The sequence below is a fragment of the Conger conger genome, chromosome 6 (assembly GCF_963514075.1).
Source record: "Conger conger chromosome 6, fConCon1.1, whole genome shotgun sequence".
NCBI classification, from domain to species: Eukaryota; Metazoa; Chordata; class Actinopteri; order Anguilliformes; family Congridae; genus Conger; species Conger conger.
Genome location: NC_083765.1, coordinates 30,412,607 through 30,538,003, shown reverse-complemented (window position 1 = coordinate 30,538,003; position 125,397 = coordinate 30,412,607). Strand labels below are relative to the sequence as shown.

General features: G+C 40.5%; 3 protein-coding genes across 3 annotated transcripts; 2 read left to right on the top strand and 1 right to left on the bottom strand.

The window, feature by feature from the left end:
• Positions 1–4,350: 4,350 nt before the first annotated feature.
• ppa2 (inorganic pyrophosphatase 2) lies at positions 4,351–16,396 on the top strand. The gene is made up of 12 exons (XM_061245257.1): positions 4,351–4,565; positions 5,497–5,561; positions 9,649–9,693; positions 11,211–11,264; positions 12,036–12,155; positions 13,181–13,267; positions 13,351–13,477; positions 13,569–13,696; positions 13,941–14,026; positions 14,300–14,369; positions 14,583–14,622; positions 15,287–16,396. Exons 1-12 carry the CDS (start codon positions 4,391–4,393, stop codon positions 15,307–15,309), a joined length of 1,020 nt encoding a protein of 339 aa, XP_061101241.1. The 5' UTR covers positions 4,351–4,390; the 3' UTR covers positions 15,310–16,396.
• A 200-nt stretch (positions 16,397–16,596) lies between these two features.
• Positions 16,597–56,803, bottom strand: tet2 (tet methylcytosine dioxygenase 2). Its single transcript, XM_061246585.1, has 10 exons — positions 56,724–56,803; positions 28,308–31,466; positions 27,233–27,323; positions 26,908–27,001; positions 25,324–25,532; positions 23,421–23,571; positions 22,243–22,332; positions 21,875–22,012; positions 21,249–21,603; positions 16,597–21,012 (listed from the first exon to the last, which is right to left on the bottom strand). Exons 2-10 carry the CDS (start codon positions 31,420–31,422, stop codon positions 19,595–19,597), a joined length of 5,661 nt encoding a protein of 1,886 aa, XP_061102569.1. The 5' UTR covers positions 31,423–31,466; positions 56,724–56,803; the 3' UTR covers positions 16,597–19,594.
• Positions 56,804–84,698: 27,895 nt separating this feature from the next.
• cxxc4 (CXXC finger 4) lies at positions 84,699–120,606 on the top strand. The gene is made up of 3 exons (XM_061246831.1): positions 84,699–84,947; positions 87,090–88,025; positions 119,220–120,606. The coding sequence occupies exons 2-3, from the start codon at positions 87,201–87,203 to the stop codon at positions 119,262–119,264; spliced, it is 870 nt and encodes a 289-aa protein (XP_061102815.1). The 5' UTR covers positions 84,699–84,947; positions 87,090–87,200; the 3' UTR covers positions 119,265–120,606.
• Positions 120,607–125,397: the final 4,791 nt, after the last annotated feature.

Genomic DNA, 125,397 nt, shown 5'->3' with positions numbered 1-125,397 from the left:
GGGGTAATCATAGATGATCATCTCTCCTTTTCTGTCCATAGAGCAGCAGTGAGTTGGGAATGTATAGTCTGTCTGTACAGCATCCAAATCTCATAGTTATGATGCCTCCATATACTTGACTCACAGTGGGGTGGACAAAACATCCTAAATGGGTCAAGAAAACAGAATCATTGACTATCTTCTGACACAGACTGAAGACCAGTGGTGCCAAATGATGAGCTATGGAAGGCTGAAAGTATGTAGGTTTTAATTCCATCCAGCTGCTTCACACCTGCTGATTTCACTAATTAACACACATTCAACTAGAGAGGAGGGAACTGCAGTAAGTAGTGAAATCTGCAGGTGAAGTGATTGGTTGGAATAAAACCTGCATACTCTGCCCTCCTTGATGCATGATTTGGCAACACTGCTGAAGACCCACCTCTTCTGAAAGCAAATTAAAGGGACAATAGGTCATTTCAGACTTTTAACGGCCAAGAGAGGAATTGCAGCAACAAACACTCTCAAATCACAACACTATTTATCCCTCCCGTCGCTGTGCTTTACTTGCTGGTATGGCAATGTTGTTAGTCAGATCCGGGACTGTTGCTCATATATTAAGCAGATGAATGTACCTCTGTTTCTCTATTATTATAAGTCAGTGTCTGCTATATTAATGTAATATAATATCATAGCATGAGGCAAGCTATAATAACCAAACAACAGAAAACAGAAATAGCAATAATAATAATAATCATGGCCACTATGTATTGCATTCTTAGTTAAACAATGAACAAATGACACCATTTTCTTCTTCACAATAGCGTGGTAGGGTGTTTTCACATGTTCAATTTTCATTGTAGTCTTCAAATACTGTATACGCATCTGTTGCTCTTCTTTAGCTTCGGCACAGATATATCCATATGACTTTCTCATGTGACTTGCAGTTAGACAAAGTTATTGATATTTTGTTATATCCTTTTCCTCCAGATCATATATCATATATTGTTGGTGACCAGCATATGTAATGTGGAATGTTTTATGGATGCCAGCCACAATGATTCCCGTGAGATGGAGAATAAACCAATGCTACATTCATACTGTACCTACTGTACCAGTCCATAATATTGTGGGTGACAGGGTAGCATAGTGGTAGGCTGCTTGCCTGCGACTGTAGAGGAGCTGGTTCCAGACCCTGGTGAGCACATAGTGATGCTGACTTGCATCTGCAGAAATGAAGCTGGGTCCCAAAATAAAAAAGTAAGAACTCTGCCGTTGGGCCCTTGAGAAAGACCCTCAACCCAAAAACTTACCCAGGGGCTTCATCCCTCTTCCCTCTCTCGCTCTCCCCACTTTGCAACTTAAAAATAAAGCATGAGAGGCTAAATGTAGTCATGGCTAAAGGCTGTTCTTTGGCACAAAGTGAGTGTGGGGGTCTGGTGTTGGAGTTGTGTAAATTTGGGCTACGGATGGTATGAAGTTTATAAGTGCACATTATCTTATCGTGAATTGACGGACAATTGGTTATTTGCTAACCGAAAAAGTGCAACCCCCCCTGTACCGAGCAGCACATCCTGATTCCTTTGGGGTCTCATCAGACAAAATGTTTGGGAACCCCTGCTTTAGACAGATGACAGAGTGATCAAAGGTTCAGGGGAAATGATAAGAAGAGACTGTATAATTTTATCTATGTGCATAATAGGCTGGTTCGTCCCAACATGAACATGCTGAGGTTTGTGCAAATCTTTTTTTCCCTAACTGCCCCATCTACCTTCCCCTCAGCATAGTTTATGACACCAAGTATGGTATCTTTTGTTTAAACACACTGAGTCATATGACAGTAAAGTATGGGAGAAATCGCATATGTGGGTGTTTGTTTATCGGGCGCCAAGCATGCAGGGAAGATAAGGACTTTGTCTCTGAAAGCACAGGCCCAATAATGCATTCAAAGCCATTTTAACTGAGGCTCAAATGCAAAAAAAAAATCAAATTTGATTCAAGAATGTGTGCTTTGTTTCCAAATGTACAAAGTTTAGCCATATCCTCAGGACTACGGGGAAAGAACAATGTCGAAGGAAGAGAGAAAACCTCTACAATATGACACAGTAAGCTAGGAGGGCAGGCTTGAGTATAGAAGGTAAACCATGAGAGACAGTATGACAAAAAAGGCAACATTGACTCTGGAAACGAATTACTATGGGTGGACAAATAATGTTCAAATCCTGCTTTAAAATACCTGACAGCTTATTATATAACTTACAATGTAACTTACATACTGTACTGTATATAAAACAACAGTTCAAATCAATGGATCCTGTGACTGTATGTACAAACACTGTTCATGAACATTGTAATACCCATGGGTTGGCAGATAAAAAGCATGTCATTTTTTTATGTTTTAAAAGGAGACATACTGTAGATATGATGTTCAACAGCCTCCTTACATGGTGCAGTCACATTAATTGTGTAGCTCAGGTAAGCAAACTGGCTGTGATTAGTATATGAAACAAAGCCAATGTCACTACTATGTTTTAAAAATTGATTTGTAAATCTGAATATGCAATTTTAGCATATAGCATAATGTTGAATTTACTATTTTTAATTATTTATTTTAGGGATATGATGGTAGGGTGTGTCTTAAGAAGAGTGGAGAAAATGAGTATCTTTGCTTGATGATGTCATTGGACTTTGTCCCAAGACCGTAGAGTGTCATGAAGTGCATTATGGTAATGGCAGCATATCCATTTTCTCAAGAACTGTTTAAGAGCAGAACTGGGCCAAGATCAGATACAGTATGCTATTAATATTTGAATGTTTCAATAACATACCTTGGGGACCATAGAAAAAAATATAAATCCAACTACCTCTGTTCTATATAAGGACAAATCGTTTATTCAAATTGAAGACAAAACATGATTCACTAATGAAATAAAGGCCTTAGACACATGACAAAAAGAGTGATCAATCAAGCAGGGGACCAGATGAAATCAGACTGGAAATTAGTGGGCATGTACACAATAGCCTGGTTTGTCCCATTGCTTACATATAGAGGTTTGTGCAAATTCATTTTTTATCACTGTGGTCTATGCATCTTTCACTTAGGATATTTTACAGTGCCAAGAGCAATATCTTTTGTTTAAACAAACCTAGTCACATGACAGTAAAGTAAGGCAGTAACCACAAATGTGAGTGTTTGTTTATCGGGTGCTGGGCATGCAGGGAAGATAAGGACTCTGTCACTGAATGTACAGGCCCAATTATTCCACCCAAAGCCATTTAGCCTGTGATGAGGTTCAAATGAAAAAAATACAAAAGGACCACGAAACAGATTGCCCGTCTCTATGGTGACCGCTACAAAGATTTCTAGAGACAACAGTGCAGCGTTTCACTTAAAGGGAATTTGCATCACATTGGACAGCAGTTTTACCACTATTAATGGCAGGACATACAAATGTCAGCACTGAAATCTAACAGTCATGCATTTGTTTATTACAATTAAAATAAATAATCCTCAAAGATGTGATATGATGGTGTCAATGAGTAAATAACACATGGTCTACAGACAAAACAGTGTGTGAGACTTGGAGCCAGCCAGCCATTGTTTTTCAACTGTAGCTTACAATGGAAAAATGGAAGTTGTGAGTTGCAAACTTGACATCATGACACAGCAGCAGGGATTCTGATACATGCAACTTTAAAATGCACATATTAATCCTAATACATTTTTGGATTTGAATCAAGAAGGTGGGCTTTAATTTGAAATTAACAGATTGATGTTTTGATATGAAATCAGATTATGCATGTTACAAACATTGTTTTTTAACTGATACAATTGTGTGTTTTTGGAGTTAGCAGTCACAATTGATGTTACAGTAAAAATGATCTCAAATGTAAAAAAGTTCATGTCACAAAACTTCCAATAAAAGACCATCGGCACAAAGTGATAATATAAATATACATGTACTCTGAGTTGGGTGGGGTTATTAGGTACACTTACTATACTCATATTTCAGCCATTTGATGGATGTTAAGGGTTAAATTAAAGCAATGAAACGTGTTCCATAATTTTCAAATAGGCAGGTATAGACATCATGTATTTTTTTCATTTTTTCAAAAACATTATTCTTATATTTATCCAAATGAATAATATTGCTAATTCAATATAAAATCGAGTCAGTTGTGCATGTGCTGCAACTAAAATGTATGAGTCTCATTATAGCGTGGCAGCCTGGATCATCACTTTGAAGGATGTCAGCCATTTTCTGTTGGCAAAGGTCGCTGTCTTCCATGTTCTTCTAGTAGAGACACTTTCATCGGTTGACAAATAGATGGCAGTATTTGATTGGGAGGGAGCTCATGGAAACAGCGACATGGAAAGGAAATAGATGGACGGGCACAGGAACTCACAAGCATGCCTTTCTCTCTGAATTTCTGTTTGAGGGTTTCCACGGTTTTTGTCGGCGCGCGGTGGACTAAGCGGTGTTTGTTTCTTGCGCGCATATCCCCATATTATCAAAGAAAAATGATGCATTACCAGACAGAAGAAAGAGGAAAACGGAATACCACTGATTACAGGATTTATTTTAGTAAGTCGTGACCGCAAAGTACCAACGTTCGCTCACATTCATTTGACACTTCTTGCCTGACGTTCAAGAGTTCAAAAACCTAATGTTACGTTAGCCAACAAGTCTAACTGTTACAGTTTTGGGTGTCACTTGAATGACCCAACAATTGCAATATACTTGAGTTGCATTTGCATCACAGTTTATCTTACGGCTAAAGGTTAGCCGGCTAACGTTATCTTAGCCATGAACGTGTTCTGCACCCACCAGAAGCAAACTACCTAACGTTAAGTGTGATGTGATTTCACAAACATTATTTATCTAATAATTCAGTTTCATCATTCTTCTGGTTTATCGTAATTTAATCAGTGATCCTGAAAATGTTAGCTAGATACCATTAAAAGCAGTGCTAGCTAGCTAACTATAGCCAAGCTGAATTAACTTGGACCTGGAATTCTGTACGCTCAGATAGCTAGATAAACAAATGCACCTGCACGTATTTTTGGTATTCGTTAGCAGATGTTTTAGCATTGTCATGTAATCAGTAAAATGTAACGTTTTTCTCCAATCTCAAATGAAAGGCAAGCTGCGATATGTTCAGTGCTTTTTTTTAAAAAGAAGTGAGCTAATGACGTAGCCTGACATTATCACATGGAACCTCAACGTCATGATGTGATTGGCAAAGCATGTTACGGACAGTGGCATTCTGGTTTACCGAGTCAATACAAACACTACCGGGAAGAGCAGCAGTTAAGCACCAGACCAAGCAGTGTGTACACCTGTATAATTTGGTTGTCTGGATGCAATTTTGCAATTAACATCATAAATATAGGTCATTTTCTCGTGCAGAAGTCATCATATTCACACGAACTACAATCATAACGATAATCACAATTAAATTATTATTGATTTATGTTCTGATTTTTAAACTGTATTCAATTATTTTGGTTTCTAGAATCATCAGATGGGAAATGCATCTCACCCTTCCATGACATTCCACTCTTTGCAGAAAGTGAACAGGTAAATGACGGATTTTAGATTTGAATTTGAATGTTGGGCTTTGTGGGCTTATGCAAAATAATATTTTTTGAAATTATTGCACAAAGGCGAATTTCCGATTGCGTAATACGGGCTTAATATGGGTGAAGAAATTTCTGAACTGTGCTTAATTACCTAAAATGTTGAAAAGGGGGTGGGGTCACTGGAAGGCTAGCTTGTTTTCAGTCCTGGCAACAGTCTTTTTGCTAACTTGTTTAAGAGCAGAAATAAAAGCTTGATTTTGCTTCACACATTTAAATGTTAATAATTATGTATACAGAGTTAATAATGAATGAAAGTATGTCTTACTAGGACTCATAATGGAAGGGAAACCTTCGCTCAGCATTGCAGTGTTAGATTCCCTATGTAATTTAGGGTAAATTAGCGTCATTGGACAATCTGCTTTCACCATTCAACTTTCTTCTAAAATTCTATACTTCTAACAATATATTTCTGTGAGCTGAAATCCATCATGAAATTCATGAAGCTGATGAGCACGAATGTCCATCCATCCATCCATCCATCCATTTTCACCCGCTTATCCAGAGTCGGGTCGCGGTGGCAGTAGGCTAAGCTGGATATTCCAGGTGTCCCTCTCTCCAGCTCCTCCTGGGGGATCCCGAGGCGTTCCCAGGCCATGAGAGATATATAATCTCTCCAGCGGGTTCTGGGTCTACCTCGGTCTCCGCCCAGTTGGACGAGCCCGGAAAACCTCCAAAGGGAGGCGCCCGGGAGGCATCCTGATCAGATTCCCGAGCCACCTCAATTGGCTCCTTTCAACGCGAAGGAGCAGCGGCTCTACTCCGAGCTCCCTCCGGATGTCAGAGCTCCTCACCCTATCTCTAAAGCTGAGCCCAGCCACCCTACGGGGGAAGCTCATTTTGGCCACTTGTATACGCGTTCTTTCAATCGCTACCCAAAGCTTGTGACCATAGGTGAGGGTTGGGACGTAGATCAACCGGTAAATTGAGAGCTCAGCTCCTTCTTCACCACGACGGTCCGGTGCAACGCCCGTATAACTGCTGACACTGCACCGATCTCACGCTCCCTTCTACCCTCACTTGTGAACAAGACTTGGAAAGATACTTGAACTCCTTCACTTGGGGCAATGACTCGTTCCCGACCCGGAGGGAGCAATCCACCATTTTCTAGCAGAGAACCATGGCCTCGGACTTGGAGGTGCTGACTCTCATCCCGGCCGCTTCATACTCGGCTGCAAACCGCACCAGTGCATGCTGAAGGTCACGGTCCGATGAAGCCTGCAGAACCACGTCATCCGCAAAAAGCAGAGACGCAATTATGAGGTCACCAAACCTGACAATCTCCTCACCTCGGCTGCGCCTTGAGATCCTGTCCATGAATATAACAAACAGGACCGGTGACAAGGGGTAATCTTGGCGGAGTCCAACACCCACTGGAAACGTGCTTGACTTTGTGCCGAGGATGCGGACACAGCTCTCACTTTGGTTATACAGGGACCGGATGGCTCGTAACAACGGCCCCGGTACCCCATACTCCCGCAGTATCCCCCACAGGGTTCCCCGGGGGACACAGTCGAAAGCCTTCTCCATGTCCACAAAGCACATGTGGACTGGATGGGCAAACTCCCAGCAACCCCGCCAAGGTAAAGAGCTGGTCCACTGTTCCACGACCAGGACGGAAGCCACATTGCTCCTCCTGAATCTGTGGTTCAACCGTCGGTCGGAGCCTCCTTTCCAGCACCCTAGAGTAAGCTTTCCCGGGGAGGCTGAGGAGTGTGGTACCCCGATAATTGGAGCACACCCTCCGGTCCCCCTAATTGAAAATGGGGACCACCACCCCGGTCTGCCACTCTGCAGGTACTGTCCCCGACCTCCACGCAACACTGAAGAGGCGTGTCAGCCAAGACAGCCCAACAATGTCCAGAGCCTTCAGCATCTCAGGGCGAATCTCATACACACCTGGCGACTTGCCACTGAGGAGTTTTTTGACTACCTCAGCAACTTCCGCCAGGGATATAGTTGCAGATTCCCCCGAGTCTTCGGGCTCTGCCTCTTCCACAGAGGACGTGTTGTTCGGGTTCACGGGGGTTTCCACCGCCCGACAACATCCCCAGTCCATGTCAGCAGTTCTCCTCCCCTGCTGAAAACAGCCTGAGACAAGCCCTGCTTTCCCTTTCTGAGTCTGGCCACCCAGTTCCCGTCTGCTGCTTCAGGGGACCCCCGGGCCTGCCAAACCCGAAAGGCCTCCTTCTTCAGTTTGACGGCCTCCCTCATACATTTCTTGGGTTCTTGGGTTGCCGCCCCGACAGCCACCGATGACCTTCTGGCCACAGCTCCTGCTTGCCGCCTCTGCAATGGAGGCTTTGAACATGGCCCACTCGGACTCCATGTCCCCAGCCTCCCCTGGGATGCGTGAGAAGTTGAAGACCTCGCAGACGGGGGCCTCCGCCAGATGTTCCCAGGTCACCCTGACTACACATTTGGGTTTACCGGGTCTGTCCGGCAGCCTCCCCGGCCACTTGATCCTACTCACCACCAGGTGGTGATCAGTTGACAGCTCTGCTCCTCTCTTCACCCGAGTGTCCAAGACTGCAGGTCTGATGATACGACTACAAAGTCGATCATCGATCTTTGGCCTAAGGTGCTCTGGTACCAAGTACACTTATGAGCAACCCTATGCTCGAACATGGTGTTTGTTATCGACAATCCATGACCAGCACAGAAGTCCAATAACAAGACACTGCTCGGGTTAAGATCGGGCAGGCCATTCCTCCCAATCACCCCCTTCCAGGTTTCTCCGTCATTACCCACATGAGCGTTGATGTCGCCCAGCAGAACTATGGAGTCTCTGGGTGGCACCCTTTCCAGGATGCCGCCCAGTGACTCCAAGAAGGCCGGATACTCTGAACTGCCGTTTGGTGCATAAGCTCAAATGACAGTCAGAGCTTTCCCCCAGCAACACGTAGTCGCAGAGAGGCGACCCTCTCATTCCCTGGGTGGAATTCCAACACAGTGGCGCTCAGCCGGGTGGCTTGTGAGTATCCCCACACCCGCCCGGCGCCTCTCACCCTGAGCAACTCCAGAAAAGAACAGAGTCCAGCCCCTCTCCAGGAGTTTGGTTCTGGAACCAGTGCTGTGCATGAGCCCAACTATATCTAATTGGTACCGCTCCGCCTCCCGCACTAGCTCCGGTTCCTTCCCCACCAGAGAGGTGACGTTCCACATCCCCAGAACCAGTCTGCGACGTCGAGGATCAGCACGCCCGGATCCCCGCCTTTGCCTACTGCCCGTTGGGCAAAGCACCCAACTCCGATGCCGACCTCTGCAGGTGGTGAGCCCACAGGGCGGAGACCCCATGTGACCAATTCGGGCTGTGCCTGGCCGGGCCCCATGGGATAAGGCCCGGCCACCAGACGCTCGCCGACGAGCTCTCCTCCCGGGTCTGGCTCCAGAAGGGGTCCCCGGTTTCCCTTTTCCGGCTCAGGTATCTTGGTGCTTGTTGGGCCGTGTCATGGAGTCTTTGAATCGCTCTTAGTCTGGTCCCTCCCCCCGGGACCAATTTGCCTTGGGAGACCCTACTGGGGGCTAAGGCTAGTGCCCCCGACAACATAGCTCCCAGGATCACCGGGACACACAAACCCCTCCACCACGTTAAGGTGGCGATTCCTTGGAGAGGAGAACACAAATGTGTAAAGCACTAATACTGTATTTGCATCTTTCTTTGAATATAAAAAATAAATTCTTTACAAATGGAAGGAGAAGAAACTGAACATTTTTAGCTGAACTGTGTGAAAGATTGCATTTTTTTTATATCTTGTTAGTAGTACTGTAGAAATAGCCAACAACTGCCTTCCAAAATACTGTGAATGGTTTCAAAGAAAAGCTAATGCTCTGAAGCATCCAGTTGAGATGGGCATGGGCAGTGACAGTAATGTGAGACAGATGTGAAGATGAGCTTGGGGAGAGCACAGGATGGTTTTGTTCAGCACATTGTCAATGCAATTTTAGGCTCTTCTAACTTTTGGAGTTTGTCCTGCCCTTAAGATATTTCTCACCATCTAGTAATGGATGGCTTTATTTCCTTGCAGGAAAATGATGTGCCACTGAAGAAAGTTAGGAAGAATGAAAATGAGGTATTTTCTTCTTGATTGTCTGTTTGTTGTAAGCTTCAAAATTTGATGGGGTCATTTGTTACATGATGTATTGGCCTTTTAAAGTTCATTTTGGTAATGTGTTAATTTGTGCAGTGATTTGAATTCTCAAAATGCATTAATAAGAAGTTGGTAATTTTTTTGGTGTCCTTTCTTAAAAAAACTGCCTTGAAACTTGCATTTCATTTTCAAGTCTTGGCTGTGTCTGAAATGGGTCACTATTCACCAATTACTCATCCCTAACTTGTGAATGTCCATATAGTGCGCTATATAGTTTCCTAAATAAACAGTGATTTCAGACAGCGAACATCATCTTTTGCAATAGAACAGCATCATCACGTAGGCTACATGCTGCTGCTTATAGCCATAAGACCATTAACAAACATACCATATAGCCAGTTCTTAAAACTTTACTCCAGAGATATTAAACCAAATTTTTCTCTTGCAATTCCGATGCAGATGAAAGCCTGTGGCTTTAAATTTGTAATTGACATTTTTATTTTTATTTTATTTTAACGAAAATCTTTATTTTTTAAAATATGAAACTTCAGGCCCTTAGCTTATTTTATTTGTGGGACATGTAATAGTACACATTTACAGGGCGGCCTGTAGTGTAGTGGTTAAGGTACATGACTGGGACACGCAAAGTCGGTGGTTCTAATCCCGGTGTAGCCACAATAAGATCCGCACAGCTGTTGGGCGCTTGAGCAAGGCCCTTAACCCTGCATTGCTCCAGGAGAGGATTGTCTCCTGCTTAGTCTAATCAACTGTACGTCGCTCTGGATAAGAGCGTCTGCCAAAATGCCAATGTAATTTTCACCTTGTAAATATCTACAACACATCCCCCTACACATTTACATCTGAAAATTGAACAGAACACAGAAGAATACTGTTGGCACTCTTAGTTGATGAACTTGATGTAGTCTACTTGTTTGTTACAAATAACGCTAATGTGAACTATAAGACATTATAGCGTTTTAGCTTGCTAACAAACAGTACCACTTACTGGGCGAACAAGGTTCTGGGTTATTGAATAATGAATACAGTAGCTACATTAGGTTATATTAGGGTGGTTGCACTTAAGCTCAATGGAAATGTATTTGTCATCAACGTGCCAAAACCCAGAAGCACTGTTCTTTAATTTGAGTTGCTCCTAAACCGCTCCATCGTCTCTCACAGGTTAAAATGAGAATGAAAAAAGGTTTGTGTATAATAAAATTTAGGAAATGCTGGTCGCAAAGCATTGTGGTTCTCGTGACCACGGTTGTTCACAAGAGTTAACAGAGCATTGTTAGATATTTCTACTGCCTTCAAAATGTGAGTAAAATTAGATTTTTGAATTCGGACACTAGAACAAGATGGCTAACGGCCATTCTAGTATACTAGTGAATAGTGAGCCATTTTCCCATAGGTCTATGCTTTTGAAGTGTGAAATAGATGGATTCAGGCAAGTTAAATAAAGTCTGGTAAGGTCCTTTGACTTCTTTTCTTTCGCACAGGTCCTGCTTAATATGGTGGTGGAGGTGCCTCGCTGGTCAAATGCGAAAATGGAGGCAAGTCTTTGTTGCATGATGTTCAATTTTGTGTCCTTCATGGAGAAATAAGAGTGCTAAACATAGATTAATCCAGTATTGAAATATGAACTCTTGTAAATACTACTGTGTGAGAAAGTAGCCTACAGCTTTTTGTAACAAGTAAACTGCGATTACAGATCCTCACAAGTGAATGCTCACAACAGTGATCGATTCACTACCTGCACCTATATAATATCGCCTACCAATTCTGCTGTCTCTTTCATCTTTGTCATAAAGCTGCCTTTTCTTTGTTGTTTCTGTGTGTTTTTCCTTGATTATTCATATTGTTGCTTGCAAAACATATTTTTATATCTGTCCCAATGTTCTCATAGAGCCACAGGGTATGGACAAGTTCAAGAAGAGGTTTGTTTGTTGAATTTAGAAACAAAATACCCCTTTATTGCCTGCTGTTTGATGGCTGTGTCTTTTCTAAGAATATCCTTGTTGCGTAATTTTTAATGCGTCTTCTGTATATATACTTGTCATGATATTCAGGCACTATAGGCTCACTGTAACAGAGAACGTCCAGCATCAAAGTCAGCATAAAGGTCATTTTAATTTTCAGCTTCTGCTGTGTTTTGAAAATGAATAAATGATGTGGCGCCTGAAAGAAATGGTTTGACTATGTGCATTTGTAATATTTTTTTCCTGATTTTAAAAGGTTGATGTGTGTAATGTGATTTTTGAGGTGGGTGTCATTATTCTCTGCAGTTTTCGGTGTCCATAATGCTTTGGTGATCTGTCCCCTAGATTGCAACTAAAGAACCTCTGAATCCAATCAAACAAGATGTCAAGAAGGGCAAGCTGCGATATGTTGCGAATGTGTTTCCCCATAAAGGATATATTTGGAACTATGGGGCATTTCCGCAGGTAAGAGCTGAAGAAAAAATCCAGTTTGATGCGTCTTGCACCATTCCAGATAGGGATACGTTGGTGTGGTGTTGCAGGTCATGAGAGAGGTTGCAGGTTGAGAATTTTTTTTGTGTACCTTGTGGGCATTTAATGTGCACCTCACTGGCATTTAAAGTTTTCTGCCACTGTTAAATGTGTATAAACCTGTAAATTAAAAGTTTTAAGGCCCAGAGTCGGTCTTAACTGTCTGTTGATTTAAAAGTGATTAAAAAAATTCTAGGGAAATTGACATCAACTTATGTAGGATACTTGTTTCACATTTCTGATGTTATCTAATATCACTTGTATATATTTGTAAGGCTGCTGTATGGCTCATCTGACTAATTCTAATAAAACACACGTTATGACGCTACCGACTGACTGGTGTTAGATCCTCACCGTGGCCATGTGGGGTGTGACTAGCAGCCTCGAGGACTTCAAAACATTTTCAGTCATCTAAGGAAAATAGTATAATAAATACTGATCTAGATTAATTATGTTACTTGTATTTTCAAAATGCCTCTCTGGATTCAGAGTCTTTGTAGATATTTGCGTTGCCTTCCCTGGAGTGGAAATCATTGGGGAAGAATAGCTCCTGGGCAAACAACGCTTTTCTAGAAGGAATGAGGACCATTGGCAGTTGAGTTAAATATTATAAAATATTTATAGACCCTGAACAGGGCTTTCATTAATCATCACACAAGTATTATGATGAAAGATGCAGTTGATACTCAAAAATTAAGAAATTAAACTGGGTAGGAACTATAAATATCTCATGCTTATTAAACTCTGGTCCAAGCAAGAGTTTCACCCTGAGCGTTTGAAGCGGAAATATACTCAACAGTTTGTCTGCTTTAATTGCACATGTAATTCATTTGTGTTGTTTCAAACATTCCCTCTGGCGGTTTGTGTTGAAGTTGGCACAGTGTGCCCTTCCATGTTTTACATCCGATAGCAGATTAAGATTTGGCCTGAGTGCGTATTTCTGTGTTCTTTCGCGACAGACGTGGGAGGACCCGAAACACACGGACAAAGACACGTGCTGTTGCGGAGACAACGACCCCATTGACGTGTGCGACATCGGATCAAAGGTCCGGTCCGTAAACTGCTTTTCAACAAAGACCGAGCTGATCTCAGGAATTCCCCCTGACCGACTGTTTGCATGCTTGTCCAGGTGTGTTCAGCGGGACAGGTAATCCAGGTGAAGGTCCTTGGCATCCTGGCCTTGATTGACGAGGGAGAAACTGATTGGAAGGTCATCGCCATCAATGCTGAGGACCCGGATGCACCAGCCTTAAACAGTGATTTATTTCATCTTCACTCACGTAAATCTCCCATCTGGACTGACTTATTGTGTCCTCTTGCCTCATTGGGCTGTTGTTTGACCTCCAGGCATTGAGGATGTGCGAAAGAAGAGACCTGGCCATTTGGAAGCTACAGTGGACTGGTTTAAAAAGTACAAGATCCCAGACGGAAAGCCAGAAAACAAGTTTGCATTCAACGGACAGTTCAAAGACAAGGTACATGAAGAGCTGCAGTACCCTTTTAATGGTCGATAGCTTTATTATCTATTATTGAGCTTCTTTTATTTATTTATATTCTTTTTTCTGTCAACCAAAATTTTGGAACTGCCAAGTTTTAGCCATCCCTTCACCTCCGGACTACTCTTTCATCTGATCTTAGTGACTGAATCGATGACCAAAGAATAGCAGAAAATGGGGTGCATCAGTGTTGATTAATGATGAAACTGTTGCCCTCTTACAGGATTTTGCATGGGAGGTCATAAAGTCCACTCACCAACACTGGAGGGCGTTGGTGCTCAAACAGAATAATGGAGGAGAGATAGACTGGTGAGTGTTCGGAAAATGTTTTCTTTTAGATTTGAGCACCGCACTACACTTAATTATTTTTGCTTTTTTTAGGCTAGGCTAAAGAATGCTTTAGCTTTTACTTTCATGCATAATGGAAATTGTTGGTGTGTGGATTTTTGAATATGGAGTCTGGAGAAATATGCGTTTAATAGAGAATAATTCAGACTATTCCCAGATTTGTTGGAGTGATCTTTTTCATGGTTAGAGTACTATTGAGGTTTTTTAGAGTAATTATTTTCCCTTTCTTTGCAGTAAAAACCTGTCCGTCTGTGAGAGCCCTTTCAAATGCAGCGAGGAGGAGACCAGTGCTGTGGTGGAATCGGTGAGAGACATCACGTTGTGCATTTTGAATCTCTGTCAGACCCAGGGCATTATCCAATCAAACATCCACCTAGCCATGGTAGGCAGATCTGTGTTGATGTGGGCGGCATTTAAACCATTGAGCTCAGCAAATGAAAGCTCTGCAGTGGGTGCTCTCTGCTTATGTCCAGTTAGGCTCTGTTCACCATGTGACATGTTGCGCTTGTTCCCTTAGGCCCCTGTATGTGGAAAAGCTGACTCGCTACCTGATGACGGTATGCTCTCTCTCTCCCTCCCTCTCATACATCAAGCCACAATATACTGAGGTCATCTGCCCTGAATGAAGTGATGTCACTTTGTTTCCCCACATTAGTTGGGATAAAATCAGTCATTGGGGATTATGCCGCAAAAAAGCCTCATTTTACAAAAGAAAGGCGAGCAGATTCTAAAATGTTAGAATCTTTTGGATTTTTTTCTTCATCTTTCAAAAAGAATTGGCATGGTAATGGGTCTGTGTGGCCTGTGTGTTGCGCTAACTCCATCCCGCAATCACATCTAGGGTGGCTGAAAGGCTAGAGCTATGCCCAGTGACAGTTCAAAGCAAGCTTTTATCTTATCAAAGAGAGTTGTCATACAGGCTGCAAAATGCTCTTTTAGCAGGCCTGCTGTTGTAAAATTGGCTATTTTAGGCACAAAAAGAAATGAGTAAAAAAAAAGATTTGAGTAAACGCAAGGACAATTTGGCTTCTCATCGTTTTGAGAAAATTGTCCAACTCATGATACCCACTGGAGTTGTGTAATTGAATATCCGCTTCATTTGTTTTGCAAATGTGTTTAATGTGCAAGATTGTTAATACTATTGAAACTATTAGTGTTGCTTTTAAAATATCAATATCTGCCAATACTGTGCATACCTAACCAACCTTGTTTCTTTTGCAGTGGATAAGTGGTTCTTCCTTTAAAAGTCATCCCAGAACCTTTCCTGCCAATGGTTTTCTAGAACCAAAGACTGCTACTTGGAAAATCAAATAATGAAGCACTTGAAGAAAACAATGAAGAGGCTTGAGTTGTAAAGTACAATATTTCCTCTATGCCTTTTTAGTTACTTGGCTCAAATGTACTTTTAACCTGTTTTATTTGAAATGCACTCTGAAGCTTTCAGCTGTTAAAACAAAATCAGAGACTTTTTTCTTTTTTTAAATATCAACTTCTTTGCTCAGATTCTGGATTTAGTAGCTAGATTTTGTAAATCTGAATTTATCCTTTGTTATGAAACTAATTATAATAAGCAGTTCCAAGGGTAATTCAACACTGATCTGAATAATAGAGAATTTCTGAAGTTTTCACATCAAATGACAACAGGATGTAAGGACTAATGTATTGCTGAACTGCATAATTTAGTTAATGTGCCATGTGCCAATATAATTTACACTTTTGCAGTACTCAAAATCCTGGTCAAGAATGTTATTTCTGAAGAATAAAACCTAATTAAAAGCCTTTTTGTTTTGTAGCCAAATGGTGTTTATAATTACAGTATTTTTTATTGTGAGCATTACATTGATAAATAAATAAACTACTATAAAATGCACTTTTGAAATTATACTGGGATGCATAAATTGATGGTGCATTATTATATGTGCAAGAGTAAAATAGTTTAATGAAATGTATGAGCTAGCTGGATGGAAATATAAAGCGTTTTGATTGAATATGATTAAGATGTAATATAGCTAGATGCTTAATGGACTGAGTGGAAGGGTTTTTCATTTTTCATGTTTTCTTATTGCTGCCTTATTTCGTGTTGTGGGATATTCCTTTCATCTCTGTTAGAACATAGTACTCTTCCCTAAAGTGATATGTTTTGTAAGATGTTTCTTCAGGTCATTTACATGGATATCGGGCAATCCAACTTTATTTTCATAATTTCTTACGGTGGCAATGATTACGAAAGGCAATGGAAACCTAAGGACCATTTTACCTTTTGTTTTTCTGTCTGCCCTTTAGCTAACCATGTTAACACTGTTTGGAATAAAATAAAAGCATTGACCTGCCTATAGATTGCATTGTTTATCTTTGTCGTTCCCTGCATTCTAAAAAGTGGGCCAGCCCCAGCATACATAAAAGGTTATTTGCAATTGGTTTGCTAGAGTAATGTTTGCGCAAAAGCTTTGTGTGGCTCATACCTTTCAAAAGTGTGTTTAAAGTATGCGATAACTAAGACCGGTAAAATATTCACAACACAACAAAAAAAGTGCTTTAAATAAATATAAATTTTATTAAAAACACCCACATCTCAGCAATATCAGGAATGATATAATAAACAGCTTTCAAATAAACTGCATTCAGTACATTACAATACTTACAGTATTTAGAGCCATTCTTATCTCCATTTTCCATCTTTTTTTTCTTCTTTTTTTTGTAAGCATACCAAACAAGGGAACGAGGGAGGCGGTAAAAAATGAAGACAAAAGCAGGAAATAACACAAATCTTATACCTTTAGTGTCTAACTGCTAAATACCAACACATGTGTACATTAACTGCTAGCTTAATGTAAGAACTGTGGGCACCCCCTGTGCGTTAGTCAAGCTCAAAGTCATTCAAGTAATGTTGACTCCACTCAGAACACTCTGAAGCATCTTCAAGTATGGCTATGCTTGTCACCTGCTATGTCCTACTACAAACCCTTTCATAATCACAACCTGCTACTGAACCTGGGTCCTGTACACACAAAATTACATTTACTTATTTTACAAAACCATTATCCTTACAAAACATTTATAAGTGATCTAGCTATCTGTGACCTATCACTGTAAAACAGCACAGTTTGTGAGACCGTAGGTTTGTGTGTGGTGTCCAAGTCATTGAGCATTGTTTGAGGATGGTCAACAGTCTGATAAATCCTTGGGATAGGTTTAGAAGAAATGGCTGTGTAGTTTGGTTAGAAACATGGGGCTCTGTGTATGGCTGACAACTACAAAACGTCTACATATTGACATATTACAATAGCAGGGTTTTGAAATAAAACAATTTATACTTCTGTAATACAAACTCCTGGTATATACAACGTGACATAATTTATTTAAAAAACATTTGCAATATTCTACTTGCCTTAAATAAAAGTTTTATTATTTTTTATTTGAGTTCATTTTATACTTTTCTGAAAAAAAGAAAAAAAAGAAATGAAGTGCTTTCAGAAAAGGATTATATAAATATTAGAGTGGGGTGGTTTGTCAACTTCTGCCCCATCAAATATCACATTGAATTGAACGAAGAGGAAAAATACATAAGCATAATGTAATCGTTTAGTGGTTATAAATAATTTTTGCTGACACTATACACGGGCACAAAACATGCCTCTACGATCATAACTGCCCCCTTTTTAAAAATGTTTCAATTTCTTTTTAAAGTAAAAGCAAACTCGTTGCAATTCACAAAATCCACACTTTTCCCTTTAGTCTGCTCAGTGCATATCATACATCCAAATGACTTCTCAACAGTTAATACTACTAAACATAAGACTAAAATAACTGCAGGTCATTTCTCTTACAGAGATTTTTTTTTTATGTCGGGCCTATATACAACTAATTAATGGGAATTCAGAACTGAAACATCCCTGAACAAAGAGACTGTGAAATGAACACAGGTAAAGTTGGCTTAACAAAGAAAGATGAAAGATCCCTGATTTTGCAATGAAATCAGACCTTGAAGCTCTAATTTTCTGACCAAAAAAGTCAGAAAAAAGTAAGCAACAAACTTGCGGTCTATGGATTTGGTTGCTGTAGTCATGGTTATATGACAGGGATGGTATGTATAACTTTAATGAAGATGCCTTTTTTTAACATAATCCTATTGCCAAACTAGTTCTGAGGTATATGACAAGTAGGTACACCATTCATTAGCCTTCTCACTGCCCGTAAAAAGTTTCTCACATTATATGATTATAGCAGGTCGAGTAGCACCATTTCAAATAAAAATCAGCTCAATCCCAAAGAAATATGACTAATCTTTACAGTACTAAAATCTAAAGCGTAATTCAAAACTTTTATTTATTTATTTACTATACAAATCTCTTATTATTATATACTTAGATTACAATGATTTAAAGACCCCGCACAGCAAGCCAGCTGCCTCCGAAACCGCAACACATACATACAGCTAACCCTGTTTTATGTCCCCTCGCCCTGTAGCAAAGAACGTTTCTGATCACAACAGTCATATAACCATATGGATACCCAGAATTCAGATTTGTTCTGTGGACCTGCTGGACGATGATCTCACCTTTACACAGAAATGAAGGAATCTCCAAACAAACAGGCTGGTCGTCAAAAAATGGTACTGTTCCAAAAGATGCATCTTTTTTCTTTTTTTTTAATGGCTCAATAGTTCTGCTTAAACAACATTAAAAATACCTAGATTATTTTCAAAAGTGAACAAAGCACCAGAATAAATGTTTGTAAAAATCCTATTTGCATCCAGTGATGTTCAAAACTGCACCGCCACCAAATGGGTTGTTAATTTTATCTTGTACACAACCTATAAAGCATTTTCACCTCTGAGTGAAAGTCTGTGAAAAATGAATGTAAATGTGTGCTGCTGCCTAGCATCTTGGTATCAAAATATAATTGTCTGATCTGAAGGTGCAATAATAACAATTCACCTTGCAAGTGTTTGAAAAACACTAGTACTGTGTTATAAAAGGCTTTTGTTGATGAAAGTCACATTTTGTTGATGAAGTTATTCAATACAAACAGATGCTCATAGAATATGAAGGCATTTGACTGGAATATTAAAGACACTCTTTGCTTGTAGCACCATGAATTAAGTAACCCACAGTTGGAGTTAATATTTCCTCATTAAAATAAATGCATCTGTTTTAAAAAAAGAAAGTAATTAAAGCCACCTAAACGAAACTTTGTTTCCAGTAATATAAGTCCTGATGTACAGGTAATGAAGCACCAGAGTATTAGTACAGCATGTATCTTGAAAAAGGAAAAGAAAAAGGAAGAAAAATAAATATAATGTTGCCTTGGGGACACACCAAGTGGCAGGCTGAAGGTGTAATTGTACATTTTCCATTAATTCTACAGCATTTCTTCATCACATAGGGTCATGTGTTCCTCATTCTGCCACTCCGTTCTGTATTAAGAGCTTTATGCAGCTTGTGGCTAATGGTGCTGAGGTTCTAATTTATAGTGCCTGTTTGTAGGAATTTCTTCTGCATCTTGTTTCCATAAAACCTGAATACGAATCTAAATGAAGTGGCTGTAAGGCCCCGTTACCTTGGTGAAGGCATAGGGCGATGTACTGACGTAAGTGTTTGTGGTACAGGACATGGACCTCTCCTTAAGGGCTTGGACGAAGCGCTTGTACGGCGGCTCGACATACTCCAGTGCCTCTGAATGTTCCCTCTTGACCTTCTTGTTTTTGCTGGGCGTGCCCTCGGCGCCATGCTTCTCTGAGTCCTCCTCCTTTTCCCGGGCCTTCTCCGCCATCTTAGCCTCCCACAGTGCCAGCCCATGCTTGGCCTCATTCATGTTCTTGTGCTGGTAGAAGACCAGCGAAATACGGGTGGGGTGGGTCCTGTCGGGGTTCTTGAGCGGGGTGGTGGCGTGGAGCTCCCGCTTGGCGCACTCGATGAGGATGGAGCCGTGACTCGGGGCCACCGCCACCCCGCCTATATCCGGATCCAGGAAGTTGTGCTCATTGTCCGACCACACATCCTCCTTCTCCTTGGGATCTGGGGCCTGCACCCCGGGCTCTTGTTTTATGTTGCTTCCCGGTGTGATTCCATTGGGCAGACCGTGCCCGTGTGGTGTGGGGGGCGGACACTCGCTGCCCAGCAGTGGAAGCACCTGGCCAATCCCATTTTCAGCATGCAAGTTCATCTCCGGTTTGCTTTGCATACGGAAAGAGTCGTGGACCGATTGGAACATCTGGGGGTTCTGGGCAAGGTAAGGATTGGGGTACCTCCCAAATGGGCTGCTTTTGCTTGCTGCTGCATAGTCCGGGAGTGCTGACTGTGGTTGAGAGATAGTCTCCAAGAAGTGGGGTTCAGGCCCAGCGTTGGGGCTGTAGGTTGAGTATGGTCCCATGGGATGAACACCGGGTGTTATACTACAGTTGCTGTAGCCATTGACGTGTAGACCTTGCTCACCGTAGCGGCTCGGGTAGTTGACTCCATAGTGCTGATGGGGAGTGTACTGCTGCTGAGGGTACAGCTGGGGCCTCTGATGGCGGTACATGTCCAAATGCTTTGGATTAGAGGCATAATAAGGGTGGTAGTTCTCAACCGATATGCTTCCATTGCACTGGTACCCCGAGTAAAGGTTATTGGGGTTCAGGGAGCCGGGGTACGTTCCTGCAGGATTTGACCCAGGCAAATAGGAGTTTGAAACGTGCAAAGTTGAGGGATAAGGGCTGCCAGAGGCTGGCGATTGAGGGTAGCGCGGCTGGGAAGTGCTTGGGAATGGGTCTGTGTGATTGGGAAACCTTGGGTAGCTGGCTAGATGTGGAGAGCTGGGGTAAGGGTTGGGCTGGCTCTGTAGCTGCTTCTGCTGCTGCTGCTGCTGCTGCTGCTGCTGATGAGGACCCATTAAGTGGCTGAGAGGGTGTGGTTGATGACCAGGCAGTGGGCCTGCCACGTGGTTCTGGCTCTGGGGATGAGGACCTATTAAAGAGTGTCACACAGAAGTTGGTTCTGGATAAATAGGACTGTTGAGCACTAACAGGGCATTACTTCTGTACTTCAAAATTGGTTGTTTTCTACGTTTGTTTAAAATGTCTCAGTACCATGCATTTTTACATGTTGGTCATGAGTTATATTTCTTCTTAAATCTTGCTGCTTAACTGTAAGCATCTCCATTGTAACTACTAGCACTGAACTGAAAGGTAAATCTCACTTACCTGGTGCAGGTGTGCCCTGGTTTGGGTTCTCGGCAACATTTTGCTTCAGTTTAGCCAGCAGGGCCTTCTCTGCCTTGGCGTTAGGGGTGTCTGGATTGGATAATTTGTTTGCGGCTGCCCTTTTGGCATCCAGCTTCCTCTGCCGGCAGGATTTGGCTGGCTCAGCGAGCATGCGCACTTTCCGGCGAAATGTTGTGAGCACCTGGATAGCACCTGATTTCATCTTCTCCTGCTGTGCCTCCACACTTCCAAACTCATCTGTTGTAGAGGCTTTGTACAAAGGCAGCACGTGGAGCTGTTCATCCTCCGGGATCTTTCCAATTTCACGATTGTCTTCTCTTGTGAGAGTACATACCTGAACAGTGTACAGACGTGTACATTACCATTCAGCGTGCAGTAAGTCCTCATGTTTCATATCCAATTCTGTTTCACGGTGCAATTTCAATTGATTTGAAGGGCAAAATAAAGGATTAAGACACAAATTAAGCTTAGTCCTGGACTAAATTGAGATATGTGTGGAGGATCTCCATTCAAAATTGAATTTTGTCTAGGACTAGGCTTAATCTGTGTCTGTGAAACTGGCACTGTATGTAATATTGAAATAAAAAGAAGATAAAGATATGTACCACAGTGCTGCCACTTGGCATGTTGTGCAGGTCTCTGTGTGCATGAGCGCAGAAGTCCATGCAGGCAGTGACTCCAGAGAAGGGCCGTCCTTCTTTTAGCCCCAGACGGCAGTCCGGGGCCCTGTGCTCGTGCTCCACCTGCAAAGCAGAGGTTTCTGTCTAATATATCCCAGACCTTGACATGCGCTGTTGTTATGACATAATCAACGTCATAATGCTTTTGCTAATTGGCGTATGCAAAAATTGCACAATGCACATTGCATTGCAATATTTGCACATTCCTAAAGATCATTATTCACATCATTGCTTACATTTACATTTACCAATATAATGAGTGTACTGTATTGCATAGAGTTGCTAACTCTTACCTGGTTCCCATAGGCATCGGGTGCCATTTGTTTGTAGGTTGGTGCCATTAAAGTAGCCAAGTTCTGCAGATTTTGTTCTAGTCTCTCTTCCTGCAAAAAACCCCACATAATCTCTCAATCTCCAGTATAAAACACTTGCAGTGGCCTTCAAAAATATGCATACCCTTGATAATGATCAGCAAAGAACGCTGTATGAAATAAATGATACCGGTAATGAGCTGCAGTGGAATATAACTGAGTTCACTTGGGTGGAGGAGATCAAAATGGAGTTTATTGCCCATACTCCTCAACATGGCACTGTAGCCTCATACATACGTGTGAATGAATACTATGCTCTTAGACAGACTTAAATGTCAAGCCAAGCTCAGTGTGCCTCTGTGCCCCTCTGCTTAGGAAATGATTGATTTGAAAAATGTCTGCAGGTAAAATAATCAATGAACAAGATCTAGAAGGAGATAGTTCTCTTTCTTGGGCAGGGATGGAATTCTAACAACCCTCACACTGCCACTGTGCACTTCACATAGGGGTTGCCATGGAGACCATACCTCTGCAATGACAATTAAGCCAAGAGGTTTTATGGCTACATGCAACTACCTGGCTACATTTATTTCATTTTATTTTTGTATTGATGAGGCACCTGTAATTGACCAGTTTGTCATCCTGTGTGGAGGGGGGGTTCAGCTGACAACATAGTATCTGCATAATTGCACATTAAATTGAGTGTCAGGTCTTTTAAAAAACAAGTCATTGCTAACATATGTATTCTGGAAAATGTCAATAAAGAACATTAAGTAATTATAAGTAGTTGGAAACTACCTGAAAATATCTGAAGGTCCAAACTGGTAAAAACCAGAAAACCCCACAAGCTTTCTTTATAAATAGCTGTAGGTTTTGGCATAGTCACAATGACTTGCAAAAAATCTGAAAGTAAGTGGTTAGGTTGTGGGCGAAGGAAATATTTCTTCAAAAATGATGTAATGATGAAAATGTCTAACACTACACCACACTTCAAAGACATACATTGCTATAAAGTAATACAACACCCTGTTTTATGTAAACTGAGTCAGACATTGAAAATCAGATTGCTTTCTCCAGTGTGGCTTGGGGGGTATTTTTTCTGGAAATGTCTAGCTGTAATGTTGTCAGAGAAGGAATCATGCTCTCTCACTAGGTCTCACCTCTTTTGGGTCATCTCCAAGGAGCTTGAATTTCCTGGGAATTTTACTTCTGGCAAATTTGCACCCATTATAGTACATGCTCCAGGAGCAGCCAAAAGAGAAGGAGGCCCCGCAAGCCTCTGGGTCTAGGCCTTGGCAAGCACACGTTCTCCTGGTGAAACAACAGAGAAACCTGTCAGTTTATGACCATTTACAGTATATTTTACCTAATGTGGCATTTACCTGTTTTATATGCATGAAAGTACAGAGCTATCAATATTCATTTTCTTTTTATGTCATCCTCATTATTGTAGGCTGTAGCTTTAGAGAAATGTGGTCAATTGGACATCGTTTTTTGGGCTATTTGTTAGAGCTTAGGTGAAAAACTTACCTAATGTGTTTTCTTACATTCAGCATTATTTATCTGTTTCATTGGCTGCCCAAAATTTTCCCCTAATCTAATTGTTTTGTATGGAAACTTGCAAGTGCTGTTCAGCAGAGAAGTGCAAAACAAAAATCAGTATTTAGTTATTATGTACTGTAATCTTTTCTCCTTTGGCTAAAAATGTGAATGCTTTCAGTCAAAGAAGTAACAAAGCTTGCATGTTGTGTGTGTGTGCACGCATGCGTGCACATGTGCGTATGTGTATTGGAGTGTGCATTTATTATATTCATTCTGTATAATTGGAATAATGAATTATTAAATGCACATAAAAGTATTTCTTCAAGGATGATGCACAGAATATGAATTAGTTGCATTTTGCACACAACAGACTGTTGTTACATTGGAAATGATAATGGGGTTAGGATTTATGGAAAGCAGTCTTTTCTGAAGGTCAAGATTTGGTTTTACTGCTGACAGAACATTATGAGGGGTCATCTTCCAAGGTCTGCAAAAGCAGGAACATTTCACAGAGGGAAACTGCATTATCCTCTGACAGGTATACCACGAACTTGAGCTGACAGAAAAGCATGATGGGATCTGAAGTCAAGCTCGCAAAGACAACCTCTCAAGGTCTAGCAATTCCTTATCTGTCTATGGTTTTATCTTATAATATTAATGAAGAAAATACTAAATGTCTGAAAATCATATTGTTGAATTAAAGTATGCACTGTAGTAAAAGGATACTGGAAAGCTATGGGTTTTTTTTTTACTACACAGGGAGTGATGGAGTGCAGCACAGGTGCATAATGTCAATGAATATTACATCACACTGTGCTATGCTATACCATTAGCTTTTAGACTGTCAAACACATCATGCTTAATAGCACAGCAGGTGTTTTGATGCAGATACTGTGTACGTTTAAAAAATAAATACAAGACAGTTATCTGATGGCAAAAAAGGAAAACCAAATGTTATGATCTCTTAAAACATCAACCAAAACATTTTAGATAGCTTTCTTCACAGCATCTTAGCAAGTTAAGAAGGTATGCTAATCTAGGAAGTTTTCATTTTTAACCCCGTAGAGCACCCTCTACCTATTAATAATTCATTTCTTGGTAATGCATTCCAGTTGGATTTGAAAGTGAAGCCCCCGGGAGACCAGCAAAGGGAGTGAATGAAGGGCTCCTTTGACATTTCCAGGACAAGCGGGGCCTTTCATGTTCCACGCTCACTGACCTAAAGCCCAGCCATGTCATCTCTCAGTCACGCATGCGATTTTCAGACAGCACCGCCACCCCATTATCTTTAATTGTCAATTTTCTCCTGTTTTCCTAGTCGTGTCCGTCCTTTGCAACAAACGGTCCTTATAGCCGTAATGGTATTATAGATTTTTTAAATTCTGACCTTTGTGGAAAAACTCATGAGACTATAGCTGTAATTCATTCTAAATCAGACTGATATGCTGTGCATGCATTAGGAAAGCCACAGGAGAGCTGGCAGTCAGTGGGCGAGGGCAGGGGCAGGTTTCCGGGTCTTACTCTTCGTTCAGTGCACATCTGCGGTTGGTGAGGGCGCCGTGCTTCTGGAGGGTTTCGCTCAGCTCGCTGTAGAGTTTGTCCGCCAGGCTCATGGGTATGCCCTCCCAGATGAGGATGGCCACCACGATGCAGGCGGTTTGGCAGGAGTGCCCTGACCGCTCACGCACCACCACCAGCAGCTTCTCATCCACACTGCTCCGCCGAATCACCTGCCACCACACGGGTTAGAGCACCAGCTTCAAAAAGCCATTTTCATCCATTTTCATTTGGGTATAATGTCAATCCAGATGTCACACTTCACAGTAAGGAAACATATTTGAACATATATTTATTTAACTCTCTATCCCTGCAATGAAATTACTTTAATTATTATCAATGGCAAGTCTTTAACACTTGAGCTTTAATATAAATTTTTCCGCTAAGATGTCTTACTTTCTTTGGGCTATCTCAGATATATACAGTATATTTTCCAAGTTTTTTGTATTTTTTAATATTGATTATATTTATTTGTGTCTCTCATAAAGTGTCTATATTGATGGCACATTTCAGAAAGGACTCATGCAAGGTCCGTATCTGGCCACTACACATTTATGGTGGTTCATATGGTTCAAGACTCTTCACTGTAGGTAGAGGACTGACATCCAGAGATGGCAGAGCCCAATAGCATGGAAGTACATGCAATATAGTGCATCTAAGCATTGTTCCTGATAAGCAGCCTTACTGTTTATTATGTTCTGCACAGACAATATTAATTATGCAAATATCTGCCTTTGATTGCTGACAAAGCTAGAAATCCATGTGTGTTGAAAAGACAGAAATTGAAAATATCTGTTTCCCTGTCAAATAAGGTTCAGTATTCTTTCCATAGGGGGCACTGTAGTTCAGAGAACCAACCTCAATATCATCTTAATTAGTGGTTTAGTGGTGGTATCACACAACGATAGTTTTTTTACAATAATTGCCTAACTGTAAAGTAGAGTAACAGAGTTACTGTACATAGCATATACACTCAGTGAGCACTTTATTAGGTATTTATTACACTTATTGTTTAGACTTATTAAGTCTTCTGCTGCTGTCCTCCAGTTAGAGGTTTGATGCCTTGTGTGTTCAGAGATGCTCTTCTGCATGCCACTGTTGTAGTGTCTGGTTATTTGCATGACTGTTACCTTCCTGTTAGTTTTGGCCGGTCTGGCCATCAACAAGGCATTTCTTCCCACAGAACTGCTGCTCACCGAATGTTTTTTGTTTTCGTACCATTTTCTGCATACTCTAGAGACTGTTGTGCATGAAAATCGCAGGAGATCAGCAGTTTCTGAGATACTCAACCACCAACAAACCAACAATAATTTATTAGATTTATTAAGTCACTTAGATCACATTTTTTCTCCATCCAAGATGATTTTTGTGAACATTAGCTGAAGCCCCTGACCCATATCTGCATGATTTTATGCATTGCACTGCTGCCATATGATTGGCTGATTAGATAATCACTTTAATAAGTAGGTGTTCCTAATAAAGTGCTCTGTGAGTGTATATTGCATGAGTGTATATTTCATAGCATCACAACGTGCACGTAAGTCTTACCCATTTGGCTATGGGACACCCCTGTGTGCTCTTCCCTTCTTTCCCAGTATAAACAACCTTCTCAATTCTGATAGCGCTTCCAGTTTGCCCAAACCTTACAATACAAAACAACAGTGATATATGTACCCTCAATGTAAATACAAGAATGTTTGTGAATATTTTAGGGATATGGTTAGAATAACAGTATTATACTGCATTTAACACATTAAAATGTTAACACATAATACACATTTTAGTGACATTTGCAGTTGCACTATTGCTTGTTGGCATGGACATAATAGGCCTGGCACGAAAACATTCAACACCTGTGTGAAGAGCACCTTACCTATTTTCCATCATCTCACGAATAGCGGGTATAGTTGGTGCTGCTCCCAGGTGTGTATAATAGGGTCCTTCATCTTTCTCACTGAGTTGCTCTGGTCAAAACAAACAAGACATCCAGCCCCATTCACACTTACACTAAGATGTACAGCGCATTTAAAAACCCCCTCTCCCATTTTTGCATGAATCCTGAATCACAAATTTAGCTTTTATACATCAAACATGTAATCAAAATAATTTTGTTTAAATGACTGAAATGAAAGCAAGGCCAATGCTGCTTATGTAGTCTATTGAAATTTATGTTTTTGCCACATTTACAGGAAATACTCTTTCATCTTTTAAGGTACCTTCACACCGATGATAATTCTAACAATATCTGAATATTCTTTTATGAACCATAAATGACCCAAGCAAACAGAATGCATATGTTCCTGCTGCAACAATAACTATAAATAACAATAACAACCATCAAACTATAAGTATATATTTGTGATGAAAATTTCCAGAGTGATTTTTTTTTCATACTTTCATACAGACACAATAATAAAGCACTGCGTGTTTCAATGACAATTTCATGACAGACATTCCACCATCCAACATATATTACTCAACAGTATGGAATCGTGTTTGAATAAGAGACTTACATAGGACGTTCACAGGAACCTGGCCTTGTTTGATATATTATAAAATCAACACAAAAAAGGCTGACATCTGGGCAGGAATTGGGTGACATTGGGTATGATAACTACCTCATTCTACCCTTCCCTTCAACCCTTGTCAACACTAGCTACCTCACCTGCACCAGTATGAGATTGGTGAAATAGTCATACTCCATCTTAGAAAAATGGCAACAGTAGTTCACTGCAGGCAGTGGAACATTGTGGAATGATATCATTTAGAAGTGTATGCTTGTGAAACATTATATAATTATAGGCATTGTTATTATTTATAGTTTTAGTGCATGAAGGTACCTTTACAGTAGCCCACTTAATTAGATACCATTCATATCTATCTTAAGCTATCATAAGCTATCATGGGCATTCACAATCTATTAGAGTGACATGATAACTCAGCCTTACCAACACAATGGCATGATGGAATTTCATACTGAGTCTTCACAGGAGTGTCCAGCAGGTTTTTGATGGGAGTGTCCAGCAGTTTCATTGGAGACTCGAGAAAGCTGTTGAGGCTTGGCTCCATTTTCTTTGTTGGGGTCAGTTCAGGGGGATGTTTTCTCTGAGCCGCAGCTCCGAAGTCCTCCCTGCCCAGGTCGGCATTGGTGGAGAGAATGGTCACAGCGCCTGACGTCTCAACCTTGACCTTATTGGGGGACTTTATGACCAGTGCTTTCCTCTCAAACAGTGGGGATGGCTGGTACTGCCGCAGCCGTTGCTCCATGGTGGCGATGATGCTGCTTTCTTGCATCTGCTCGCAGGTGAGCTGGCGGGGCTCCTGTTTCACCATGGCCTGCATGGCAGGGCCTGCCATCCCTCTGCCCTGTGGTGGCGGCATGGGGCAGTCAAACCGCGGGCCGTTCTCGCTCTTGATAGCCTGCAGGATGTGCTTGAAGTTCTGTGGGGGGCCCTGCCTCTCCTGCTTCTGCAGCAGGTGCATCCGTAGTGCAGCATGCCCCTGGAGATCCCGGTGGTTCTGGAACTGCCCTTGCTGAAACTGTGCACAGTGATCCTGCGGCTCCATCTTAGGGAACGTCCGTATGGTCGTGTGTCCTGGCACCTGTTGATTTGGAGCACCTTGTGCAAATTGAGGTTGTTGTTGCTGCTGTGTTGCTGGTGGATGCGAGTAATCCATAAGGTGTGACTGTGGGTGATTCTGATGCTGCTGGGAGTGTGAGTATTGCTTTGTATTTCCGGTTGTTGGAGAACACTGCGGCTGCATGGTGTTGCTGAACTTGTAGTTCTCCTGGACTACTGCCCTGTCTGTATCACCACGACTGTACGGAAATGAGGCAGACTGTTTTTGAAGCGGTTGTGTATTGGGGGGGAGTGATTGCTCAAAAAAGCTGGGCGCATTTCTGCTCGTGGGGGTAAGTCCTGCTGGACTAGATGGGCAGTTGGGTGATTTAAGCTGTTTTTCCAACCTGATGTACTCCTCCAACTTAAGCCTATTCAAGAGCTGGGTGTCCAGCTGTCTCTGATGTGGATCCTGTGGCCTGGACATTTTCACAGGCTGTGCATCTTGGGTAGGGGGTTGAAGGTTGAGGACTTCCTCCTGGCTCTCTGACCGAGGATACGGTGGTGGCTGCTGCTGCTGCTGCAGGAAGCCAGATGATAGAATTTGCTCAACATCTTGGTTGTTCTCACATAAGTGCTCTTGCTGTGTTTGGGCACAAAGGTGGTTGTCTGTTTGCTGCTGGGACACAAGCCCCATTTCGCTGGCCTGCATCTGTGCCTGAGCATGCAGTCTAGGAGGAGCTGTGGAACCTGGCTGTGGCCAATCAGTAACTACTTTCTTTTGAGATCCATCATACCCAGGATCAGGCCTATATGTGTCCTTCACCTGCTCACCCTGCTGCTGGAAGCCAGGCTGGTTGAACCCCTGCATTGGGTTCGTGCTTGGGATGCACCCCTGCCGCTGAGTGCCAGCCTGCCGCTCATGCTGTGGCTGTGCCTGGTAGTCCTTCCACACTGGCTGTGATGGTGGAGTGGAATTCAGATCAATCCATTCCACCTGTGTATAGGGGTCTACTCTCTGTTGCATCGTTCTAGAAGTCCCGTCAAAAGACATTTTGTTTTCCATATCAGTGCCTTGCGTCTGACATGGCGTCATAAGTGCCTGAGGCTGGGGCCTCCCAGTGGGATTCTGAGTCTCTGTGATCGAATTTGGGGGGACACGGTGGTCTGACAAAGCTGAACTGGATGTTTCCTCTAGGGCACTGCTCTCAGCCGGCCCTTGTCTGTCGAGCTGCTGCTGTGCCCCATACTTGACCTCATGCTGACTGTTCTGGGGCCCTTGAGACTGGTGACCCAGACTGGAAACCTTGCTCTCCGCCATCCCTTCCATAGCCATGCTGGCAAAAGGACTAAATCCCCCAGCCTCTTCTGTCTGGACTGGGACTCTGGGCTCCATCATGAGTGGGTAGGAATCTTCACTAAAGCTGCGCTGAGACTTAGGATACACATCTTGGGCCTCCATGCTGTCGGAGAAGGATCGGGCATAGTTGAGATCTTGGGAGGCGCTACCAGGTCTTGGTGGTAAGCCCATCTTGGGGACATGATTTTCCCCCTGGGATGGTGTGTGCGTTTCCACCTCATTAGCTGGTACGTCCTGGAGCGGGTAAGGCTGATGCTGGTGTTCTCTTCCAATCGTGCCCTGGTATCCATTCATGACAAATGGTGCATTGTCGTAGTTGTCATTGTTGTGCACTTCCAGGGTTGTCCCATCTGGCTGTCCCGAGGCAGATATTGGTGGTGAAATGAGCAAACCTGAGGTAAGTGATGGGGAATGAGGGGCCGGTTCAGGAGAGGTCTCTGCACTGGCTGGGATCTTCATCTCTTGTGACACACTGCTTTGCGGTGCAATGGACACCCTGTCTGGGTAATACTGAGACAGTGTTTTCTGTAGAAGGTCTCCAGGTGTGTCCTCCATGGATGAGGCAGTCACTGTAGCACCATTGGAAATTGGCATTTGCTTGCTCCTCGAATGGGAGAAGAGGTCTCCGTTGGAGAAATTAGCGTTCTTCTTGTCTTTCGGCAAAACATCACAGTCAAAGTCTGCAGGCTTCATGAGCTCTTGGAAACAGTCTAGATTGCTCTCCATGCCTAATGCCTCCTCTTTGTCCCATGCAGCAATTGCATTGTTCTCCACCATCTTATCATCATCACCATTCATTTCCAAATCCCCTCTGAGTTTCTTTGACTGGTGAAGCCCAAACGATGACGTGTCGCTCAAACCATGTTTTGCGTCTCCATTTGTCACATGCAAGCTTTGATCAAACAGGTCCTGCATTTCAGTTGGCCTGTGACAGCTGTCGTAATGCCTCTTCATTGGGTTCATCCCCACGCTGGGTTTGAAATGGCCCCAGTCAGAGCCATTGATTTGATGAGGAGGCACTTCTGCCAATTGGTTTCCATTCTGTAGCTTGTTGATCAGGGGTCCGGTTTGATGGTGAACAGTACTGAGTTGAGCTATTATCAGACTTTCTTCCGTCTCATGGCTGGCCTTTTCTGTTTCCATCTGGCCTGCTCTGGGTCCATCCACAAAGCTGCCCTCTCTGCGTCCTGTAAAATACCAAGCACAACAGGAGAGGGGGACATTAAAAATTCAGGTTGTGGTTAAGTGTGCCCTATATTTTTCAGTTTCAGTATTCACACACAAACGTGATTCATAAAAATTATCATAAGAAAGATCAGTTCAGTTGAAGGTTTATTTTTTCCATCAATGTGACAGTTGATATGACACTGGCATATCCAACAAAAGAGAATAAAATGTCACCCCACACTAATAAAAAAGCACAAAAAAATGCAAAGAGAAAGCAACACCCTTGAAGATGCCAGAGGCAGTAAATTATATATTTCCAGTGTATATTCATGACAATGACCTGCATAATTGAATGGGGTCACGAGTGAAATGTATTTGAGTTCGGCCTTGAGCGGATATCAGTTAGCTGTATGGAAAGCTGCACAGAATTTCAATGAGCCCAGCTAACTCACCAGTCAGATGGCATATGAGATAAGGGTGTTGGCACGGGTTATTTGAGGACAGCAAGCACTGGCACTGTCTTGCTCCCTTTTTCTTTCATTCATTCTCTCTTTCTCTCTCCAAAGGAACAAATAGACTAAACATGATAAACTGATTACTTTCATGAAAGAGTGTTAAATTTTTTTACATGTTCATATCATTCTGCATCAAGATCCTCTTTGTGGACCTAGCCTCTGTGAACTTTTTAAGTCCGTATGCCATGTGCTTTGAATAATCTTCAAAGAGTTCATAGGAGTTTTCTACTTGATTCACTCCAGAGCCACAGATGAACAATTGTTCTTCAGAATTTGTTAAATAGCTTTCAGACATTCATGAAAATGATGCTTTCCACTTGTCATTATTTAGAGGGAAAGACAGACTATGTGTAATAGCCAGAAGTGTAATAGACTGTATGCAACATGTCTATTCAATTGGATGCTAAGACACCAAATGAAGACTGCCATACATATGTATTTGGCCCTTTGGACATTGAGGGGAAGAAAAATATATTATACATTTCATGATAAAATATATATATTATATGCATTATTTCACTATGGCCAGGTCTGCATTTGCAGTGTAAACATACAGTGCATCAGGAAAGTATTCACAGCGCTTCAGTTTTCCCCATTTTGTTATGTTACAACCTTATTCCAAAATTGATTCAATTCATTTTTTTCCTCCAAATTCTACACACAATACCCCATAATGACAACTTGAAAAAGGTTTTTTTGAGATTTTTGCTAATTTATTAAAAATAAAAAACTAAGAAATCACATGTACATAAGTATTCACAGCCTTTGCCATGAAGCTCAAAATTGAGCTCAGGTGCATCCTGTTTCCACTGATCAACCTCAAGATGTTTCTACAGCTTAATTGGAGTCCACCTGTGGTAAATTCAGTTGATTGGACATGATTTGGAAAGGCACACACCTGTCTATATAAGGTTATAACTTGAGTTACAGCAGGACAGGTTTTGACTATAAACTGGATATGACTCAGCTATGACTAGTCTTGCAAAGATGTCCTCAAAGTTTCAAAGAAATGTGTGATTTTGGATTTCTGTGACTGGAAACAGTTGACATTGCTATGGAAAATATATCGATCAAAAAGCATCAAAATAGAATCACTGGAGAACTGAATCATGCTATTCAATTGCCTGAGCTGAACTGAAGCTGATAAACATAGAATCACACACATACAGATAAGCATGATAATGCTTATGCAGTTCTAGCTCATGCACAAGCATTAATGACTGCCTCAAAATAGGCTAGCGTTCCAAGTAATAATAAATGGCTTAACCCATATTTTTGGCATGCACAAAAAAATGTCAAAGCTGTCATTCAAGCTCAGTAGACTGCCAGGGGAAGATTGAGGGAAGGGATCCTATAGTCTGCCAATAGTAAAACAGAGGGCTACATCTTGATATGATGTCAACTCACTATTCTGTTCTGTAGAATGGACAGTGGCACACTACATAAAGTAACCTATAGCCACAAATGCTTTCCATTTGCATACTATGTGGATAGTACTCACATGTTTCTGTTTGTAAAATAACTTGATGTGTAAAAAACATTACCACCACGGTTGTGCAGTGTAGTGTAAAAATGTGCTTTCCCTTTTTTCTTTTTATATTGTCCACATAAAACTGAAATACCCCTTGTGGAGAAACTTGAGTCTCTTTCACTTCTGTTGCAAAATTATTGTGTGTCTCTTCCGATATTGAATGAGAACATTTTTACATTTTTCACAGAATATTTCTGTAAATTGCTTAGAAAAGATGATCGAATAAGCATGCATGTCCAATAGTATTTAGCCACGGATAATTTTAAAAAAGGCACTGAAAATGTGTTTTTCATGTTACTGAAACTAGGTTTTAACAATGCTCAGTGGATAATCAGACATAAGGTCCTAGGTTGAATTCATCAACTCCAATCAAGATACGCAATCCATGTTGGTGGTATTTATTATTATTTTATATTATTAACCTTTATTTATACAGGGTAAGTTGACTGAGCACAGCTGTTCTTTTGCAGCAAAACCCTGTAAATGTAAGGCACAAGCATAATCGCTTTCCATACACTTAATATGAAAGTTTTTTTTTACATTACATTTTGAAATTGCAAGATTGTAGCATTATAAATCACTTTTGTTTATCCACTCGTTATTTATTCTTGTGGCCCCAATGTTGACATCCACTACTTATACCCACTTCTGGAGAAAGAATGTTTGAATCAAATCACGTATGTGCTACAGCATACAATACATGCAACAGGGATTATAATTTTAATTTTATATATATTTTTTCACAAAAAGCCAGCAGCAAATTCTGTTATTCAGACACTGCAAACACTATCCAGGCACTACACACCCTGTTTGTAAATATATTGGAGTTGAAAAAAAAAAGAAAAAGTTATTCTCCTAGAATGAAACTATATATGCGCTTATAAACGTAACAGAAAATTCCTGGTCAGTCTACTGGGCCGGTTAAAACCAAGTATTTCAATACAACTCACAACAGAGTAATTAAATATAATTTATGCTGAGTGTTTTATATTTAGACTAATGGGTTAATAACTTGATGAGGCTCTTATCAGGACAGGAGTGGCACTTCCACTGGTGGGTGTATTTATTTAAATAAAGCGTAGGCCTACTACAATAACGTTATATTACATAATTTCTTAGCTAATTACCAAAACTTTAAATATTCAATGTTGATAGATATGCTACTTCCCACACATAGCCTGTACCTTAGCAGAAACTGTCATTATGGTAATGAACTCCTGAGTAATGGGCAAGGTTAATATTACAGATGGTAAGTATGGAGTAAATATTTAAAATGTGTCAGTTGCTATGCTACTCTGTTTCAACCTTCTCGCCTCACTGTAACCCTGTCCTACTCAATATGTTCCACCAAAAATGCATATTTGGTCTTCCAGATCATTTCAGAGGTACATACTTCAATTATCATGAGGTATGGACTTGAAAAGATAAATTCTGACAAAATATGTTAATTAGTTAACTTGCATACTTTATTCAAGATGGCAGAAATTACACATTTTAACATTTTTGTAGCAGTCTATAATTTGAAACAAGTAAAATATCATTATAATGCTTTCAGATTCTAAATAAGATATGTTTGAAGATTCTTTTGAGCCTTTTTCCTATCACCAGTACCCAATAGTCATTTTTCTAGAAATTTTGAATTGTTTATGAAGAAAAATTATGAATTTCAGGATCTGAATAATGAGTGATGCTGTATTTGAGTCCAAACACTCTCTTGGATATGTAGCAAAGGTTTGCAAAGTTTCATGATGATAGGATGACTATTCACTGAGAAAAATGGAAGTCCTGTAATATCGTCCAAAATCAGGTTTTGAGAAAATCCATAGAATGGTAAATAATTATACTAATTTCAGCATACACATGCTGTAATCATTCAAAAGGTGGTATTATCCTGAATAATGACAGAAAATGGTAAATTTCACTGAAAATGTGATTCTTTCAATGGAACAGAACCATACGCTGATCCACAGGGGCAAGTTATTAATTAGGCATAGGCTACAAAATTACCATAGTCATTATGCAAAGATGTTATGTAGTTGTGGTTATGCAATGCAGAAATCGAGACAAAAGACAGCTATGTAGCTATACACCTAGTAGGCCTAAGGTTTGTGTTTAGAGAAAGACAAATATACTTTATGAAATAGCTTGCCGTGTAACGTGTGTGGCAGCTGGCCTGACAGCAGCGTAATTAAATTAGACATCAGTAAGAGTGGGTCCCCGAGAGACCTAACGTTAGTGGTATAAAAAATTAAGCTCATTAAATAGGATTGCATGATTCACATTGACCGTTCCCGGTTTCTCTCTACCTGGGGGTCATCACAGATCCTGTAGAGAATGCATACACTACCATTAGATCAAATTAAGCGAGTCCAAGCATATAATAATAATAATAATAATAATAATAATAATAATAATAATTAATAGCAACCTAATACATAAACAGTTAATTGACTGGCTAAACGTCGACTATTGCCACTTTAATATCATTGCGGAATCTAAAATGTTATATTATTTTATTTGTTCTCGCTAGCCTGTATTTTTCGAAAGCATTGCGAGTGAGGAAATATTGCGATGCAGTGCCTCTGCCACTGAAAACAGCTCTCCTCAGAAGAATATATGAATTTCAGCGATGGCATCGATTTCCCCCCTTTCTTCTGCCATATGCAGTTATTAATGCATGTCACATCTGCAGCATCTGTGGAGCGATTACCGCACGCAGGGCGAACGCTGCAGTCTAATCCATCATAATTATGAGTCGCTTCTCTGCAGATGCTGCGATGGGATGCTTTAAGAGAAGTAGATTTCTGTAAAATATCACTGCATCTCGGAGTACTCAGACACGCCGAAACCTGAATGTTTGTTGACAGCACCATTATGCCGGAAGCGGGTTGTCATCCATAGATTTACGTGTCATCATAAGAAAGTGGAGTAGCTTCGCACATTGATTGTGTGAGAGAGATCCAGTGTTTTTCAGCTGGACCATAAAACACGTAGCCTACTTACAAAAATTGTTTAGAGTTAAGTGTGCCGTCTTGTGTTTTATTCATTATATATTCAAGCTGTCATAATGATTCAGTATTATTTTCCGAAGAGTGGGACATCTTCGGAGGTAGGCCTAGATCTATCTGACACATTGTAACATAAAGTTTAGCCTACCTTCTGAATTATCAGTGTTTTTGCACTATTTTGATTTGTGATTAGTTCATGACAGAAGAAAGTTCACTACTCCACATTTATGATCTTAAAAAAAAAAAAATTTGTAACTGACCCTACCATTCCTATTAGACTGCCTTATGTCATTATCCTGTCTGGAGATATGAAATAAATGATTGCCATAGCCTATAAGACACCTGCCAATTGGTAAGAGGGGAAATGTACAAGAACATGAACATGCAATGCAGGTTAGATTTACCATTCCACACAAATGCCCTGGGCATACATCATAAATCCCCCTTTATGTTTACCACATATCCCGGTCTCTGTGTCACTCTGAACTACCACATGCTTCCGTTCAACGAAACTTGCAGATATTCCTGTTCGCTCTCCTGTTCACACACTAGCGGAAACTCGCTGAACATGTTCTGCCCAGTCTGACAGTCCCCATGTGCCAGTGAAGCTTTTCCTCATTTGCATATCATTTGCATGCTACCAGCTGTTTTGTTTCAGTCACTCGAGATTGGCTGGCCAGCTTCATTGATCCATTATCCATAAGAGATGAAAAACGCTATATAAATGCAATCCATTGATACAATGAATTGGCCATAACATACACATCAGTTTTGCTTAAGCAACGGTACCCTCAAGAATGTGATTCGTACAGACTGTTGGATGACAGTTTTCTCTGCAAATCTCTCTACTGCTCTTTTCTGGTCCTGTAATATGTACAGTGTCATACAGAAATGTGGAATGACAGTAATTATTTTTTGATTCCTGGGAGATGTTTATTATGCATTATTGCAACTTCCATGCCAAATATAGTAATTTCCTGTGAGGATACACAAAATGGTAAATGCTACGTAATCAATGTCAGTGTACTATGATGAATGGGGTACTGGGTTTGGAACTTTCAGGTTATAGGTTTCTATTTAGAACAGCACTGTTGTACCCTTGAGCAAGGTACTCAACCTGAATCGCCCGAATATACAGCACCCAGCTGTATAAAGTGATGCGATGTAAAAGCTGTTGTATGTATGTATGTATGTGTATTTAACATTAACATTATATCATGTTACATTTCCTTCTCCCCATGGTTTGTATTGTATGTGGAATGGGTTTGGTAATCTCCATATAAAGCAATACTATGTAATACAATACTATGTAAAAACTGTCTGTATGTACATACATATGTATGTATGTACTCTATGTGTGTATTTAACATAACACTATATTATCTTATATTACATTTCCTTCCCCCCACTGTTAGCATTCTATGTGGAATGCATTTGGCAATCTCATTTAAACAGGAAGCCACAATATGTGGGTCTCCTCCAGCCAGGAGGTAGATCCGCTCCTGCATGTGGTCCACTCCAGAGTTTACCAGGAGCTGGGCTGTGCAGGGCAGCTCTAAGAAGCTTGTCACAGTTGGATACACCCACAGTGAAAAAAAAAATCTCTGAGAATAGAAGATAACAAAGCAAACGATCCCAGCTGAGCTCTGCACAAGAGAGCTCTGGTGTCCACTGCGCCTGCTCCAGGACAACAGCAATATTAGCCACCTCCAGCGCACGCCGAACTGCAGAGCCATTTGCCTGCTCCTCTTTCAGCTCCTTAGTTTGGGCCACTGAAATTAAATTGAAATGGTCTTGTCTGCATGCTATGACATGGGCTAGTCTATCTTTAATACCGTCTAATCAGAATCAGGTTGTTGTTTTGTTTTGCTTAAACTGGGGATGCCTTTCAGTTTTACCAGTTTTATTCATTGAAATAGTCAATAATGAATTGCATAAGAGGAACCGGAAAAAACACGAACATTTTTCTCCTTTTTGTCTTTTGTAATGCCAGGCTTGCTGGATTAGGGGGTAACTATTATTGACACACTTTCAATAAATAAAATCACACTACTGTTTGTCTTTCAATGACATTTGGATTCATATTTCATTTGACATGGTGATTTTACTGATGTATGCAGTCTGACATAAACACCATCATAGTTCTGCAGACTACAGACTGGTGCCTGCCATTTGTTCTATTTGCAGGCATTGGAAATGGGACCCACTTAGCTCTGTAGCAGCCTCTGCAGTTATGTCTTTCCTGGTATTTATAGCTGCAGAGCTGGTTTATAGTTCCTGGGCCTGCAGGCAGGGGTGGGACACATGGAAACAGTGGTTCACTGGTGGTTGACAATGTAGACAGTACGTCACAGTGTCACATAGGGACTAAAATGGACACAAACTGTGTAGTAAGTGCAAGAACTATCAACTTCTCTCCTTGAGTCAGTCTGGGGGCCACAACAAAGTCAATTATCGACTCATTTGAACAACACATTATAATAGTGTCAAATATAATAATTTCAACAACACATTGTAATAATGTCAAATATGGTCCATATTATATCATGTTGTCATTTTTTGTTGTTCTTCTTGCATTTTTCTGGTAATTATTGATTTGATTAGATTATATTAAAAACAAGTGAACGATAAATTATGCCTTTCAGATTATTGGGATGTGGCGCTGTCATCACACATTGTATAGCTCTGTAAACTGGAGGAAAAAAGCAGGACCAATAAAAACATGCTTGTCTTGTTACTGTGGACGACAGTGTATTCATCTCCCAAGCAAGCAGGAATGTGGAAAGGGTTTGTGAAGGGGGCTGAAGGGGCGGGTGGTCAGGCCTGTGTCTGGTTTGCTGATAAGAGCAGCTGGCCGAAACCCCACTCAGGTTCACTCTGTGCCAGCTAGGCAAGCACTCCAGCACCCCTGCACCAGCTGACTGAAGATAGGAGAGGCTCCATAAATCAGACGGGCACCAACACGCTTTCTCTAAGGAGCGGCCCAAAATAAGTCATTATTCTGAGTGTATACTTCCCTTGCTGAACTCAACAGCCCCGTTAATACATTCCTGCCTTAAATTAAAACAGAGGGTGTGCTTCCCCTTTGAAAGCCACATGAGGCTGTGTATTTATTAGAGCGCAACCAAACGCCAGTCACTTGTGCCATTCGGTGTGGGAGTGCCGGGGATTCCGACACGTAATTGCTGCTCTCAACATTATCTCTCTTTTTGCTTTGTAATAGTTCACTTCTTCCTATGTTTATAAGAATACAAGAAGGGAAACTTCCTGTGAAAGTATGTGGGTTAGTCATGTTGCATATGCAAGGGTTCATGATGTTTCACACAGTTTTATGAATCTTAGTTCTGGTCAGGAGTTGCCATTTAGTTAGGCTTTCTTATGAAAGTGAGTTTGTTAACTAGAATTAGTTAATGGCTATTCATGTAACCTTATTGTAAATTTAAGGTTTTTAAGGTTGTGAAAATCACTGAAGCCAGCATTCAGCTCATTGTACATGTACTTTATTTAGGTATTTCACAACAAAAATTCTTGATAATAATGGCAAAGGTAATAGCAGGTCTAGCTAGGTCCTAGAACAGGGTCACACTTTACAATAAGGTTCATGAATGGGCATTATCTAATGTATTTGTTAAAATTCATTATAGAAGGACAAATACATTCATTAAGCATGAAATTGACTTTTCATTACTTGATGCATTTGTTAACATTTATACATTACTGAACCATAGAAGGAACCTATAATTTGTTAGCTATTAACAAATACATTAACTGACTTTTTCATTCCAAAATGAATTGGCAATAACCAATGTGGTTATTAACATGAATTAATGATGTACAAATACATTAACACAGCTGCACATATTAACTTCTCAGTAGTAGTTAACAACTACATTAGTTCATACCAATTCATGGAACCTTATTGTAAAGTGCTACCTATAACAGTATGCAAATGTTGCAGAAGTTGTCAGTCAGCTAGCAGGTACTCAGATTGGGTCAGTTTTGCATCTGAACCTCCAGATGGCTGTGCTTGGATGTGCCCTTCAATTGTCAGCTGTGGATCTTTTAAGTAAAAACAGATCAGTAGTTTTTGCTCCTCAATTTTTATCCAGGAAAACCTGTCATTAGAAAGCCCTGCATGTTCACCCAGGGTCTCCTCTCTTTGTATTCTGCATGTGTGACACAGATGACAAAGTGCATGGGGTTCAAACTACCGCTGTTTCCTTTAATTTGAAAGCATGAAAGGCGAGTCACACGGTTGTGAAGTAACTGGCCCCCAGCAATTTTACAACAGACAAAAAACTCACAACCCTTTTGTTCTGAACTGTGCCGTCTGTTTTATTCTGATAATTCATTCTCCGCATTATCTTATAAGACGCCGAGATTTTCAGCAATTCAAATGTTTCCAATATGTAGGTCCCTCTTATACCACCAAAACACATCATTTAATACATTTATTTGATACGGTAAATAAACATTATGAAAGTGATTTTAAGTTATAGTCAACCTCTTTTTGTGACATTAACATATTTACACATTTACACTTTTATTATAGCCCTTCATTGAAAGTGCAGAAGGTGATGGTTGTACTGTAATAGATGCAATTAAATAATAAATTGGAGAAGAACAAAACAGCGGGAAAAGGAAAGTAATTTCTCAAACTGGTAAACTTAACTCGCTACCTTGTTAAGAATGCATATGAAAATATTCTGAAACTGCAGGACACATCAGTTTTGGTGAGTTCATCACCAGTACTGGTACTAATGTTTGCTACACACATTTTGTGCATTATGCAACAACCAGATTAGTATGTTGAGACTCGGAGATCAGATTGCAAACATGCAATTTTACTGTTCCAACACTTAAACTATGATGCAATCAGTCTGGTTTTCCTGCATTTCAGGGGGGTTAAGGGAGCCGTGTACACAGGGAAGGCTGCTCTTGTCGCCCCACTGTGTAACTGGGTCAGATGACTGGAGTACCTCACCAGTTTAAACCCCTCGTATAAATGCCAAGCAGGGCTGTGGTGTGTTCATTCAGCCTAACACTTCCTCACCATCAGAGTGGTTGAAGTACTGTACATCAAGGAACAAGCAATTGGCATTAAACTATTCACTTGACACTGGTGGGCTCTAATATGTTTCAAATGCCCCCGGCTGATGACCCATTTTGGTTTATTTTGCATTTAAACATTGATGCAGTTATGATAGAAGTGAGGAAAAGCAATTATAAATTACCCACTCTCAATAAACGTCTGATGTAGGCTTTCTCAGCAGTCATCAAACTAATATTTTGTGTATACTGTTGTGGCATGTTCATTTGTTGGATTTATACATGTACTTTAGCTGAAGTACAATCCTCACATGAATATGCAATTGTTTCAACACTATTTTGGCTTTTCAACACCAGGCACTCGTGTACTCGTGTAATGTCAGCTACTTATAAAACTAAGTGTCTACTGTAATCACAATGATTTCCAGTTCCATAAAAAGGCTTTTAAAATGAAAATTATTTCCCAATAACATTATGGTCTGATGCCTGGCTTGCAGCAGCATTGTGTCAGTATTATTATTAGTAGTATACTTTGCCATTAGTGACAAATGTCAAAAGTCAGACCATTATCAAACTATTAGAATATATTCTATGCACAAAAGCATTTACAAGCATTTACATTCTCAGAAGCCTTCTCCTGCCTCAGAATCCATGTTTAAATCCACATTCATGGTGCACTTTATTAGGAACACCTGTACACCTACTTATTCATGCGATGATCTAATCAGTCAATCATGTGGCAGCAGTGCAATGCACATAGTCATGCAGATAAGGGTCAGGAGCTTCAGTTAATATTCAAATGAACCATCAGAATGGGGAGAAATGTGACTAAGTGACTATGACCATGGAATGATTGTTGGTGCCAGAGAGGGTGGTTTGAGTATCTCAGAAAACGCTGATCTCCTGGGATTTTCACACAGAACAGTCTCTAGAGTATGCAGAGAATGGTATGAAAAACAAAAAACATCCAGTGAGCAGCAGTTCTGCGGGCCGAAACGTGTTAATGAGAGAGGTCCGAGGAGAACCGACTGGTCAAAGCTGACAGGAAGGTGACAGTAACACAAATAACCACACATTACAACAGTGGTATGCAGAAGAGCATCTCTGAACACACAACACGGCAAACCTCTTAGTGGATTGGCTACAGCAGAAGAATATTTAATAAGTCTAATAAACACCTAACAAAGTGCTCACTGAGTGTATGTATAATTTATACCCTTGAAGATAGAAGGATAGTATAGGCAGTACAAGAAGAAATGGTGCCATTATGTAGCTCACAGCAACTTCATAAAAAATAATTTTAAATGAACATACTGTAGTGGATGCCACTGCATCTATTCTAATATATTCTCATGATAAAGGCAAGCTTTTTATACAGACAATAACTGATCAATGATGACACTGTTATGAAGGAATGAGATTGCTCTTTTTTATTCTTTATTCAATTCTATGGACTTTTTAAATGGCCAAGCATTGTTGTGAGGTTTGGCTTCACTTTAATCAGTCAGGAGTCCTCTATATGTTGCAGTAATGTTCATCCATCTTCATTAGAAAGATATTATTTTTATTCTCCCAAAGTACCAAGCATATTTCTAAATCTTACGAAACTCATGGATCAAAGTAACTTGTTCCATATGTTCATGATAGTGTACTCAGTGATTACAATGATAGTTTGGATAATAATGCATGAAAGTCACCAAGGACGATACAGCAACTTCAATGCGCTATGTGCTGCTATTCTTGTACATTGTGTTACCTTTTCTGCACTTACTGTAAGTCTTCCCTCTCACAAAATGTATTTCTCAGAAGTCAGTTTTGACGGTTTTCTTACTTCAAAGCCATACAAACTGATTGCCTAAAGTGTATACAGACTACAGAATTAAAGTACAAAAGTATATTTTGTCCACCAAATGTACTTCTTCATAATGGCATCACCTTTATGCACACACATGCACACACACACACACACACACACACACACACTTCTGCGCATGTACACAAATGCACACACACATTACATTACAGTTATTTAGCCAACGCTTTTATCCAAAGCAACTTACAGTTGATTGATTAGACTAACAAGGAGACAATCTGCCCGGACCAATGCGAGGTTAAGGGCTTTGCTCAAAGGCTCAACAGCTGAGCAGATCTTATTCTGCCTACACCGGGGCTTGTGCCACCAACCTTCTGGGTCCCAGTCATGTACCATAGCACATATCATACATTATTAATGCTCTAACTGGAGGCTAATCACCAGATGATGACAAAAAGATGATTTTCTTTTGTATGAAAACCTTAAGCACAGCCCAGTGAAGATGTTTCCTCTACCCAGTAAGCCAGATGAACAAAATTCTGAATCAATGTCTTATTTCTTATTTTTAGGCCAACGCCTATATGATTTTTATTTTGATCCCTTTTGTGTCAAACCATCTCATTCCTGTGTATCACTTATATGTACTACTTCTGGTGGTATAGTAGTGGTAGTAGTAGTAGTAGTAGTAGTACAATGCTGGTCTATATCAGCATAATGTGAATATACACTTCTGCTAGCAATTTCATTCTGAAGGAACCTCTCAAAAGAGGGGCCTCAACACAATCTCCATTGTTTTTGAAGTCTAATAGAACACAGATGTGTCTGTGATGCAGATCACTTTGAGCCTTTGTACCTCTCACTGTACACTGCAATGTTAATGAACATCACTCTGACTTACTTCAGTACCTGCAGTATGATTTGACATGTATTCAACTGCAATTAATCTTGGGTTTTCAAGAGAATGTGTTTCCAGTTTTATTTTAGACCACTAGAATTCTAGGGGTAAAATAAACCAAGATGTATGGCAACAATATGAAGGCCTCATAAATTATAGGTTAGCGCTGGATGCCGTCTCTTATATGTCTATGTTTTTTTCAGTAGTAACATGGGCTTTTGGTTTCCAAATAGAGTGTCAATGAAAGTAATGAAGAACATGACCGTGAGAATGAATTGAGAAAGTGGTCAACCCAAATGACATCATAATTGTTCATTATACAAGAATTCAGATCGTGTCAGCAAAAAAATTCCAAAACGATTGTTTTGGGTTGAACTCAGCACTGACCACTGACCAAGCTTCTTTTTGGGGGCACTGAGGACGGCTTAGACTGGAACGTCTCTATCTGTTTGTCCAGAACTGATGAATGCTGAAAAAGTTGTGTTATGCATATATTGCTAAGATGCTTTTTCAATAAAATATCATTGTGTGTTCTCATGTCTTCCTTTTGTTTCACATTTGTTTTGCGAAACACAACCAACATATATTTTTCTTTTTATTTGTTAATATCCAATCCCCAGACCATTCTGGACAGTCCAATTGTCTGCAAACAAATCCCATGGTTCTCCTCTGCCAACAGCTGCTTCATTTTGCATCGCAGAATGCAGCTAAGCTCACACACTAACGATGTCGGAGGAGGACCTTTCATAGGCGCTCTGACAGCCAGACATATGAGCCAACAGGACAACAGGACTCATCCAAGAGGAAACAAATGTGGATATCATGGCCGATGCAAGCACTAATTGTGCATCGCCCTGTGGAACTACCGGCCACAGTCAGAAGGGATACTCATGCTTATTGCAAATCAAACAAAATGAGAAATGGTTCTCACTAGCTTGTTTTTCAGCTTTGCATGTTCAGTTATCCCTGTAACAACCTGCTTTACTGGTTAATGTTTACGGATGTCCTTGCTTTGACTGTACTGTCTCATCACCTGCTCAGATGGAATATTGCATTGTCTGCTTACTATTACAACACATACACTACCGTTCCAAAGTTTGGGGTCACCTTGTCTTTTTCTGCTTTAATATTTTATTTTCCCTCGTTATAACCAAACTATATAATAACCAAATAACCAAATAATTCATACATCAAAGCACAGACTCAGAGCTTTTATGAAAGGGTATTTTATACATTTAGGTTTCACCATGTTGTAATTACAACACTTTTTATATGTAGTCTCCAATTTCAATGTTGGACAAATTAACATAATTTCAAATTAAACTGTCATGTTTTGTTTGTATTTGGTAGCATATCCTTTGCATGCCATGGCTTTCTAATGTCTGTGACTCATAAACATCATCAGAGTCTGAATATCTTATTTTCAGGTTGTCTTACAAGCAACACTAAAACACTTTGCATTTGAATGGATCCCTATGGGAATTGGGGGTGGGACTAGATTCAGCTGTAAATTATGCTGATACAGTATGGAACGTATTTCTTGGCTAAATGGCTTTTAGTCATCAAGGGTATCACAAACCACTGTGCTGCTGTCAGATATGCAGTTGATACTACAATAATTACTACATGGTGAAACCAAAATGTATAATAATACCCTCTAATAAAAGCCCTCAGTCTGCACTTTGACCACATATGAATTGTTAGAAACAGAGAAAATAAAATATGAAATCTGAAAAAGCTGAAAAAGATAAGGTGACCCCAAACTTTTGAATGGTAGTGTAGCTGCCATAGCATTCAGTTTTAAATGATGGTGTGGCAAGTATAACATTGCATTGAATGAGTACTAACAAGAGCCACTCTTGAATGTCCCTGAATACTCTTGACTTGGAGCTTGCTATGTTACACTGTGGGCTGTATGTCCACCCAATCCTCAGCTCCATCTGGCTGCCATATATGTTATTTGGTCAAATTGTTTTGACTAGGAAATTCAGTCCCTCTTGTCAGTGAGTTTGTCCTTAAAACATTTGTTATACTTGCAAGCTTGATTTAGATTTCCCAGCATCAAAGTTTCAAAGTCTGACAATCTGGTTTCAGAGATTCCACTGTTTATAGGTGCATTTTTCTTTAAATTGATTTCTCGATGACTACCCCCGAAAAATAAAACTTTGGGTTCTGTGTTTTGCTCCAGCAACTGAAACCATGTGAGATCATTTGCATGTGTATGGGCCGTCCCAGGATCAGCGGGGGACCCACAGAGGTAGATCATTATCTAGGCCATAAATGCATTACCCCGGGTTTACCTCTCTGAACCAATTGACCCTTCTGAAAGCGAGGTTGCGCGTCCAGTATGACTCAGCTGTGGCATGTGCAGGTAAACCGACCAGCCACTGCTGCCACTCCAGCCACAGCCACATCGCGCTGAGGCTCTAATTAAGAGCGGCTCTCTCTGCTCACGTTCAGCATTCCTCTTTCCTCTCTCCCCCGTCCGCTTGCCTTCCTCTCTCACCGTCCCTTTGTTTCTCAGCAAGTCAATATATCTGACGGGGCTGATGAACTGTGTGCTGTGCAAAGTTAATTTCTTTCAGAGTGTGGGGTATCCATGGCGACCACCTTATTAAGGCACAAAAGCCATCTGCTCCAAACATTAGCTCAAGAGAAGCTCAAACGTAGGCCGAGCAATTGCACATGTGCTTTCGAGCACAACTCAAAACCCTTCATTCTTTACAACAGAATATGCTGTAACTTGTGCTTATTCATTTATTTTGTATAGATATATATTTATAGATATAACGTGAGAATGATAGTCACATGCTCTATTTTATTCCCAAGTAATTTATTCCAAAAACCAACATTTCGATGCAGCATACACCTGGAATATAGTTTTTTCCCAAAAATTACTTGGGAGCATAATAGAGTGTGTGACTATTTTTCACTTTTTATGATTGCTTAGTCAGCAACTCTCTACATTTTTGGGCAACTTATCCAGTGTTAAATCACTCTTACAGAATGCATCCCTGTTTAACTCTGGACATTGTATTGTGTAATTTTACCTTAATGACCTTAACTGGCATCTTATTCTATTGTTTGATGCAAAGAGAGGCAGATCTGCCTCTGGAGTCATAGCAATCTGCCTCTGGACATCAAGCATAATATCTGATTCCTAACTAAGAACTCAAGGATTGTGGAGCAGCAGTATGATAAATATGAACAGCAGAAGCAGCTACAGTTTCTATTTGGATCCTCTGAATTCAATCCAGCGTACCGTCAGACAGAGGACGGAAGTGAGAAATAAACACAGAAGGAACAGTTATTTGGAAGAATTCTGAATTTAATGTGGATTAATTTTGGAGAAGTAAAAACCAGTTTGACCTGTCATGAATCTGGCCTGGCAAGATCCTGTCCAGGCATATGTGTATGAAATGTCTTATCTGGCTAGATTTACCGGCCCAGAAGAAACGATTCAAGGGCTTCAAATACAAGTGTCATTTTTGCACTTTCTGCTGCCACAGACTTACAGTGCATCCGGAAAGTATTCACAGCGCTTCACTTTTCCCACATTTTGTTATGTTACAGCCTTATTCCAAAATGGAATAAATTCATTTTTTTCCTCAAGATTCTACACACAACACCCCATAATGACAACATGAAAGAAGTTTATATATTTTTGCAAATATATTAAAAATAAAAAACTAAGAAATCACATGTACATAGGTATTCACAGCCTTTGCCATGAAGCTCAAAATTGAGCTCAGGTGCATCCTGTTTCCACTGATCAACCTTGAGATGTTTCTACAGCTTAATTGGAGTCCACCTGTGGTAAATTCAGTTGATTGGACATGATTTAGAAAGGCACACACCTGTCTATATAAGGTCCCACAGTTGACAGTGCATGTCGGAACACAAACCAAGCATGAACTCAAAGGAATTGTCTGTAGACCTGCAGCCCGCCTGGAGTTTGCCAAAAGGCACCTGAAGGACTCTCAGACCATGAGAAACAAAATTCTCTGGTCTGATGAGACAAAGATTGAACTCTTTGGCGTCAATGCCAGGCGTCATGTTTGGAGGAAACCAGGCACTGCTCATCACCTGGCCAATACCATCCCTACAGTGAAGCATGGTGGTGGCAGCTGTGGGGATGTTTTTCAGCGGCAGGAACTGGGAGACTACTCAGGATTGAGAGAAAGATGAATGCAGCAATGTACAGAGACATCCTGGATGAAAACCTGCTCCAGAGCTCTCTTGACCTCAGACTGGGGCGACGGTTCATCTTTCAGCAGGACAACGACCCTAAGCACACAGCCAAGATATCAAAGGAGTGGCTTCAGGACAACTCTGTGAATGTCCTTGAGTGGACATCTCTGGAGAGATCTGAAGATGGCTGTGCACCGACGCTCCCCATCCAACCTGATGGAGCTTGAGAGGTGCTGCGAAGAGGAATGGGCGAAACTGCCCAAAGATAGGTGTGCCAAGCTTGTGGCATCATATTCAAAAAGACTTGAGGCTGTAATTGCTGCCAAAGGTGCATCAACAAAGTATTGAGCAAAGGCTGTGAATACTTATGTACATGTGATTTCTTAGTTTTTTATTTTTAATAAATTAGCAAAAATTTCGAAAACTTCTTTCATGTTGTCATTATGGGGTGTTGTGTGTAGAATTTTGAGGAAAAAAATGAATTTATTCCATTTTGGAATAAGGCTGTAACATAACAAAATGTGGGAAAAGTGAAGCGCTGTGAATACTTTCCGGATACACTGTATAGTATGTGTCTGCATAGTTTTTTCCTGACATTCACGTAACCGAGTGATGTGTGCAAAAATTAATGCCTTTATGCCTTAATTAATTGTTTATATATTGTGTAGATGTTTCTCCATGGAAGTCTTCCAAAGTTTGCAGTGGCATGTATGTAACATATACGGTCAGTAGAGCAATAAATGTTCCACAATGGAATGAATATGCTATTGTGTAGGCTTCAAAACTTCATTTTCATAATGCTGATAGGTTAAACCCAAGCAGTAGAACCTGACCACTCTCAGTGCAGAACACATGGAACAGCTGCTGTATTATTGGTGAGTTCGAGAATGGAAAGAAACTCAATAGCAGGCCTCCAATGCTTTGGGCATTTAAAAGTAGTTAATGATGTCACTCAGAGCCTTTGAGTTATGGTGTCAAATGACAGAACCAGCTGACTTTGCTCAAAGGAACTATGACTGGGGTCTTGGCTTAACCCTCTCAATGCTTGCTCAATAGACATCTAGGTAACCACACATCTGGATGTAACTAGAGAAGAGGAAATGTTTAAATAGCTTAATTTAGTTTTTGTGTGGCAAGTCTTGCAAGAAAAAAAGAATGTATGTGTAGCAGGGGTTATAAATTCCAGATTTTAACAATCTTTGCATGTGTGTTTATTTGTGCCAAATGAAGACATACGTACTCAATGAGCACTTCATCAGGTATTTCTTCGACTTATTTTTTATACTTATGTTGCAGTAGCCTATCAACTTAGAGTTATGATGTGTTACGTGTTCAGAGATTTCTATCTGCAGAACTTCTGCTCAATGGATGTTTTTTGTTTTTCGCACCATTATCTGCAAACTCTAGAGATGGCATCAATATCACCGGATTTCTGAGATACTCAAACAACTCTGTCAGGCACCGACAGCTGACATTTGGTCTGAACAACAGCTGAACCTCTTGACCATGTCTGCATGCTTTTATGCATTTATCTACTGCGACATGATTGGCTGATTAAATATTTGCATTAACAAGCTGGTGTACAGGTATACATAATAAAGTGCTCACTGAGTGTATATCTGAATAGAGACTCCCATTTCATGGTAGCTATAATACGCTGAACTTCCCAAAAGTTTCTTATTTTTGGGACCAAAAATATCGGTCCAGCATAGGGTTGCCACACATTCTGGTTTTCCCGGGGTTGTTCTCTTTTTTGAGCGACCGCCACGGAAAATGATTATTCTTTCCCGGGACACAAATTGTCCCGGTTTTTTGTAGGTTACTTCTAAATGTCAGAGTTCCAAATAAAACCGGATTCAACATCCAATCCCACGTCTGTAAACAGGTAAAAATGAGTAAAACACAGCGACGATAGGCTATATGCCTATATTCATTTTTCATTTGTAGCAGAAATACAAAGGTTTACCACATCACCTAGCAACTGCTGCATGGGCTGTCAGTCTGGCATGTGCATTCACTTCAACAACCCCACCATAGGAAAGTTAAGCTAGCTACTAGCCTAGAGGTAATCGCCTAATACTTCTGATTTATTTCTTTTTTATTTTGTCGGTTTTATACAATTGGGGGAGAGACGGACGAGAAGGATGAGAGAACAAAATCAGACAAGCAACCAGCAGCAAAAAAAAAACTAAACTATATACAACGTATAACTCAGACTGGGCAAAATGAGAGCATTTTTCTGAATGGATAAGGGCACGTCAAATGTTCCAGTTTTTCACAAATCAAATGCGGCAACCCTAGTCCAGCAGGGATTTCTAAATTCCTGAAAATGTCGGGTTAGAATTTGCGTTCTATAGACCATACATAAACAAGCACAAAGCCTATTAGGTGCCAGCCTGCCCGTGTACTCTTTTTGGAAATCCATATACTATATGGTCACCCTAGGGTTGTGTCATACGTTCCTTTGTGGTACTTGCTAAAATGACTACGTTCCACTTTAAAATATATTTTCAATCCTTCAGTTCTGAAATGGAGTAAATTCAGTGTTTGGGTTTGGGTTGTGTTTGGGTTTTAGGCCTGATCCGGGAATGGTGTCCAGAAGCTGTGCTTCAGCAGTGGCTTGACAGCTTGTGAAGACTTTGTTTGTGAATGCTAATGCGCTACACACTCTCACACCTAGGTGCTACAGCACACATTCTGACCTCACATTGCGGGTAAACACAAACAACTTCAGGTCTCAATGGTGAATGTCAATGATGCATTGTAAGCTTACATATGTCTTAAACACATTGTAACTCTCACCCTCTTCGACCAAGGCATCATGCAATCAAATGGCCATGAATTTACATTTTTGTATAGAGATAACACAAGTAGCTCAAAGGTATTATGAGACAGGGTAGAATTGCAGAAGGTACATACTAAAATGGTTCCTGGAGGAACTTTTAGAGGTTCTTTAATTTGCTATACCTCCAGGAATTCTTTTTTAAGGTTCTCTGAGGAATGTTTTGGAAAGGTTCCCTGAAGACCTTTTCAGGGGTTGAAAGGTACCTAGAAGAATCTGTTATATCCCGTAATAATAATAATAATAATAATAATAATAATAATAATACATTAATATATACATATGTAAAACAAATAACAATACATATCAATGAATCTGAACACATCCCAGAAATCAAGACATCCCAGAAATCACAACTTCATTTAAGTTTTTCAAGCAACCCTAGGATGCTTGGGAGAACCTTTTTGAAAGAGGTGATCATTTTTGGGCCAAATTAAATAAACAGGAGATTGTTTCTTCGGTGGTTCCCCACCAACACAGATGGGTGTACGTGTGTGTATATATATGTGTGTGTGACTATGTGTGCGTTTCCTTTTTGAGTTTTATATACAAAGTAACTCAACTTTTCTGAATTGACACAGCTGGTAACTGTAAACCCCACAGATTCTGAAAACCACAATGAATTAACACCTCTTCAAAGAAAATCTGTCTCTACATACATCCTCCAGAAAAGACCGAAACAGAAAAAGAGTTCATGGAAGGGATCAGAACAGCCAGAGTAATGTGTGATTGTTGCCATTTTTCCCCTCCTATGACGTGAAAAACCTTGTGTAATGTGTGATTGACTGTACAACTCGAATCGAACAAAGAGGCTCTTTCACTTGCATGATTTTTCTAGTCCTACCTCATTATGAGACATAAAACTCAGCCATGAGATACTCAGTCATGAGGAGTCTGTAATGGAAAAACTGTCCTTCACGATATGTTTGGTGGCCTTTCATGGTTATGAAGGAACCTCCACCCACACAGGATATGTGTGTAGAAGGTGCGGCCCCGAACAGGCTGACAGGCACCCTCGCTAGTCGGCCGGTGGTGAGATTCTTGTCCTCGTTTCGCTGTGTTTTGCATGCTATCGCTTCAGCTGGTGGCGCGAAAACCTTCAGCGTCGGTTGCTCCCGGCAGGAGGACTCGACAACAGCAGCGGTGGCAGCGGCGGCGATATTCAAATATCGCCAGCTCGGGAGACGGCTCTCTTCGGGTCATTACGTAACCGCCCTCCGGAATGCCGGGACGCTGTTTGTAAACAGAGCGGCCATGTGCGCGGGCCCACGTGGAGCGCTTTAAGGCCCTCCCCTTCTCGCTTGCCATCTCAACCCAGGAGCCAACTCCCGCTGACATCGATACGCTCGCCGCGGGCCAAGGCCCGTCTCGCCCGCCCGCTTCCCCAGCTCCTCGTTTTCAGGGTTCTTCATTAACAGGGAGAAGAGGGGGAACACGGACAGGGAAATGTGGAGGAGAGAGCCAGAAACTGATCAGACTTGCATGCTTAGCGTCAGGCTTAGGGTCAGGCTGACTCGTCTGGCCTGGCTCTCATGATTGTCATGTAGCTCATGCTGTACTGAGTAGCCAATAGGTGACTCTGTAGCAGACAATTGTGCAATGCAAGGCTTTTAGTAAGTGGGGCAATGTGTAGCTCATTGTGGTTTTCCCTCAATTAGTCGAGTAACATAAAAGGAAGTGGTTGGTTCACTTTTTAAGACTCGGTCTTTCGAAACATGCCCTTAAACACATGCTAACTACAGATATGGTGAATTACAAGACAGTTTTCCATAATCAGTGATTACGTTTGTAAGTTACGCTGGATAACAGCATCTACTCATGTCTCATCTTTATACTAGGCTTGACAAACAAACCCCTGTTGACATTCATAACAGTTGAGACAGAGCTGTTCACATGGCAGTTTATCAGTGAAAAGCCTGAAATTATTGTCAGTTTATGTTTGTACCTGAAAAATGTCATGCAGACCAGTATTTGGGTTCACCCAGAAAAATACTGGCCGTTCGAAATGAAATCAATAGCTGAAAAAATGGTCAGTATTACCTCTCTTTGTCTTGTTTTGGAAACGTGATCTTCACGATCACAGGCTGGTTACTAGGCAATGCAGTTGTCCTTTCAGCATTCAAGGTGCTCTCAAGTTATGACCTTTGTTTAGGCACATATGTCAGCCTTCAAACTGGCTCTACCACCTCACTTTCAGCACAGCTAGTTTGAAATAGGATACCTAAGCTAATTGTGTCAATGCTGAGTCCAGTCCATTGTAAGAAGCAGAATTGTTTTGGAACGCTGTGGTAACTTGAACATGCTTACCAATTTTGATATTGTGTTTTCTGTTGAAATAAAACATTGAAAGACCTTAGATTGCTGGTTATTTACAGAGATTAGTAGCACAAAGAAGAGGGTTAGTCTGCCTGCTCAACTGACTCAACTGCACCTATTCCCTCCATTTTGTTTGTAATGTCTTACATGAAGATAGTGCAGATATGACCCATTGTATGATGTCAGAACAGGTTTAGCAAGTATCTGTTAGAATCAAATTACTAGCACATTATTGGGATTTCTTTTTAGATAAGGTTATAAATATTGCACAGATGGAACAATGACAATGATTTTCTTATTGAGTTATTTTACTAAAAGACCTTTTTTTCCTTTCACAAAAACCTATTTGGCAGTCAGACCAGTTTTGTTTCTTTAATAAAGAAGTAGCATTATATCAGTCTGTGAAATGGGAAATCCAAGTACAAAGCTTTTCTATGGGACTTATGTCCTTAATTTCTTTTCAGGTCCAAGCTGGTCGCTGAACTGCCATTACATATCATTAGCAATAATTTGGTTGGCATTCTTCCACTGCTTTTCACTTCATCTGATCAGAATATAGTAGCTTGTGCAGCCAATCCTGTCCTGCCTGCAACAATAATGTTGACACTGCATTAATGTCCATGCTTACCAATCCAAACAATACCATGTCACCTCTATGAAAACAATACCGTGTCACTGAACAGATGCAACACAACTAGCGAGAGTTGTACCCTGCAATTACCCCTCATTAACATATTTCCTCCCCTTAATATAAATGTGTTTCTTGTCTGATGTAACAAATCTTAGCTATGAAGACTTCATACCACACTCTACAAAGTCATTACTGGTCTATTTATAGCTTAAAAGAAAATCAGACATTCCTCGCTGTACAAAGGAATCCAGTGTGATTAATAGCTGTTCAAACAGTGGTCATAATGTACATAACTCCACCTGCTTCTAGCCCCTGGAAATGAATGCTGTTCTGGATATGGTTAACACTTTTAATGCAGAGATGAGATTTTCACTTTATTGAAAAGGTTTTAGTACAGGTCAGTTCTGGAGAAAAGATGGTACTGAAGTAGCAAAGTTCCATCATTGTTTCTGAATTTGCATTTTACCGCCCCCACGCCCCTTTACTGTTGTGTTTATTTACAACACTCCATTAGAGCCTACTCGCTGTGTCTCCATGGCTTATTTTGCATATCACACAAACTCCATTGTGAGCTATTGTGGCCTACCGATGAAAGTGCAAGGGTTCAGAATATACAAGCGAAATACACAAGGAAGTTAAGTCTTTATCTGATAACTTCTCTGATGGTAATGATGTGACGCTAATCTGAATGTGTCAGTTAGCAAATTCAACAAAGTTCAATTTGCAATTCATTTGTTTAAGAGATAGAGAGGTGTTATGGGCATTAACATCAATTTACAGTAGCTAATACCCTAGCACTGAGCCAGCCAATATAATAAAACATACATTTACTAACATATGTTCTCGTATGATCTATTATGTCTACTAAATCTACCGCAGTTTGAGTGATGCACCAAACAAAACACTGCCCAATATTCCAATGAATTTACCTCAGTGAATTTGCCTTGTATTTATAGGAACGGTTTTCAACAGTCAACAGTCATTTATTCAGTTATCATTTTATGCTGTTACATCACTGGTGGTATGTCTTAAAACTCAAATGCATTAATTTCCAATGCACTCATAAAAAACTCAATGTACTGCTCTTAAAAATACTTAGCATCTAGCATCTGCAGTGAACTCTGCTCACCACTTCCTTTATTAGGGATTTTTCTGAGAACGTGTTCTCTACAATAATGCAGGCTATGCACCATACTTATCAGTGTGGCTTATTTCAACAGTATATCTCCACAGACACGGACACATTCCCCAGCTCACATGATTACCACACCACGTTTCTCTCCACATATCAAGCAACAGTAAAATGCAAGCAGGAAATGCAAGGAAAGCACTGCTAGAGACACTGCACACTATACATATACTGTATACTGAAAATAAGTGTCAGTACAAGGTTAGTTTTCGGGTAATGGCATAAGATGTCCTCATGACTGTGGTTAAGGCTTCAGTGAAACTAATAAGCATCTGAGGGAGCAGCACTCCTGAAAAGGAGAATGTGGTGGCTGTTTTTGAGAGACCCCTGGCTCTCTCAGAATCCCCTCTCGCTGTTCCCCATGTTAATGGTGTAGCGGGATAGGATTTCATTTCCTTTAAGGCTCCTGACCTTGTAGTCTTTAACCACCGCAATTCTTTTTCTTTTTTCCACCCCCCACCCCTCACGCACGTACACACACGCACACACACTCTCACAAGCGCACCACCCCTACTTCGACTGCACTCGCCTTTGTGTCGGCTTGTCATTCACTGCTCAATGTAATGAAAGCTGATTCAGGGGATTCACAAAGCCAGAAGAGACCCTATACCCCCACGCACACAGCTACTCCTCAGCCTCAAATGCCACTTTCTACCGGTAGTTTACACTGTACCGAGCCAATCCCTTTGCCTCATTCACTTTTAATAAACAGCATAAACATAAAACTATATTTCATTATTCTAAGTCTGAGGGAAAAGGCTAAGAAAAAAAGTATATGTGAGGGAAAATTTTTAATGGAGGGGAGTGAAAAACATCAGGAGATTGAAAATGTAAAACATGCTTTTTTCAGTTTATAGAACAACCAGTCCCTTTCATCAAGCATTAAAGAAAATTATCCAGTCAAGACAGATACTCAGAGACAGAAAACATATTCTGCCAGAGGGTCCACTCTACTTCATCAGCAGCGTTTGTTGATAAAGCCTTAAGAAAAAAGTGCTGCACAGCCTTCCAAAGGTCAACATTTTTTAAAACAGCTTAGAAAGACCGTCCAAAGAGCACTGCCTTGGAGATAAAAGCACCAGACATGATTTTGATTAATACTACAACAAACAAGAAATGGAAAAAAATGTCAGCCATGTTGGGGAAGCTTTATCTAATATCCCCTCCTTATAATAGCAGCTCTCGCTTGTAACTGGACACATTGGTCTGCCGAGACCTGAGCTTCACACCAAATTCAGACAAGACCAAGAGACAGGAGAAGAAGGATGTAAGGAAAAGATACCAGAGAAACTCTTACCTCTTTCTCTGTCCCTCCACTTTGCAGAATTCCAGCAAACCGTCTGGGTCTCCTCTTTAACAAATCCTAAAGGGCAGCCATCTTGCTTCCTTCTGTTCTTCTATGAAACAGACTATCCTCCGCATCAATATTCATGGGTCGGCGTGACGTGTGCTCTCGTCATCAGAAGCAGAAGCCTGGTGTTGCTGACAGGCCCTCTCTGGTCTGTGCATGCGAAGACCCACCAGGGCAGAAGCAGGCAGGAGTGCTGAACTGCCTGCTGTACGGGGGAAGACTGCCTTGCTGGCAAACTAAAGTAATTGCAAAATCACTTTCCTGCTGAGTTCTTCCCGCACAAAGGGTCAGGGTTTCTCTCTCCCCCCTCCCTCCCTCCCTCCTTTTTTTTTCTTTTCCAGCCGCACACAATAGTGAACACTACGCTGGCTGTCCGGAAACACTGGACTGGATCATACCGGACTGCTGGCTATAGACTCTGCTCACCCCCCCCTGCCTGCTCCTCAGCCCCCGCACAAGCCCGCCCTCGGCAGACAGGAAGGGTGACTCAGGAGGTCTCTGCAACCGTCTTCTCAGGGGTTTTAGTTATAATCCCCACACCTCCTCACCTCACATGCACACAGGCGCACACCGTACACTCGTGCACACACTCACACACACACACATACACACACAGTTCTTGGGTAAAAAACACACACATGCCCACAGGCACAGACTGTACACACACGTGTTCACACATGCGCACACACATACGCACAGGCGCACATTGTACACACATACACGCGAGCACACACATACACACACACACACACACACACATACACACAAGCATATAGGCACACACACACATACACACACATGCATACAGGTGCACACTGTATACACACACGCACAGACTCACAAATACACACACACACACATACACACACACACAGGCACACCCACACCCACACACACACCTCCACTTTCTTGTTCTGCAGTCAGAGGACTTCCCCTCTTCTGGGCCCTTGCTGCAAACTGCCTAAACTGACAGGCCAGCCTTGCTCTCAGTTTGTATAGCCATTGGCTATTCTGGCACGTGGAAGCCAGATCAGAACCAAACTAGAACCTTAGACATCCCTGGTAGAGCCAGCATATCTCTCTCAGAGTCTGCCAAGTCCCACCTCCTGTTTACATTGGCCACGTGGACTAGAAACAGGGTCGGGTATGTTGTGTGTGCGCATGTGTGTGAGTGTGTGTGTGGGAGTTTAAAAGTCCAATTCAGCACTATAGCCCATAATAGTGGTGAAGGATGGGCTTTATATATCATTGGGTATTTGGTAAAACTAGGTGTTTGTCACAATACTACATTATAAGTCATTATTTCATTTTGATAGATGTATATTTTATGCAGTATTTTATTAGCTTGTGTTTTTCAGCTTGCTCACTTAATATCAATATGATATTGGACATGCTGTAGTGTGTGTTTGTTTGCATGGTCTGTATATGAATGGTGAAGCTTTCTCTCTTACTCAGTTTCCATTTGAAAAGTATTATAATAATAATAATAATTATTATTATTATTATTATTAGTAGTAGTAGTAGTATTCATATTATTATTATTTTGTATTATTATTATTTATTTAAATAAAGCATGGGAAATAATTAGCAGTACTTTCTCACAATGTGAATGCTGAGCAGAGAAGCTGTTCCTTTCAAAGCATTGTGCAAGTAATTGTTCAGTCACTGGCCTTCCCAAACAGGGCTTTGTCTATCTCTGTGCCACACGGTTTAATTTCCCTCTCTGTCCCGTGCAGATTTAACAGGTGGTTTTTGTCTGAAAATAATCTCCCTCCAGCATCAGGCCAGCCTGAAAGCAGCCCCCACCCCTTTCCCGCCGGTTCCTGCCCGAGCAGTAGTATCATTTGTTGACTCAATAGTTTGAGGCTCGGAGCAAAAAAGGAGATTTGTTTTTAACTCTGCATGGGGGGAGGGGAGAAGCAGACTAACCACTTCTGCTCTGATAGCAGAGCTTCCTTCCAGAGCATGGCACTCACCACATGCTTTATGTGCCTCACTGTGGAGGCAGGGGCTACAACACGCGCTGCAACAAGCTGACTACAGCTCTCCTCCCACACATGGCCCACAGATATTTTAAAGAATTTGCTTTGATAATGGAATGTAGGGTCATTAAGATTCACATTCTCATTCCATTCCAGGCCATTCAAAAATTTGAGGCTTGGATTTGCCTAGTTTTAAATAAATACATTGTATGGACAGCAGCTGTTTTTTTGGACATTATTATTGGTTTAAAGCAATGTTATATTAAACTTTTTTAATATAGGTTTTCAAAGAACATATATATTTTGACTCACTAAAATAGTTTCAGATTTAGCACTGTGAATGTTTGCAGTGTGCAAAAGATGCTGTATATTGTTAAATTAAAATCATATGAATGAAAATATAAATATACATGGATTTTTATATGGGTTCAGAGTATATTAATGTTGCAGCCCAAGCCTTCATCAATGTATACGTCTTAAACAGATTCCATTAAAAAACAAAAAACTATTTTCCATATTGTGAAATACAGATGAGATGTGACAGTTAATGCAAATAATGACCAGTCAGACAGAAGCATGCCTGACATTATTGCTGAGCACTGAAATTAATCGAAGTTACACCTTCTTCCGCACACACGCAAGAGAAATGTGAATGTGAGGTATACGTAGTCTGTCCTTTTTATGGGAGCTAGAGGCTTGAAGGAGACACATATTCGTATGGTTTTGTTATACAGCACAGTGTAAAGCTGTGTGTCTGCGAAACTACTCCTGGTTTGGACTGATTACCTCGTCACATCCAGTCACTTGGAGATGTATGATAGCAGTCTTTTTCCTGCTGTTATGCATATCATCACTTGCCTCCTGTCGGGTGTTTTGTTATTTCCTGGCCATGGGTGTGTGTTCCATTTATGTGCTCGGAGGGTGGTGCTTGAGTGTAACTCAGTCTGACCTGAAGCTACATTTGAGTCCCATTTGACCTTACGCAGGTGTTTCATTACTTTATATTCGTGCAAAATGTTCTTCCTCCATTCAGCAACTGCTAACCGTGTGATAATGCGCAAGTGTTGGAAGAATACGACACTTAATTTAACGTGTTATTATAAGTAAATGATAAAGCATCACAGCCATTGGACGTCACCTCCTTGCAGTGCATGCAAACTGAAACATTTTCCAAATAAACTTGTTTTGCAGATGTATGAGTGTATAGGGAATGAGGATGGAGTTGCACAATGTGCTATGAATATGAATGAAAACCACTTTGGTGCCTGTCTGATCTATTTAGTATTTTCGTGTCCTCAATAGTTTATTAGTGGTTCACTCTTCAGACATTTTTCAGTTGGAAATACTTTCAGTGAGCACTTTTTTTTTATTAGGTAGACCTGTACACCAGCTTCTTAATGGAAATATTTAATCAGCCAATCATGTGGGGCGACATGGCTCAGGCAGTAAGAACAGTCATCTGGCAGTCAGAGGGTTGCCAGTTCGATCCCCCGCCCGGGCTGTGTCGAAGTGTCCCTGAGCAAGACACCTAACCCCCAAATGCTCCTGACGAGCTGGTCGGTGCCTTGCATGGCAGCCAATCGCCATCAGTGTGTCAGTGTGTCAGTGTGTGAGCATGAGTGTGTGTATGAATGGGTGAATGAGAAGCATCACTTGTACAGCGCTTTGGATAATATAAATGCCAACCATTTACCATTTACCATGTGGCAGCAACTAAATGCATAAAAGCATGCAGATGTGGTCAAGAGGTTCAGCTGTTGTTCAGACCAAATGTCAGAATGGGGAAGAAATGTGATCTAAGTGACTATGACTGTGGAATGGTTGTTGGTGCCAGGCAGGGTGGTTTGAGAATCTCAGAAACTATGATTTTCATGCACAACAGTCTCTAGAGTTTGCAGAGAATGGTGCAAAAAAAAAAAACATCCAGTGAGCAGCAGTTCTGCAGGCAGAAACGCCTTGTTAGTCAGAGAGGCCCCAAGGAGAAGGGCCAGACTGGCAGAACAGGAAGGTGACAGGAAGCTGACAGGAAGGTGACAGTAACGTAAATAACCACACATTACAACAGTGGTATGCAGAAGAGCATCTCTGAACACACAACACGTCAAAACTCTAAGTAGAAGACCAATAAGTCTATAAAAATAAGTCTACCTAATAACGTGCACAGTGAGTGTAAGAAGTACAACACTACAACAATGCTTATTGAAACTAAGGGTTGATTCAAAAATAAATTTCCATCTGAAAAATTATGAATTATGAATCTAAAACCTTATATTATATAAATAAAGTCATTTCATGCCATTATTTGTAATAGATTATATACTGAATATGTATATATGAAGAACTAAATATGAAGAACCTTTTATTAATTGCATGTTCAGTCATCTGTCAACTGTTTAAATGTATTTCTTAAAATATAATTAGAACATTAAAAAAAACATTCTCTATTAATTTTAAGAAACACTGGAAGTGTACAAAATTACATGCTACTAATTATATTCAAGTTCTCTAGGAAGAATAACAAGGACGAAGATCATCAACATCACCATAATCATCATCTAAAATTTCACAGTCACTCCTACTGCTCCTCCTCTCAAATTTTCCTTCTTTACCCTCTTTAGACACTGCTTAACCTGAACACAAACACTCGCAAAAACACATGCACACACACCACACAAACACACATGCACACACACATGCACGCACAAACACACGCACACATACCACACAAACACACATGCACACACACATGAACGTACAAACACACACGCACACACCACACACACATGCCACACAAACATACAAACACCACACACATGCCCGCACACACACACCATACAAAAACACGCTCACCACACACACACACACACACGCACACACACACACAAACAGACACACATAAACAACACACACACACACAAAAACACACACAAGCACACACACACACACAGACACACACAAACACCACACACACGCAAACACACGCACACACTCACACAAACAACACACACACACACTCACAAAAACCACACACAAACACACACATGCACACACACACACACACACACTAAAAAGCTCAATGACAGGGGCAGGGGGTGATAAAAGGCAGATGATTATTCTGTGAATAGTGCCCTGCACTCCCAGTCTCCCCCGTTGGGCTCTTCTCACCTCATCTGTGAAAAAAGTGACCTGGGCCACCAGAGCCAATCAAGATATGGACACACTTGTCACTTGAGGGAATTCACACCTCAACTTGACTGCTGGCATTAGGAGGGATTAAAACAAGCCATTTTCTTAAGGTGTAGGGGTCAGCTCTAGGCCTTAGGAACCTGCTGCTTTATATGGCTGCTTAGCGCCACAAAGGGAGCAGGGGGGAGGGAACCATGGGTACGAGCCCAAAAATGTGACCAGAGCTGATGTCATCAGAAAGCGCGCTCTCTGATTAACACCACCACCACTCGCTCTCCTCTTCCATCTGCTGCATGATGGACATCGCACTGCAGGTTCCACAGGACTGGATTCAGCTCATACAGTGTCTGAGGTGCCTTTCATTTATCAGCTCATTGCAAGCTTACAGAGCACCAACAAGAAAATTATAAAAGGGTGATATATACAGAATGATTCTGGTAAAACGGGGTCAGGACTGTGAATAAATATATAGTAATGCCGTGTGATGAGTCCAGCTAAACTACACTGTCAGATCACTTTACGATAGTACACCTAGATACCTTTTTAAAATGACCAAGTTGGCCGAGTGCTTCATTTCATGTTTGTCAGTGGGTCATTGATGTGTTTGCTTGTTGGTGTTTGCTTGTTGGTAAGCCAAAATGCCAACTCGGATGCCCCAACATTGGCCATCAGAATGAAGTGCATATTAATGGACTAGAGTCATAAAGCATAATTTACTGTGTGCCCTTATGCTCTCTGACTGGCTGAACAGGTGGAAATTAAGTGCTTCATAAAACATATTTATGCCAGCTAGTGTTCTCCATGTTGCTTGTGTATTTAAAATTCCATTGCCATTGGTGTTTTCCAGATCCTCCCCTGCAACCACACTGTTACTATACATTCAACTACTATGAACAGCTTGCTTTGATTTCTGTCACATGGATAATTTCTACTCCACATACCCACCCCAAAAGCCCAGGCCCACAGTGTAACAGTCTGCTATATCATAAATGTATTACTGCAGATACCGGGCAGTCTGTAGCATAGACGTTAGGGTACATGACATTCAATTTGTTTATTTGCATTCATGCTTTTTTTCCAAGATGAATTTTCAATATGATCACATGATATAGGTTTGAGTGATAAAACTCAAAATTCTAAGTGTATAAAGTATCTTATGATGTCATTGCTTTTGTGACAAGCGTGGGGGGACCTCAACTTCTCTGCATTTTGGAAATCCACAGACAACGCAAATCAGTCAGTATTCAGTTAGTATTTTTCTTCAGATTGCATCATATGCAGCAGTTAATTTTAGTGTTATTGTTCAATCTAACTAAACCATGGAATAGAGAGCATTTAAAAGGTCCTATGAAGTTTTTATTTGAGTTTTAGTCTAACTGCTGTACTTTAAGGCTGTCGGAACTAATTTCACAATTGTAATGAAATGCAAATGCCCAAAAAAACAAAGCATTTAATTGAAATGTTAAAATTAGCATTCAAAAGTGTAAGCAAGCAGCTGCATTTTAATTAGCAGACTTTTTAATTGTTTTGCTTTCTGAACACGTCCCTCGCCCTTTGCATGAGCATAATCTCATTGCTATAAATTTCTTCTGCTGTGGTAGCCATTTGTTTACATGGGCAGTGTTGAACACTAAAGCCGCAGCATCATGGCTGTCAATGAATTGAGTCAGGTATGAAAGTATTTGGGCCCACTGAGAATACCCTTATTTCAAAGTCTGAGGGTCATTTGCAAAGAGTCAAGGCACCAGAATCAGATGCCCAAACACAAGCTAAGATACTGGTACAAGTGTTGTGAGTGATGTGCGGCCCAAGGAACAAACTAATTGTAGCTGCCTTTTCTAGCCCTATGTCTTAAGACAAGGAATCAAAATGACACACAGATTTCACTCTACTGTATTAGAATAGAGCTTTATTGCCATTTGCACAGGTACAAGTATTAGAGATCATGATAAGATTTTATCCATAATGCCCAACCCTATTCTATTCTATTTTGACTTGCTGGAAGGGGCAGTATATACCCTGTAACACATTCACAACTCTGTTGTAAGCATGACATAGTGTTTGTCATAACTAGGTACTACAGGTGTGACAGCATATTACATCAAATGCTAAATATGAAAACATCTTAATGTAAGCACATAATTCTACAAAATATTGTCGATTTACAATTAACTGTTGATTTAAAATACAGTAAATAAGACACAACATTGGTCATAAGCTGTAATGTAGTGTCCTGACTAGTTAAGACAAGTGTTATGTTGACTTTTTGGCATGAGCTCAATTAAAGTGCTATTGATTTGTTTGTTTGTTTATATGCATGTGGTTTAAAGAGAACAATTATTTTCAGCATAGTGGCCACAGTGACAGAATCCACGTTTCGTCCCCTAGTGCTGTCAGATCTCCCAAGCTGCCATCAGTTTACACCCCACCCATTGTTTACAGAGCCTCCCGCACACGCTCACGCAGGGGGGTGTCACAATGATACGCAGGGGGGCAGCAGGGCCCCTTCTAACAAGGCATGGACTCACCCCTCCTCCCCCCAGTTATCTTAAAGACAATGGAGGGAGAGCTGTCTTTGCTGGGCCTAATTGCTTCGCTCACAGCAGGAGGTGCAAGGACAGGGGGTCAGAATAAAACCAGGGCCGCCATTAGATTCTGTCAGCAGTCAGGTAAAGGCTAAATACGGTAATGCGCTTCTCTTCCCACGGAACCGATTTCCCGACAGTTGCTCTCTTAGACGAACAAATTAGCACGCGTGCGTTTATTTAAACGAATCGCTTATTAAGCAAATTAATTTTGCGCATTTGTTTAAGCGTCCTGCCGCCTCGCGTCTCGGGTGCCTAATAAGTCACGCAGCTCTTCCGCAGCCACGAGCTAATCAGGGCAGCCGGAGGAGCGCGTTCCCGTGGAGACCAGGCGCGTCCCAGCGGGAGCCTCCCGGTTTTGCGAGCGGTTCCCGCCTCGAGACCGCAGGCGTCTTCATTTCCCCGCAGCTCCAAGGAGTTACCGCCTCCAGGAGGACGCTTTTATACAAGCTGCGGTTCAGGTCACAGACTCCTCTCTCGTGGCCATTATTTCAGCTTGTTACCGGGCAAAAAAAAAAAAAGGCACAGGCTGTTAGTGACGGCTTCCAACAGCTTCTGGCGGTTGAATAAATGCAAAGTTTCAACATTTGTAAAAAAAGAATGAATGTCTACTAGATCTCTTTACTGGGTCTACCGCCCACAAAGTGCTAATTTAGCTAAATATTCACCATTGTCCACAGTTCCACTGGTGAATACTCTGCTGAATATTCCATTCCCACTGGCACAGTGACCATGGGTATGTATCTGTACATTCAAATAGTCTCTGGACATGGCAAATGTGCTTATTCAGAGAGAAACAAAGCCACTACAGGATACATTCAAAAAAGGATGGAACTACAGATGCCATCAAATAACTGAACCGTATGGTCCCTACACTTACACATTACACTGTGATCTATCCAAGGTGAGCAAGAATTGTGTTATATTGTTTTACTTATCACCTGCATCTTTTTCTCTCATCCTGTTCAAAACCATCTACATCCGAGCTAACACAGAAGACCTGTGACATAACCAGGAGTGGATGTACGCTCACTGGGTTTTTTGAGTCTCTTGTCTGATGTTTTATGGGAATGTCATTCATAAAGGTTTGCGAGAATAGCTGTGAACCGTCGCTCGCTTGCATATGCGACTGGAGGGCAGCCGAGCAACAGCTGCTGGTTCTGTATGCATCCAGCGGCAGCTGAGGCAGTCTTCCCAGATAGTTCTGGCATGAAATCATCTCGTCACCTGCTAAAGTCCTGCCCCGAAATGGCACAATACGCTCGCAGGCATTTTGTTTTTGCTAGCTAAGTCACTATTTTGACTGCTGCGCTAACAGGGTCTTAACCCCGTCTGGTAAAAGAGCGCACAAGGGGGAACACCCATTAAAATGGTTCTGAAATTGAAAATTGCACCTGTGAGTTGAGATCACTCTTATGAGTCACGCATCTGCAGGGTGAGGGAGTGCCAGTGCCGTGGTGATTTGTGTTTCATTTGGGAGGGATTGGGATGGGAGAAGGGAACGGACGTTCCTCTTCAGCAGTTACAGGTACGGTGGAGTCCGAGCGGAGCGTGGAACGTCCTTGGCCGTGACCTCCCGGCGCTCGCTGAGTCTGCTGGCCGTCCATTTTAGACTGAGGCAGGGGAAGATGCAGATGGCAGGGGTGGCTGTGGACATACACATACTGTATGCACGCAAACACACACACATACACATGCATACACAGATTTACGTTTTCCGAAATCTTCACACAGTAGCACAACAGCACTCTATGTGGACCAAACTGTGAAAAAGATGTCATTGCTTTGACAACAAATGCATTCAATGGACACAATTTTCTAAAATATCGAATGAATTACTCAGTCAGGCTCAAACACCCAAAAAAATTTAGATTTTACAGCTTACAGTTTTTTACAATCACTTCGACCATAATCTCTTTTAGGCTGAGAAACAAGGCCACCTCTCTGAAGGAGTACTTCTCGTCTGCCATTCCATTGATCACCTCCACCTTCTCTTCCTCCTTCTCTCACTGCTTGATCTCTACTCTAACATGGATCACCTGACTGCTCCATGTTGTCGCTATGTTGTTGCAGGTGGATACACTTCCTTACTCCTGCTCTTACCACTATGTAAATTCAATCATTATCATTTGACCACCAGCTCAAATGTGCGTGTCAAAGGTTGAAAACCCCTGTGACAAAGGATGGTGATGCAATATTTCCACATTCAATGATAATGTAGTAAAATTGATCCTGTTCCAAAGTAATTGGTGTCAATAGATTTCTTTATCCTAAAACATTCATGATCTAAACATGGAATGTTGTAACAGTAATCAGATTCCATAAAACTTTAGGAGTAATGTTACACTTACTTATAATTTTTAGTAGTTGGATACATTGGTAGTTTGATGCTTTGTAATGGATGGAAATATTTTCCAAAGTGTTTCATATCTTTGTTTTCAGCACAAATCCGGCTACAATAATATGGCAACAGTAAGTAGGTCAGAATCATATGAACCATATGAATCATATCCGAACAGAACACGGGGAAGCAGCCACTTACAAAATAAACTAGCGAGTCGATGGGATCATTTAGGCCTACTTATTTTTTGAGAGAAAAAATATCATAGATTCATGCACACCACCTTTTATGGGTTAGTGTGGCTCCACTTTTAGAAAGACCACAACTGGTGGTCGATACATGTCCCCTGTGCTGGCACTAGCAGGGCGACATCCGACCTATTTCACATCCAACCAAAAAATGACAAAAGTAGGCTAATGAAAAAAAATAACCTCCGGAGGATAACAAGCGCATTCTACATAACTAGGTACAGAGTATTACCAATATTGTGGACTGGAAGGAGTTTGAAGGAGTTTAGGAGTAATGTAGCAGTTACTTATCATTTTGAGTAGTTGAATACATTGGTAGTTAGATGCGTTGTAATGAACGAAAAAACAGTATTTTAAAATGTCATTTGTGTATTTCATTTTGTAATGCTAATACTTTGAACGTTAAGTTGTGTCATTTGGTTCATGATTCGGTTTATGTATATCGTATCCAAGCAATTCAAAAAAGTGTTTAGAGTTTTGAAAAAGATGCATTTTGATTATCCGTTTTGAGTTTTGTGTGAAAAATGACCCCAAGGTCCTGAAATTAGTCTTGAAGTGATTGTAAAAAACGGTAATTTGCAAATGTTTGCAGATTATTAAAAACCGAGACTCTGTCCCTGATATATAGCAAGAGAGGACATATGGTGTGATGTTGACAAGAACATGTGGCCAAATGAAGTAGACTGGGTAGACGAAAACCAGAATTCCTGTCCCTGTGACTTACTTTTTTCACAGTGAACTCCATGTTTGCTAATGAAACCTGCACTGCAGCATGTCTATGACTGTTCCATACTGTGAGGATTCCTGCTATCCTGATTTGTCATGGAAAGTTAGTAAAAACAAACAAACAAACAAACAAAAAAGCATTGCTATAATACGAATCAAAGAACAAAGTAATACTTTAACTGCTTACCAAAAAAAAAACTTGAGAGCACGAAATGACATGTGTGCTTTTTTGCTTTTCAGTATTAGAAAACTAGTGCTGATGTTTGCAGAGTTTTGGTGGCTTTGGTGCCTTTTGAAGATGAAATGAACTGTTGCAACAAGCTGTGTGTTGTATGAAGAGTTTTGAAAAAGTGAACTCAGTATCGAAAAATGCTTGTTGCATAAAAAATATATATATTTCAAAACAGGACTAAAAAAAACAGTCAAATATTCTGTTTGAATTTTTTTTATTTTATAAAACAGTTCACAAAAACAAGAAAAATACGCAACATTAAAAATACAATGAACCTCCATTGCAGTAAATACAGTTAACCCTAACTGTAGTGATATGGTATACTAATATAACTGGAGGTGATATTTATTTGTCTAAATAAAATAGTAATACAGTGAACTGGCAAGGCACAGTGCAAGGAAGGAAATAGTTGTATTTTATCCAGTGCACGTTGCCATGATACACACCACAAAGCTTTATGCAACTGATCACATCTCATAATATGGCTCCTTCCTCCCCTAGGAAATCTTACTGCAACAAGCTGAAAGTGCAATTTATTCATTATTTATTGTTAGGAAGGATATTAATTACAGTGCATTATCTTGTTCAATCAAGCATGGAGTGAGTTTTTTGGAAAACATTTCAGTTTATTTATTATTTATTCTTTCATTCTGTCTCATAGCTTTCATCCATTGCATCTTGCATGAGTTAAAAACAGTTTTTAAAAATATTATTTCCAATGTTAGGCACACAGAGAGAGCATGATAAATGCATGTGTGATATGACACGAGCTCTGATAATGATATTTTATTCAGCGAGACATTCATAAGTGATTTCATGTGCAAATGCAATGAGCTTGGGCTTCTTCCCTTGGGCTACGTCTCATTATACGTGTAATTGGTGGAATCTAGAGAGGGGAAATGCTTTGGATGGGGTCATTAAATCCACGATCAAAGAGGTGTGTGTGTTTTTCTCACTGACATGCTCATAGGTACCCTGGTCACTAAAAACAGGATAATCCCCCAAAATATAAGCTGCAACCAATGATAGAACCATAAGAAATAATTTTAAGCATGGTTGCCTGTTCTGCCTCTGCTGAGTAAGCATCGTTTGGTTGAAGAAGAGGCAGCAGTCCCAATTAAAATTTAATTGCATTTGTATCCTAATAGCAGCAGGTATGGTAATTGGCTTTGGAGCAAATTTCATTTCCAATTAAAAATGTGTGTTTGTGTATGGGTTCCTGTGTGTGTGTGTGTGTGTGTGTGTGTGTGTGTGTGTGTGTTTAGTATCACTACACTATACTGATGTTCTTTTTATACCTTATCCTAACTTTTGATAACAACATCACAGTTGGCTCCAAAAATAGGTGAATTTAAATGTGATTTGGCATTGTGGCATGGTGTCATTTCATTATACACATCGCACCTTAATGGTTGCTAAAGCAGTTTGACATAATGCAAGAGACAGCCAAAGTGTTTAGTGGAAAATAAATGAGGATTTGGCCACTGGTCCTGTATGGTAATACTCTCTTGTACGTAAATTGCCAAGAACCTGCCCAATGTATTTAAGAGGATGCATTAATCTCTGTGGACACATTACCTCCACAAGTTCAGATGCTTTCTGCACGATCTGAAAAAGCATAAAACATAACAAGAATTTGACTGTTTGAGTCACCCACCAGAGGGCAGTATTTCCAATGTATTAAGTTTAGCCAGGATGGTTTATTTCAAGTGAAAATGCAGCTCCCTTGTCCATTTTCAATACAAAGGAAAAAAAAATTGGAGCAGTTGTGGTATACCATTAATTTAGAAGGACATAGAAATATGAAAAGTAGAGCTGTCTGGAACATTTCATGTTGGTAATTGAATTCCAAAATAAAATATTATTCATGTGATCTCGGGGCTTCTCTGTGAAAATGTGCTGTTTTCCTTAGCATTAGTACTTAACATGTTTAATTGAAAAAGGAATGTGTTCTTAAACCCAATGCACATACGTTAACGGTAACTTGACCATATGACATCAGTTGACCCAACCAGAGACATTTAATGTGTTCTGTTTTCATACTGAACTCAGCTAGGTTCCCTTCAGGCCAAACCAAACTAATATAACAACATAATTATGATAAACAAGCAGCAAACAGCTAGGATCTCTCCTCTTACTTTTAATAAAAGACGCTGGCCATCTGTTATGCACAGATAGTTTATTGTCTTTCAGTGTCAATGTTTGAGATGTGGAGCATCACACTACAGAAAATCCATGCAGTCCCAGTGACCGTGTTCTTCAACTGAACATCAATCCTGTTCAAATTTCCCTTTCTGTTCCAATAAAGCAGTTCTTATGAGTCACCTCATTCACCGTGTGTGTCAATGAAAATGTGCAATTTTACTAGATATTACTTGTAAAGTAAGTTACATGTACCAACATATTTCAGACAGTGATAACGCGTGTTAGATTACTGTGGTGTTAGAAACAAACTGAATATGGAGCATATTTCATGGCTGAAAATGGCACTGACCTACTCTCTTACAATAAACCCACAGTCCTAAATCTTTGCGTCACTTTCTTTATGAGGGGTAGACAGTGGAAAATTTAAAGTTATTTAACCAACTAATTATGTGTCTGCTGTGTTAAACACTGGGGCCATGTTCATCTGTCATTATATGTGATGTTCTATTGTTTTAGAATGGATACATGCATTTTTAAAACATTATTTCATGGAATGTTATTTTTTAACACATGCTTTGTTCACATATTCTTTCTGTTCTTTCTGTCAAATAAAAGCTTTGGATAAAAGTTTTTTCACTTTCAACTAATCAGCACCTTTTTTGTGTGTGTGTTCTCACAAATTTAACATGTTCTTTCTATACCTATGTGAAAATAAAGTTAATGATTTCAAGAGATTAAAAAAACTGGAAGAGGAAGGGTTGATTGTTAGTTTTAAATACTCCTACTTCTAATCCTACTCTTTGTAATGTAATTTTAGCCAAGGATCAGAGCAATTGACACTCTGGCATGTATTTTATCATTCAACTGCAAAAGCCCAAACACACCAATTTTCTGAGGTCTCTAGGATACGCTAAACATGAAACTATTAGATTAGATTAGATTAAACTTTATTGTCATTGCCTTCTATGGCAATGAAATGCGTCCGGCATTTGACCCATCCTAAGAGTACAACAAGGGGCAATTTCGACTTTTCAGTCAATCTAACCTGCATGTCTTTGGGAGGAAACTGGAGCACCCAGAGGAAACGCACACAGACACAGGGAGAACATGCAAACTCTAAGCAGACACGGGGAGAACATGCAAACTCCACACAGAAAGGCCTGGGTGTGGCTCAAACCCAGCACCTTCTTGCTGTGAGGTAACAGTGCTACCCACTGCGCCACCATGCCACCCATACTATGCCACTCCCATTTCCTCAAAGGGAGAGACCCTGAAAATATTTTTGATGTGCAATTAGAGAAGGTTAGTTGTTGAAATGGATGTGCAAATATACAAATATTATTTACTGGTGATGTCAAATAAGTCCAAATTATATCAGATATCATACTCATTTCATCGCATTTAAAAACATCAAGCCAGTAATAGGCTTGGGTAATGAAAACTTCACAGACTTGCACAGTTCACAGGATATTGAGAATTACATTATAACATATTCTGTTAACTTAAAGGCCAGTGAAACCATTTTATGCTGTGGTACAGAGCTTATGGTGTAATTACATTTTAAACCAAAACTACACATTTTTTTGCTCAAGTTTCCATAAAGTTCTACGTATATTGAAATTATTCTGTTCTTCATTAGGCCTCCTCTTCTCTTCTAATGAAGTGCTAGTGAATTGTTCTTGTCTATTTGACAAATGGCCCCATGTGAGAGGTTGATTCCTGATTAATCATGATGTACGCCATATGAAGTCTGCCTAATGGAAGGTTAAATGTGTATATGTTCCCATATGCTAGATCAGATAGGGACTTTGGTTCACAGAGAAACAGGAAAGATTTGTGAGAGCATTTGGGGTTTAGTTTTGTTCATTGAAGCCAGGCATTGATTGTGACCTTTGATGATGTGGTAAGAGAAGTCATTTGTGACATTGCTTTTCAGACTAATTTGTTATAGCACCTTAAGGACCTGTCAAACTAAAATGATTACTATAACATAGAATTACCTGATAAACAGTTTGGGAAGTAATGATATGTGACTGTAATCTATCAAAACAACATCCTGACAAGAAACATAAGAATGACGTTGGAATTAAAATACAAGATGATCAATTTATTGCAGACTATAAGAAAAGCATTTGATACAAAACCAACCACGCTCCATCTAATCAGTTACCAATAATTATTTGTTAGCTGGTGTATAAATAAAGGTGTATTTATGTTATTTTAGTTTACTCCAGGAGTAGTTTTCTGACTCTTATAAAATGAAATGTTATCTGGTCAGCATTGCTATTTACTCATCAGCACCCAAATATGATATAATACATTTTAGGCATAGCTTTGCAAGGTAAATGGGTAGAGCGAAATGGTCACGTAAGAACTTACAGTCGGGAGAGTTTATGTTTAAGGAGCTTCATGCGGTAGCTAAAATGAAGTAACTAGCTAGCAATGAGACAAACTTACTTTGAGTTAGCTAACTCTTGCAGATATAAATGCATTTCTCAACGGTACACTCTGACATTTGTCAGGCTTACTAGCTAACTACCAAGTGAACAGGTGCAGTGAACAGCTACAGGTGAGGATGTATTGGAACCAACATTGACCACTTGTGGTTCACACACATCACAGGTGCAGGCAATAAACAATAGCGTATCAGTTAACTAACTCAAAGCACATATTTTTATATAATGTGCACAACTATGTGATGGGGCATTGTGGGCAGTGTGTGGCTATGCTTCTTTTACCAGATGAAGACCCTCACTGGATCAAAATGAATTAAATTATCATTATTATTTTTTGAAGCATTAAGCAGTGTGGGGATATTGTCTTCGGTAGCACTTTACATTAGGTTGTAGCTATACCTGTGTAGTTTAATTTGAACTACTTTGGCAATAATAGAGGAAATCAGGAACGGGCAAATACTTTTTCATGGCACTGGATGAACACTATGGTATATTTGCTTTTATCGTCCCTATTCTATTCACGTTTGACTTGACTTGCTTTCTTCCATGTCACCTATGTTGGAGTTACTTGGTAATAACCTCTTGTTACCAAATTAGATACAATTCATCTACACAGGTATAACAGCAACTTAAAGTGTTATCTTATCTTCTTTCCCCTGTCTAAGCTTTTCTGCTGTGCAGCAATATCCAGTGGTGGAGCCCTGAATGAGCTTCAGAGCTGTTTTCTGTTCCATCCAAAAGCTCATGTTCATTTATTCCACAGCTCCTGGTGCTGTTGACCCTCCACTCCTCATTAGCTGTGTGTTTGTGTGTGTGTGTGTGTGTGTGTGCGCGCGCACATGTGTGTGTTCATGCATGAATGTGAAGGTGTGAGTGTGTGCACGTGTATGCATGAGTGTTTGTGTGAGTTTCTGAAAGTTCATATTTGTGAGTATGTATGCGTATGTGTGTATGTGTGTAAGTATGTGTTTCAGTGTGTTTACTGTGCGTGAGTATGTAAGTGAGCGAGTACAGGATGTATGTGATATTGTGTTTCAGTATGTATAAGTGTGTGTATATGTGCAAGTGTGCATGTTTGTAAGTATGTATTTGAGTGTGTATAAGTTTCAGTACGTGTGTGAGTGTGTATGTGTGTGACTGTGTGATTATGTCTGTACGTATGTGTTTGAGTGTGTCTAAGTGTGAGTATATGTGTGTATAAATGCGACACATAGTGAGTGTGTTTAAGTGTGTGCCTGTATGTGAGTCTATGGGTCAGGTCACTGCCTCAGTGACTCTTCCCATGATCGTTCATTTCCCATAGCCTCCTCCTTCAGGGTTGTGGGATCCCAGCATTACACTGAAGGTGGTCTGGTCAGCACAGTGCATGGGGCACCATTATCTCCCAGGCATTGAGTTCTACCTATCAGCGGGCATCCTGATCTCTCTTGGCATGTCTGACTCGCACTGGTAACACTCTGCCACAGGGCAGGGGATGGACACACACACGGCGGATGAATACAGAGGCAGACAGCCACAGATTTACACATCAGCATTATATGTAATGCTTTCTCACCCCAGTCATACTCAGGCAGCATGCAACACTCTGGGCACTGTGTTGCCGATGGCTGTTCTGGCACGGTCTGTATTAGGTACAACCGCAGGGCCCATCCCTGCACTAGAACAGAACATTTGCCCCACATCACTGGTATTATTATCTACCTATGACCCAGCCAAAACCAAAAGAAAAGATAGGGTCAGTTTTTAAGATTATTACGTTTACAGCTCATTGCAAGCAGGGGTGCCACCAGGGATGTTGGGCTCTATGACAAAAAAGGTCACATTAGGCCCAGCCACCACAGGCCACCCCTTCCCTGTAAGAGCCCAATAATTGTCCCAACACTTCATGCCACCTTTGTAACCTTTGGTTACCCCCATACGGCACCACTAGCTGAAAGTGCAACACATCGCATGTAAACTGCCAAATATTCCTCACTTACAGCACTGATTTTATACGCATTGTGTTATGAACATTGTCATACATTATCCTTTGCAGGGACAGGTTTCCCAGGAAAGCTGGTTGGAACACATTGACATGCTCATAATGGCATACAATAACATTCACAAGGCCCTCGCCATTGACACAGCTCCGCTGTAACTCAAAGACTTTGTCTGCATGGATCAGAGAGTCACTCAGAGCAGAGTGGTGTCATATGGCACGCCTACATTACTAATGCACAGTTACCTAAAATGGCTAACTGTGGAAAGGATGCTTAATATATGGACACTGTCTTCCTTGAGCCTACCAACCTACATCATATTATAAACTTATCCTGGATAACACAGGTCTTTAAAAGACTAATACTGCTGCCATTGTGTTTTATACTTTTTACGTTTTTGTGACTGTTATGCACTGTTCAGAATTCATGGCCCATGTTTCTATGTAATTAGATTGTATTTGTGTTTGAACATAAGAACATCCATATTTCATATCTCTGCACCAACTCCAAGCGATGATCAGTCTCCAGAGTTAACATTATGAAATGGGATGATAATAATTTGAATGTAGATTTTGTGTGTGATGCTGTTTTTTTATCCAGCCAAGTGTAGTTGACCCGATTGAGCTCATCTTCCCAGTTAGAAAAAGAACTATAAACTGGGTACCCCTCTAAATGGTAGTTAAAATTCAAAGGCCCACACACGACATTATCTTTTTTAATGATGAGCGCAATTCTGGGAGTTCCACATAATCACAGATGGCTTTTGGATTAAATGAGGCTTGTCTTTCTCTTAGCACTCTATTGTTTGATGAGTCAAACTGGGACAGCCTGACATTGTTTAAATAAAACGGTGATTTTATATTTTTTTTGGGGGGAGGGGTCCAGTTTCAATCCATTTATAAATAAGGACTACGCATTTCTAATTTCAAATAAGTTATTTTGAGTTGAACACCACTTTATATTTGATATATAGTCAAATACTCAAATCCCTTAGGCACTCCCACATCAACATATTGTAACATAAAAAGATCACTCATTGCAGTTGCTGTATCTCACAAATTTGCTCAATTACATTGATTTTCATTTGCTTTCGTCATTCATTGCTTTCTGCTGTGGTTTTTCAGAGTGCTTTTTCAGGCTTTGAGATACAGAAAGCAGGGACACGTTATGAAGTTTAAGCCCTTGTCAGTACCAGTTGCCCCATTTTTGTGGTTTTTGTCGCTTGAAGCATACGGTATATGAGGAAATTACCTCGACAGGTTATGATTTAGAATTTTTTGTGCTGCCATCTTTTGCCTGTGTTTAACAAGCAGGACTGAAATAGTTGAGGGACGTGGGACCATCATAATGGAAGACAGTGTCATAATAAGAGCTGCGTGTGAAACATTTTTTCGCATTCCTATGTAACAGAGTGTAAGATGCAGAGTATAGTTTTATGCGCTCAAGGAGTAAAATGGATAATTTGTTAGAACAAATTTGTTTAGCCTTTTTAAGGAACAAAACATTTTCTTGCACTCATAGAATCACAAAAGACTGCAAACAGTCAGAACAGGGCTCCCAACGAGCTTTGGCTATATGCTTTTAACATTCATGTAATTATTTATTCACAAGAAGAAATCGAGGAATTCGAAATTGTTCTAATATTGTCGCTAGAGTGAAAGTGATTCATGGTAAGCACAGAGGAGTACCCACAACTGAATAATGATTTTAGTGTGGTGTACAGCTTAGGCATGTGTGTCACTAAAGGTTCAGTGTTTGCCTCTGCTGTTCCTCTCCATGCCTGGGCAGATGAGCAGGAGGCTGGTGTTTGCTGAAAGGACGGTGAATACCAGGAGTGTTTCCCCTGCACAGACAGCCAAAGCAGCTCCAGCAGGGTCAAATCACTGCTTGTTTGAGGTCAAACAACGGGAAGCCTCAAAGTCCTGTCCCTATTCTGGTGAGTGATTATTATTTAATATTAGTGTTATGTATAAATGTTATGTTGGTGTATAAATGATCCAGCATGAGCTGATTCACTGAGGTAAAATATGTAATACTTATTGTGAAACATTGTACATTTTTTGTCAATACTTTTTTGTGGTATCTACAAATAAGGTTGGTAAGCTGTGTAAATTTGCTATGTCACAGCTGTGAGAATCCTACAAACCACTCCCAAGGGTCAGAAAACAAAAACAATTAATTAATCTCAATTTCCTCATTGACGTTCCCCAATCAAATTTATATAATATATTTTTCTACAGTACAGCACCAGTTTATGTTACTGATAATGACTAGAACAATAACCCCCCTGCCTCATGCTTACAACAGCTGCGTGCCACCTGGGATTTGAACCTTTTGGCCTTTGGTCATAAATCCCCAGCTCCAGCCAGTCCTCACACTGCTCTCTTTGAGCTCGGGCGTACAGACCGCAGCCATATGCTGCCCTGATAAGGTCTAGACCTCTCGGTGAGGTGGGAGCGCACGTGTGTGCAGGGCATGAGGCCTGCGTTTGTTCTCTCCTGACCAGGCGTACCTTCCCAGACCTTAGACACTGCACTCTGCAATCGCATTAGCTTCCCAAACGCATACATTCTCACACAGCCTTGTGCACATAATACTGTAACTCCAACCTGGCTACACTTCTATCTGATTCTGCTGCTTGTGACACAACAAAATTGGGGGTGTTATACATTGGGTCATCATTTCAATGGCTGCACATTTAGCACGGAGGGTAGCACGCTTCTTCAGCAAATGGTTGCTATAACTCTGTTATCTCAGCTCTTTATGCCACACGTTAAATGCTTGTTCACATACCTGAGAAAAGAGCCTCTGATGATTGGCAGTTCCTCTGTAATTAACTTTTACACCTGTAGTGACATTTTAGAGACAGGCTATAAAAGGTTGCTATCATCAGAAATATCACACCATTTTCCTGCTGGAGGAAACCTTTGAATCTTCACCCTCACATTCAGTGAAAACAGTGGCTCACGTTATTGAAATAAAGTTCTATTTATTTGGCCACTCATTGTTGATCAGCCGGTGAGGTATAATTGATTGAACTGATGACATTACACCATTCCATTATGCAGAAGGTACAATGAACAAAAACAAATTCTGAATCTATAACAAATGAGTTTAGTGTACTTGTATTGGTTTATGTTATCATGTTCCCTGAGTGCTTTTTGAAATCAAAATAGAGGCAAGGCAGCTAGTGCTTAGACGTTTTTTGACTTGTTTTTGCAGCTAATCCAAAAAAGTGTCTTCTCCGTTGCAGAAGACCTTGTAACCCTGTTGCAGTTACCAACCTTAAGTAACAGAGGTCATCAGAACACTTTTCAGTCAAATGTGTTTAGCATATAAAGTAACTGTTGGAATATGTATGTATGTTTGTATATTTATGTATATTCATGTATATTTATTATTTACATTGGGCATATGAAATTTTATATGCAAATTGCTATTGCAGCTAACACTAACAGCTAGTTAAGAAACCAGTTATCATTGCAGGGTCTAGCTGTGTAAATAGCTAGCTATGTTGTGAAAATGTAAGTATGCTCAAACTGTATGACACTCAATATGCTACCCATTTATAGAAAGAATTGGCCATAAGGAATGCTAGCAAGGTCTATCAAATAATGATTCAAATTCCAAATATCGGAATGCTGGACCTACTTCTTCAAATGAGAAAGTTGAGAATGAAGCTTAATGGGATGATAACCAATGAAACTGTGTCTTTCTGGAGGTCAAATCCTTTGGAAGAGGGAGTTTTGGACAAGGCCTTACTGGATGAAGGATAAAGTCATCTTAGAAGAAAGCACATGAAGGTTCCTTTTGAGGTGGCTAAGTTTTGAGGACTTTTGAGGCATAAAATGTCATAGTCATAAAATAATTTGGGTAGTTGAACCTACCAGACCCTACACTTAGTGAGCACTATATTTATTAGTTATTGGTCTTCTACTGCTGTAGCCTATCCACTTAAGATGACTGACATGTTGTGTGTTCAGAGATGCTCTTCTGCATACCACTGTTGTAATGAGTGGTTATTTGCGTTACTGTCACCTTCCTGTCAGCTTTGACCAGTCTGGCCCTTCTCCACTGACCTCTCTCATTAACAAGGCATTTTAGCACACAGTACTGGTGCATACTGGATGGTTTGTGTTTTTCGCACAATCCTCTGCAAGCTTCAGAGACCGTTGTGAAATTCCCAGGAGATCAGCAATTTCTAAAATATTCGAACCACCCTGTTTGCCACCCACAATCCTTCCATGGCCATAGTCACTTAGATCACATTTCTTATCCATTCTGACATTTGTTTTGAAAAACAGCTGAACCTCTTGACCACATTGGCATGCTTTTATGCATTAAATTGCTGCCACATGATTGGCTGATTACATATTTGCATTAAAAAGCTGATGTATAGGTATACCTAATATAGAGCTTAGTGAGTGTATATTCATGCTATTATCTCTTCAAGGGAGAGTCTTATCAAGCTATTGTCCAGATAATATTGTGAAATACAGCATGCTTACTATTGTGTGTTCTAGTCTAGGTCAATTTCTAAGTATAATCCTGTCTGAGAGATATATGATATTGTACATGCAATCCATCCTTTCTTATTGCTGGTTTATTACAGAGGTTATTTTTGGTAAGCAACTTGGTCAGAAACCACTATGAGCCAATCATGTCAAGACCTTTCTTTTGTGCTTTAACATTGAAATATATTACACAATATTTACACAATATGTAAAATGTTCATTTAAAACAAAACACCAAACTTATCATGGTTCATTCTATTAAACACATCACAAACATTTAGGTTTGCTTTTGAGATGCTACTGTAGCTAAAGAAGGCACTAGAACATTGGCCCCAGTAGAAACACCAAACTGTGTGCATGCGAGTATAACCTGCCACAGAGGTACCGTAACAATAGGAAGTATGAGAACGTGTTGAGAGGTTGCAGACTGACCAAGCAACAGAGCTGCAGACGTGTGGTTACACAGGCAGGAAGGGTAGCCAACAGAATGCTGCAAGATAGTTCTAAAACAAAGTCTGGAAAGATTCATTTCAAAATTATTATGATTATAATTATGATGAAAATGATGGTGAGGATGATGATGATATGATGAGGAAGACTGTTATTCTTCTTCTTCTTCTTCTTATTATTATTATTATTATTTTGATGAAGGACCCACAGGATTACCTTCCTACGCATTCTCATACCACTTCATTGCTTTGTTTATCTCTCATTACATTCAGTAGCAGCACATTACGAAAGAGTGGGATCCCCCATCTCAGGATATGTCCACCAGGTGAGCGACATTTCTCTCTGCTCCTGGGTTACGTCCTGGTGTGGGCTAATCACTGTTACTGCTTAGGAGGCAGGTCAAAGAGTCACATCTGTGTCCTGTTAATCAATCAGTCCTATCCAGGTAATTACATGAACGGTGGTCACAGTAAATACGTCTGAACGTAGTGAATCAATTAGGTGCCACAGAACACAAACCACAACCTACACCGAGGGAATATTTTACAGAAAACCACTCATCACAATGCAGTAATTGCAATTACACTCATGCTGTGCACAATAATTTCCCCTTAAAAATTAATCAGTGATGTTACATATGACAACAGCCTTTTGAGCCCTAGCCACATATAGCATTTCACAGCAATACTTCATCTAGCTCAAATATAGCAACTTTATTAAGACACAATCAAACACCATCCCCATAGCTTTCACTCATTGATTTCATATTGGACACACTCCGCAGGCATGAGCTGCAGTACCACTGTCCCCATACATGGCAGTTTTAGATTTTATAAAAACCATTCTTGCATGATTATGAAATCACTCACTTGACTACACTAATAAGCATTACATTTATCACTGTTTCCAGATGTGCTCTTCTCCATACCTCAAATCATCAGCAGGGAGGCCTTGACTCGGTTTGCGCATTGTGGCATTTGCTTTGTTTTAATCCTGGCTAGGCTGTCAGAAAGGCGCAGTACACAATGTAATTTTCTGTTTTAATGCAATTTTATCCATCTTTAACCCTTGTTTTCTCCACTCTTATGAATTATGGAACATTTTTCCGTATAGTAATATACTGTACGTAAATATAGTTCTCCACCAGCAGGGTGTACATTATTTTTATTGTTTTGGGTATGTGGGGCAGGACAACAGCAACTACTGTATGTATTACATTGCTTCTGCTACTGCATCTGTACATCCATCCATTTCTTAAACTGCTTACTTATTCCTGGATGGGGTCATTTCGGGGGGTGGGGGTTACAGTGAGTGGGTGGGAGGCAGGGATGCAGTTCACCAATCCTTTGCACCATCATTCACTCACACATTCATACATATGGCCAATTTACAGTCTCCAGTTAGACTTCTGCATGGGTTAGGACACACTGGGAGGGCACCGGGATACCCATGGAAACCTAAAGCGGACAAGCGGAGAACAGGCAGCCTGCACACACAGCGGCCCTGTGTCTGGATTCAAACCTGGCGCCTTCATGCTGTGAAGCAACAGTGCTATTCTACACCACCATGCCCCCTTATGCTACAACACTGCCATGTTAAAACACACAATAAAAACAATGTAAACACAATTTTAAAATGATAATTAAATGAACTGTTCAAACATGGATGGGTTTAATAAACCAATTAGTATAATTAACTAGAAATGTGATATAACAACTGTAGAGCTTGTTTGATCAGGCTTGTTTGATTTGCGGTGTACGTATATTGTTGTGATATATAACAAACTACAACATGATTTTTGATAACACATTATTTTCAAACTCATTTAAACTCATTTAAACATTTTGATTTCAACTAGCGGTTCTCGAGCTGCACTGCAATATTGCATAACATAATATCCAGTATAAAGCACAGTACCAGCTCAAAGCTATTATACAAATTATTACAGTTACCTCTAGTTTATTACTATGGACCAGCTGAAAATAAATGATACACTTCTAAGCTTCTAAACTGTGTGGAGGCAATATACAGTGTTCACAGTGTACTGTGTACGAACTGTGTAGTCAGCTAAGCAAAGATATAATTGTTTGTGGTCTGTATACATTGGTGGTAACAAAAGTGTGTCTTTGGGATAGGTTCAGGAGGCTGGTATCAGGGTTATATACTGTTCATCATGTTAACTGTGCAAGGTTGATAGGGCCAAGGCTAGGGCTCCACAGACCAACAGCTCAACAGACCAACAGTGCTGAGAATGTGCTGCTTTGTTCTTACTCTTACTCTAGCTCTCTATCTTCTAACTCTTCTAGTTCTCTATCAAATGCCCAAGGTGTACATTTAGAAACTCTTCCCAAGTATACAATACTTTCCATTGTTGAACAGGTTTTGTAACCGGAACATTTTATTGGAAAAACTTCATATTCCTCTTTCATACATTCATAAACCCAAACAGTCTGTGTGCGCAGTGGCATGCATTGTTCAGTGTCAAGTAGATCCCTCACCTTCACCATCACTGTGCACAATTACGCTTACGGATCATTCACAGGCATTGCTTTTCAATCCTGTTGTCCTCAGACAATAGCGCTTACTTGTGTATAACCTGTTGGCAAGGGCAACCATGGGCCTAACAGCACTGAATTCAATTCTCTTCATTGGATGCAATAACTGAAGAAGGGATTGACAAGTTAAAAGATTTGACCCACATGGACACTATCAGATAAAACATTAATATTACACCCCCTTTTATCTTTCTGATTGGTAGCAAATTCTAATTTTGTCAGTTAAGCTCTTTTAACTATTCTCTACATCAAATTAGATTACTAATTGGCGTTATTTGCTGTTTTCCCATACCTTTCTTTATAATAAGGTAGCTGTCGTGATGACAGATTAGTGACAGAATCTGTTAATCAGGGCAATACCCCCCCCCCCTCCAAAATAAAAATAAATACTAAAAACTCTTAAGCTCACACATTTGTGCACACGCATATGCATAATCATGTACACATAGGCAGTGAAGTACACACATAGAAAGATGAATGCACGCAAACACATATAAGCACATGCGCACATATAGAGCCAGACATACACACACACATGCACACACACACACACGTATATGCATATGAACACACATGCGCACATACAGACACACACACACATGCATATGGACACACATGCGCACACACACATGCACATGCATATGGACACACATACACACACACACACACATATCAGATGGACTCCATCAATGTGCCCATTCCACCCAGCCCCTAGCGTATGTGCCTCATGACCTGACTCTCCCCAAAGATCTTATTTCCATCGTCAGATTGGCTTCACTTCCATCTGCCACAGTGGTTATTAATTACTCCTTGGAGTTGAGCTAAAGCCCAGAGAGAGGGGGAAGAGGGAGCAGAGAGGAGGCAGGCAGCCAGAAACAAAGGCAGTCGCGCGAGGCCACTTCTCCACTTCTGGGCACTTTCTGCAGCGCATACTCATGCAGCTCGCCCAGGAGGTTAAAGACCACCTAGGTGGATTTCCCAGGAGGGATGGATGCCCATAAGATAAAATGTTTTTCAGTCAGTGAAGCTTACCCAGATTCCCAATGTGCAAATGCACAGTGTCTTACACTGCAGGCAAAATGTTCATGGAAGGCAACACAGCACCAACACATCCATCCCTCCTGCCCATGAATTAACTGGTGTCAGAAAAAGAATAAATTGTTCCCCCCAGAGATTCTCTCTCTCTCTCTCTCTCTCTCTCTCTCTCTCTCTCTCTAATAAACAAATAAAAAATACAAATTGATGCATAGTAAAATACTTCATAAATGCTAAGGAAAGCAAAATAGTTGTATTTGTGAAAGTCAACCACTTACAAAGGCATACGTAATATTTACTGCACACAGCAGCCTCAATCTGCCATTTAAAATAGTAATAGCAAACCTCATGTATTCAACAACTTTTCCCTACTACACACAAAGTGATAATATTAACCCCATTAATGCCTGTCACATGTAAGACAATGATGCAGTTCATTTGGGAAATATTTAAAGTTATACAACAAACTATTATAATGCAATTATAATTCCTCGCAGGGAAATGATAATACATAGTCTATATATTCCCTCAATGTAAAAACATACATTATAAGGAATGTTCTGTAACAGAGTGCATGTAAAAAAAAAAATTTCTTTCACAGTTCTAGTTACATCTCATCTCATAAACATCTCAGTCAGAATTTTGGTTTCAAACAATGATTTCAAACCCAGGCTGATTTAAAATATTAATGTATTTATAATTTCAGCTTCGTCTTGGGGGTTAGAAACTGATCGCTACAGCTATTTTGTTTTGGACACAGTAAACTAGATCCTGTGTGTCTATGCTTGTATGTGACAATGCGAACAAAATTAACTTTCGCTATATGTAAAGCATACGATAATGTTATTTTTAAAGCTTGGTTTTTTTACAGCACACATATTTAAAGAATATATATTTTTTTTTATCTTTGTGTATACGATGTATACATCACAAATATATAGCTTCGAGCCTCCAGACATGCCTGGCCAACGGGAAGGATTTATAATAATGATGAATCCCCGCGGTCGTGCACGCGGGTCTCCGTAATTATGGCTGTCTTTCTCCAGAAAAAAAGAGCACACCACCCTGGTTGGAGCGTTTTATCTTAATCACCGCTTGCTTCAATTCTAATTAATTTTGCAAGTTTTTTCCCCCAATGAATCGCAAAACCCCTATTAGGAGACGTATCCTTAAAATGCCATGTCTCTCTAAATGCTTCGTCATGTGTCCGAATTAAAAAAAAAAAAAAAAAATTTAAATAGCGAGAGAAAGAAACGGGGAAAAAGGTTAAGACGCAGCTTCCTATTGCTATTTCCCATCAGAGAGCCCTAAGCCATCCCCCTCCCGAGTGCTCCTCATGTTTCTATAGTAATTTCCAGCCAATGATCAGTAGGTGTCCACATCCCAGCTTCCTCACCTCAGCACCAATCAGCCACACACAGCGACAGGAGACACGGACCAAGCTAACACTCGGCTGCGACACAATACACCCCGGACCAAGAGGAAACACCTAACCTTCCATATTTCACCTTCGCTTCCGAGGTATATTGCTAGCCGCTCTTTATCCCTTTTTCGTCCCACTTCTCTTCTTTTCCTACTTTTCTTGACAGAGAAGTCGGTAAAATGCGCCCTTTGTTTTGAACGCGAACTGTGTGTTCTTCAATCTTGCGTTATTTTCCACATCTCGCCGTGCAGTAATGCGCTGCTATATATTGGCAGACTGGTAGCGTCTGGAATCTCTTCTCATCAGGAACCTGGTAGGTGATGTGTTGCTCTTCCATTTTTCTCCCTGACATCATATTTGCATGCTTTCTAACAACCCGGTTTTACCTTGGTTATGCTGGTGCCAAAGTCGTTCAGGCGCGGGCGAATTAATTCCTTGGTTTAATTGCGCCGTTCAGACCCCTCCTCGGATTTTCTATGCATGACCTTTGATCTGAGTGTCTCCGACAGACCAGACGGCGAGTAATTAATGGCACAGTACTGCAGCGGCAGCAGGGATTGGAATCGGACGTACTTTACTTTCCCCCTCTCTCACTAAGTATTGAGTATTTCTGTTTCACTAAACTTTGTTTACAGGTTGAAAATCAATAGCCGTGACTTGATTGCCTTTGGCATCGGTTGTTTTTATTTATTTATTTTTTCACAGGGACATATTGTTAATTACGACGCTAAGAAGGCTGATTAGTTAGAAATATTTTTTTTAGTTGTTGGTTTTTAACGTTATACTGTATTTGTGTAATAGCGTCAGTATATCTTTTTATTCATGTGTTTTCCATATTTGAATAATGCATGTGTAAGCTGTCTTGGTTACCTAGTTTTGTGACAACAAAAGACACAAAGCAAAGGGTATATTGTGTACTGTCCTGCTTTGCTGTAGGTTTAAAAATGCATAATTAATTTGCTCAGCTGACTGCTTAATTTGGGGCAGCTTACATTGGTTGCGTCTGACCTATTATCCAATTATATTGTAAAATAATTAGGTTAAATGCCTTTCTTAAAAGATAGGCCAGCAGTGATCTCCCTGGAACTTGAACCTGAAATAACTTGGTTACTAGCCATGTACCTTCAAAATGTATATTTAAATTCACTGAAACTTGATTAAGTAAGAGTAGGCTATGCGACACACTCAGAGAGACAGGTAGCTATTAAGGATATTGTTATAAATGTATGCATTTAAGTGATACAAAGTACACTTGTGGAGTTTAAGCTGAAAAAAGCTGATTACTTCTCAGAACGTAAACAATCGTAGTGGTTCATTTACAATACATTATTTAGAAGGTAGATAAAGGCCACAGAATATTGTGTCTCTGGTCCTTGTGTCCATGGTTGGTATCCAAGGTTTAAAATTCATTTTATTCTCCAGTTTGCTGCAAGGTTTTATACTCAATATGATTGGGAATGCATTCGTGTTCGTGAAACGTTATCGGGTTTGGCAATTAAAAAGGCTAGCCCATAACAGGTAATGGAGTCAGAGATGTGTCTAATGGGCTTTTATCTGTGGAAACAAAATCCAGACGGACTTGAGAGAGGAAATGGAGTCCCCCAAGGCAGCTGACACTACAGCTGTTGGGTCTGTGGATTGGCTGGGCTGAAACTCACCAGTGGCTATCTTACTGTCATTGAGTAAATGTAATGAGGCTGGAAATGAATGAGTACCAGGTGCTCTTAAAAGGCTGGACGGAGGTGCATTGTGTGAAACTACTTATGGCATTACGATCATTTATTGAACATATCCACCTTGCTCTTGCTAATGCACATATGTAGTGCATATTGTGTGTAGACATTGTGCCCACAAACATGATTTTTAAATGGCTAATTGAAAAAAAACAATGTGTTTTTATTTTGTACAGAAGATACTATGATTAATCTTGGTATGCATGGACATTTTATTGTAGGCCTGGTTTTTCTGTTTTCTGGAAAAAATAAAAGTACAATGGAATAATACGCACGACAATACTTTCTGCACTCTTATTTGGACAAGAACAAAAAAAAAACCAGAATCACCTTTGATATTTGTTATTGCTGATAATATCATTTTCTATCAAAATGTTGACAGTGAAATCTCTGTTGAACATAGTTGGTTGTTTTGTAATTTTCTGTCCCTATAAATTTTGATTTAGAGTTGCTGCTGCCTGTCTTGTCAAGCATGCTAATGTTTGTTTCCTATTATAATGACATGTTAGTGTGTCATACCTATCATATAATTGTCACCAGACAGGAATCAGCTCTGAGAATGTGAGATAAGTTTCATTAGAAAGCTGTCACATAGTAAATGAAATGCCAGCAGATTTATCAAATGCTGTGGTTTTATCTTTTTAAATAAGTTGGTAGGGGGAAATTGATTACAAAGTGGATGTTTGCCCATTGTATCAGTAATTGTTGTTTTCTTGTTTTAGTGCTTGAGAAGATAAACCAGGATGGTAACATATTGTTTGTAACCAACTTGATCTTGACAAAGGCGATTCCAACCCCAGACTTTCTTGTGAAACCTCACGACGTTTACAGCCATGTCTAATATAAACAATGCTCTCTGTATTGAGAATGGACAGAATTCCGAGGTATCTCTTTTGCAAAAGGATAATCTTCAGGAAAGTGGATTAAGTCAGATTTTGGATTATAATGCAGAAATGGAAAGGTACAGGTCTTTCGCCAACTTTTACAAAACGAACGGGGCATTTCCACAGACTGCGAAGATTGCTCGCATAACCACGCCGATCTTTCCCAGCGCCAGAATTGGCGTGTCCCCTTGGAACTGCGATAACGCCATGCTCTGGGGGAGGAAATCAGCAGCAATGAACCCTAATAGGACCAGCATGCATAGAAATGACTCCCAGAGGCCGGGAAAGCCTGGCGTGCCGCCAGAGACGTTGCAAATGGCAAATAATAATTTCCTCACTACCTTATCCCCCGAACACTGCAGACCTTTAGCAGGAGAATGCATGAACAAGCTGAAATGCGGCGCTGCTGAAGCAGAGATAATGAATCTCCCAGAACGCGTTGGAACTTTTTCCGCTATTCCGGCTTTAGGGGGCATCTCATTACCTCCCGGGGTCATCGTCATGACAGCCCTTCACTCCCCCGCTGCCTCGGCAGCCGTTACAGACAGTGCGTTTCAAATTGCCAATCTGGCAGACTGCCCGCAGAATAACTCCTCGGCGTCCAGCGGAAACCCGGCGAAGAAGAAGAGGAAAAGGTGTGGGGTCTGCGCTCCCTGCAGGAGGCTAATCAACTGCGGGGTGTGCAGCAGTTGTCGGAACCGCAAAACCGGCCACCAGATCTGCAAATTTAGGAAATGCGATGAGTTGAAGAAAAAGCCAGGCACGTCGCTTGAGGTGAGAACCCCCCCCACCCACCCACCCCTACACCATGTGATCCCCTCCCCCCGCATCTCTCTTTTTTATTATTATCTCTGCACTCCAAAGCATTAACCTTTTCATTTAGTCATGTTTAAGCCCTTGAAAATTGTTTCCATGCCCACCCATGCCTGAACATCCCCGGCTTCTCAAATCTGCCTACCCGCCTAGCCTAATTGGCAGTAATTAGGGGTGTTTGCGCGGAGCACAAGCTGAGCTTGGCTCAGACACCCCTAATTGCTGCCAGTCAGGCTGGGGCTGGAACACATCCGAACAACCCCGGGCTTGGCTGGGCTCCAAGCTGAGCTGGGAAAAGGTTTTCAGCAGCGAGCCGTCCCTCTCTGCACTTGGTCATTTTAACCAATTATGTGAGCTGGCTCTGGATGGCCAATCAATACCTCCACTAGTTCCAGCCCCTGCAAGATGCAGAGTGATGCAGATGCCTGTTCAGCAGCCACCCCCAAGTTATGGGTCAAAAAGCAGTCGGCTTTCCTGTTGGTGATTTTGTTTGAATTGATCGTTGTTAAACTCCCAAGGTTGTTTTTTTAAATTATTATTCTTGTTTAACCCATTATGGCGTAATTCCCTCCAACCCAAACGATAATGTATTGCCGTCAACCCTTTGGAAACTCTGCGATTCTCTGAGAATTTTTGTGCCAGCCTTGCACTGTTTCCATGTGATTATAGTCATTTGGCTGTAATGCAATGAAGAAGTGAACTTGAGGGCCAATGGCTTGATGCAATCATGTCTGGACGATTTTGCAGCTATACAAGAAATAGCACATGATAAACAGAAGGGTTTAGTATAAGCCTTTAGCAAAGTAAAATAACTCTATGACTCAATGGACTCAATGGTTTTTTCATGTTTTTGAATTGTGGCTGGGTGCAATGATTTCACATATCAACAGGGGGAAAAGAGGCGTATTGATGCATTTCATGAAGCTTCGAAGGGAGGCCTATTTTAAGGGTTCACACAAATGCTAGGCTTTCTAAACACTTGTTTGTATAATTGGTTTGAAAAGGGAGACCTGATAGTACTTTAGTCTTTGATGATGCAGTAGCTGGCCAATGTGGCATATTTTTGCAACGATCCCCTTTTTGAATATAATGCAGGTGAATTCAACATTAGTTAATGTAATGCAAAAATGGTGCCAGTGCATCCTCAACAGAATCAATAGAGAAATAACACATCATTTAATTATTTCTTCCGGTCAAATAGGTACATAGGTTGGTACTAATTCTATGGGTTAAATACTGTCTTCAATATAGGATTTGGAATGTTTTTAATGTATTTAAGTCATTTGAACTGTACAGATTCTAGTCTTTTTTTATTTGTGGAAAAAATACCTGTCCAATCAGCTTTCAAGAGTTGTTGCACTAAAGGGCAAACTTCAAATAAATGTTCCCTGTGATTGTGATCCAACTGTTTTCATCATGGTGTTTCTCATTAAGAGGTTCTTGTTAAAGAGCAGATTCTAATATTAGAAAATATCCCAGACCAGGAAGTATGATAAGTGGGTGTGCCTAAATGCAATTTGACATCGAGTGTGGCTCCCAATGCAATGATAAGTATGCGGTAGAGATTGCAGTGCAATTAAGCAGCAGTGCTTTATTAGACTTGCAGTTATTTAATCAGTCACAGTGGTGGCCATATTTGGAGGAATATCGATTGTATTTCTCTCTTTTGACTGTTCTGTTCAAATGAACACCTGTTCAGTGAAGATATCCCCCCCCCCCCCCACCATAAGTGTGTCATGGAAGTTGAGTCAAACATTCAAATTTGCCCAAATGATTGTAGTTACTGTAGCCATTTAGCCAAGTCTGTTGGAAGAAGCCCTCTCCCTCAACATTATTTTGCCATATGGACTTCGTTTTCATTACTCTCTGGAGAGTGTAAGACTGCCAGTGTCATAGACAAAGATTTCTATTCTGTCTTCCATAGAAATATGAGGAATATTTTTGCATAGTAAGTGTAGTGCATTGTAACTGAGACCTCAGCATGAAGTCAGAGCCTAAGGTCTAGGTCATGAGTGAGCCAGAAGCCCATAAATTTGCATTTATAAATATTTTTTATAAATATGGTACACACATATGTTCATGTGTAGAATTGTCTGAAGTAGTACTTAATGTTCTTTTTATTACAATATTCTAATTCATATTTTATACAACTTAGGTTTCATTTTAGTGACGTATTCTAATCAATGTGTTTTTGTGCAAATACATTACATTTCTAATATAATAATATAAAATAAAAAAAACATCTAATCAGCATTAAGACAATGGAATACACTGAAATGTATGTTTTTTAAAGGAAAAGCCGCACATTGTTGGTGTACGTTATGCATGTGGCTGCTCATATTGAAATAACATGGAACAATAATCATGGAAACCTTGATATGAGCGCTGCTATCCTAGGTTTGCAGTTTTAATTTCATTACACAAATGACCTCCTGTGAATGTATAGGCCATGGCATTTGAGATCTTTAGTGTGTTTCAGGCTTATCTTTTGAACATTGCAATGGTATAGCATGTAAAAGTTACAGGTGGTCTCCTTTAGTCAATGGCATTCTCACCAGGGGGATGAATGGGGGACTCATTTGAGTCACCCCCTCCCCCTACTCCAACCTGCGTGTCTTGTGGTAACAGGTGTTTCAAGCAGGTGTCCAGGAAGGACCATGGAGCTGTATTCTTAATGTTTCTCTGGCTCATTTTTGTAAAAGATTAATCTTCCAAGATAGTTAAAATCACCGGAAAACACAACCAAAGTTACTTTAAAGAAAAAGGCACCTGAAAGTTCTGTAATTTATATTTTACAGGTCACTCAGCCTTTAATTTTCCCCGGCTGTGTAGAGACATCTCTGCTTCTGTAATGTAATGAATTATGGATAGCTTTGCAGCTTTCGTGCTAAGGATGCGTGAATGTATGTCGCATTTGTGCTGTATATGTGAAAACGTCCATTCTGATTTAAGTTTGATTGTCTGTGACAAAATTGGGTGTGCTTTGTCACAGATATATAATGACGTTAAAAGAGATGAGTGCCATGCATGCGCACACAGACACACACACAGACACACACACATAAACACGTACACAAACAAACATTCAGTTATATACCTCAAGGAACGATAAGCCACTGTCAGCCAGTTAGATTTGGCTGTCACTGTTTTCACATGGGAATCACCCTGAACTAATTATATCTTAAGCAGCGGTAGGAAATGCAAATCAAAATTTTACTCACACCCCTGAAATCGGAGAGCCAATTTAATCTAATACCCCCTTTAATTTAGCGCGCTAATTCAAGACCCCAGAGGATTGGCCAATGTCATTGCAGTACTGAGCCCTTACTAGTCTCATTTCTCTCTCTTATTGACCCCGGAATGGATTAGACTAGCAGAGGGCTCTCGTCTACTCTGGGATTTCCAGAGCTGGCCTCTTTGACTGTTTGGGTCATATGGCACTAGGTCAAATGGCATTTAAAAATATATATATATATATTGCCAGTAGATCTCCTGGTGATGTCTAGGCTGCAGTACGAGAGCCTTTAGCAATATCTGTTTATTTTGAGTTACCAAGCTGAATTAGCTGGCACTTCTTTTAGCCATTGTTCTTTTATAGGTCTTCTTATTTCAGACACCTGAAATGCAGGGAAAAAAAATCTTTTCTTTTTTAGCTGTGACATTATCAAGCGTTAAGTTCAAGTGTTGCAGTTTACTCCTCTTGAACCCATACGTTTATTTGATGGGTTCCCAGGATATATGGAGGCACCCAATGGAAAGTTCACATCCTGCTAATAAATTCTGTGCCATTAATCACAGGCCTGTTTTTACTGTCCTTTTTCCTAATGGGGGAACTTGCAGAGGGAATGGAGTATATAATGGAATGGGAGTGAAATCGTACTGGCTACCGTAGTTCACTGTTCAAGTTTTGTGCTTAAATAAGCTGCAGGCCTTTAAGTGATATGGGAATCGTTATTATCTTGTGCGGGAGATCATTTTCTGAAACAGAAATATCTTAAAATGCATATTCTCATGATATTTGATAACCATGCAGTTCAGTATTTTTTGCTAACCTCGATAAAATTGCATGAAAATAATAGTAATATTGCAGACATATAGGACAGTGCATGACATTAATTTGATACTAAATGCTATAGTATAATCATATAATCTATTATATAATTATTATATAATCTATAATCGAAAACACTCTTTTATCAAAGTTCAGGTTCAGGTTGTATCTTCAATTTAAAATCCTGCTTTTGGAATCAGCGGTTAGACACAATTTTAAAGTGATCACTGTTTATAGCTTCGGAGGCCTGTGGGGAAGGCTATATAACATTTCCAAAAGCAGAAAATTGGAGCAAGCATTCCGTAATCTATTGTTTCACCTGATTGCAAGTCAGCAACAGTAAATGTTCTCAATGACTGCAACTTCGCAAGAAGCACAATTGGAGAAGGTTATGAAATTAATAAGTGGTGTTTGCAGAGGTACAGTAGTAGGGGCAGAGAAAATTATGCAGTGCTGCGCATGCAAACCATGGGAGAGAAGTGCTTCACTGGTATGAGAGGGATGTTTGATTGAGGTTTCTATTTAAGATGAAGAGTCCTAGATGAGACAACACTGCAGCATTAATCGGCCTCATAAAGACTCAGCAGCACTGGATTTTGCGTAGAGCTCGACAAGCTGTGATTATGAAGATTCTGGTATTTCTGACATTGTTATGGTTGCGGGAAAAGAACCATGAAAGACTAGCATGTAACAAAGGAAATATGTCTCGTAGTTAGCAGTGGTCAGACTTGCCTTTTGCAGGAAAGCGCAATTGCGAAAAGTCTGGGGAAAGGGTTTAGGTTACGTTCTCCTGAAACGAATCCGTCGGCACAAGGTAGCGCTGTCTTTGGAATCCTGTTTTGCACGATAAAATATACAGCGGATACCAAGGCCTCGCTGAAAATATAAGAGCCTGTCTTTAATGAGAGGCAGGGAGCTAAGTAAGCGACAGCAGCCAGGTCTAATTTGTTTTAGGTGTGCTCGGAATAGATAAGAATGATTTGGTGGCCTTTTTCTCCCCTCCCCCAACCTTTGCTTCCCTGGAGATAACGCAGCAAAGTGCTCCTAGCCAATCTCTGTGGGGCGAGGGTGGCGGTAGTGTGTGTGTGTGAGGCGAGGGTGGCGGTAGTCTGTGTGTGCGTGTGTGTGCATGTGTGTGTGCGTTGGGCAAGGGTGGCGGTAGTCTGTGTGTGCGTGTGTCTGTGTGTGGGGGGGTAGGCGGGCTAGCAGGCACGCAAAGCCTAAGGGACAGACCGCCTTTAGATCTGCAGATCTCTAGGTTACCGAATGTATTCAAGCCTTAAAACTGCAGATTAATTTGACTGGGTCTGAAGAAAGGCCTCGCCTCACGGTGTATCTCAACCTAAAGGGCAACCTTAAGCTCCTGTCAAGACAATAGGATTTTGCCACCCGAGCCGTGCGCCGACCACTTAATTATGCACATCTCCCAGCGTGGAACCCCGGGCTACTTAGAAGAGCAGGTCCTGTTTTTCTGCCGCGCGCTGTGGATTTCCTGTCAGCTTCCATTTGCACGGATAGTTGTATTCCCTGGGCTTGGGGGGGAGGGGGGGAGCCAGGCCTGCTCTCAGGCACAGCAGCCCTGCTAAAGAATTTATAGTTTTTGCCACTGCCACCAATTACGAGCGAGGTGTAATCGGAGGCCCCCCGGACCGCGCCCTTACACTGTGGAGGCTGTCGCCTCCATCGCCCCGGTTTGATTGAACATCCCCCAGCTCCGAGGCGGAGGGGAGCCCATTGTTATGGCCCGTATTGCAGGAGGTGGGGTTGGTTTGGAGGTGGGGGTGGCGGTGGGGGGATGGGTGCCCAGTGGAGGGTGGACAGTGTGAAAGTGCAGGTGCGGAGGACGTTAATGTGTGGCACTTTAAATTTTAAACAGATCTCCGTTAATAATTTATGGCCGCTCTGGCTGAGAAGTTAAAAGGTATCTCTTCATTACAGTCAACCTGTAAAATGAGAAGTATCAGTGCAGGGCGATGGTAGAGGTTTTGTAATGTTTTGATTTCGATATTGGATTTTAAGGGCAGGAGATATGACGATTTGGTAATGCTTTTTTATTTATTTTGGGAGTGGGGGTAAAATAAATGAATGCTCAGAATCAATTTTTTTCTCACCCTGTTAATCCAGAATGTTTGCCTTTAGTACCCATGTCTCATTTTAGTTGCAGGCATTTGTGATAATAGCATGCTTCTGATTGAATATATTTCATGAATTGGGTCTGTTAGTCCCTAGCTTTAAATAATCATTTTATATTTTCACAAGTATCTTCACTATTAAATTAATCACGTTTATACGGAATTTGATTTTTGACAACTCTTGTCAGTGAAATAGACCAGGGTTTAGCGTCTCTTTGGCATGAATGTCCAAATGCACATTTAGCTTCCCTTTGTGGTCCCCTTTCAGCTATGAATCTTTCATGCCAAACATCTGATACTGTGGATGTAGAAATATTTTAATATTTTTAATGGAGACCCCAAGGTTAGAGGGGATTCATAATAGAAGGAAGAAAATCTTTACTCTCTGGCTTTTGAATGAATGTCCAATGTATTCCTTAATGGCATCATTCTCTGGATAATTTTATAAAAAATATCATCATATTCCTGTATGTGTGCAAACAGTTGGTGGAATTCCTTATGAAGTTAAAAATGTTTCACCCACAGAGGAAGCGATCACATTTGACAGACAGTGACTCTTATCTTCACCCAATCAGTGCAGGGCTAGAAGAGGAAGGGAAGAGGTTGTCTGGTTAGATTATCCCTGTTTTCAGCTCAGCCATTGCCATACAACAGTGCACTGTTGCTTGACATATATTTATTGTTCTTGGCTCAGTGCAGTTCTACATTAGATTCTTGTTGTTGAGACCACAAAGTCAAATTTCAGTAGCCTGCACCCTGTTAAGCACAACTCAAGAATGACTAATATATATTAGGATATTTTTACTACCGATTTTGACTGTGGAATGATTGTTGGCACCAGACAGGGTGGTTTGAGTATCTCAGAAACTGCTGATCTCCTGGAATTTATATCCACATATTACAACAGTGGTACTGTATACAGAAGAGCATCTCTGAAAATACAACACATCAAACCACTAAGTAAATAGGCTACAGCAGCAGAAGACTTAATAAGTCCAAAAAATAAGTCTAATAAGTAATATGTCTAAACAATAAGTTAAAAAAACCTAATAAAGTGCTCACTAAATGTATATATTACTATATAGTATTTCAGACATTGCAGAATAACTTTATTAATTAACCAGAGCATCGCCTACCTGTTATTTACTGTCCACAAAATCAGTGTGTTTAAGAGCATATGCAAGTGCAGTGTTTGTACTTCAAATGTATAATCCTTAATAGTCACATAAATATTTAAAGGTTGCATTGTCATTCATGACATGAAATGTGTTTAAGTAATTCTTCATGTTAGAAAAATAATTTTACTTAAAATGACATAACATTAACTCAGCATTAATAAAAGTGCGAACATTTGCTAAAATTATATGGTTTTTGCCAGGTATAACTTTTATGTGCTGTCAATGCATGTACTTGCCAAATTTTGCTGGGGTGCTATGATGATAACATTTATTAGCGCTGCCCATGGGTGTGTGTGTCATGAATGGTTATGTGTATGTTATCTCTGGTTTTCAAGATAAAGACTGATAAAGACACATGGTAAAATTAACTACAAAGTGTGAGCTCACAAGTTTCACAGTTTGGCCGAATTAGACATTTAATTGTTTTGAACAAATTCTGAAATGGAATCATGGTGGAAGTAAAGAGCACATCACAATTTACACTCACTGAGCACTTTATTTGGACCAGTACACCTACTTATTCATGCAATTCATCTTTATTAGATGAATCGCCAAACGTGTGGCAGCAGTACAATGCATAAAATCATGCAGATACGGGTCAGGAGTTTCAGTTAATGTTCACATCAACCATCAGAATGGGGAAAAATGTGATCTGACCATGACATGATTGTTGGTGCCAGACAGGGTGATTTGATTATCTCAGAAAAGGATCTCCTGGGATTTTCACGCACAACAGACTCTAGTATTTACAGAGAGAGAATGATGCAAAATAAACAACAAACATCCAGTGAGCAGCAATTCTGTGGGGAGAAACGGCTTGTTAATGAGAGAGGTCAGAGGAGACGGGCCAGACTGGTCAAAGTTGACAGGAAGGGACATTCACACAAATGACCAAACATTACAACAGTGGTATGCAGAAGAACATCTCTGAACGTACAAAGCATCGAACCTCTGAGTGAATAGGTTATAGCAGCAGAAGACTAATAAATAAGTCTAATAAATACCTAATAAAGTGCTATCTGAGTGTATATACGTATCTGTGAATGTGTTAACACATGGTGGTCACAGTGTTACACATTTCAAGTGAACAAGCTTTCTAAAGAGGTGATGTCATACGTGAAATCTCCAGCAATTTCTGCCAATCCCAGTTGATATTTGTATGTGTTAATACGAGGACATTTCCTCGTCCCGGTCCCAATGTGTAATAAATAGTATTGACAATACTTTGCAATATGTGCACTTATTTAAAGAAGAAATAACACATTTATTAATGTCATTAAACACATTTTTGCTTTCCAAAAATTCTTGCCAGTCTAGTTGTTTGATGTTTGCTTTCAAGAATTTGCCATTTCATTTGAAGTTTAAGCCAGAGCTATAAGTGTTAATTGTGCATAACATTCATTGGAGGAAAGGTTTATCATACAGAATCATTCATCTTGAATAAGTATAACGGATACAGAATAGCCTGAACAGATAATTAATCATACGTAGAAGATATTTGGGGGTGTTCCTTACTATCACATTTTAATATGATCAGTTGATATTTATAAACTGCACAAATAAATTGATATTGTCAGTGTTTCATCTATTTTGTATCTATTCTGCCAGCTAGCTGCCAGCTGCTAGGCTATTTCAATATTGGTATTGGTTTCTGAAGTTACTATAGCTAGCTCTGGCACACTTTCATTAGCATTTCTACTGGTTAAAAATATGTCACTGCGAGAGAAACATTCTAAAGTTACTATGGGAGTGATATTCATTAATGATGTAAGCAGTTTCTTCATCAGCATTCAGATTAATGGGAATAATTTGTATTTTTTCATTAGTATATTATAGATATCGGTTCTGGTAGGGCCTTTAACCTTCTCATTGCCCCAGGTCTGTGCAGGTGAGTTTTTTTCTTTTTGCATTCATTCCTTTTTTCAGGGCGATTTTCGATCACTATGGTAACAGGATATACCATTTCAAAGTGTTAAAACTCACGGTTCTATATGTATAACCTATTTTATGATGTTATTGCTTTAGTGACAACAGTTCATTATTTTATAACATGTAGGTGGTAAAACAAGTGTGGGGGGGACCTCACCTTCTTTATTTAGCATTTATATAGCGCCTTTATCCAATGCGCTGTACAATTAATGCTTCTCATTCACCCATTCATACACACAGTCACACACCAACAGCGATTGGCTGCCATGCAAGGCGCCGACCAGCTCGTCAGGAGCATTTAGGGGTTAGGTGTCTTGCTCAGGGACACTTCGACACAGCCCGGGCGGGGGATCGAACCGGCAACCCTCCGACTGCTCTTACTGCCTGAGCCATGTCGCCCCTACTACGAGAAATAGGGTAATGCCAGTGTCCAGTGGACCAAATGCATAATAGTTTCTCATTCTAAAAATGTGCTCTGAGAAACGTTGATAGTATGTCCATTGTTTACTTTTAATTTCTCTGGAGGAATTTTCGGCATTGTATACATCTACAAAAGTACTTGTACATTCTATATTATCTACATTTTGTATAGGCTCTCTCAAACATGGTAAGCCCAAGTACAGCCGTCTCTGACCAGTATTTGTAATTTAGCTGCAGAGAAAAGCCCGATCCTTGAGGAAGAAAATTCAGTATAAATTCAACTCATCAAAGAAAGGACTTCGGACATGTTATTGAAGTGACGAATAAAAAGCATTTTAGCTAATTATATTAGATTTCCAATGGTTTACAAGTTGTTAGGCTTGCTTAAAACAACACAGCATTTTTTTTGCCTGCGTAACGAAACTGGAGCATTTTCAATGTCTGTTGTGCTTTGGCAAAAACAGTTCTTGAGATTTTATGCCAAAAGAGGTTGACGTTTTACAACAGAAAATTTACTTTTTGATGCCTCCATATAAATACAGGATTTCCTTTGGATCAGTTCCAATGAATCTCTCGTCTGAGTGAATATTTATGAGGAAGACAGTGAAAGCACCGTTGATAAGACAATAGAGGACATTTTCAGTGACTTGACCCCATTTTATATCGGTGAGCCTCAAAATTCATTCTAAAAATATTGTGTTATTATTCAAGCTTATAAATAAGGAGCCAGCCTATTTTTGAATTGTGATTACTGTAATTATTGTTTATGATATTCTCAACCTGTTGCTATCTGAGGATAGCTGCAAGGAGAGGGAGTTTCAGGCAGAGAGGTAGGGGAGGGTGACTGGCGGGGGGAAATGCAATACTGAATACTGAATACTGAGTGTTGAATAGTTTAGTAAGCAAAATTCAGTATTTTACATGTCACGAGACACATAATATCATTACGTATCCATGTGTCCATGAGTCTCCAAATCACCAAAATTGACTAGTGTTATAATCCTGACATTCATAGATGTTCTGGTAAAGTCTTATCTAGCACAAAATATTAGCAGGGTAGCTATAAGTTGAGTCCTGCATGTAAACGTTTTTTTCAGCATCCATGTTCTATACAGATAATAGTTGTTATTGCATTATGTATTTGAGGGTAATAGTGTTTGCACCAAACGTAATGCAAATTGTGACAGTGATTTCCTTAGAATATGTCACTGAAAGAAATTCTCAAAGAAAATGGTTGGCAGTACATTAGTAGTGTAGTGTGAAGAGAAACTGGCAAAGTGTAACTGGCAAAGATATTTGTTAAATTTGAGGTGATAATATTTGTAGCAAGTGAACTTATTGTGGTACTATAATGCAGCCATTTTGTGACTGGATGGTCTGTAAACACAAGCCAAAGTTGAGGGGATAGGGTGCTCAAGTCAATGAAAATGGAAGCCGATTAGCAGGACAAATTGAGGGAGCCAGTCTGGGATTATAGTTTTGGCCAGGGACACCCCTGCTCTGCTGTGGTAAACACAATTGGATCTTTAATGAATGCAGCAAATTGTGGCCTCAGTTTAACATTGAATGCAAAAGACACAAGAGTCTAACCCTAAATCTGAAATCATGAAATGCATGGAAATTGTAGTATTTCATTGTTATGTTATGTTAAAAGTTTCATTTTCAATCTGTGTCATATTGTGTCTGATACTGGACAAGCCTGTGCATTTTATGGTCTCATTTTCCACAAACAACGGAGTTTTAGCCTTTATTGCCGTCAGTAGATATATTACATCAGAGGTTCCCAAATTCTCAGTGACCCACTTAAAGGAGCACTCATGTTTCTTTCACTTGAGCTTATTTGGATAAAATGCTTAAATTATGTGTGTAGGCATTTTTAAAATCACCCGTTTCCTAAATATTGGGCAAAACTTCTCAGAACAAACACGTCTGTATTTCCAAGAAGGTAACAGGCACTCAAACATCACCCTTGAATGCAGACACTGGTTTGTGGACGGCCACCCATCTAGGCGATAACATGACACTCCCAGAAAAGACGGCAACATTAGCATACAAATATCAGGCTAGCCTGAGTGATGCATGTTCAATTGGTTTCAGGTCAAGTGATTGACTTGGACAGTCAAGAATATTCCAAGAATATCACCCTGAAAACGTCCTGCCATAGGTTGCTTTACCAGTATTTTGGGGGCCATTGTCCTGTGGTAATGTGAAGGACAATTCAATTAGTTTTGAGGCATTTGGTTGGATCTGAGCAGACACAGTAAGCTGTTTCTGTATAACGTGTTGTGGCATGAAAAGCCCTAAATCTTTGTAAATGTGTATTTAGGTATCATTTTGTATGTATAATTCATATCTCCAAACATTTATGTACTTTCATTTTGGAGCAAGGGCGTAATCTGTTCAACATTGGGGATGGGGCAGATGTCAGCGAAGTCAACGTGTTGCAAGACGATGAATGGTGCATTTTACATACAACAGCACTGTCATGACTTATTCCAAATAAACAAGGCAATAACTTAATCCTATGGGAAAAGCAGCCTATACAATGCATAGCATATGCTATAAATGACAGATTTCTCCTTTTCTAATAAAAATAAGTAAATAATAAAATTCATCCTAAAACACACCCTACTTCGTTTTGGAGCTTGAACATCAGAAAAGAAGACAAGCCTACTGCGTTCAAAGACAGTAGCAATGAAGATAACTTTATTAGTGTTCGCAATATCTAGCCTGCATTCTATGCACATGATTGGGATGTTCAGAAGCTATTGTAAATAAAAAACAAAAGAAAAAAGAAGTGAGCAACCATGAAGCTGATATGTTTGTCAAATTGGTGCCATTTGAAAGACATAGCCCATCTCTACAGGACATAACTTGGATATTTAATTCTTAGTTTTCTCGCGAATTGTTCGCATTTTGTTGTAATTAGTCGAGAAGGAAAAGGTACTACATCCATCCATTATCTGAACCCGCTTATCCTGATCAGGGTTGCTGGAGCCTATCCCAGCATGCATTGGGCGAAAGGCAGGAATACACCCTGGACAGGTCGCCAGTCCATCACAGGGCACACCCACCATTCACTCACACACTCATGCCTACGGGCAATTTAGACTCTCCAATCGGCCTAACCTGCATGTCTTTGGACTGTGGGAGAAAACCGGAGTACCTGGAGGAAACCCACGCAGACACGGGGAGAACATGCAAACTCCGCACAGAGAGGCCCCGGCCGACGGGGATTCGAACCCAGGACCTCCATGCTGTGAGGCGGCAGTGCTACCCACTGCACCATCCGTGCCGCCGGGACTACATTTAGCCTTTAATATTTCTGTAGTTTTGGGGAGAACATGGAAGGCACCGCATATCTTGCTCAGTTTCAATGTAAGGGCCTAAAATTTAAGGACAGTTAAGGCTTTCTCAATTTCAAGGGGTCATATCTCCAAAAGTAAACATACTTTCCGTGTAATTTTAGTTGTGAATGAGTAATATTATTGTGTAAAGATAAACACGTTATTAATGACATTAGCTGAGAAATGATAATATTAAATTTGGCCATTTTTGGCACATTTAGATCCACCCGGGAACCAATGTCGGAAATTTGACACGTCCCTGTTCTTTGAATATGTTGATCCTTAATCAACTTTTTTGACACAATGAGAAAGTGCTCTCAGATGACTCTCATTTACAAATAAAATGACACAAACAATATGTTTACCTTTGGAGATATGACCCCTCCAAATTGGTACCCAGTGAAAAATATTTTTTTATGGAATTAAATTAAAGTAGATCCATTTTTTTCCAAGACCAGATATTAATTCTATATACAAAATTGCCTTTATATACAAGATTTTCACAGATTTAGGGCTTCCTTACAAAGTTATGGACCTCTAAAAATCACATTTCATGCCGCAGCACATTTTTCATTGTGACACCTAGAAATTTGAATGGCTCTACTGGCAAGACAAAAGTGCAAATATTCAGGCGTTATATATCTCATCATTATCTACCAACAGACAAAAAAGAAATTCTGAAATTAAAGTTGACAGTGTTAACTAAGTCCATATTGTTTCATTTCTAATACAATGTGCTGGAGTACAGAGCCAAAGCAATTGTGTCGCTGTCCAAATACTTATGGACTGCACTCTACATTCCACGAAAGAATGAATAAGATTTTTAGGGTCTGAAATAAAAATTGTCTATAGAATGTACTTTTGAAGATTTGAAGGTTTAAGTGCCACATTGAGAAGGGGTAAACAGAGACAGAAAACACTCTCACATGATAGAGTTGGTGGGAATCTCCCTTGGAATCTGCCTTTGAGTCTCTTGATAAATAATGACATCAGAGATCATAAGGTCAGAGATCTTGGGGGTGTTTTTGGTAGTTTTCATTGCTAACTTGGTAGTTACATCTGGAATATTAATTTATTGGTGCTTTTGTAGTGCTGCAACATTACTTGTGGATAAATGTACAGTTTTTTCTCCATGTCCGAATCCTGGTAGATTAATGATGTAGAGATCCATTCATCTGTCTGGCACATTGAGAAGTTTGCTTGTTATCTTTGAACAAAATATTTACAGAAACGGATAAAAGTTCTGATTTCACTAGAACAATAAAAAACTTTGACATGCTTTGCATATGTGCAGCTAAAATGGGAGTTGAGTCATTGTCACCAGAAATATGTCGAGGCAACACTTGGCAAAAATTAGTATCAGAATATGCTTTTCACTGGTTTGGTGATAATTTATACAGTACATTACATTTAAACTTAAGTGTACAAACAGACTTAGATGTACAGTTTGGTGCAAAAGGCTACATCATTAATTAACTATTCAGTTCATTTAAATTTATTACATTTTAACACTTTGTATTTGTTCTCTTTTTGGTTCGTTTATTTGTTATAACAAGCTTAATAAGGCAGCAATCATTTGGCATTTACCATTCCAGATTTCATTCAGGCTTCTAGACCTTGTCTGTGCTGCTTTGTTGAGACAATTAGATCTGAAAAAGTTATTCAACAGCACTGTCTCAGACATATGATACGACAAGCTTATTATCAGGAGCAAATTAGTCAAAAGCAATCACATTTTTGTGTTTTTATATAATATTTTTAGAGGCACTTTCACAAAGAGGTGGGCCCACTTTCATAAACTTTGCAGAGGTTCTACACTAAAAGGTTTCATACTCACGAAAGAGGAAAGCTGCATACGGTCAAAAATATCTTGATTCATAAAACTGTCCATACACTGGTTTCTGTGTACCTGCACGAGCCTAGACCCACCCCGTTCTCTTCCACAATTGACCATAAATGGTTAATGGAACGCCCAATGGGAATATAACATGCATATGAATCAGCTTGTCATTCCAATTTACTGTCAGAGAAAAAGGAGAAGTCAGACCACAAAACAAAGAAGAGAAACTTCTCCGAGTGTGAAATCGAGACGCTCGTTACGAGGTAGAGGCCAGACGGGCTATATTGTTTGGTGGAATAGTTCCGGCATAACCAATAAAATAAAATTTGTGGAGTGTCAGCATGTGAGCAGCAGCTGAACCATTTCGGAAATTAAATAGCAGTGGTTGGATATCAAAGTGGATGTAAAGAAGTGCATTGTTGCATAAGGGCCTGGGACCAGTGTCACCAGTGTGAAATAGGCACCTGTCCCCCACAAAATTCATTGGGTTGAGTGAATTAAAATTGTTGTTATTAAGTCACAACACTTGTCAGTCCTACATGAGGCATGATTAAAAATATGATATTAGGTCAGATAATTACAAACAAGAAACAGATACATCAATGCAAAACATACAGACATTACATCCACCTAAATATTTCCATGATTAAACCCCTCAACAACAAATTGAAATGACATTGTTGGACTTTGCATCCGCCATTCAAATGGATACTAGGACAAAAGAGCATATGCATCTGTACTGTGGGACTCTTACTGAAACTCTGAAACTAACACATATTAATGTTTTTCAAACAGTCTGGATGATTAAATATGAACTTCCAGAATAACACCTAAATAACAGAAAAGACTTACCGGCCTGGATGTTTCTTTGGAATTATAACAGGTCTGTGGGACATACCTGTATTTCACTACTTTGTCATTGCAGTCGGCAAATACAAAACTTGCCAATTTTTCATAATGTGTGTAGCATAGGTCATAATTTGTGTAAACATGTGCATGTGATGTCATGTTTTCTTTTTTAAATCCCAATCGTATGTATGGTTTATAAAGGAGGCCCATGGACAGAGTATCTTCTCTTGTGGGAACAGAAACAAGGATATGAATAGCGTGCAGAGAATTGTGGACTAATTCGAATGAACTGTAAAATTAGTGTGAACACTGAAGTGCTCAACCTAGGGCCTTGGACAGGCTGTGGTGTGGAGGGGCTTCTAGAATCTTCCCTGGAAGGAGATGCCCACCCCTCTCTACTTTTTCCTCATTTTGGTCCTTAGAGAGCTGGGGGTATGCTGTACACTGTATATCTACCCTTCGCTACAGTAAACCCACGTGACTCCCCATCACAGGCTTCAGGCCTCCCCTGGTTTTAAAGTTTGGTGAGTGGGGGGAGGGCATTAGCTGAAGAATTTAGCATGTCCACACCAGCTCGCTCCCCCGCCGCACCCTGGTAACGGAGTTGTGTACGCGACGTTACCGTCTTCTTCGCATGGTTGTTTTTCCATTTCGCTCCGCTGGCCATGCATCTCTGCCTCCCCATTTATTATTCATCTGTCCATACAGTAGAGGTGCCCCCAACCTATAGCTCAGGGGCCTGCCACAGAGAGCCTGCCTGGGTGTTTAAAGATGCAACAGCATCTACGATGCGATTTTTAAATGTGCGCTAACCTCATTCCTTGAAAGATGCGTAAATGTATGCAGTTAGGCGCAGCGTACTATAGATGTGTATGCATTTCACTGGATACAGGAAAGAGGACACTGTAGTTGATTGCGCAGTGCACCTACATGGGCCTCATTAACGTTGTTTTGGGATTGAAATAAGGAGTTTGATGCGGGTGGTCACAGCAGGGTTTCCAGGCCCTGACAGGCAGGGTTATGCTCAGTTACCTGGGCCAGGGCTGGGGGATTAAGGTGTGGGAGTGAGCCTTTAATGTGGAAATGGGCAGGGCATTGAGGCCTAAGCTACCCAGTATGTGTTGGTTTGACTTCACTTAAGTACCTTCGAAAATGCACAGCATTGCAGCTACTGTGTTTTGACTTTTATGTGTTACACTCTTAGGCAGTGTGCCGTGGTGATTTTGTTTTACAAGGAGAATGAATTGCCTGTTTTGGACAGAAGTTGTGCTTTTACAGGGAGCTACAAGAGGTTTGGTATTCAATAAAAAAGTGGTGCATAAATGCAACCGCTGAAGGCTTGGTTTTAGTGCACATTCATAAAACTCATTGTAGTTGAGTGAGATTATAATAAGGCTGGAACTGTTCTAATGTACAGTTTTAGCCTTTTTGGTCCGTCTATGTTGTGTGTCTAAAGGTTTGTCGAGATCTTACTCCATTAGGGAAGTTATAATGATACTAATCCTTAAAGCATGATTTATGAAATGTTTTATGCAAAACCAGCTATGTGTACTTGCATAGACTTACAATTTGATTCTTGGAATTTAGTAGAGAGAGGGTCAAGGCAGGTGAACTATGGAGAAAAAGCTCACTGGATTGTGTTGCAGATGCTCAGATTGTTGATTCTCTCTCTCTCCCTCTGTCTCTGTCGCTCTCTATATATCTATCTCTTATTACACTCAATTATGGTCATAGTTTATTTTTCGTTTGCCTCTTACTTTCATGGAAAACCTTGTGTGTGTTGGGGCTTGTAATTGGAGGTTTGAACTTCCTTTGTGTGTCACCAAAGATTGTGCCAAAAGACAAATCATAGGTCATTTTGAAACCTAGTTTTACCTTAGCAGGGAAAATGACTGCAGTGCTGGGTCACTGTTTCTCAGAATATTTTCCTCAGGTGGGTGCAAATTTCACATCCAGTAGGAGGGAGCACCATGAAGTAATTATATTCACTGCCATTTTTAAACAAGACCTTTAGAGCCTCAAAATACCAGCTCCACCACACAGTGCTTCTCTGTTTAGTATTACTGCGCAACTTTCTCAATTGCAGTTGAAATATCATGGCAGGTGACTGTAACAGGTATTGCACTGAGGCTAAGTACTCTCTAGAAGGTAATGTGCAAAAGGATTTTTCAAAGGAGACAGATTCACTTTTTCCCTGCCTTTCTCTTCTGTCTAATCTCACATTTTACCAAACCTATTCCATAGTGTCTGCTGGAGCTTATCAACAGGAAATTATTCTCCCTTTCGCCAAGTCAGCAAAAATCACAAATTCCTCATTACTCGCGAGCAACTGCAGTACACTTACCTTGATTTGTTCAAATATGCCTCGTATACAGTGCGCAGCACGGGGTCGTTTATTGTCAGTGAACTTGTGCACATGATTAAATTGCTATTCCCTTAAAAGGAAGAGGCATATTTAAGATTTGTCATATTATGTAGCCTGTTTGTTTTTGAAGCAGTGCATAGCACCATGGATGGGACATGCGTTACCCTGGTAGACGGTAAGTTAGGGGTTTTGAGATGGAGAGGCTCTTCTCCATGTCAAAGGAGGGGGTGGCTCTTCTTGTGAGATTCATCCATATGTCACATTCTCATGAATTAGTAATACAGGGCAGGCAGTGAACTCAAGGGATTATATTGTCGATCAGCTGGGACAAGTGGGGCAATTATGTGGTTAGACTGAAAGAGGCATTTGGAGAATTTTGCCAGGTAACTTGTTTTTTGTCAACTCTTTTTGATAATCTGTTCTATGGTTAAAGTCTCCTGCAGCATGTTCTCCTGGAAACTGTACTAGGGCTTGGTTTTTGTACAGAAGTTAGAGTGCCCCATATTTGCCACAAACTACCGTACTTCCAGCAGTTATTTGGTGTCCCAAGAAGGTATTTAGTACCCAATCCCTGTCCATTTTTGCTTCAGCCACACAACCATACCCTTGTTACATGATGGTATGGCTGAAAGCAATTATTTCATAAGAACATTTTAGCATTCCCTTGACTGTCCTTGAATTTTGATGACCCCATAGTTTGGGTTGTTTGCATCATGTCATCTGACTCCATGGTATGGTATTGCAGGAATTATATTATCCTGTTTAAGAGCTACTCTTTCCAAAACTTAAAATATTTTTTTTATTATGGGATACTATTGCTCTGGGAAATCAGCCAATATCTTACAGGCCAATTGCCAACTGAAAATATTGAAGTTAATTACACCATTAACTACCATTAACGTTAACTACACTGCTGTTAACATAAAACCTCAAAAGTACCCAAAAAGTGCCTCAGAAGTATGCATTTTAATAGTATTTCTTCATAAACTTCATAAACGTATATTATAAGTTCTTTATGAGTCTGCTCTGTTTTGTTGTTTAAGTTGTTCGCTGGGTACCTATAAATTACTTCTCTGGAATATTCCAGAACAGAGAATATTCTAACATTATTATTTTCAGTTCTAGTTCATTGAACACTTTCCAACTGAAAAATGATTTATTTTAGGTAAAAAATTTGACCTTTATGAGGTTTACAAATTTGACCTTTTTATGAGGGCTACAGCTATGCTCACCAGCAGTCAGACCTCAGGGGTGGGTTCATGAAAGAATTGGGCTTCCTTAGCAACTGTGAAATTACCACAAATACTCTGAAAATGCAAAGTGGGATTCATAATGCCCTCATAATCACCATTAACAACCATTCTCTCCCAATATTGATACGGTAATTTGCGGTTTTTGCCAATTATTAATGAACATAAATTGTTTAGTGATTTGGATGTCATTTTGTGCAGATTGAAAAATTACAAAAAAGTCAAGCAAAAATGCGGAATTGAAAAGCTCTTTGGTAAATTCACCTCTCAGTGTTTGGAAAGGAAGGTTGAAAATAACTGTTGTTTCTGACATGTGCCACATCAACACTATACAAACATCTCGAGTGGAATAAGTTCCTTATCTCATAAATAAGGGATCAATGTTGAAATTCCTAATTGTCTAGTTATGTGCTGCATTTTGAATCGTTGTGTTTCTGCATGTTATCATGTAGATCATAGAATAAGCGCAGCAGTGAAAATACCCATGTGCAGGGAAGTCGTGCCAAATTGTGAGTTTTGTATATTTGTTCTCAAATAAAATTCTGTGATTTTAGCTCTGTGAGCACAAATTTAATCTGTGTCCTGATTTAACAATGCATGTCTGCTGGACCCCAAGCCATCTTGTATCAAAACTTACACAACTAAACTTACACAACTAAATTCTGCAGCACTGAGTGTGTGGCATTTGTACTTAAATTAAATTGTGGGCTGTTACATTACCATGAAATTTTTCTAACCAGAATGTGATGCTTCAGGGTGTTTATTTCATTGAATACAAATTCTCTGGGTGTGTTGGTGAACCCTTCGTCTGTTCAGCACTAATTAAATGAAACTCTTAATTGTGGATGGAAGTTGCTGGGAATTCCCAGTCTTTATAGTGAAAATCTGTTCCTTAAAAATGACTGATTTATGGATAGAGTTATTTAATAGATGTGCCGTTCTATTTTCATTCTTTTTCAGGTTGCAGTTGTTGGTTAATATTGTGGTTCTTGATGATCTTCATCTAATGTGTGTAGCACCTGAAGCATTCCAACTAATCTCTCTATAAATGTGTACAGTGCCATCACAGAAACATGGGCGATCTAAAGATAGGTGATATAGTCAGGGTAATACCACGTGACGACTGGGAATCTGGAGAGGAAGGGTCTTGCCTGACGTGTAATATATTTATGGCAGGGACATCTTCCATCTGGGCTACTAAGGACCACGAAACCTGACATCCAGTTCTGTAACAGAACGTGTGTGTGAATCCGGAATCCTAGTTAATTGACAAAATAATTGCATAAATCATGATGTACAATCTATGTAATGATGGACAATTAATGTGGATGACCAGTATCCACCATATTGAATTGTATTTCCTAAAATTCATTTAATTCATTTGAATGGAATCATATTTTGTAGGGGACATGGGAAGGGGACCTGTCCATTTTAAAACATTGTTCATCACCGCGGTGCATTTCAGTGGATTTACAACAAGATAAAAAATAATAATGTGTATCCTAATGTTTTCAATCGAGACCAAAGCAATCAAGCTCCGATGAACAGATGAGCGAACTGTCCGTGGTGACGGCCTTGAGCGGGTGCTTCAGTATGAAGCAGTGCTGGTGGCTGGGATATTGGCTACAGGCTGGGAGATGAGATCTCCCCTTCAGAGTGCCAGTGATTGATTGTTATACCTTCCAGGTTTGAGCTCGGCAACGCCCCAATATTCCCGCAGAATAAAGTGACAGGCAATATATAACACATCAGTTAAGGCTGGCTGCTCCCCGGAAACTTCTCAGTCAGGAGAATGACCCTCAGTCTCCCACGGCTTGCATAGTGGAAGCTACCTCATATTATGCCTCCGTATTATTCATTTATTTATTTGTTTATTTGGGAGTGGGGGGGGTTGTCTCTTTCATTTCTACCTTTTCTTTGTCCGTCATAAAAGGGATTCACCAAGGTTATAATTTCATATATACCAAAACCAGGGCACTGTACCATTGCAGGGAAAAAGGAGAATAAACATCTTTTTCAAAAAATATGTCTCCCATGTTGGTCAAGGCCAAAAGGGTGTTTAATGAGCACTTGATTGAGGCATGCAATATAAAGTATATACATTTTAAATATATTTTTCTAAATGGTTGACCTTACCGCGTACTTGAGTTTGGGCTCGGCTGCGGTCTAGGGCAGTGCTTGAAATGTGTTTGTAATTACGGCGGCGAGCCAGAGAACGGGAGACTTTGCGTCGCTGCAGAGATGATTATTTATTTATTTCCAGGGCTGTCAGAAGGGCTGCCGCTGCAGAAGGTGGCCTGCTTCCCAGTCCATACGTTAATAAATAATGGGCATGTCAGAGTAACGTATGGGCCATGCGTTATAATGAGTGTTCTGGAGCACATCAGCACAGTCCCCTGCCTGCTATTCATCCTCCCCCAGTGAGGAAGCGAAGGTCTGCCCGCTGACAATGAGCCATTGTCTCCCACAATCGCCTCTGCTTTCGCCCTGCGAGGTGCTTTTTCATGCACCGTGAGCTTTGCTCTATTTCTTTCAACACAGATATTTTTATGATGATGATGGTCGTGAAGATGATGCAGATTGTTATTATTATTATTATTATTATTTGTATTATTATTGTTATTATTGGAATTATTATTCGAGAGGCAGACTGTTTTTTAAGCCATGTCCATGTGCATTTCAGAATAGTTTATAGGAGGAGGGGGGATGAAATGTGGGGTTCTGGGAAGTCGGCCTCTTGATTGAAGCGAATTGCAAATGTGGTGAAAGGAGAGGAAGAATGGAGCAGAGCCGCCAGAGAGCCAGACACCTCCCCGCGCACACCCGCACATTCGCAATCACCCGAGGTTCAAAAGGGTAATTTATTCACAGTCTGTGGTTAAAATAGTGCTGCTTTAAATGCAAGTGGGATTTCGCCGGGAAAACGAGCCTCGCGCGCTCTCTCTTTTTTTCTCTCTCCGCCTGCTTTCCGAGCTCTCCGCGGCGTCTTTAACGCTCCTCGGCGAGCATATTTCACTTTTACGCTCATCCGCATCGACGCGCCCGCGTTGATTGAATTTGAGGCGCTGTGGCGTCGGCCATTATCGTCCTCGTCGTCTGGAGTGCTTTATCTCTGGCCTGCCCTCCGGGCGCGCGGACACGCGGGAGCGTCGCTGCGGCGATGGGGGGGGGGGGAGGGGGGGGGGGGTAATGGTGGTGGGGTGCCTCTGTGTCTCTGGCAGCGCGCTGGATTAGCATTTGATTGTGAGTCAGCAGCCCCCCTCCCCCCCTCTCCCCCATGGCAGAGCCAGAGTCCCAGCCCCATCATTAAACACACCTGACCTCTCATTTTGACGTGGGTGGCAGTCAGGATGGAGCTGCTTCCTCCACACCCCTGGATTAAACATTATCTCAGGTGTCTTACCCTGAGCGTGTGCTCTGCGCCGCTGAAGCCTCGTTAAATGAGGGATTTTCACTTATCTATGAAACGGTGCTTACAGTACGTGCGCGCACTCACACATATACACACACATACCGAAATGCACGTGCGCACATACAGTACATGTACATATGGGCACACACAAACACATGTACACACACACACGCACACGCACACACACACAATATTGCAGGAACACAGGGTATAAGTAGGTCTTGGACCACGCTGAGTGAAACCCATGCCACAGAGACATAGGGGTTAAAGTGAGGTTGAGAGGCTGTCATACCCCGTCTTGATTGGAGGTAAAGCCGCAGGGCTGCTCCTGTGTCTGTCGTTTTCTCTCTCTCTCGCTCTCTCCCCTCTCTGTCTGTCTCTTTCTCGCTCATTCTCTCTCTCTCTCTGCCTCTCCCCCTCTCTCCCTGGCTGTTGACAGAGTGACTTTGATGGCGGGGCACGCGTGGGGTGGGAGAGCAGAGTCGGGCGGTGCTAATTGAGCCTTCTTTGTGTCCTGGTGACTGCACCATGCCAGAACCCAGGCCCAGCAGTGACTCTGAACAGCACTCACAATCCTCCCCCTGCAGATCAATACAACAGGACTTAACAAAGCAGAGATATTGGGACCACTGATCGGGATCATTATAGGGCCAGTGAATCACACCAAGGCTGGCCAGTGCCAGGATATATAGATCAATATGGATGTTTTGGGGTGGGGTGGTATTTTGAATGTTTTTGTTATTTTTTTGCCTCCTTTCCTCATATTTTTGGCAGAGAAAAGGTGCTTTGGTTTCTGCAGTTATGATGGTTGGCAGTACTCTCCTTCCCAGAAGCCAAAGCACCATGCTGGACCTTAGAATTGGGAGCCATTCTTTCTCTTTCAGGCGCAAGGTTGGAGAGAGAGCCTCTTTCCGTTTTCTCAAACCCGCTCTTAATTACTGGTGAAGACGGGAGATGTGTCCACACTGCAGATGAATTCCTGACTGAGCCCACTATAGTCTGGCACTCATTCCTCCATTTTATGGTCCCGGGTCTTGGTGTCTGATATAATTCAACTCAGTCTTGATATTTTGGTTTTCCCTTCCAGGAATCCATAGCATTCTGTAAGTGTGGTTACTTTGGCTTTTTTTGTGGTAAAATTGTTCTAAAGGAAATAATGGGTCTTTTTCTCAGTGATGAGGGTCTATCATGTCATTGTTCACTCAAAGACCCTGGAGAGTTAAGTGTTCCAATAAATGAAGAAATTATACAGAGAGAAGCGAAACAAAATATTAAGACCTTGACTAAAAGCCATGTCTAGGTTAAATTAATAAATAAAAGAATAAAGAAAAGATTGATAAAGAAAATAAGAAATTAATATACATACCTTTATTCCAATGAAATAGCAAGTGGGGGGATTGAAAAAAAAAAAGCACTGGACATGTAACTGCACACAATGTGAATGAATTGATAAAATGAAGAAGATTTGTACCCATAGGGCAAGGAGAGATGCAAAATGTAGAAAACAACACCATCCAAAGTAATCAAATTCCCTTCATTAGAAGAGTGGTCCAGTGCTACTGCAGCTAACTGGCTGTTGCATTAAGAGGCATTGGCAAGTCTGATGGGTACAATTTCTGAGCCCAATTGATATAATCACTGTAATGCAGTTTTGTGTACAGTTACAAACATATTCCTCAAACAGAGATACTATACTCTGCAACCCTTATTCAACTTTCTTTTTTTCCCTTAAACAGTGATGTGAGATTTTCAGTGGGAAATTAATTGACTGAAACAGCAGAAAAAAGACAGCCATAATCTGAGAGATGCAATGTGTTTTTAATGGAATATACAAATTTGGTGGAATTGGAATTTGGAATTACAAATTGCCTTTCATTTCAATCTGTTTTTGCATATGTTTTATAGCTCAGCCATCAGCTGGTTTCTTGCAGGACTTTTAACACTATGTATCATGATTGCCATAGACCATTATAACGGTTGTACATTTGAACTGTATGATGTCCGAGTTAAGGCTGTGATACCGATCTAGCAATATTCTCACTTGAAACAGCCAGTCTAGTTACCTAACGTTATGAGGAAGCCTGCTTCCATGCTACAAAGCAACTGAAGTTTTCATTAAAATGTCACAATCCTTCATTCGCACAAACTCCTTCAGAGAGCCATCAGCAAGTCTATTTTCCTGCCTAGAAAAGCACAGGACAGGCCCATATTCAGTCAAAGGATATGTTAGCGAAAGTACAAAATTACAGTTGTTTAAAACGGAACTGTTCTGGCGAGACATGTGGCACTGTCCATAGGCCGGCTGACTACATGTAAGTCCCCCTGAGCAGTCAGCCCTTTCTCTATCTGCCACCCTCTCTGTTGTCTTCCTGTCTGAATAAAAGCAAAAGCAGACCGGTCCGCTCACCTTAACACTTCCAGACTGACCAGAAGAATTGCTTTAAGAGCTTTAAGAAGCATGTATTATGTTACCAACAGAAACCCTTCCCACAAGGCAACACAAATATGTGTAAAATGTGCTTCCCTGAAGTATGGTCATGATTTGATTCCAGAAGTTGTTTTTTTTTGTTGGACCATCTAAAAGCTGAACATTTTCTTCATTTTAGTTTTTTCATGACAGTCCATAATCATAAACAACAATGCAGACAGGACTAAGTGATCTCAGGTCTATATCCTCAGAAACGATTAAGATAAGTGTAACCTTTTATTTATCTCTACTACATGAGACTGTTTGGGCTCATATGTATTTTATTGGATTGTGGCAATGTGAAAAGTAGAAGCACACTTAGTTTAATTTTCTTCATTTTGTTGTACCTCCCAGTTGACTCAGTAAATTCTATCCTTGACTCATTTATGCTGACTCATCCCTGCCTGCTACACTTACTCTGAGCCAACCGTGCATCCATGCAACTTCCAGATTCATAATTTTCCCTTTTCCAAGCCACACCACACTCAGGAGATGATTTAATTGGAGGGGAGGTAGTCCAGTCTACATGCTGGTTAAGCCACAAGGGATTATTATGGGGTGTGGGGAGACCAGAGAGAGCATTATTGGATCATAGTGAGATGGGAGGCTGTCCGCCTACAAAACAAAAACATCACATGAAAATACAAACTTATTTCCTTTTTTTCATTTAGTACTTTTGGAATCCACTCCACATTCATCCACAGCTGCACAGCCTGTGAACCACTGACTTTTTTCCACACCACAAACCAAACTCTAAAGGAGAGCTAGTGTAAATTGGAGGAGAGACAATTGTCCATTTAAGACAACTAGCAACCTAGTTATCACCTGTTGAGTAACTAGGGGGGTTTATTCAGCAGTATCCCTGTGGTATGACTGACTGCTAGACTAGACTCCAAGGCTAGTTGGTTAACAACATAGCCCAGATAGCATAGCTATATCTAGGCCTCAGTCCAAACTCAAAACACAGCCTGAATCACTTAAAAGTCTATTGTATTGTTCATCATTCTTTTCATAGCACATTCTTTTCTTGAGCTGCACAGTTATTGCAGGAAAATAATGTAGTGGAGACCACAAATATTTCACACGTTCAAAAGAAGAAAATGTACATTACAGGAATACATCCAATGATGTAAGCGTAGAGGGACACTCCTGTTCCTGCTTCAGCTGTGTGACCTGCGGTGGGGTCAATGTGGAGAATGTGACTGGTCAGATGAATCCATATACCACAATCGCTCACCCAGAGAGATACATACTTCTCCATTAGAGAAACGCTAAGTGTTCCCATCTCCCCGTAAAGAGGATCTGTGGTGACCAATCACTACCTTTATTCTCCATCATTATGAGAGAGAGAGAGCAGGGATCTCCAACCCTGCTCCTGGAGAGCTGCAGCATCTGCTCGATTCCATCTTAACTCAACGCTTCATTGATCAATCAAAGAAGTTGATGAAATGGTTAACGCGCCTCAACTGGATTTTCTCAGTCGGAATAGGTTCTTTTAAGAAGAAAACAAAAACCAGCAGATCCTGTGGCTGTCTCGGACCAGTGTTGAGGACCCCTGAGATAGACTAAGCACTTAAAAATTATGTGTCAGAAGAGCAACTGAGACAGTGGCCCTGGGGAAAGCTGGGGGAGAGGACGGGCAGAGTGGGGGATGCTAGGATGCTTCTCGCCGCTTCACACCGCTTTCCCCCACCGCAAATAAGAGCCACCGAACGGGGAATGGGAAAACTGTTCATCGGAAAACCACAAATGCTCGGGGAATACAAGAATGGATCTTCAGCTAATTCTTAAGGCAATGGGCAATGCTTCTGTCTGTATTGCTACACAGCAGCATGTATAAGCTCAGAGGACACCTGGCCAGATTTCAGAAAAATCACATGAGGACTTTGGCTACTAATACTCGCTAAGCATTCTAGGCTTTGAGAGATGGTCAGTCTTCATTTTCAGCATGCTGTCAAATGGATTGAAATTATTTTATACACATTTAAGAATGACAAATGTTGCAGCTTTGCTTTTCTTTGGCTTTCAGTGGCACATTTTAACAATATTTCTGCCAACGTATCTTTTTCAGCCATGAATGATACTATGGTTGTTGCCTATTGAAATAAAAGCATGAGACCCAGTACTTGATTTGAAACTTTTTGAACCAAGACAAATCAAATCCTTGAACCAGGGAATTTATTATTTATTAGGTAGGCCTGTACAATATCTTGTTAATGCAAATATTTAATCATGCAATTATGTAACAGCAACTAAATGCATAAGGGCATGCAGATGTGGTCAATAGGTTCAGCTGTTTTTCAGATGAAATGTTAAAATGGGGAAGAAATTAGTTCTATGTGACTTTGACCATGGAATGATTGTTTGTGCCTGACAGGGTGGTTTGAGTATCTCAGAAACTGCTGATTTCACACACAACAGTCTCTAGAGTTTGCAGAGAATGGTGCAACAAAACAACAAACATCCAGTGAGCAGCAGTTCTGCAGGCAGAAACATGTTAATGAGAGAAGTCAGAGGAGAAGGGCCAGACTGGTCGAAGCTCACAGGAAGGTGACAGTTATGCAAATAACCATAAATGACAACAGTGGTATGCAGAAGAGCATCTCTGAACACACAATGCGTCATACCACTAAGTAAATAGGCTATAGCCGCAGAAGATTTGATAAGTCTAAATAATAAGTCTAATAAATACCTAATAAAGTGCTCACTGAGTGTATATTCAGGTAGTCTGGTCGTCTGCTCTGTAAACACTGTGCCACTCGTTACATACTCTGAACTTATTTCTTATTGACAATAGAGAAATACTAATGTGGTATATTTTTTCTAATAGTTTGTATGATGTTTAAGTGAAAAGAGGGCTTGAAATTCCCTGTGTGTGTGTGCATGGGTGCATGAGGGTGTGTGCACCTCTGTGTTTGCGTGTATATGCAGATGTATGTGTAAGGGATTTAGATACAGTAAACCATCCTATGTCTTTCTACATCTTATTTTAAGTAGGTAGCTAGTGCAGTCAATTTTGCATAAGATCTTTGCATTTTGTTTTTGTTTTAACAATTTAAATGTTGAATGGAAACAAAAATGAAAAAGATATGGGTGTGCACACATCCAATCACCAACCCCTCCCATTGCTGGCAGATGAATATGAGTTGTGTGCTGACAGGGCTATCTGGTTCATGCTGCTTCACTGTCTGACACAACTCTTTTCAAACAGTCTCTGAAGCTGCCACATGGGTGCCCTGATGGAGGTTTCATAACCTTAGAACAAGGTTTAATAAATCTGGATCCAGCATAATTCCTATCACAAATTTCAATGTTGATAACTGGTCACCAACATTCAGTCAAATTCAAAATTCAGTCAAAGATCCAGTTATTAATCTAATTAATTTATTAAAAATACTCTAGGAAAGTTCTTGAACAGAAATGGTGTTTGTAGTTAGCAACAGGTTCAGCATAATACAACGTTGACTTGGACTTGCTAATCTAACTGTAGTTATGTTAACAGGAAACCTAGCCAAATTAATTTCACTAGCTGTCAGGTGACAGTCTACTGCCAGGTTATGTGCTTGAATACCATACAGTTAAGAAGATTGTTTTCTAGCAACACTGTTTTCCAGTAAATCATATAGACTTCTTTCTACATGCCATCCATGTGGCAGTTCTTCCTGGCCGCTGTTGCCTGCTTTTTTCAGGGGGTGTAGCCTGGGACGTATTGAAGCGTATTGTGTCAAATTCTTTATAAAATGTGATGTATAAATGAATAATATAAATTGCTGTTTAGATACAATATTTCATGAACTTTTTGTCAACCTTATATGTTTAGTAATAACTTTTTCTTTAATTAAATAACGCTAAAATGCATGCTGTCATCCATGCATCCATTATGTAATTCACTTATTCCTGGTCAGGGTTGACAGGGTGGGAGCTATCCGAGCGTGCAGTGGGCGAGAGGCAGGAATACACCCTAGACAGGTTGCCAATCCATCACAGGGCCCACACACCATTCACTCACACATTCATACCTACAATTTAGTCTCCGGTTAGCCTAACTGCATGTCTTTGGACTGTGGGTGGAAACCGGAGTCCCCAGTGGAAACCCAGGCAACCATGAGAAGAACATGAACTCCACGCAGGGAGGCCCTCCGTTTTTGATTCTAACTCGGTACCTCCTGCCTGTGAGGTGACAATGCTATTCACATCACCACTGTCAGAGACTAAAGGGCTTTGTATCATTTTTTCAAAACTCTTAATTTTACGTATCTCATTTACTGAAAATCATTATTTAAAAGTTGGGACAATACTGGGATGGTGCTACACATAATCATGAATGTAGCAGTTGGACTACATGGACTATACGGGGGTTGGTGAGGACTTCACCATTGATATGATGCTACCAGTTGGGTGCTATCTTTGATGCTACTAAATGCCTCTGTCACTGAATGAAAGTTATTTACAATGAATGAAGCAATTTCTGTGAACAATTATTTTTCTGACAACTGTTTCTTGTTTAGGGTTGTAGCATATAGTTTATAATATGTGGCTAAAAATATGGTGGCATCAAAGCCTACCTATGGCATCTCTGGAGATAATATGTGTACATATATGCAGTGAAAGCAACAGAAGTGCTTATGTTACTTACAATGCAAACATGTTGAGAACCTTTTCCACCTAATGTGATATATACTCAGTAGTTTGTACTTTACACTGTACATTACTTTGTAATGAAAGTGTAAATGCATGGATGATGACAAAGCCAACCCTTGGTTCTATTGTTTTAAGTATCCATTGAGATTAAGCAATGGTTGCTTTCCAGTCTTGCTTTAAAACAGGACCTTTTCACACCTTTATTCCCGGAATATTGCAGTTTTAACACTTGCTGGCATATCAAATTTAGATTAAGTTGGCTTTATTCAGAGCAAGTGTCAAATGCCCTTGTTAGCATGAATTCATTATGGAACCAGTGGTTTGTGTTCAAGGCCGCAATATTTGACACATCTTTAAGATACATTATCACAAACGTTTAAGTATGAGACAAACAGAATAACGTGTCATGCTTCGCAACAATTCATTACAATGTGATAAGGAAGCAGTCACAAGAATGTAGAGTTTAATGCTACTACAGTACTTATTTCAAGGGCAATGGCACCCTGTCCCATTACTGTATGAACTTGACCAACAGTGAGTTCTTATTCATTTATGGAATGAAGAGGACCTGTAATAGAGGCTTTACGGGAATCAGTGAAACTGCCTTTTTGTTCTGGTCACACAACTCCTGCAATAGCTTCTAATGCTTGCGGCTGTGGCAAATGTCAGAAAACTACACTGGAACATATCTTTTTGCAGCTTAGGCACCTATATCTAAGGTACATTCTTTAGGCAGTTTGACAAAACAGTCATTTTATGGGGGTCAAGGACCTTGCTTTTACACACAATTATTGGCACAATGTAAGTAAACACAACTGCCAGCAGAACTGTAGCAACTGTACAGTTAAATCTGTACTGCTTTACTTTGTTAACATTACACTAGATACAGCAGTCAGATATGTTCCAATTCGGCACAGTTACAAAGCAGTTACCTGCAGTTTGGAATAAACTGCCATTGCATTTATTTCTCCAAATTTATGTTGAGAAGTTCAGACAAACTTTATTTTCTCACTTAGTACTTAGGACCATTTACCGGGAAGTAGTATTATACTTTATTCTACACTAAAAAGATTTTCACAATTGCTATAATGTACCGTATGTTCCATCATATCAACATGTGTATTTTCAAGTTGTTTGGATGACACTATTACAGTTTTTTAATCCTGCAACACTGGGAGTCCTGCAACCAGCCCTGATTGGTTTTATGGACATCCATATAAATGGAATATAATTACTCATTAAATGATACTATTTTCTGTTTGTGTGTTCTGCAGAGGACGCCGGTCAGTAGTGGCGAGGCATTCCGGTGGTTCTTCTAGAGCATTGGCTCTGGGCCCCTCAACCTGAAGTCAGGTGACACACTGGCTCATCGCAGAAAGCACTTGTGGGGTTTGTTGACCCAAAACCCAGCTTTGGAGAAGAAGGAGAGAAAAAAAGAAAAGAAAAACATTATGGTGTTGGTTTAACTCTGTAATTTCCTTTCATGTGTAATAATGTACCTTTTGACAGTATCATAATGTATATTTTTGGTGTCTATGAATGTGCTTCAGTGTTGTGACTGTACGAATAACAGTCATTCTTATGTAAAGGACTCAAAAGACAATCATAACAAATTAAAATAAATAAAAAGGCCACAAGGATTAATATATAATTGCAACACTACACTTTTTAGATCTGGAGCAATAATCATTGAGGTGATTACTCTTCGCCCATTATTACATGAATTTAATTTTCTTTCTTGCATTTTATCCCATTTAGTTAATTTGCGTATCATGGATGCGAGTGGCCCAAGCTTTGAGAGTACTGCAAGGCCATCTTCTTTCATTAATGAACTGTTTCATGATTGACACAGAGCGAGGAGACAGCTATGGTGACTCGGTTTGTTTATTTTTCTAGCTCCCCAGCACGTTGCAGAGCAGGGCACATTGTCTTGGGCAACGTGTTGCACTTTTGTAGAAGAAATGTAATTATTCCCTTTTCTTAGCACAAGACTTCTAGTCTGGCAGGAAGACATAGTCTATTGTTTTGTCTACATCTTGCTGTGAAATATTAAAAAATGTGTTGTGTAAATTCAAAAGGCATGTGTTGGGGTAAAAGGACTTGAGAAAAAATGTTGCAAGTACATTTTAGATGGGTTTAATGAGCTTAAAAACTGTAATGAGCATAACTGGTGGGCCTTTTTTAGCATTTTTGTTTTAAATACAAAAGGTTCATCAAAAAACTGTCTAAAGGAAAGGTAGGAATACCAGTAAAGGAATTCTAGTTTACATTAAAGTATTGGAATTTAGCATTCTGTAACAGTGCAGTACGGTACAGTATAAATATCTGTTATCCTGGGGGAAAAAAGGGATCATATGTATCTTCTCACTGCAGAGATAAACCTGGCCAGCGGTCATGTGTTGAAGTGAAGCAGATGTACACATTCCAAATAAATGATTCAATAAGTTACTCATTGTCTTAAACCCTACTGTTGCATGTGTAAATGTGTTTTGGTTTTAAAGATGACTAAGAATTTGTATATTGTTGTTGTGATGCTTTTACGTGTTAAAATAAAATAAGAAAAAAAGCGGACAAAAAAAACATGAAAAATAATTTGATGTCAAAGAAATAATGGAAATTTTTATTCTCACATGTACAATTAAACATCGACTATGATCACCATCATATTTCCCTCTTTGTTATCTCTTGTCTGACTCAGCCCACCCCCGAAAAAAAAAAAAACACAGAGAGAGAAATGGAAGCCGCTGCATCCGTGTGCTTCTGCCTGGCTCTGAATACTAAAACACAGCAGGAAAGAGAGAGGCTCCCGGAGGCGTCGGGCTTTAAAGGCCTGATGAAATCCCAGGTGGTTCGGCGTGCTGGAATGTGTGGGGACGGGGGAGAGGGGGAGGGAGGTGACCCACCCGCAATGCTTGCCTTCTTCAGCCCACTGATTTTGGGGGCTGACAGAGGCACACAGTGGGAGGGGATGGCAGAGGAGGTTGGCGGTTGGGGGGGTTGGTGGGGTTGGGTGTGGGGGGGGGGGGGGGGGGCGCATTTGGCGGGTTGGAACAGCCGCACGCGAGGGGAGAAATGGACTGGGGCCGACTTTGCGTCAGATGAGTGCACATTCGTAACCCCGTGCGAGCGGCAGGCTGGATAAGGCTGGGGAACGACCATGTCTGAGCCAAATCCCCTCCGCCGCTGATCGCAGGGCGATAGCGTGCATCTGAAACTCACTGGACAGTGAGATTAAATAACATCAGAAAAGCCCTAATCCCTCTCCTCTGCTCTGTGCATTCCACAGCACAAGTTTACTGTAATAAGGGCCTGCACATTCTCACTGCTGCACAGGCAGAAAAACTAATGCAGACGCACGAGAGCCGTGCGCGCGATGAGGTGTTTTCACACAAATCATAAATCATTGGCGACTCTCGCGTTGTCGTCACTACCAAAACAATAATTTTATAAGCATTACGAAGCCCATTAACCACAAAATTGATAACTATCTATCTATAGTGATGGAAAAATGGCTGGTATGCTGTACAGTAGATTAAACACAGACAGCCTTTTGCTCTGCCTTTTCTGTTGTTTCATCATATAAAGAGGTGTTTGGGGGGGGGGGCGCAATATCCATGAGGATATTCCAGGAGACACTTATCAGGTCCATAACACCTGTTAAACATGAAATAACACCTCTAGACATCTAAATAATCACCCTCAGCCATGGTATCCTGGTCCTCGGGGGTCCTTGTTTGGATTCTGTAAGGGGGCGCTTGCTTGTACCTGGTCTTATCCCTTCCCTGGCTCATGGAGCAGGTGCTGCAAGCCAAGAAAAGTGCTTCCTGACAACGCTGGGGCGGAATGCAGAGCAGGAAGTGGAACCGGGCATAAGAAGATTGAATCTGTGCTCCGTGCGTGCAGGCAGCAGACCAGCGTTGCACACGTTTCCTTCCACACACGTGGTAAGTCATTTGAAGAGTACGCATGATTAAGAGAGGGGGGTGGGGGTGCCTGCAACACATTGGAAGCTACATCCCGAAAAAATTATAGTTTCTGTTTTATTCGGTTATGTTATAACATACCTGGATTATATTTATATAATCTCTTAATTGTATCAAAACAAAATCTTGGTGAAATATTCTTGAAAAATGCACATTCCTAATTGCTCTTCACTCTTTGGACAGGTTCTCTCCTGCTGTAGGCCACTGCAGTTTTTATGCTTGCTTATTTGTTTTTGTGTAAAATACTGCTGGACTCATGCATGTGTTTACCTGTGCTAGAACACAGGGCTGCTCGTGAGTCACCATGGTGTCGATGCAGCCCAGTGCCACACGCTTTCTCCTCCCTTTCATTATTTATTTACCATCCACAGTTTTTTCATGGCACGCATATTGATGTGGGAGAAGGCCGGGTGTGAGTACGTGTCACAATCATTCGCTGATGAAGGAGACAAGGTGGAAGTAATCAGCTCAGCACTGATTCAGTATGACAGCTGAAGAACGGCTGGTTCACATTTAAGAGCAGGTAGGGTGGAAAAGAGCTGCCCTCCAAAGTAGGTTATGAGAAGTACACGTGAGAGAGAGCGAGATAGAGAGGTGCGGATTTGAGGACGGTGAGACGGATGATTGGGAAGCCCTGCACTTGCCGCGTGGCCAAAGTCAACAACAAGAAAATAAAACAGTCATTTAAAGTCTTTTAAAAATCGGCTAGAAAATGGCCGCTAGCAGTTCAGGATGTCAAAACATTAATTTTCAACGTACACCTCCCATTACCTTGAAGAAAAACACCATTATCCGGTGTGCACAACTGAACAAACGGATGTCCATTAGTTTTATGTGCATATGTGCCGCTAGAGCTGGCCTGACCCAATAAAAGACATAAGCAGCAATCAAACGTGGTGTGATAAAAAATATATATATTTAAAAAATGAATTGTAGTTCTAGTTCTAAACATTTGCACAGGAGAGCATGAGAAAGTCAAAAGCTAACACAATGGATGTAGATCAGGCATTTAACAGGACTGACGTTAGCTGTGACTGAATGCGAACTGTAAGTAGTGATTAGGCAAACTTACTGGCTCAATTTTGTCTCAAAAAAGAACTGGTATGTCTGGGCTGAAAATAGGAAGACTCAAATAAGAGAAGATGCAACAGGACCAATGTATCTTTACATGTCTTATGGCTTTACTGCTTTTGCTACATCATAACAAGCAATGTGAAAGAACATACGGTAGTAGCACATCTGGGTTCGATATCTTCAGAACATCACAGTATTCTTTAGTTTGCTCATGATGCATTATGCCTGTCTCATATCAATTCAAAAATACATTCAGACAGTTACTATAACGCTCTTTCCAAGTATATGGTATAACCTGCATCCTTCAAACTGTAACCATGTCAAACTATTTGAACATTAAAACAGTAGATATTTAGATATATAACACATAATTTAAATGGTGGTTGAATGTGACATTGTCTTTAGGCAACAACAAAACATATATGCTTTTTTTATTATTATTCAGTCATCTATATGCATTTTAAAAGATATTTTCCAAAGCCTAAATTTCACTCTATAAAACTTACCACAAACTGTCTGGGTGTGGTAATGAGAACTGTCAATTCGCCATGATTGACAGAGCGTGCTCCCACTTTCCACACTTTGCTGTATGTTACCATAGTTACCATCTCCATGAAACACGTTCATCTTGGGAGACTGAATTTTCACAAGCTAGCTAAGTTAGTATATCAACTATCGATAGCTAAGGTAAGGATATCCAATGATACTTTTTGCTAGCTAGCTAGCCAAGTTACGATAAAAGCACAACTATACGTTAACATGCTTATGAAAACAAACTAGCTAGCTAATGTTATCGAAAACGTCACCTTATAAAAGAAAGCTAGCTAGCTAACGCTAAATGAATATAACCAGAAATAGTCTAATAGTCCTTAAAAGGCATTCTAATTTAAGTGAACCTAACGTTAGTAATATATTTTCATTAGAAGGCCAGCGGCGCAAACTATGGGTCACAAGTTATATGGGATGGATAAGGAGAGTGACTGGTTATCCTCGTGTGATGCACTACAAGGAGAACATTCTCAACCGGTTGAAAATAGGATGATAAATTTAAAAAGCTTACTTCTCCAAAACTAAAGAACGGATATATTTAATACTTTCATCGGGTTTCTTCAAGGTTTCTTCCATCTATTAAATCACAAACTGTATCAATTAATTTGAAGTATTTAATGCGAATATTGTTACTTTGTAATAGAATATGGATACCCCTTCACATTTTCGTCATACATCTGAAATGATGCCGTTTTTGTCCTCAGTTGCACAGCCATTTTGATACACGGTACTGAAAATCGTGAAATTCAGACAGGGTTTTGTGACCACGCGTGTCTGTATCAAATTCGTGACTGATTTAACATACGGCGCGTCAACGTGTCGATGGGCACAGAGGCTGGAGCGGTCCTGCGGGGTCCCCTGAACGTGATTCTGGCAGCAGCCGTCTGTCTGGAGGGCTGCGCTGACTCCTCGTGCCTCCTCCCGGGCTCTCCGGTTTCCTCCCCGTCTCCCGCAGGCAGGCAGGTTAGATTGATTAGTTATCCTGGCTCCGTCGCCATGGCGTCCAGATTGTGTGCTCCTCTCGTGCCGAGGCCCGTCCATAAGACCCCCCCCCCCCCGCGCTCCCACCGTGGTGACAGGCTCCGGCTCCCCGGTAATTGATGAATGGAGAGATTTACACATTTAGGGTCCCACCGTCCCACGCGCCCACAGCACCAGAGGGGCATCAGCCCTCCCTGATTGATGGGTGCGTGTGTCTCCAGACGTGCCGCTGAAATTTCGACACATTATTCAGCCCCTCAGTACCGGACATGGCCGTGGAAAAGGGAACATGGCCTGGCTGCATACCTTTCAGGCCTCGCAACAGAGAGGTGCATGTGTATGCGTTAGAAACCATGCTGGTTGAACATCCATATGCACATGCAGACCTTAGTGCATTAATGTGCCACTGGCTTTCATTATGTTAGCTACGAAGCTCTCTTTTGCCACTTCTTCTTGTTGTTCACACAGAACTGGACTGATCTGTACGTGAAAAAAACAACATTTGAATTAACATTAACAATAAGGTTGTGCTAAAACTAACACACATTCAAAAAGTGGGGAATGTTATCCATAACTTTTTATACACGTTATATATGTAGTAGCAGCGACTTAACACCAAACAGTATACGTTTTAAAAGCAGTTGCCTTTTGTTTCAGTGTTCCAAAGTTCCTTTTAAGCTAGTGTATTTGACTTAACTATTGGGTTCATAGTTAGCAAGATACTTATGGGAAGTTAAATTGTAGATAGTAAATAGATAATGAAAAGTAGGGAGCAGTGGGTGGGTCTGTGGGTTTATCCACTCCACTGTGACTGGTAAACACAGGTATGGAGGAGTTGAATTACATTATATTTGAGGCACTTAGA

What these genes read in the sequence shown, in the direction of transcription:
- ppa2 (XM_061245257.1), top strand. Translation starts at nt 4,391, where the DNA reads ATGCCTTTCTCTCTGAATTTCTGTTTGAGGGTTTCCACGGTTTTTGTC. An exon ending in TCTTTGCAGAAAGTGAACAG is followed by an intron (nt 5,562 to 9,648) that starts GTAAATGACGGA and finishes ATTTCCTTGCAG; the next exon opens with GAAAATGATGTGCCACTGAA. An exon ending in GGATGCACCAGCCTTAAACA is followed by an intron (nt 13,478 to 13,568) that starts GTGATTTATTTC and finishes TTTGACCTCCAG; the next exon opens with GCATTGAGGATGTGCGAAAG.
- tet2 (XM_061246585.1), bottom strand. Translation starts at nt 31,422, where the DNA reads ATGGAAACAGAAAAGGCCAGCCATGAGACGGAAGAAAGTCTGATAATA. An exon ending in CCGATGCCTATGGGAACCAG is followed by an intron (nt 22,013 to 22,242) that starts GTAAGAGTTAGC and finishes TCTGCTTTGCAG; the next exon opens with GTGGAGCACGAGCACAGGGC. An exon ending in CCAGGGCACACCTGCACCAG is followed by an intron (nt 21,013 to 21,248) that starts GTAAGTGAGATT and finishes ACTCTTTAATAG; the next exon opens with GTCCTCATCCCCAGAGCCAG.
- cxxc4 (XM_061246831.1), top strand. Translation starts at nt 87,201, where the DNA reads ATGTCTAATATAAACAATGCTCTCTGTATTGAGAATGGACAGAATTCC. An exon ending in AGCCAGGCACGTCGCTTGAG is followed by an intron (nt 88,026 to 119,219) that starts GTGAGAACCCCC and finishes TGTGTTCTGCAG; the next exon opens with AGGACGCCGGTCAGTAGTGG.